The 144,179-nt window shown below is 41.9% G+C and overlaps 1 protein-coding gene and 1 non-coding gene across 2 annotated transcripts; both read left to right on the top strand.

The window, feature by feature from the left end:
* The first annotated feature begins 480 nt into the window (after positions 1-480).
* Positions 481-554, top strand: Trnas-uga. Its single transcript has one exon. It is a non-coding gene; the product is annotated as a tRNA-Ser (tRNA).
* Positions 555-6,473: 5,919 nt separating this feature from the next.
* LOC124606603 (solute carrier family 22 member 7-like) lies at positions 6,474-100,908 on the top strand. Its single transcript, XM_047138588.1, has 9 exons — positions 6,474-6,515; positions 17,408-17,667; positions 49,751-49,993; positions 62,602-62,759; positions 64,047-64,215; positions 69,316-69,537; positions 88,404-88,618; positions 91,256-91,443; positions 100,707-100,908. Exons 1-9 carry the CDS (start codon positions 6,474-6,476, stop codon positions 100,893-100,895), a joined length of 1,686 nt encoding a protein of 561 aa, XP_046994544.1. The 3' UTR covers positions 100,896-100,908.
* Positions 100,909-144,179: the final 43,271 nt, after the last annotated feature.

Consider the following 144,179-nt stretch of genomic DNA (forward strand, 5'->3'; position numbering starts at 1 on the left):
TGTTATCATAGCTTAACTCATGTGTTAACTGTTTTGTTTTATTTCGTTACTAATTCCCGTTTGTCATTGTATCTTATGTACTACGTCAACTACTGTACCGAGTTTCGTCTTACCTCCATTTTTTTAGTAATTTACTGTCATGTTTTTGTTGCTACTCATTATTAGCACCATTACTAGCACACTGTTTTTATTCCGTTAACCTTACTTTCAGTACACTTGTGCACAGACAATTCTAGCTCTGTTTAGCACGTTTCTTTTCAGACTGAGATTTTCACTCTGCAGCGGAGTGTGCGCTGATATGAAACTTCCTGGCAGATTAAAACTGTGTGCCGGACCGAGACTCGAACTCGGGACATTTGCCTGTCGCAGGCAAGTGCTGTACCATCTGAGCTACGTTCGCAGGAGAGCTTTTGTGGAGTTTGGAAAGCAGGAGACGAGGTAGTGGCAGATGTAAAGCTGTGAGAACGTGGCGTGAGTCTTGCTTGGGTAGCTCAGATGGTAGAGCACTTGCCTGTGAAAGGCAAAGGTCCCGAGTTCGAGTCTCGGGTCGGGCACACGGTTTTAGTCTGCCAGGAAGTTTCAAGTTTCTTTTCCTGTCACCAGTCGGCTATTTAACGACTACTGCAAAGCCTGCTGGCCTTGGCCTCGAAACCTCCTCTCCCCCCTTCCCCCCCTCTACTGGTTTCACTTCCGCGAACCCACAGTCCCATCAGCGCACTTCGCTTTCTTTGTTCCCTCGACAGCGCCGACTCTAAGTTACTAATGTCCGGCAGCGATATCCTCGTATGCTGTGAAGCAGAACGTACTAAGCTCCACATTGTACACGCAAATGGCCACTCTCTGACAGCTAAGCTCGGCGAGTTCTGTCCTATACTTCAAGACACACACAACCACGTAATACTTATGCTGAGACCTGGCTCAAACCAAGTACTCCAGCAAGTTTGGTAAATCTGGTTGGCCACAGCTTTCTAACACATGACACTTGTAATACACGAGGAGTTGGGTTAGGGGTGTACATAAGGTCTGACTAAGCACCTACTGTGCCTCACACATCCAACAATAATGAAGATAAACAAGTCAACTATATGTCCATACAAGCTGGTGCTAAAAGGTTAAAAACGCTTTTCTTGGATTATTTGGTAAGTTTACACTGTTCATCTTTTCCAGTATTTCGTACATACACTACTGGCCATTACAATTGCTACTCCAAGAAGAAATGCAGATGATAAACGGGTATTCATTGCACAAATATATTATACTAGAACTGACATGTGATTACGTTTTCACGCAGTTTGGGTGCATAGATCCTGAGAAATCAGTACCCAGAACAACCACCTTTGGCCTTAATAACGGCCTTGATATGCCTGGGCATTGAGTCAAACAGAGCTTGGATGGCGTGTGCAGGTACAGCTGCCCATGCAGTTTCAACACGATACCACAGTTCATCAAGAGTAGTGACTGGCGTATTGTGACGAGTCAGTTGCTCGGTCACCATTTTTGGCTAAAAGTTTTTAGTTGGTGAGAGATCTGGAGAATGTGCTGGCCAGCGCAACAGTCGAACATTTTCTGTATCCAGAAAGGCCGTAGAGGACCTGCAACATGTGGTCGTGCATTATCCTGCTGAAACGTAGTGTTTTGCAGGGATCGAATGAAGGGTAGAGCTACGGATCGGAACACGTCTGAAATCTAACGTCCACTGTTCAAAGTGCCGTCAATGCGAACAAGAGGTGACCGAGACGTGTAAACAATGGCACCCCATACCATCACGCCGGGTGATACGCCAGTATGGCGATGACGAATACACGCTTCCAATGTGCGTTTACCGCGATGTCGCCAAACACGGATGCGACCATCAATGATGCTGTAAACAGAACCTGGATTCATCCGAAAAAATGACGTTTTGCAATTCGTGCACCCAGGTTCGTCGTTGAGTACACCATCGCAGGCGCTCCTGTCTGTGATGCAGTGTCAAGGGTAACCGCAGCCGTGGTCTCCGAGCTGATAGTCCATGCTGCTGCAATCGTCGTCGAACTGTTCGTGTAGATGGTTGTCGTTGACTCAGGGATCGAGACGTGGCTGCACGATCGGTTACAGCCATGCGGATAAGATGCCTGTCATCTCGACTGCTAGTGATAGGAGGCTGTTGGGATCCAGCACGGCGTTCCGTATTACCGTCCTGAACCCTGCGATTCCATATTCTGCTGACAGTCATTGGATCACGACCAACGCGACTAGCAGTGTCGCGATACGATAAACCGCAATCGCGATAGGCTACAATCCGACCTTTATCAAAGTCGGAAACGTGATGGTACGCATTTCTCCTCCATATACGAGGCATCACAACAACGTTTCACGAGGCAAAGCCGGTCAACTGCTGTTTGTGTATGAGAAATCGGTTGGTAACTTTCCTCATGCCAGCACGTTGTAGGTGTCGCCACCGGTGCCAACCCTGTGTGAATGCTCTGAAAAGCTAATCATTTGCATATCACAGCATCTTCTTGCTGTCGGCTAAATTTCGCGTCTGTAGCCCGTCATCTTCGTGGTGTAGTAATTTTAATGGCCAGTAGTGTATGTTTGAGGTCTCGGTATGTTAGTTATTTCAGGGAAATTCTAGCGAGTGCATCACGAAAATTATGTCATCGGCAGACATGCTAGGTGTAAATATTTGGGAGGTACGAATTACTCTGTTTGCGAATGTCGTTGCAGATACATCTAGGAGAATGTGACTACTGTTGGTATGATGTGTAGGAGGAAGCTGGAGTAGTGACATGTATAAAGAAGGAAGCATCCATTTAAATTTAACACTTGAAGGACTATTATACATGGTGTTTCCGTAAGAACGTGCAAAAATCTTAGAGGACATAGAGGATGCTCCACTGAGCAATTTGATGTGGGAAATCTGGAGTCGGAGAAGCCAGCTTAAGGAGATAATAGGAACATAATCACATTATCGTGTACTTTTTTATTTACATTTGTTGCAATTAACTGCATATATTATCATTGACACAATGAATGTACCACTGGTACAGCACAAAATGTGCTGAAATTGACGGACACCAACCTCAGTGCAAGCAGGACATCAGTGAACAAGGTTCTGACATACCCTGACAAATATTCCTGGTGTGTTTGGAATCACCCGGCGTGATGGTATGGGGTGCCATTGGTTACACGTCTCGGTCACGTCTTGTTCGCACTGATGGCACTTTGAACAGTGGACGTTATATTTCAGATGTGTTATGACCCGTGGCTCTACCCTTCACTCGATCCCTGCGAAACCCTACATTTCAGCAGGATAATGCACGACCGCATGTTGCCGGTCCTGTACCTTTCTGCATACAGGAAGCGTTCGACTGCTGCCCTGGCCAGCACATTCTCCCGATGTCTCACCAACTGAAAACGTCTGGTCAATGGTGGCCGAGCAACTGGCTCGTCACAATACGCCAGTCACTACTCCTGGTGAACTGTGGTATCGTGTTGAAACTGCATGGGCAGCTGTACCTGTACACGCCATCCAAGCTCTGTTTGACTCCATGCCCAGGCGTATCAAGGCCGTTATTACGGCCAGAGGTGGTTGTTCTGGGTACTGATTACTCAGGATCTATGCACCCAAATTGCGTGAAAATGTAATCACATGTCAGTTTTAGTATAGTATATTTGTCCAATGAATACCCGTTTATCATCTGCATTTCTTCTTGGTGTAGCAATTTTAATGGCCAGTAGTGTACTTGAAGTAATTATCAGAAAAGTTGAAAATAACGCCACAGGAAATTCTGTCCCTAGCACCAGTTTAGATCGCTTTCAGTCAGTTGCTGTCCAGTCTCTGCGGTCACTGACGAGCAGAACACGTGCCGTTTTATGTGCCTCTGTGAGCACTGCCCTCTTGCGAGGTAACGGATCCAGTGTTCATTGCATGCTGTTCCGTTCACAGTGCTCGCTCGTGGACTGGTTATGACGGACCTGCATTCACCGACAGCAGCATTTCATATTGGAATTCAAGCCCTTTGTCACTGACACTCTTCCTCGGGTGCCTGTCGGTTAGGATCTTTCTGCCACCATTGTTCCTACCTCGTGTTACGCGGCTGTCAATAGTACACCATTTCTTGGAGACACATAGGACAGTCACCGAAGATACGTAAACGAATCGGGCAATTTATTCATTGTGTGGTCACGTGCACGTCCGAAGACGGTAGCTTTTTCCTTTCAGTGTGTCACGTTCCGACGTCGAGCCATTTTGTGCCCCAGTTTGCAGGCAGCCGACTGTAACACATACACACCACTTTACTGCCGTGGCTTATGCCAGCGGTGGAAAGTCGCGTAAGCTCCCGGTAACAGTTCTACACCGTCCACTGTGCTAGAGTCTGCCGAAAACGAGACGGTGCATCCTGCTCGCTAAGGAGGCAATGCTTAGGTGCGTGTTGGAGCCATTGTTGTACAGTGGATGTTTACATAGGAGGGCACGGTGTCCCTTGGTATTTCTGCAGTTTTCTTCCGCCGGCAAGAGACACAGAGACGTCTTGTTCCATAATAAACGTCTGTTTAGTCGTGTACAGCGCACTGCAGACGACCTCCACCTCGAAGAAGAGAAATCGCCAGCGCATTTAACGCGAATAGTGTAAGACTAATTCGAGGATCATTCCGTGAACGTTGCTTGCGTGGCTTCTGAGGACGTCTGACCCTGGCCTTAATCCTATTCGTCGCGCCACTGCGTAAGGTTTGCCCGCTTCGGTCTCAGTTCTGGCCAATCAAAGAGAGTTGTGGGTGATGGATCTGTGGTGATGAATCAAGATGGCTGCTCTACGCCCTCTTTGTCTCTTGGAATCTGTGTGTCGATAGGCCACTACCGCTATCGTTAGGTACAGGAGTGTTACGTGCAACTAGGTAGGTGCCAAAAATTATGTTTCTTATTTGTTTCTCTCTTTAAGCGTAGTCAAATTGTTCTCACCATAAACATTTTTTGGAAAGTAGTGTCGAATCGGTGGAAAATATTAAGTAACCTTCCTGAAAAGGATATTTGGTTTTGAGAACTCTATTCAACGATTCCACTTTTAGACCATTTTCAATACGAAATTCTTCCAGTTTCTCGCAGATTAATGTATGAGGTTCAACGTTAATTGTATAAGCTTTATATATAATTTATCTACATATTAAATACTATATATCCTTTTCCAAAAACTTTCTCCTCGTGCAATGTCTCATTAAGATTTCTCATCATAAACATTTTTTGGATAGGAGTGTCGAATCGGTGGAAAATATTAAGTAACCTTTCTGGAAAGGATATTTGGTTTTGAGAACTCTATTCAACGATTCTTCTTTTGGATCATTTTTCAATACGAAATTCTTCCCGTTTCTCGCAGATTAATGTATGAGGTTCAACGTTAATCGTATAAGCTTTATATGTAATTTATCTACATATCAAATACTGAATATCCTTTTCCAAAAACTTTCTCCTCGTCTAATGTGTCCTTGAGATATCTTATTCAATGACTGAGAAATACTGACTGTTCGGTTGCCCTGTACTGACTTTTGAACCGTGTGGTGAAACAAAACTTTTATCTCGGTGAAATTCTAAATTTGAAATAATGAAAGCGAATCTAATTAAATCCCAAAAGAAAATGCTGAATTTTAAATGACGAAAGTGAATCTAGTTAAATCCCAAAAGAAACTAATTGTGTGCTCAGTGAAAACTATGAAACTGTAACTAATACTAAAGTACGTTATGAAAGTTACGTAACATGAAGTGCAATGTCTGACTTGAAATAACCGCAAAATAAAATACTGCTCAGCTCGGAAGAAAATATCTGTTTAAGATTACCTTCTCTGTCCACTGTAAGTTAAACTGCTTACTTAGCACAACACCTGAAAATTCTGGCAACGTACCGTTTGCTCACAACAAAGCAAAGTGAGATCTGTCCTGAACGAAAAGTAGCTTACCTTTTGCTCAACACGCTGTTTTATGTCTGGTGTACTGATGTTCTCTAAAGCCAACTGAAATCAGCAAATGGAGCAGCTAAAGAAAAATAAGCTACAGTATTGAATTTGTATTGTGTTAAGAAAGAATCCTGATCATGTTCTACACTCTGTCATCTGTTTATGTTCTTCGCGAACGGGACATGGTGGGCTATCGAAGAAGTCTGGTTCTTCTCGGGTGCCCACAGCCGTCTGTGGTTATAGCATAAGCAACCTCAAAATGAGAACATTTGTGTTCATAAATTATCGTCCTCTTGACTTGTCAGATAGTTATATACGTCTCATCTTCGTCCATTTGTTACTCATACATCCATTAGACATGAATTTTATCACTTGTGTTATTTCCTCACAAATGCAAACAAGAAAAAGGTTTCCTGCTCCAGTTGACGTCAGCAGATACCCAGTATGACAGCAGTTGCTGTGATACGGGACTCCAGTCTCCTGCGTCACAAACTGTCCCAGTGAGCGAACGTGCTGTCCTCTTGAACGGAAGTCTTTGTGCAGGGATGGAGAAAGACATCGGCAACGACGAACTGCAAGCACTAGAGGTACTGTGAAACTTCTGCCCAATTACAAAACAACAAACGCACCCTGCATTATATATTTACACAGTTATACACGACGAGGCATTTGAAACTGTTTTGGTATTATTTGAAAAACTAGAAATCAAATTAAAAAAGAAAAATTGTTCGTCTCGAAGAGGGACCTCCAATGACACCAAAAACCACCCCCCTGCCCCACCCCCAAGGCGTGGGAGAGGGAGGGGGCCTACTTTCTATTGAGGATTCGGATTCTCTCGGAAAAATGCGTAACTTCTGCAGTAATTTTTTTTTTCGGTGCGTTATAGATAGCGCTGTAATCGACAGAAATTAAATTGCGTTAAAAACTGTTTAGGAATGTTAATATTTCTACATCCACGTGATTACTCTGCTATTCACAATAAAGTGCCTGGCAGAGGGTTCAATGAACCACCTTCATGCTGTCTCTCTACCGTTCCATTCTCGAACAGCACGCGGGAAAGATGAGCGCTTACATTATTCCGTGGGAGCCCTGATTTCTCTTGTTTTATCGTGATGATCATTTCTCCCCACGTAGGTGGGTGCCAACAGAATGTTTTCGCAATCAGAGGAGAAAACTGGTGATTGAAATTTCATGAGAAGATCCCGTCGCAACGAAAAACGCCTGACTTTCCGTCTATTACTACTAACTGTGACCTTTCTGAAAGGAAATCACGAATCCAGTCGCACAACTGAGGCGATAATCCGCAGGCACGCAGTTTGATTAGAAGACGCTTGTGAGGAACGGTGTCGAAAGCCTTCTGGAAATCTAAAAATATGGAATCAATTTGACATCCCCTGTCGATAGCACTTATTACCATGAGTATAGAGAGCTAGTTGTGTTTGCAAGAACGATATTTTCTGAATCCGTCCTGACTATATGTCAATAAATCGTTTTCTTCGCGGTACTTCAAAATGTTCCAATACAGTATATGTTCTAATACCCTACTGCAAATCGACGTTAGTGATATAGGCCTGTAGTTCCCTTTTTGGGTATTGGTGTGACTTGAGCAATTTTCCAGTCTTTAGGTACGTACCTTTCTGTGAGCGAGTGGTTGTATGTAATTGCTAAATATGGAGCTATTTTATCAGCATACTCTGAGAGGAACCTGACTGGTATACAATCTGGCCTTGCCTTTATTAAGTGATTTCAGCTGCTTTGTTACACCGAGGATATCTACTTCAATGTTTCTCATCTTGACAGTTGTTCTTGATTGGAATTCAGGAATATTTACTTCGTCTTCTTTGGTGAAGGAGTTCCGGAAAAGCGTGTTTAATAACTCTGCTTTCGTGGCACTGTCATCAGTGACTTCACCGTTGTTATCGCACATTGAAGGTATTGATTGTGTCTTGCCTCTGGTGTGCTTTATGTATGACCAGGCTGTCGTTCTAAAATCTTCAATAAGAAACGGGTTTTATAGCAAAAAAGACTCCGGAATGCAATTGCTTTGTCCACCTTTTTGGTGTAATTTCTTTCACATTTATGGCGCTCAGTTTGCTTTATCCAATGGGGATTCTTTACTTGCCAACAACGAGTATTATACCGATTAAATTGACTGCGATTCGTAAAAGTTGATTCATGAGAGAAAATTATCTGTGAAATAAAATCCTCATAGGCTGCTAGTTGTTGTCGTATCCAACTGCAAATGTTCAAGCGGTTTTAAAAGTCTTTCTCATGTAATTCTTGATGTCAACGATGTTGTTGTTGTGGTCTTCAGTCCTGAGACTGGTTTGATGCAGCTCTCCATACTACTCTATCCTGTGCAAGCTTCTTCATCTCCCAGTACCCAACGCAGCCTACTCCCTTCTGAATCTACTTAGTGTATTCATCTCTTGGTCTCCCTCTACGATTTTTACCCTCCATGCTGCCCTCCAGTACTAAATTGGTGATCCCTTGATGCCTCAGAACATGTCCTACCAACCGGTCCCTTCTTCTAGTCAAGTTGTGCCACAAACTCCTCTTCCCCCCAATTTTATTCAGTACCTCCTCATTAGTTATGTGATCTACCAATCTAATCTTCAGCATTCTTCTGTAGCACCACATTTCTAAAGCTTCTATTCACTTCTTGTGTAAACTATTTATCGTCCACGTTTCACTTCCATACATGGCTACACTCCATACAAATACTTTCAGAACGATAAGTGATGTGAATGGAATTTGCGTACATACAATATGTGCAGAACACTTCTCTGCGAAATATTTGTCGAGAGCTAAAGTGTTTTTTACAAATTATGGAGAGCAGCAATCAGTCGTCCAAACTATGCGCATCCCCCATGTTAAATTCTAATTCTGTTTCGGATTGACCGTGTTTTGCGTGGCAAGTTAAATCTCTGTTTTTGGATGATACACGGCACAGTATTATATTTTTATCTAGTCCATTCTTGAGTCCATACTTTGGTAAGGTGCAACTCATCTCTCCTAGCGACCTTTTCTATTTTAGGTGGTAGTCGTCCAGAGCAAAATAAATTGTGGTTTGCGTCACCAGTATCTTCATGGATTGGTAGATCTTTATTATTCCAGATCTTTTTGTGCTCGTTCGTGAGAGCATTTATGCGTCGTAGTTGACGGGATGGAATGTGGTTTCGTACTGGTAGACAAAATGGTTCAAATTGCTCTGAGCACTATGGGACTTAACTTCTGAGGTCATCAGTCCCCTAGACTTAGAACTATTTAAACCTAACTAACATAAGGACATCACACACAGCCATGCCCGAGGCAGGATTCGAACCTGTGACGGTAGCGGTCGCGCAGTTGCAGACTGTAGCGCCTAGAACCGCTCGGCCACCACGGCCGGCGTACTGGTAGACATTCCGTAGGCGTTGACTGATGACACTAGCAATCATTCTCACGGTATTATTTAGCTGGACGTCTGTTTCTTATGCATATGGACTACTTAGCCAAACTGGAGCACAATAATCGTCGCTTGAGAAAACTGGACTCAGAGCAGAGAAACGTAGGGTGGAAGCCGATGCTCTCCAGGTTGTGACACAGATCTTTTGGATAAAGTTGTTTCTCGTTTTCAGTATTTCGGGTATTTTTGATAGATGATCTCCAAAAAAGAACGGTCTATCTGGGGTTAACCCAAGATGCTTAGGGGTTGTATTGCAAGTGTAGTGTTTTCAAATTGAATGTTGCGTTTTCTTCTGGTGAGTTTATTAATTAGGTGAAAGCAGGAATCCTCTGTTTTGGTGGCGTTAGATTGGAGTCACCATTTGGGAAAGTTCTTTCACAGAACAACTAGATCTCCGTTAGAACTGCTTTTGACTGTTAGTTGTAGCTACACCTTGTTGCAAGTATTTAGTCGTTGGCGTAACCAAACTTCCTTGATTTTGTTTTTGGCATGTCTGCTTTGTACAAACTGAAGAGAAATGGAGCAAGAGCTGATCCGTGTGGTAAATCTCTTTTGATTTACTTGGAGATCTGATGTTGTATACCAAGACTACTTATAACACTCGGTCGTTTAGCATATTGTTGATTAGTCGAGATGTTGGTTTGCAAGGAATTACACGAAGAAGCTTGTACAGAATATATGACTTCTCTTCGGACTGTATTGTTGCCCATCGAAAGGTGAATGAATGCAGCTGCGGTTTTTAAGTTTACTTTGAAATCCTGGCTCGTTGGAGGTGGAGAGTAACAGAATTTTGTTTATGCAACTTCGTTTTGGCCGGATGCCTGCTTGTTCAACTGGGATTGTTTCAAGTAATCTAGTACTGGGTCTATTATCGATAAGTCGTTCAAGTAGCTTGTAGGTCAGACTTAGCAGGGCCATTCTTCGATAACTCTTAGGGTTATCAGCTGATTTGCCAGGTTTTAGGTAATATTGAGGTTATCTTCGAGCATTTAAATTCTTGCAGTATGTTATAAAATGAAAGCATAGAAAGCAAAGGACCACAGAGCAGTAAGTTGATGCAGTTTTTCTCCAGTACAGTTAGTGATGCACCTATCGCTTATGTGTGGGTTTATGTTTTTATTGAGATCCCCGTTGTACTGTAATGGTTTTTAAATGCTCATTATTACGCTTTTGTTGATGTTTTTGCAGCCCACTTAAAATCTGTTCACATCATATCTTTGTGTACGCTAAGGCTGACAGATTTACTGCATATTGTTCGTCAAGTAATACACCATCAGCGCATACTACCACTTGCGGCGTGACGGGGTCGGTCGTCTGCGTTTTTGTTATCGCTATCGTCCAGTCCACCTACCTCGACCATATTCTTGCCCATGTCCCTTCACTCTGTAGCAGCATATAGGTGTTGGGCAGTGTAAAGCAGCCATGATGAAACCACCACCTAATACCTGCCACACAGAGGCCTCGTAACTCTAGTTGGAAGTCAGTTCCTGCAAGTTCATGATATAAAAAATCGGGCGTTCGGGATCTTCAGTCTACTTGCAGAAATGCGTTTGAAATTAGATTAACTCTGCATTTTATTCATACTGAAACACATGAAATGGCTATCAAGTCTGTATTTAATATGGTAAAACGTTATCATTCATAGTTCACTGTCTGTATAATATATAATATTCACTAGAAAAGCAGCCATAATTTTAGTAAGTCCGATCCGACTAATTATCACGTCCTACCAGTCACAGACCTACAATTATTGGCGAGTTAAACGTTCGGTCGTTTCAGTGGTCTTCTTCGTAAGAGTTGCTCGCCAAAATACTTCGTGCACAGCACGAAACACGCCACGCGGAGATGTTACTACGACCAGAAAGCTCTCGCGCTCATATCTCTCAAACTATTTAATTTAGAAACACCAAACCTTCATCGAATTGTTAGTAACTCCAGTCGCTTCAGTCACGATATGTTCGTACCGAAATTAGGTCACTATTTCCTCATATTACAGAGTATTTTTATGAAGCGATCTGACATCGTGTTATCCATAGACCGTCTAGCAAGCGACTCTCTCTCGAGGTACTCTCCTCTCTGCACACTCCTCTTTTCGCGTGGGAGCAGCGTAATTCTGATCGGCTGTTGATCTAAACGACCAATCAGAACGTTCCTTCCAGATCATTATCGCGGCAAATCTTGCCTTATCCAATCACTAATTCGATAGTAATTAACGTCAGCAAAACTTCAAATTCTTGTATTTTGTTTAATCAAAATAAACGAACTGCGAAATATTCTTCAAATTGATGAATAAACTTATTAGGCCTCTAGCTTCCAATCTGGTTACTTTTATACAAAAGCAAGAGCACACCGACATACACCACCTGAATCGTGGTTCCAACAGAACTTTCCCACGGTTCGTTATTACAGGGTTTCTTGTAATATGAAATATTAAATTGTAATGTATGTCCCACATACACTCTCTCAATCATTCTCACGCAGTCACACGGAAAAATATAATCAAATAATAACTTTGACCGATTTTGGTATTACGTAATGCATAGTGCTAAAGTTTAAAAAAGAATCCTAATTAATTGATTTTTATGCACTGCTAACTTTGGAATGGCTTCAAATCTGTTATTGTTCCTAACTTGGTTTTAAAAAACAAGTGTAGGCTTGAGGAATTTTAGGTAATTCAGAACTATAATAAATAATAACTATAATAATAGTTATAAATAATAACTATAATAAACAAAAATCTGAAATTTTGACAGCATCATTCCATTAATAACAAAGGCCTGTGTACCAAATTTGAACAAAATCGGATAATAACTAATATGGATTACTTAGATTCGTAGAGGGTAAGAACCTTCATATCGACTGAATGTTATGCTATGCAGTTCTCACGGCAAGCAGTGTCAGCTGTGCTGTGAGCAAAGCGAAAAAAAAAACCACCCTGCATCTACCGTACTAGAAGGCTGCGTGCCTTACTGCAACGAATGTCATCTCGTAGAAACTTGCTGCGTTACGCACTAACGCATTTTTTGGAGTTGTCCTTATGAACGGTGTCAGTGCATTGTCCGACAGACACCCACGGAAGTTGTAACCTCCCCCTCACTTATCGACCTTAATGACAGTGAAAAATTAAACCGCATGTACCTAATGGAAATCTGGGAAAAGCAATCGTCACTGAAGTTAATCTGTCGGTAAAGAGGGAGGAAAGGGTTACATCTAAATGAAAGGAAAAATGCAAATGAAATTGGTGGAAATTAAATTTGAAAAAGGGTAAAGTTAATAAAGAAAGTAAATGTGCTGTCGTTACGTTAACAATTAACTGGCGTTATATAGATATTTGGGATTTGGGGAAAATTACGGTAGCCAGTCCTATGGACAACTATTATAATAACTGAAAAAGAAAGGTTAATGCACATATAATCAGCACTAAAGCCATGGCGACTGAAGGTTGACACGTGTTGTGTGAAAACGAATGTTTGTCAGAAGTATTCAAACACAGTATTGGCCTCCTACTACCTATTCTCATATAAAGTAGCACAATCGCTATATTTGAAACCACTTTCATTTTGTCAACAGGTGTCTCCTTCCCAGGCTGGTTGATTTAGCACTATTAACCAAAAAGAATCGCTACAGTGTTCACTTGAAGAAGAAGCAGCGGAGAAAAATAACAGTTCCACACTAAGACAGGTACATTATATTGTGATCTGTCTCTGCATTGTGAGCCTAGGAACATGTGGAACGACAGATGCGTACAACTGGAAGCTCAAAGTGGGGAAAGATGCATCAAGGCAGGCAATGATGACGGAGCCCGCTGTTAATGGTTGCTGTGTATCTGAGGGAGGGATGGACAGTTCGCTAGTCGAAGCGGAAAACGCTCTACGTTAAACATCGTGAGGTCATTGATCTGAGTAATAGGCCCAGTTGTGAAGTTCTATAAGCCAAATGTTCTGTGCCCTTGTGCGTTGATCTTAATAAAATGAGTTCTCTCTTTGAGATGCTATTGCAGCAATACGTTTTATAAACCAGTATCATGTGGGAAGACAGGCATTGCCCAAACCGACAGCTGTTTCAACAAATAAAGCTATTGATTCATCAGCTATCGACGACCTCAAAAAATTACATTATTCCAGTGAAAAAATCCATAGTTACTTGCATATCGTGGTATGTCAGAAAGATTCGAATATTAAAAACATGGAAACATACTGTCCTCTTTGCATGCTATCATCTAGTTTTGATGTTTCAAATCGTTCACGAAATACGATGGATGTTACGAATATTTTATTCTGTCTTTATCATTTGCTTGTGCAAGCAGTTCTCACTGTACTACCTATAAACCATTTTCTCGAGACTGTAGATAGATATAGATCCTCTTCCAAATTTAAAGAATTATTCAATATCTTAGCTACATTTTGCAAGGAGCGATGCATGATCACTGTGCACCAAAACCAAACTCATAGCGACTAGCTCAATTTTATAGGCAATTCATCACGAAGCACTATGGAGCCATCACTAGCTTGAACAGTGTCTTATTAACAAATTGGTCCATGGCTTGGTCTGTGGCACTCTCGAACCCTACCAACTCAAATCTGGACCCATCTGACCAGACCATGGTTTTCCTGTCGTCTGGGGTCCAACCGATATTTCGCCGCACTCTACTAACAGGTACGTTCGCCGTACGTACCACATTCACTTCTGCGGTACTTTCACGGCTTGTTTCTTTGTCTGTTAGCACTGACGATGCTACGCAAACGCCACTGCTCTGAGTCGTAAAGTTAAGGCCGCCGGCCACTGCATTGTACATGGTGAGAGGTGATCCACAGACATACAGAAAACAGGGCAAACGCAGTGCAAATGTGGAATATGTGGGTGGAGGCGACTAGATGCACTCGAGTACAATGCTGTACTACGCGTGGCAGCTGTACTACGAGGGTCACTCCAAAAGAAATGCACACTATTTTTTTAAAAATCCATCTTTTATTCTACATGTTTGAAAGTTTTACAGTGTGTAGATACATCCTTTAGGCTGGTGCGAGTGTAGGCATACCATAACTTCTCGGGCACTGTACAGATATAAAAGATAACTGCACTGTTTGTGTAAAATGTGTATATATTGCAGTGTAATGTTACTGTGGCTTATGTTGCGGCATGACCGGAGGAAATGAGTGTGTGTCCTATCGTGAGGGATGTAGAGGTAGCACATAGATAACTGTGAGGGTATGAGATAGATTTTTAAGAGGTATATTATGTGCGCTTTAGATACTCAGATTCATTCCAGAACCACAGCCATCAAGAGGATACATTACCTGTTCATCGATTGGTGTCAGACTGCAGCAGCAATCGTAATATTTAATTGTAGTTACACCGGTAAATATATTCCTGGTTCCCAATATTCATGTGAATCTTGTATGTATTTGATGATCTGTAGACAACTTTTGTGGGATTTAACTGCCTGTCCAATATGGTGATGTGTACAAAATAGTTTTTTGCCGCTGAAAGTCTCGTGTGCAGAAAACAATGGTGAACGGTGCTCCCACATCGGCAGCAGCAGCAGTTTGGCGACTGAATTCAGTGACGGATGGGCTGTCCCATTAGGGTTGATAGGAAGAACGTACCCTGTCCTATTCTGAGAAGCATTACAACATCTCTCTCGGCACTGGACTTACAGTGCAGCTGTGTGTCATCGCACCAGCAACGGTGCCTAGGTGGACATGTCTTTGGAACAGGTATTTCTTGGGTCTCATGTACGAAAGAGATGCTGCTGCCTCGTGCTTGTGGGACCTGAATGGACATCGGTGAGTGGCTTGGCAGTTGATGGCCGTGTCATCACTTTGCAGGGGCTGCCGGTGCACCCTGACCTCAGCATCGGGCATTGGGTGGCAGGAAGTGTTTTTTATTAGCCATCTTTTGTTTAAACTATATTCCATCGATTTTACCGACCAATAGGATTCCATGAATTAAAAAAAAACTACCCCATACATGAGAAGAATATCGATTTTATTAATTTGCATAAATTTTATATATCAACATGGTGTTAGCAGTGCAATAGTTAGAGAGAGGGTGGGTGTGAGTGGGTCACATGGAGCACAACAGCAGGTTAAGTGCAGAACACTACATTAATTTGAACAAGTTTTATGTACAATGCAGTACAATAGTTTAAAGGGGTGGGTGACAAACAAGAATCCGCCAGAAATGGCGTTCAAAAGCATGTGAAATTCGAAAAGTGTACCAGAAAATGGTGGGAGAACATAAGTAATTACTTAATTTGGTATCAAAGGTGGTCCAATAGTTTAAGGAAATGAGGGTGACATAGAAAACCACTTAACAGAACTATAGGTTAAGTGCCGACAAAGGGCCGAACTTTAGGTTAAAACACCCAGTCTACAGTGCTGAACATGAGGTTATGCAACATGTTTGCCCCATGTAATCACTTCTTACAAGACCTACACGTTACCAAACATCAGAGAATGATGAGCAAGAGAAATCCAACCCCCACAAACTGAATGTTTTTATATCCTTGAATTTCCTGTTATGAGATCCTTCCTCTCCACCAATTTCCATATATTCCATACATAGCAATCGATTTATGGACAAATTCTTGCGCTAAATAAATTAACTGTATTCCATACACCGCCATAAATAATTAAATAATATTCCATACATTTTCTAAAGTGTTTAAACAATATTCCACACACTGGAACCGAATTCCCTCCAAATGACCGATCAATTGAGTCTCTTTTCCTGCCAATTTCTGGGAGGGATGTTGGGAGGGGAAAGGGGCTTACCAAAGGGGAACAAGTTAATTAATTGATTAATTTAATTAAGTAGTCAATCAAATTGATAAGAGTGAGATGGGCTATGCAATAACTGCAAGTCCTGAAAGTGTACCTGTAGCAGCGAGGGTTGAGGTTTCCTGAGTGGGGATGGGAGTTAGAGGGGGCAGGTGCACAACAGGTTAAGTGCCTGCCAATCAAAAGGAAGGATCCTCCTAGTAGAACAATAGGTTAAGTACCTGTCAATCAAAGGAGAACAATAGGTTAAGGACCTGTCAATCAAAGGAGAACAATAGGTTTGCTCCTGAGTGCATACCTGCCTCTGAGGTAGGCAACCTGCACTAACAAAATCCGCTGATGGCTGATTTGCTCTACTACTCAAATGTACTGTTCACTAACGAGGCTTCAGTTCAATATGCTAAAAGTTACTCCAGCATTGGGAGACTATTGTAAATGGTGAAGGAGAATTTATTATTGATGACTCAAGTCTCCATTATGTGTATCTGTTGTGTTCATTAAACTTACAGAATAGTGCTATGAACTTATGTATCAACTTAATGACTGTGTCCATGAGGGCCAGAGGTGGACCAATGTGTTATTGACTTTTTCTATTTGTGAAGCTCATTCTCTTGAATTAAGCATCCAGTTTCTCTGAAATTCTCACGACAAGTTTGCTTGCAGTCTGCACATGTACACCATACCTACTAATTTCCGTCCCATTTGGATAATTTCTCTGTGGTGCGTCATTTCTTTATTTTCTTTTCTTTTTTTGGTCTTAGAGTGTGTTGCTGCACAGTCGTTGTTAATCTCGAAATAGTAACGACATAATGCTGAACTCACATACCACGAATACTGGATGTACTAGTAATATCTCAAACAAATACAGACACAAGTGAATCGCATGCACATAGGAACTGAATTCAACAACGAAGAACTGTAAGAGAAAGCAGCAATAAAATGGACTGAGCGATTATACACAAACATAAAAACTAATTGAAATATTGTCGAAATAAATTTGGGTCAATGAGACTGCTAATTTTTGCTGCTGTGGTAATTGAAAACAGGACCAGATAACTCTATAGACACAAAAAACTATTGCCCACAAGCTCTACCAGCAGACTATGGCTCTCGCTGCCTGATGCTGCAGGTAAATAACTTTTGTAGGCACAAACAAAAAATAAATGTCTGCCTGTCTTGCTGGGGACTCATTACCGTTCCCTGTCAGTGATGGCGATAGTAACACCGCTGTTTCGTTATTCATTTTCAGGAGAGGACTGGAATCCCAGAATGCAATACAAAAACAAAGGCTACTCCAGCATTTGAGGAGGTCCTGGACGCCATTGGGTCCAGGGGGAAGATCCAGACGAGGCTGAATATCGTTTTCGTTTGCTTTGCCTCATGCTTCGACCTGATGAGCGTCAACATGTTCTACCTGGCTATGCAGACTCCTGATCACTGGTGCTACGTCCCTGGCAGGGAGCTTTCCAACCTTTCAGTTGAGCAGTGGAAGAACCTCACCATACCGAGGTTTGTAGTGGTAAATATTTTAGCTTTCATCGATCGAATGTTCCGTCGGTTCTTGGTAGAATCTTTAATACTTTGTGGATGTAAACACACATGATACTTGTGTAATATTCTATAGTATTTATTATTTATTTCACAAATCGTTTTTTACCTTTTATGCAATCATCAGGTACAAAGGTACGGGGTGCAGAGAAGTTTTATTGGATATTTTAATCTAGTACATCTGCAGAGTATCTCACTTTCCAGAGATGACAAATGTTAACGTTAAGTTTAAGAGTAAAACAAGAGGGACTGTTTCAGTGTAAATGCGGTATAAGATTATTTAACTAAGATAAAATAAAGGAAGGAAGACGAAAATTTTTCAAGTAAATTAAATTAATGAACATATGTCCATCAGACCAAGCCTAGTACTGAATGACCAGGCGCAGCGCCGTTACTCGCCACTACTAACTGCAGATGTTCCTCATAACCCCATCCAGGCCATGTTGTAAATTCCTCCCGTTACTCATGCGCCCCATTTTCCTCTATTTCAGTTAATATAATTTCTTATGTTGCGTGAAAAAATACATTGTATAATCACAGATGACTGGCTCACCTGCCTAATTTCTCTACTACAACTTATCTGTTTGTAATGTAGCAGCTATTAAAGACAAAATTATTTTTTTCAGCCACATCTTTGGAATATGTAAACGAATTTTACTGTTGAATTTATTTTCGTCTATGAACAACTGTTGTAGTTTGTATATAGCTAATGTATAACATGTTTTACCTTGGTTAAGTGGTCGTACATCGCATTTACACTCAAATAATCCCTGAAGATTTATTCCTAAACCCAACTCCGGAAATGGAGATAATCTGTAGATGAACTAGTTTAAAGTATTTGATTCAACAAAATTTCACTGTATCACATACTTGTAACTTTGTACCTGATGATCACGTAAAAGCCGAAAACCGGTTTGAGAAATAATTAATGAATGTTGTAGGATCTTACACCACCGTTGTGTATACTGTCATTCATATTTTGGATTTCATCTATTACAGTTGCGTATTAATTCCATGGAGGGTGAAACACAGTAAGTACAGCTTATTATAGGTGTGCGTACGGCATAAAGTCCTGGTTTAACGTTATCATTCGGAATATGTAGCGTACACGGGATATGTGCAAAGGGTGCAACTACTTTCAGAGTCAGATCTTGGAGAAAAATCTCTCAGAAAATCCAGAGAAGTTACGGTTCTATGACACACTGTAAAAGGAAGGTTTGGATACAGATCTTTCGCCTAGTTCTTCACACAACCGTCTAGTGCCTAAAATGAAAACAGCAGACAGAAAGTGGGAACATTAACCTGCAAATTTAAAAATGAGTTCAGCCGTAAGGACACTTCTAATGTAATGTTGTCTGACCATCGTACGCACAAAAATAAGCACTACCAGTACTGAAAAGCAGTTTAGACCATTCGTTACGAAGATAGCTCCAGGAAAATTTCTATTACAAACAACTTTATGCGGAAGGTAACTATAGCTCAGAGTCATTGTGGATAATAATAACAATACTCAACACTCAATAACCATTCAAATTATCACAAAAATTATAACAATTAAGAAGTCAAGAATGGTGGGGTATTTCCAAAAACCACAGATCTGTATCAGGGTGATTTATTCCTACCCTTTCAAAATTTCGCTCAGTGATTTGTATTCTTCGCAGATGAACTTGCAATGTGTCTACACTGACGTGAAACCGGTAGCTGCGAATAAAGCACTTTTCATACTGCTATGCGGCTTCTGGAAACACCTCATCGTTCTTGACTTTTTAATTGTTATAATTTTTTTGATAATTCGAATGGTTATTGAATGTTGACTGTTCTTATTGTTAGTCACAAATTCCTATTAGCTTTTATACCGAATACGCTGTGTAAAGTGCTCCTTTTTAAAGCTTATCTTTACCAAGAATCTCTCAGTAAGAAAACAGCTGCGCAGAATCTATATCTCCATTCATACTCTGCAAACCACTGTGAAGCGCACGGTTGTACAACATGTTAAGATGTTTTCGTTTTCCATTCACGGGAAAGTGATTGCTTAGTTGATCTGTGCTCGCTGTAACTAGTCTTCTTTTGTCTTCGAAGTACAACATACATAGGAGGTATGGTACATTCCTTGGTTTGTCGGTTAATAATAGTTCTTGAAACTTAGTAAATGGGATGTAGAGGTATAGTTGGCTTTTATCTTGAAGCATTTTGTAAGCGGCCTGTGACGGGGTTGGGGGTTGGGTTGCGTGCGAGGGCTGATGGAGTTAAACAAACACAGACAATCCCTCATACGACTATACACCACGTTACGTAGCACATGCACATGGCCACAATACTCTATGACTGAGCGCCTAGACCTCACGTACCTATCTCCTGTCTGCGCTTGTTCTCTTTTTGTTCCAACCACCAGCTAAAGATTGATCTGAATTGTTTATTTACTAATTAGCTGCGGGTTGGGGGAGCATACACACGGCCAGAACCACAAACATCTGGTAAAGACTCACATTTGTTCCACCAGTGCAACGTGGGCTGCACTGTTCACACAAAAGGTGCAAATAAGTGCGTGCATGACATCTAGCATTTTTCGGAGAGTAATTTCTCGGGTTTTGTTGGTCACAGAGACAAGGGGTCAAGTGTTATGGATAGCCTTAAGCCTAGAGACCATTTGTATACTTTGGGAATAACGGACATGCTGTCGCTTCTTGTTTTTCTTTCCGGTTTGGCCATTTGAGGACAACGTTAATTCGCGTCAAGTATCTTTTCTTCTGGGCTATCTCATTGTCCAATATTCTTTCATTCTCGTGCTTTGCAACCTTCTTCGCTCTTCTGACTTTGCTGTGGGTCTAGTTCCGTCTTCGAAACCTGTGAAAGCCTAGATTTTTTATTTAAAAACTACTCTTTTGTGTTACCTGTTTCCTGTATTCCTATTTCTTCTAGACGCCTTTGCACCTCTTGGACCCAGTGTATTTCGGTACTCTTGTCCACCAGAAACAGTATTATTTGCTGTGTTAACCTCCCATGGTCCATTCTGAGGATGTGTCCAAAGATCAGACTCCTCCTTTCGCTGCTGATGTCCGAGATTCTCTCTACCTTGGTGTATAGTTCCTGGTTCTCTCGTCTTCTAAATTGACTACCTTGTGTTCTTCGAGGTCGCACTGTCCTCCTGAGAATTTTTCGTTCCACGCGTTCTAGTCTCTTACGTACTCCTGTTCTTACTAGGTTAAGAATTTCTGCTGCATGTAAGACTATTCTACAGTACAGAGTCAAAATTTAAACAATACACATTTCCTCCAGCCCAGGAAAACTGAACATATCGGTTGGTTGAAACTGGCAGGAGTAAAGCTGTGAGTACCGGGCGTGAGTCGTGCTTCGGTAGCTCAGATGGTAGAGCACTTGCCCGCGAAAGGCAAAGGTCCCGAGTTCGAGTCTCGGTCGGGCACACAGTTTTAATCTACCAGGAAGTTTCATATCAGCGCACACTCCGCCGCAGAGTGAAAATCTCATTCTGGAAATATCGGTTGGTTCTTATAACATTAGGTGTGGTCTAGGGTGGACCTTAAGAGGCTTAGAAAGCACCATTTGTTCATGGGCAGTTCCTGGGAAAACCTAAAAGAAAAAAAAAAAAAAGATTTTCGGGTGTCAAAAGCACCAATTGTGGCGATATCGACTTCCATAATTTCTATTAACGGCAAATAGTCGAAATTTTTATCATATGTTTTTAAGATGATGTTATTCGGGAACCTTGCAGTTTTCTTCAGTATCACAACCATTAGCAAGATCCAGAGATTCAAAGTTACCGTACTTGCGCTTGTAAAATATGGAGGTAATATCTCTTGTGAGGCATAAATGTAGCTTTAACTCACGTAGTTAACATATGGAAAAAACTCTAGGGTCACCGCAAGGGTTCTGAGGTCACAAAATAATGTTTATAGCCAGCATTTTTTCGCCAACAAAACTTTTTGACGCCTTGTCTCAGGAAAAACAACACTTCACGCCTGTACAACTATGCCCAAAGTGTTACTGCAATGACAAAAATTGGCTGAAAAGAAAACCCGGAAACATTGCAAGTAAAATATTTCTAATAATATTTTTTCTATTTTAAGATATCATGAGTCAGACATTTCGGTGATCTGCTATAAATGCGCAAAGAACCCAAGAAAAATGTCAATAAAACTATTTTGTGTTAAACTTATATTATGCTTTCTTATTGTCTGTATGTGTCAAAGTATCTAAATTTGTCGAATTACACACATCAAAAAAAGTTTTGCATCACCTCGGTTCCGAGAGTTCCACAACCCGTACAGAAAATTGGAATAGAGATCAACATAAACATCATGTCCGCCTTTTTTATTGCTCATTAAAACCACACATTGCATATTGTACTACCATACAGCGAGACCTTCAGAGGTGGTGGTCCAGATTGCTGTACACACAGATACCTCTAATACCCAATAGCACGCCCTCTTGCATTGACGGATGCTTGTATTCGTCGTGGCATACTATCCACAAGTTCATCAAGGCACTGTTGGTCCAGATTGTCCCAGTCTTCAACGGCGATGCGGCGTAGATCCCTCAGAGTGGTTGGTGGATCACGTCGTCCATAAACAGCCGTTTTCAATGTATCCCAGGCATGTCCGATAGGGTTCATGTCTGGAGAACATGCTGGCTACTCTAGTAGAGCGATGTCGTTATCCTAAAGGAAATCATTCACAAGATGTGCACGATGGGGGCACGAATTGTCGTCCATAAAGACGAATGCCTCGCCAATATGCTGCCAATATGGTTGCACTATCGGTCGGAGGATGGCATTCACGTATCGTACAGCCGTTACGGCGCCTTCCATGACCACCAGCGGCGTACGTCGGCAGCACATAATGCCACCCGAAATCAGCAGGGAACCTCCACCATGCTGCTCTCGCTGGACGGTGTGCCTAAGGCGTTCAGCCTCCAAACACGTCCCAGACGATCGACTGGTTGAAGGATATGTAACACTTATCGGCGAAGAGAACGTGCTGCCAATTCTAAGCGGTCCATTCGGCAGGTTGTTGGGCCCACCTGTACCGCGCTGCATGGTGTCGTGATTGCAAAGATGGACCTCGCCATGGACGTTGGGAGTGAAGTTACGCATCATGCAGCCTATTGTGCACAGCTTGAGTCGTAACACGACGTCCTGTGGCTGCACGAAAAGCATTATTGAACATGGTGGCATTGCTCTCAGGGTTCCTCTGAGCCATAATTCGTAGGAAGCTGTCATCCACTGCAGTAGTATCCCTTGGGCGACCTGAGCGAGGCATGTCATTGACAGTTCCTGTTTCTGTGTATGTCCTCCATTTTCGAACAACATCGCTTTGGTTCACTCCGAGATGTCTGGACACTTCCATTGTTGAGAGCCCTTCCTGGCAGAAAGTAACAATGCGGACGCGATCGAACCGCAGTATTGACCGTCTAGGCATGGTTGAACTATAGGCAACACGAGCCGTGTACCTCCTTCCTTATGGAATGACTGGAACTGATCGGTTGTTCCTCCGTCTAATAGGCGCTGCTCATGCATGGTTGTTTACATCTTTGGGTGGGTTTTGTGGCATCTCTGAACAGTCAAAGGGACTGTGTCTGTGATACAATATCCACAGTCAACGTCTATCTTTAGGAGTTCTGGGAACTGGGGTGATGCAAAACTTTTTTTGATGTGTGTATGTCAATGAACTGTCAAAGGTTCAGTGAAGTGTAGAAATGGTTTTATATAAGCAACATACCTTGCTGTAGGAGGGAAAAGAAGGGTGCTAGTGGAGAAACACTCCTGTCGGAGCACAAACGAGGCGGCTATGTTCCTCTTTAAAAAACTCTGACAGAAGATGTGGGGTAGCAGCCCCTCAACTCTCATACCACCTTCCTCATCAAAAATTTTGGCATGCTGACATATTCGCGCTTTTTTGTGCTGAAACAGAGTAGCAGGCAAACAGTGACGGTGGAAGAGAGACGAGATAGTGTCGGTGAGAGAGAAAGAGAGAGGAGCCAGTGACGGTGGGAAAGAAAAAGTGGTAGTGTAAGAGAAAGAGAGGTGCATGAAGACAATAACAGTTCCATCAAAAGAGAGAGGAAAGAGGCAGTGTGAGTAAAAAAAGGAAGTGAGTGGATGGAGATAGAACCAGTGGGAGAAGAAGAGAAAGGAGACATTGGAAATGAAAAATACAGATGAGCGGAGACCATGCAGTGGCCTGGGGATCTGAACACTCTCAGACCAGCGGACTTTAACACGTAGGTATGGACCGAAATTTTAAGGTTTCGTTGGACCCCTGAAATTATTGAGGTGCCGGAGTATGGCGGGGACAGTGGCAGTGAGAAAGAAAGAAAAATGGATACAATGTAACTGATGATGATGATGATGATGATGATGATGATGATGATTTTTGGTTTGTGGGGCACTCGACTGCGCGGTTATCAGCGCCCGTACAAATTCCCAACCTTTACTCAGTCCAATCTCGCCATTTGCATGAATGACGATGAAATGATGAGGACAACACAAACACGCACTGCCCAGGCGAAGAAGATCCCCAATCCGGCCGGTAATCGAAACCGGGACCCCGTGATCTAGCAGTGCTAGCCACTAGACCACGAGCTGCGGACAGTGAAACTGAGTGAGGAGACAGTGGCAGCAGGGTATACTGTAAACCAATGGGTGAAAAGGGAGACAATGTGAGAGACGTATGTAGACTGTGGCAGTGAGAGGGAGATGCTAAGTATGAAGGCTTGACTTTAAAGAGAGACTGTGTAAGACGATTTAGAACGCTCCGTGTTAAAAGAGCGCGAAAACGTCCACATGCCAAAATGTTTGGCGTGGAAAACGGAATGAGGATTGAGGTAATTGGTTTCCCACTTTTCTGTCAGAGTGTTTTAAAGAGGATCATATTCGTCTTTTCTTGTGCTCCGACAGGAGCGTTTACATAATTAGTATTTCTGCCACACGGCGTACTTGCAGTACAGTATACCCGATAGTTGTACTGCACAGCCTCTGTATTCGACTACTGGTTCCGTAAACGAACAAACTCGCTCTCGACACATTTCTCGCCATTAATGTTAATTCATCCTAAGTGTTTTGCTAATGTTTTTTACGAGTGCACACATAACCGTTTCGCGGCGTGGCTGGCTGTTGATCTATTTATGCGATATGCGAACGAAACTGTCCACTCGTAAAATTCAGTTACACAGATGGCAAGTTCCCCTCAATCAGGATAATCGCCGAATCAGGATCAAGTCCATGTTTGCTGATTCCGTAACAGTGGCGACGCGGCTAGCTGTTACCTTGACGACGTGGCACAGGACTGTGGAACTCGCACCTTTCATAATACTTCGCTGATACTGTTGAAAAAACTGTAAAACACACGGCCTTTACGGTGAAAGCCTTGACCATATCTCACCAAAGTGGTGGAATTTCCGTTTTCGCACCCCACGACTCCGGCACTATGTGTAGCGTCCACCGCTAAGGCACTAACTAGAGCACTGTATAGTATAAACTAGACAATCCACCACTTTGAAGGTGCTCGTTTAAAACTCTACGGAACACTTACAATTTAATATGTTCTAAAATTCATCAAATGTACATTCCTTGCGCAGATAATGTTACAGCGTAGCAAATGTATTCGCTCAGATTTGACTTTAAGAGGCAAGCAAATTAAAGTAGGTGATTAGACGAGTATTTCGAGATATGATACATTCACTTACGTTCCACGCAAATCATACGTTGCTCTACTACATATTTACCAAATACTGTTGAAATACGTCCCCAGTATTGTATTTTCGGGTCTAGTGAAGCCGGGGATACAACCCGTCGGCTCTGACCAAAGCTGTCGTACATTAGTTATAGATAGTAATGTCTTCACTTCGAGGCATAGATGATAAAACAGTTCTGTGTTCCGGATAAGCGCTATCATTGTACATTAAAATTATTCGCAATGATATTGAGGTAATTTGGAGTATTAGTTTGGTTTTGTAGAACAATTTATACTGTCTTATTTTCGTTTATAGGAATGGATTTGTCTGTTTGTGGGTATGTAATTTTCGTTACTGTCTGTCTAGGCGAGCTTCGGTTATTCCTCGATATTTCCCTGTGGTAAGTTCACTTTTCCATTTGCTTCTTTCACTGTATTTCACTATTTTGATATATTTCCCTGTTTTATTCCACCAATATGTGTATTTTCTTGTTGTGAAGTACGTAATAGAAATTTCTCAGCTGTCGATCTTCTTTCGTTTCCCAGCACTAGTATCAGTACGACATTTTCGAATGTGTACTTGCTATATCACAGGCGAAACCCCTGACACAACTAAAATTTGTATCCCGTCGTTCGCTTCGCCTTTACACCGACACTATATATGTCAATTGGCGAGCAAGATACAAATGTTGCATATAGCTATATAGCTCAAGTAACGAATGGGATACTATTAGCGTCCAAGGTAACAAGAAAACTACCCCATAGTGAAGTACGGGTACAAATTCTACATGTGTCGTCTTCTTGTCTCCGTGTAGTTCAGTTGTGGTACAGGTTGCAAATGTAACTTGCGTCTATTTCCACCTTTTCGTTACCCGTGTACATATATAGAGGTCAACGGAAGTCTGGTATACATATATTATATACGTTGGTCCTTCTGTCATCAGTAGTACTGATATGTACGTAACAAAGGACTGTCAGAAGTAGCGGAGACGAAATAAACAACACATCTACAATTTGTATCCCGTGTTCCACTTACGGTTTACTGAAGCGGAGGATACATCGTTCAAGTGAATAACAGAACAGTAATGCTAGTGAAAACGAAGAAATCGGCTTACGACAAACTCGTTTTCCGTACTGTACTCAGGCAACACACTTCAAGTGAGCTATTAATTTGTATCGGGTGTTTCATTTACAGTTTAGTGAAGCAGGGGATACATAGTTCAAGTGAACAACAGGACAGCAATGCTAGTTGAAACTAAGAAATCGACGTACGCTGAACTTGTATCCCGTACATCACTTAAGCAATACAGTTCTAAAGAGTTTCGAGATATAACTGACATACATGTAACGTGATGTATTCTTTGTTAGTAATATATTTCATTCATTTCTTTCTATTGTATTTTGCGGAGAAATACTAAGATACAAACACGCGATATCGTTAACGTGAAAATGCTTCTGGCCCTTATATATGTGAAGTACAGTTTTTCTCTCTTGCATTCCTTTGTTTCTGAACATTCTTCTCAGCTCTCTCATCTTTGTAATACATGCTCTCTGACCAATTCTGACGTCATTGGTCAAGGCTGACGGGTTGTATCCCCTGCTAAACTAAACCCGTATTTTCTGGTTTATCTACGTCAGTTTACGATAAGTAAGAGTTGCATTCGTAAACAGTTACGGAATAACGTTAAAATGGAACACAACAGGCATAAAATTCTAGTGTCTGATTCCACTCGTCAGCTTTGAGCAATGACGTCATACCAGAGGCAAGGATGCTAGATAGAGGCAACATTTGAAAGCAGTAGATGATATTCCTAAACAAAGGAATGTAGCATACGATAAAATTAGTCACAGTCCACGCTGTTATTTACTTAGGCGCGAATTGCATCGAAACGAGCTGAAGATAATAGAGGTAAATAAGAGCAATACCAAAGAGAAATATTTATGCTTGAAGTAAATTACCGTTTAATTTATGTGAGAAAGAAAAATACAGAGAACCTTTAAATAAAATTAATTAAGCATAGCGCGTGATGAAGGCTTAAGATTATAAAATGGCGTTAATTTATAACAATAATTATTGAATCTAAGGGGTTTTGGGCGGGGAGAAACTAAAATGTAATACAACTACGCGAAAATGAAATAAATAATAACATATGTGAAACAGTAGCATGAAATTCGGAGACTGACACAACAATCCTAAAAAAAAGACAGTACACAAATAAAAAAATTCACAAAAAGTAAGAAGTATTGGAATTGATAACTAGAATTGACCTATATACGTTAATTCTAATTACCAATTCCAATATTAGTTACTTTTTCGCACGAGTTTAGAGAGCAATTACAAATGCAGAAATCCTATTACATTTCAGTACACACACCTGCTGGAAAAACGATCTAAATAACGAACAATGGAAATATTGGAATCGATAACTAGAATTGACATATAGAGGGGGTAAGTTCTAATTACCGATTCCAACCATTCGATGGTTCATAATTTTGGACACGTTTGCCGTAAGTGCGTGAACTCGGTTTTTGTAGGATTTGTAGAGTTCTTATTGATCGCTGGACTACGGCGAAAAAGTGAAAAAATAGTGAAGAGAGTAGTACCGAATGTAGGAAACATGTAGCACTGTAGTACACACGCTTGTTGCAAAAATGGTCTAAATAACAAACCGTGGATCGGTTGGAATCGGTAACTAGAATTGAACTATACAGCTTAATTCTAGTTACCGATTCCAATTTGGAATTTCCATTACTTGTGCACTGGCGTTGCTTTTAAGATTTATGTGTCGTTTTCTGTGAGCACATGTATTTTGAAAACAAAGAAAAAAGCTTTTTATTTACATTATACAAGTAGCCGCTCGATTTCATGCTTCTGTTCTTTTTTTTTTTGTTTTTCATATACGTTATTATTTATTTCATTTCTCCCGTTGTTGTGTTACATTTTAAATTCTTCCAACCCTTTAACCCCCACTTTCCCGCAGTAGTCCTATTAATTCCATAATTATTTGATAATAAATTAACGCTATTTCACAATATCATGACTTCAGAATGTGATGTACTGTAATGGATTTAAAGGTTCTCTGTACTTTTCTCACTTACATAAATTACAATAATAATTTATTTCAGACACGTGACTCCCCTTTTTTTATTCCTATTTACTATCATTACCTTCACATCTTTTCGACATAATTCATGGCTGAGTAATTAATCATGTCAACTGTGATGGCAATTTTATCGTATGCTACATTCGTTTGTTTACGAATATGATAGTTGCTTTCAAAGATTGCCTCTGTGTAGGTTCTTTGCCTTAGGTTTGACGTCACGATGGGTGACATCTGACACTAGAATTGACCCAAAATTTTATGTCAGCACAAGAGGGAATTGCATGACTACTCAAAGTATATTACTGATGCGAATTTTATTGAGTATCTCAAAAGCTTTAAAAGAAATCTGTCAGAAGTTATTTAAAACGTAAAAAAAAGAAAAAAACTGCTAATATTTTGTTATTACGAACAAGCTGCGATACAGCATTGTTAATTTACTCTTTCTATAAAATTAACAGCTCCTTAAGATGAATTGTGGTTTTATAAAGCTGTTGTAAATAAAATCAAGAAAAGTAGCTTACTGTAAACTTACAATATTACGTCATGTTACGTAAACATAATCTGCAGCAAGACTAAATAAACACACAACTTACATATATAATTTCATGACCACCGCTCTGTGAGCACATATATTTTGAAAACAAAGAAAAAAGCTTTTTACTTACATTATACAAGTAGCCGCTCGATTTTGTTGTTCAATCTTTGCGCCTTGAATTTACAAGCCACCTTCTACACCGATCTATATCTGAAGGAAACCGATAAAACTTATACCATGTCTGCTATTATTTGAGCAGTTTGGAGCTGCACACTCAACCTTTTGATGCTGTGGAACAATAAAACTAAACATAATTCGTTGATTCACTTTCCTACGCCACGCGAAGCATACAACACTGTCTTCGGATTGGGATTCAAAATAGCGAATTGTTCAGTTCGGTATCAATAGGAATTCAACCTTTTAATCCTATACAAATTCCATTACTTAATACAGCTATTCATTTAGCCAGTGCTTTATCTCTAACAATGACGTCACTCTCCGCGCTCCCGAGGGAGGCGACTGTTTATACTGCGATGGGGCAGGCAACGACATTACAGTCTGTCAGTTCAGGTTTTTCAGCATCTCAATGACGCTGTCGGATGACCCGTTGGTCAAACAAACCTGCGACCATTTGTGCTGCCCTATTTCCTTACATTTGATATCACCTGTAGTCATATTTCGTATAGGTCCTACTCAGTTGAACAATATTCTGGACGTACGAATGTTTTGCAAGCAGTCTCATTTGTATCCCCATTGAATCTTCCCAGTATCATACGAATGAACCAATGTACACCGCCTGGTTCACATACGACTGAGGTTTTGTTGTCATTCCATTTCATATTCCTACAACGTATTACACCCAGGTATTTGTAAGAAGTGACTGATTCCATTTGTATTTATTTGCACCGTAGTCGTAGGATTGGACTATTAGCGTTTTGTGAAAAGCAAAAATTTACATTTCTGCACCTTTAAAGCAAGTTGTTAGTCCTTGCACCGCCTTGAAATCTTATCAAGCTCTGACTAGGGATGGTGGTTATCGAAATAACTGGTTTTAGATTATATCGGTTTTTTCCACGCAGTGTAATCTATTAAAACAGCTGAAAATAACCGGTTTCTGAAATAACCGATTTTCGGTATTTTGCTCCTATTATTTCCTATAATGAACGTAGATATCGAACAAAGATTGAGAAATTTTGACGTTTTAGATAATAACACAATATTTCAAACCAGTGCAAATTGTGCGAAGCAAAATTATTCCATTTTAAAAAAGGTTTATCTAAGAACAAAAAATTTCAGCACTGCTTCTACGGCTAACAGATATTTCGATTTTTTTACTCGGTTATTAGTTAAAAATAAAAAAACACCTGTTATAGCCGAGACCAAAGAAATACCGAAAACTGCTGGTTATCGAAAACTAAAATAGCGGTATCGGTTTTAACCGGTTTGTTTTTCCCATACCTAACTCTGACTGTTTGTGCGGTTTTTTTCATTACAGATAAATGAATCACTTGCAAAAGATTTGAAGTTACTATTTATATTGTCTCCCAGGTCACGAATATACAACAAGAATAGCAAGGGATCCAACACATTTTCCTGAGCACACCTGAAGTTACCTTTACTCTGTGCATGATTCTCCATCCAAGACAACATCCAGAGACACGACTATCAAGAAATCCTCAATGAAGTCACCAATTTCGTCTGATATTCTATTTCACTCTTGGTCTACTTTCTTGAATAAGCTTTGACGTGACACTGAGACAAATTCTTCGAGGAAAACAAGAATTACAGAGCAAAATTGCTAAATTTCGTCTGTCCGGTGGCCCAGGTCTTATTCTAAGCAGGAACATTGTGATTGTCCTGGAGAAACAGAAAACAGAAGCTTACCTCCACACTTAATTCTTATGATGATGAGGGAGTGACGTGAGCAAGTCAGATATCATTTTCACACCAATACACCGTGCGGAGTCGAAAAGGAAGATTAGGATTTTACATCATGACGTAACAAGCTCATCAGAGCTACTAGGGTGGAGGAATAAACGATTTAATTAAACCACGGTCCGATTGAGGAGGTGCAGTGATGAGACACAGCACTCGTACAAAGGGCGTCCAAAACGTTTTGCACGGCCGTCTCTAATTTCTTTAATTTTTTCCAGGAGGAGAATGAAATTTTTTGTGAACATACTTGGAACATTTAGCTATACATTGAGCCTGCTCAATGTAGCCTCTATCAGCTGTGACGCATCTGGCCCAACGTTATTTCCATGATGTAAATACACTTTAGTAAAATTCTGGGGATTGACTTTTTTACACCATCGCTTGACACAGGAATTTCTCACTATCGAATGTTTTGCCGCTAAGGTGGGCCTTCAGACGACCAAAGAGGTAAAAATCATAAGGAGACAAGTCCAGACTCTAGGGAGGATGAGGAACAATTTTCCAACCCATTTCCATGATTTTCTCCTGCGTCATAAGGGCTGTATGGGGTTTGGCATTGTCATGGTGTAGTCTGACGAGCTGACCCTGAAGCTGTGGTCTGTGGGTCTTGATGGCACGTCGCAGCTTGTCCCATGACAAACAGTAACGGTCCCGGTTAATTGTGAAGCCAGGTTCCAAAAAGTCAATGAAAATGACGCCACACTGATCCCAGAAGAAGGAGGCCATCACCTTTCGGCCTGCTGTTCGTGAAAGTCTTGGTTTCTTCTTCCTAGGGGAACCCGGATGACGCCACTCCATGCATTGGGTTTTGCTCTCAGGTTCGGACAAAAACAACCATATTTCATCCTGGGGTAACACTGTTTCCACTCTTCAGTAAAGGTCTTCATGAGACCCCCGCACACATTTTTCCTCATTTCTCTTGTCAGTAATCTAGGCACCCAACGCGCACATATTTTTCTATACCTTAGTGACTGCGATACCACACCACCCAATGACAAACGAGTCATTTCAGCAAGCTGTCGTGTCGTCACACATCTGTCATTTTGGATGATTTGATCAATGGTCTCCTTATTCACATCAGTCACTGCCGTCGATGGTCTACCGCATTGTGGATTGTCCAGTAGAGAGAAATCACCTTCTTTAAACCTCTGCAACCACCGCTGGATACTGCTGCGATCCACTGTGTCCTCCCAAAAAACAGGGAGCAACTTCCCGTGCATCGATGTGGCAGAGTCATCGTCGTTCTTGAAGAGGAACTCCATCACCGACCGTTGTCGCAACCTGACATCTACTCCACGGTCCTTTATGGCTCACCTGTAAATAAAAGAAAATACTTTTATCCACCAACTTATAGCTAAATGTTCCAAGTGTGTTCACAAAAAATTTCATTCTCCTCCTGCAAAAAATAAAAAAATTAGAGACGACTATGCAAAACTTTTTGAACGCCCTTTGTATTTGGGAAGACTGACCTCCACCCGGTCATACAAATTCAGGTTACCTGTGATTTCCCTAATTCACCCAAGACAAAACCTGGGATCGTTTGTTTGGAAGGCTAAGCCTGGTTTCCTTTCCCTTTTTTCCATAATACGATTAATCACTGCGTCTCTGACAACCTCGTCGTCGACAAAAAGTTAAACCATCTGATCTTCCAATACCCGGATAGCTGGATGGGAATTTGAACCTTCGCCATGTCATGCAACTGTTGTTGTCGTGGTCTTCAGTCCAATGACTGATTTTATGCCGCTCTCCATCCTACTCTATCCTGTGTAAGTCTCCTCATCGCCGAGTAACTGCTGCAACTTACATCCTTCTCATTCTGCTTACTGTATTCATCTCTTGGTCTCTCTTTACGGTTTTTATCTTGGACGTTTCTCTCCAGTACCAAATTGGTGATCACTTAATGCCTCAGAATGTGTCCTACCAACCGATCCCTTCTTCTAGTCAGGTTATACAACAAATTTATCTTCTCCCCAAATCTATTCAGTACCTCCTTATTAGTTACTTGATCTACCCACCTAATCTTCAGCATTCTTATGTAGCACCACATCTCCAAAGCTTCTACTCTCCTCTTGTCTAAACTATTTATCGTCTCTTTCGCTTCCATACATGGCTACATCTATACAAATACTTTCAGAAAGGACTTCCTGACACTTAAATCTGTACTCGATGTTAACAAATTTCTCTTCTTCACAAACGATTTTCTTGCCATTCCCATTCTACATTTTATATCCCTCCCACTTCGACCATCATCAGTTATTTTGCTCCCCAAATAGCAAAACTCGTCTTCTACTTTAAGTGTCTCATTTGGTAATCTAATTCCTTGAGTATCACCTGATTTAATTCGACTACATTTTCTTATCCTCGTTTTGCTTTTGTTGAAGTTCATCTTATACCCTCCTTTCAAGACACTGTCCATTCCGTTCAACTGCTCTTCCAGGTCCCTTGGTGTCTCTGACAGAATTATAATGTAATCGGCAAACCTCAAGGCTTTTATTTCTTCTCCATGGATTCTAATTCCTACACCGAATTTTTCTTTTGTTTCCTTTAGTGCTTACGCAATATACAGATTGAATAACATCGGGGATAGGCTACAAACCTGTCTCACTCCCTTCCCAACTACTGCTTCCCTTTCATGCCCCTCAACTCTTTATAACTGCCATCTGGTTTCTGTACAAACTGTAAATAGCCTTTCGCTCCCTGTATTTTATCCCTACCATCTTTAGAATTTGAAAGAGAGTATTCAAGTCAGCATTGTCAAAAGCTTTCTCTAAGTCTACAAATGCTATAAACGTTGGTTTACCTTTCCTTAACTTAGCTTCTGTGAGAAGCGGTATTCGAATGCAACTACAATGCGCTAAACTTTCCACTACCTCGAGCAGTGTTCAGTCGGGAACGGCTTCATGAGGAAACAAACAATTACAAAATGTCAAGAAGTACGCTTTCAGTGGTTTTCCTTTTTTTATCATGCTGTTAACAACGACAACTCCAGACGCGCACCAGTCGGCAGGTTGACAAGAAGGAAGATATCGCTAAGTGGCAGTGTTGACGTAAGGATTCCGCGAGTCGCCTGAGGAAATTTCTAGAAAACCTATTATTCAAGCCCCCAATAGAATCCAAGTCGAAAAACAATATACATATGAAAGCAAAATGGACTGTGACGTCCCTTATCAACACCTGTCGAATAGTAGTTGTTCATCGTATATGACGTTATTGGAGGAAAGACACTTTTATGAAAAGATCAGGGGAGCGTCAGCAAAAAACATTCCGCTAAACGTAGCTCACCTTTGAATGGCTGTGAAACTAGTGACACAGCTGATTTTATTCATAGAGATTTCCGAAAGGAGTTCGGGACTGGACCAAATGGTCGACTAAGAACCAAAATACAACTTTACGGAGTATCCTCACAAATATGTGACAGGTCGAAGAATTTTTAATTAATACAAGTCAATACGCTGTATTGGACCGTGAAAGTTTAACAGAAAGTAAAGTGGTATTAGGTGTCCATAAGGAAGCGTAAGAAAACTGTTAATACTATCTAAGGCATATTCCTTGACTTTCGAAAGCCTTTCGATACAGGCATCTAATGAACAAAATACGAGTGTACGGAATGTCACGGCAGCGCCACCTATCACGAATAGACATCAGTTGCTGGCTAAAATATACATACTTTTTGCTTTTAATCTGAATTTTTTTGTCATCAGTCTTCTGATTCATCTGGTGCGGCCCACCATTAGCTCCTCTTTTGAACCAACCTCTTCATCTCAGAGTAGCGGTTGCAAGCTACGTCCTCAATTATTTGCTCGATGTATTCCAATCTCTGGCTTCCTCTACAGTTTTTGCAAACTACAGCTCCCTCTAGCGCTATGGAGCTCACTACGTGATGTCTTAACGGATGTCCTATCATCCTGTCTCTTTTCCTTCTCAGTGTTTTCCACATATTCCTTTCCTCTCCGATTCTGCGCAGAACGTCTTCATTCCTTATCATATCAGTCCACCTAATTTTCAACATTCGTCCTTATCATCACATCTGAAATGCTTCGATTCTCTTCTGTGCCTTGTTCCACTACGATACAATGCTGTACTCCAGACGTACATTCTCGCAAATTTCTTTCTCAAATTAAGGCCTATGTTTGATACTAGTAGCCCTCTCTTGGTCAGGAATGTCCTTTTTGCCAGTGCTAGTCTGCTTCTGACGTTCTCCTTGCTCCGTCCGTCATTGGCTATTTTGCTGCTTAGGTAGTTTAATTCCTTAACTTCATCTACTTCATGATCATCAATCCTGATGTTAAGTTTCTCGTTGTTCTCATTTCTGGTACTTCTCATTACTTTCGTCTTTCTTCAATTTACTCTCAATCCATATTCCTACTCATTCCATTCAAGAGATCATGTAATTCTTCTTTACTGTCACTGTGGATAGCAATGTCATCATAGACATCCTTTCACGTTCAATTTTAATTCCACTCCTGGACCTTTCTTTTATTTCCATCATTGCTTCTTCGATGTACAGTTTTAGTTTGAAGCATATTTCCGCTGTCACTCCCTAAGTTCAATGGCAGTGGTCACCAGGCCCGAATTATGATGGCAGTGGTCCACACACAGTTTTTACAGTATGTGTGTGGATCACCTCCAGGAAGGCAAATTGAATACCCAATTGCCGCCACATTATCCCCTATTACAGTGTTTTCTGATAACTTCACCAAGAAGCTCAATCAGGTAAGTGCATTAGGTTTTGACTTGATTCCAGACCATTTCAGGTCAAATATAATACTCTTGAATAATGACCATCTATTTTATATGGCCCGTATTGCTGGATGTTACAGATTAGATATAAACTTGATCATAAGTTCAATCATGGCCGTTTGTGCGCTAAGTCAATAGGATGTTCATGCGTTGTGACCATAGCTAAGCAAGTGCTTAACAATTACGTCTTAAAAATTTCTAGACCTAGTCGTAATAATGACGATGTTGGCTTTATATTATCCTCCCCACTCCTAAGTTCTTTTTAGGTGATTAAACTTCGTGCTTAAGCACAAAATTTTCCTAGATAGGCCATACGTTGTAAGCACATGATCTGTTCCTCATATCATGACCAATGAATACTTCATAAATGTTAAGACAGTCGATCTAAGTACGTTGTGCACAGGTTAACATATAAGCCCGTTTCCACAACTATACCTTTTACTTCATTTTACTAGTAAATTCAAGGTCGGGAGTTAGGTTCTCGTCTTGTCCAAACAAGTAACTATCACACAGTTTATGCGCAGGCGCCAGGTATTGTGTCCGCCTAGGCGGGCCTCACGACGCTACGGTCAGTTCCAGTACAGCACTCGTGGCTGCCGCATCGCGGTCGCGAAGTGGGGCCGAGGCAGTTCCAGATAAGTTTTTACAGTCTGGCGATAATTTATGGATTTGTAGTTTTAGCTTGACGATGTACACTATGGACAAACGGTAGTTACTCTTATTCTGAAGAAGGTTGGGTTATCCCGACTGAAAACTAGGTAAATTCTAGGTAAACTGTGCAACTGAGGCTGTTGATTATTAAAATAAAAATTAACATTTCTTTTTCGATTTCTTCACGTTTTTCATGCAGCCATTTCGTCTTCACTTCCCTGCACTTCCTATTTATTTCATTCCTCAGCAACTTGTATGTCTGTATTCTTGAATTTCCCTGAACATTTTTGCACTTCCTTCTTTCGCCGATCAACTGAAGTATTTCTTCTGTTAGCCTTGGTTTCTTTGCATTACCTTTTTTGTACCTAGGTTTTTGCTTTCAAGCTTCTGTGATTTCCAATTTTAGAGATGTCCATTCCTCTTCAACTGTACTGCCTACTGAGCTATTCCTTGTTATTGTAGCTACAGCCATAGAGAACTTCAAGCGTATCTCGTCATTCCATAGTACTTTCGTATCCCACTTCTTTGCGTACTGATTCTTGCTGACTAATCTGTTAAACCTCAGCCTACTCGTCATCACTACTACATCGTGATCTGAGTCTATATCTGCTCCTGAGGAAGCCTTACAATCCAGTGTTTGATTTCGGAATCTCTGTCTGACCACGATGTAATCCAATTGAAATCTTCCCGTATTACCCAGCCTTTCCCAAATATACCACCTCCTCTCGTGATTCTTCAACAGAGTATTCGCTATTAGTAGCAGACATCTATGACAGAACTCAATTAGTCTTTCTCCTCTCTCATTCCTTGTCCCAAACCCATATTCTCCTGTAATCTTTTCTTCTACTCCTTTCCCTACAACTGTATTCCAGTCCCCCATGACTATTAGATTTTCATCTCCCTTTCCGCACTGTATTACCCTTTCAATATCCTCTTACACTTTCTAGATCTTTTCACCTTCAACTTGCGACGTCGGTATGTATACTTGAAGTACGTTGTTGGTGTTGGTTTACTCTCGATTCTGATAAGAAAAACCCTATCACTGAACTGTTCACAGTAAAACGCTCTCTGCCCTATCTTCCTATTCATAACGAAACCTATTCCCGTTAGACCATTTTCTCCTGCTACTGATATTACCCTATACTCATATGACCAGAAAAGCTTGTTTTCTTTCCATTTCACTTCACTGACCCCTCCTAGATCTAGAGTGAGCCTTTGAATTTTCCTTTTCAGCTTTTCTAGCTTCCCTACCGCGTTCAAACATCTGAAATTCCACGCCCCGACTAGTAGAACGTTATCCGTTCGTTAGTCATTGAATCATTTTCTGACGGTCACCTCTCCCCTGGCAGTCCCCTTCCAGAGACCCGAATGGGGGAGTATTCCGGAATCTTTTGCCAACGGAGAGATCATCATGACCCTTTTTAATTACAGGCCACATGTCCTGTGGATACACGTCATGTGTCTGTAATGCAGTGGTTTCCATCGCCTTCTTCATCCTCATGCAGTTGATCACTGCTGATTCTTCCGCCTTTATGGGCAGTTCCCCATCCCAAGCCCAGGAGAATGCCTCGAACCTCTGTCCGTTCCTCCGGCCCCTTTGACAAGGCCGTTGGGAGAAGGAGGGTGACTTCTTATGCCGGAAGTCTTCAGCCGCCAATGCTGATTATTGATCAAAATTTAAACGGTGGCAAGTTTCGAATAAGGGACCGAGCACGTTGTGGTTACTAATCTAAGACGCTACTCCTACACCACTGGAACACCACATAATAATCCGAATATGTAATAAAAATGGGGATATCCGATCTGAAAATACAAAGTTGACCCCATCCATGCATGAAGTGTGGTTAGGAGGTGGCCAGTTGTAGCACAGCCTTACCAATGTTTACTTTTCAACAAGAACATTTTTTTCGTACGATGCGTCGTTTCCGGGATACAAACCACCTGTATAGAAATGACCTCATCGATAGCGTCAGTAGTTCCATGAGGCTTTTCGGGAATGATGCTGTTGTGTACAGGAAGGACACAACGTTAGAAAATTGGAGCGAAATGCAGGAAGACCTCAAGAGGATCAACGTTTGGTGCAAGGATTGATGGTTTACCATGAACGTAAATAAATATAACGTATTGTGCATAAATAGGTAGAAAGGTAAATTTTTGTATTATTACACGATTGCAGAATAATCACTGGAATCAGTTACGTCAATAAAATATCTAGGAGTTAGAGTACGGAGCGATTTAAAGCGGAGCGACAACAGAAAACTAATCGCAGATAAGGGAAACGACAGCCAGATTCATTGAAAGAGACCTAGGAAGTACAGCCACCCTCTGGAAAAGATAACCTACAAAACCCTCGTTCCACCAATATTTCAATATTGCTCATAAGTCTGCGATCTACACCAGATATGAAGGATACAGAAAACAGTGTAGATCCAAAGAAGAGCCGCACATTTCGTTATAAATTCAGTAACCCAAAAGCATCTACACCTACATCTACATCTACATGGAGATCATAAGCAAACTCCAGCAGCAGCTTCGACTAACAGAATTAATGCTGAAAGTTGCGTTAGAATTAGTAGAGTGTCGGGTAAATGTGCAACCTTGTAGGTTTTAGGCTCAATAATGTGCCTTAGAGGTGGTTACACAGTGCTTCGTTTACGTCCCTTTGGCCAACTTGCTGTAGAGTCCTTAGATTTTACAGGCTTATATAGAAGGTGATGGTAATTACAGAATACGGCGACATCTGCAAATACACTACTGGCCATTAAAATTGCTACACCACGATGATGACGTGCTACAGACGCGAAATTTAACCGACAGGAAGAAGATGTTGTGATGTGCAAGTGAGTAGCTTTTCAGAGCATTCAAACAAGGTTGACGCCGGTGGCGACACCTACAACGTGCTGACATGAGGAAAGTTTCCAACCGATTTGTCATAAACAAGCAACAGTTGACCGGCGTTGCCCGGTGAAACGTTGTTGTGATGCCTCGTGTAAGGAGGAGAAATGCGTACCATCACGTTTCCGACTTTGATAAAGGTTGGATTGTAGCATATCGCGATTGCGGTTTATCGCATCGCAACATTGCTGCTCGCGTTGGTCGAGATCCAATGGCTGTTAGCAGAACATGGAATCGGTGGGTTCAGGAAGGTAATACGGAACGCCGTGTTGGATCCCAACGGCCTCGTATCACTAGCAGTCGAGATGACAGGCATCTTATCCGAATGGCTGTAACGGATCGTAGAGCCACGTCTCGATCCCTGAGTCAACAGACGGGGACATTTGCAAGACAACAACCATGTGCACGAACAGTTCGACGACGTTTGCAGCAGCGTGGACTATCAGCTCGGAGACCACGGCTGCGGTTACCCTTGACGCTGCATCACAGACAGGAGCACCTGCGACGAACCTGGGTGCACGAATGGCAATGAATCCAAATGTCATTTTTTCGGATGAATCCTGGTTCTGTTTACAGAATCACGATGGTCGCATACGTGTTTGGCGACATCGCAGTGAACACACATTGGAAGCGTGTGTTCGGCATCGCCATACTGGCGTATCACCCGGCGTGATGGTATGGGGTGCCATTGGTTACACGTCTCGGGCACCTCTCGTTCGCATTGACGGCACTTTGAACAGTGGATGTTATATTTCAGATATGATACGACCCGTGGCTGTATGCTTCATTCGATCCCTGCGAAACCCTACATTTCAGCAGGATAATGCACGACCGCATGTTGCAGGTCCTGTACGGGCCTTTCTGGATATAGAAAATGTTCGACTGCTGCCCTGGCCAGCACATTCTCCAGATCTCTCACCAATTGAAAACGTCTGGTCAATGGTGGTCGAGCAACTGGCTTGTCACAATACGCCAGTCAGTACTCTTGATGAACTGTGGTATCGTGTTGAAGCTGCATGGGGAGCTGTACCTGTACACGCCATCCAAGCTCTGTTTGACTCAATGCCCAGGCTTATCAAGGCCGTTATTACGGCCGGAGGTGGTTGTTATGGGTACTGTTTTCTGAGGTTCTATGCACCCAAATTGCGTGAAAATATAATCACATGTCAGTTCTAGTATAATATATTTGTCCAATGAATACCCGTTTATCATCTGCATTTCTTCTTGGTATAGAAATTTTGATGGCCAGTAGCGTGAAATTATTAATGTAGGATAGTTAAGTAACTGGGGAGGACAAGTAGTTATTGAAATTGAACACAGGTTATTTTAACAAATCAAGTAGAATTCATTTGCAAATGGCGGTCTTACAGTAGAAGAAATAAGATAGAGTTTTAACAAGAACAGTCCGTCAGCAAGAGTCATGTATGTGTGCAGTGAAGCTAGCAGCACATCTGATATGAACAAAGAGAACTCCCATACGAAGGAAACATTACACTTGGGCGCCCAGTTTCGAAATCCGGAAGCGCCATAACTTCAGAAAAATCGGAAATTAAAGGCCCTCATTTAATTCTGCACTCATAGAAAATCGGTAATAAAACGGTCAAACGATATCTATTTAATTTCTCTTTAGCGCCGCTAGTTAGGAACAAATTGCTTCAAAAAGAGTTTTGTTTAGAGCAACAATCGCGACTCTGCAAAGTGTAATGGTTGAGGGCGCTTCAGTGTCTTGACACCTATGTAGAGTTTTCGCAGTCTGACTACACGCATCACCCGTCAATGACGAATTAACTTAAGAGTTGAACACGCAGCATAAAACTTGGTCTTTCACACACGGAGCGGCCGACACGTCGCACAAAAGCTGTCTCCAGCACTGCCTATCACGAACTCATTACCCAGGCTGGGACCACAGCTGAGGCACAAAAGACCCCCGCCACTGACGCGTCTCCATTACAGAGTGTGCTGACGTCACGCTCCTCTGTTCCTTACAACGAAAATTGCTTTTATGGCGATCATTCAAATATGGCAAATAAAACATTAACACTGCACATTTTTGGAGAGATCCCTCTCTCTTGTGGTTGTTTGCCGCCTGGAAACTACTGGTTCCCTTGTTACTGACAAATTCATATTGGAACCTTTGGCAACACTGGTTTACGCAAAGAAAACATGTGTTTAAATTAACATAAAATTTAAGGGGACAGTTATTCCGAAACACCCTAAACATTATAGGCCATTCCTTCTGTAATTGTTCTTGGCAGTCTGCGAGTGCACTGCTATCACATTGACAACAAGCTGATGCATGTGTAGCCCGCATCTTGTAGGGAAGCAGCCTACTCACGCCATATAAAATTCATATGCTTTCCATTGTGTGTCAGCCTAGTCCACTGTAACTAGCTGTGACGTCACAAATGTTGCGCAATACCAAAAAAATAAAGTAGATAATCTGAAAAGTTGACAGCATGTCAGGAATGATGCTAAAATGATAATGTGTTAAGTTGCAGTTTAGTAACTTTAACAGTTTTCGAAATTTTGACCTTTTACGTAAAAATCATCGGCGGTACAGAAAGGAGCTAGAAACTTCAAAATTTATGTTCAGATTCCTCTTTTTTTTGTAATATAATGGAAATAGTATGCTAGATCTCACAAAGTAATATTTTGGTTGAAATTCATGATAGCCGGCCGGAGTGACCGAGCGTTTCTAGGCGCTTCAGTCTGGAACCGCGCGGCCGCTACGGTCGCAGGTTCGAATCCTGCCTCGGGCATGGATGTGTGTGACGTCCTTAGGTTAGTTAGGTTTGAGTAGTTCTGAGCTCTAGGGGACTGATGACCTCAGATGTTAAGTCCCATAGTGCTCAGAGCCATTTTGAAATTCATGATTTTCTGTTTTTGTGTCCTAAAATTTCGGAAGCAAGATAGATTAAGGAAGTGATTAGATAAAGCTAGGATGTTTAGATTTAGGTGGAATGGAGATACGCTATAATAACAAACATGTGAGAAGTTTCAAAAAGGTAGCTATAAAACTGTAGCTGTAACGTCTCTCCAAAGGGCAAGTTCAGAGCTCATCTATTGCCGCCAGTACAACTAAAATAATTCTCTTGCCAAAATTATTTAACCTAGCCACATCAGAATTTTATTACAGGTACTTCCCTATGTGCAGATTACACAATTAAGTCGAGAGCTTCATTGGCCATCAGCGAATGAAATAATTAATTATTTAGTAACTTCAAGTGGTGCTTTACTAGCCAAAGCAGCTAGTCAGTAAGGCAAATGTTGTTGGCTGCGCCTTCGGCGGTCCACACTGCGGCTATATAAATACGAGCGTGCGAGCTAGAGTCAGACCTCCCGTAAACTCGACCCTCCTCACCCGCTCGTCTCCCCGCTCCTCTCCCACCCCCGCCCACTGCCGCGCCTGTATTCCCATGTCCCACCCGGTCTCCATCTCTCCACCCTCCTTACCCTCTCCCGAGGTGGCTTCCGCCAGCTCCCTCTCCCTGATGATGTCCTCGTCCCCTCCATCTACCCCTCCTATCAACTTTGACCCTGCCCTGCCCCCCTCTCCCGGTGTCCTTTCCTTCCGGCGCCCTCCCTCCCTTCTCTTCCCTTCCCTTCTCTTCCCTTTTCCCCTGTCCCCTCCCTCCACCCCTCTTCCCCCGGGTTTCCTTTCCCCCTTCCTCCCTCCCCCCCTTTCTCCCCTGCCCGTGGCATCTCTGCTCTCCCATCTCGCTCTCCCACTCCCCTTCCTCCTCCTCCTCCTCTATTGGCAGGTCCCCGGACTCGCACACGCTCAGTGGACATTCGCGCGCCGGAGATCACCGCCATCAGTGTATCGTGTGTGCCGTCATGTTTAGTGTTCAGTGTTTCACCGTCACACTCCATCGTTCACCAGTGCCGTCGTCTTCTTCAGTGTTTGTGCATCGTGTCAACCGTTCGTCGTGTGGATTGTCATCGAGTGTGAACGGCTTCTTGTGTTTTTGTGTTCATGTGTCTACTGTTTTTTCCCGCCGATTTTTTACGTGATGTCTCTTCTCTGTTTATCTCATTGTACTCTCTTCGGCTGAAGAGCGGCGTATTGTGCTGCTGCCAGCCTACCTGATTGTTCAGGTGTCAAAATAACAATAAAGTAAAAAAAAAAAAAAAAAGAAACTAGAGTCAGGCCCCAGGTCTCTTCCAGATTCGTATCAGCGCGCACTCCGTGTCGGAAGCCGCGCCGCGTTCGCGCAGTTGCAAGGAACAGCCTTGGGTGCCTTATTATGTAACTCGGTATGCACGTAACAATGATTTCTCATTGGGGTAAAGAGTTAATAATGGAACGACCCCAGTGATTTATTCTCAGTTTTCATATGTCGTATTTTCACGTGTCGCCGCAGTACAGACTTCCTACATCTACATCCATACTCCGCAAGCCACCCGACGGTGTGTGGCGGAGGGTACCTTGAGTACCTCTATCGGTTCTCCCGTCTATTCCAGTCTCGTATTCTTCGTGGAAAGGATTGTCGGTATGTTTCTGTGTTGTCTCTAATCTCTCTGATTTTATCCTCATGGCGAGATATACGTAGGAGGGAGCAATATACTGCTTGACTCTTCGGTGAAGGTATGTTCTCGAAACTTTAACAAGAGCCCGTACCGAGCTACTGAGCGTCTCCCCTGCAGAGTCTTCCACTGAAGTTTATCATCTCCATAACGCTTTCGCGATTACTAAATGATTCTGTAACGAAGCGCGCTGCTCTCCGTTGGATCTTCTCTATCTCTTCTATCAACCCTATCTGGTACGGATCCCACACTGCTGAGCAGTATTCAAGCAGTGGGCGAACAAGCGTACTGTAACCTACTTCCTTTGTTTTCGGATTGCATTTCCTTAGGATTCTTCCAATGAATCTCAGTCTGGCATCTGCTTTACGAACGATCAACTTTATATGATGATTCTATTTTAAATCTAATGCGTACTCCCTGATAATTTGCGGAATTAACTGCTTCCAGTTGCTGACCTGCTATTTTGTAGCTAAATGGTAAGGGATCTATCTTTCTGTGTATTCGCAGCACATTACACTTGTCTACATTGAGATTCAATTGCCATTCCCTGCACCATGCGTCAATTCGCTGCAGATGCTCCTGCATTTCAGTACAATTTTCCATTGTTACAACCTCTCGATACACCACAGCATCATCTGCAAAAAGCCTCAGTGAACTTCCGATGTCATCCACAAGGTCATTTATGTATATTGTGAATAGCAACGGTCCTATGACATTCCCCTGCGGCACACCTGAAATCACTCTTACTTCGGAAGACTTCTCTCCATTGAGAATGACATGCTGCGTTCTGTTATCTAGGAACTCTTCAATCCAATCACACAATTGGTCTGATAGTCCATATGCTCTTACTTTGTTCATTAAACGACTGTGGGGAACTGTATCGAACGCCTTGCGGAAGTCAAGAAACACGGCATCTACCTGTGAACCCGTGCCCGTGGCCCTCTGAGTCTCGTGGGCAAATAGCGCGAGCTGGGTTTCACACGACCGTCTTTTTCGAAACCCATGCTGATTCCTACAGAGTAGATTTCTAGTCTCCAGAAAAGTCATTATACTCGAACATAATACGTGTTCCAAAATTCTGCAACTGATCGACGTTAGAGATATAGGTCTATAGTTGTGCACATCTGTTCGACGTCCCTTCTTGAAAACGGGGATGACCTGTGCCCTTTTCCAATCCTTTGGAACGCTACGCTCTTCTAGAGACCTACGGTACACCGCTGCGAGAAGGGGGGCAAGTTCCTTCGCGTACTCTGTGTAAAATCGAACTGGTATCCCATCAGGTCCAGCGGCCTTTCCTCTTTTGAGCGATTTTAATTGTTTCTCTATCCCTCTGTCGTCTATTTCGATATCTGCCATTTTGTCATCTGTGCGACAATCTAGAGAAGGATCTATCATTCCTAGTGTGGCATTTGATGAGTATTAACATCAAATTTTGGCGAGCATTCACTTTGAACATTTACATCGATAAGAAGTATTGAACAGTTTCGTTATCTAGGGATAATAGGATCTGTGCAATAGACTCTGAACAGCTCTGATAGTACAATAGCTGATATGGGTAATCAATGTCTGTAACTTTACGCTTTATCGTTTTCAGAATATAGTGAAAATTGTTATAGTAAACTGCATTTTCTATGAATCCCAGACATCATCCTAAATCCTCAGAGTAATGAACTTCAGTAATCAGTAACTGCTATTCTCCATCAGGGTGGGCACAGTGAACTCTAATTACGGGCATCACATTTTTGCTAATCACTTTCTGGTTGCCAACATTGTAGTTAGAGAGCCCGTGTTGAGAACGGCAACATACAATAGAAATAATAAAGAAATATAATAACTTTATTTTCCACCCGCCGCCCCACAAACTCTAGAATACGAGAAATAAGAAACGTCCAAGTTTTAATACATCAACAAGTCTCGACTTGTCTGAGACCTTAAGCCGGGTTCACGCAGGCAACAAAAGTATCGCCACTGCTAATGGCGAACTGCAGTTGCCTTGTAGTTGCACGTGTGAACTCCTAGTTTTCGGTGGCGCCATTTAAGAAGCGCAACTTTTGTCAAGCCACAAAAAGTTGAACTTGGTTCTACTTTGTTGCGCCATTTTGCCTTCTCCAAAATCGAATAACGTCATTCGATTGCTACCTCGCGGCTGTTTTCAAACCTTTCTAGTCGTATTCGTTCGCAGATAGTGCTTTTGCTATTAATAGCCGGCCGCGGTGGTCTAGCGGTTCTAGGCGCGCAGTCCGGAACCGCGCGACTGCTACGGTCGCAGGTTCGAATCCTGCCTCGGGCATGGATGTGTGTGATGTCCTTAGGTTAGTTAGGTTTAACTAGTTCTAAGTTCTAGGGGACTAATGACCTCAGCAGTTGAGTCCCATAGTGCTCAGAGCCATTTGAACCATTTTTGCTATTAATATGTTATTAATATGTCGAAAAAGTGGTCAACAGCGACAATTATGAGATTCTTGGAGGTGTATGAAGAACGAGAATGCCTTTGGAGCCACAAAAGCGAATCATACAAAGACAGAAATTTGAGAGATGCCGCATTAATTGAAATAGTAAACAGTATGCGTGAATATGTATCTGGAATTGATGTAGCTACAACAAAATTAAAAATTCGAAGCATTCGAAATGCTTACATGAATGAACATAAAAAAGTACTGAAAACACTTGGTGCGTCTACAGACGGTATTTATAAACCCAGCCTTGCTTGGTTTGAAGCTGCAGACCCGTTCCTAAAACATGTAGTCGAGGCAAGAGAGATGAGAAACACTTTGGTAAGTAATATTTTACGTTTATTATGTTTCCAAAACATCTTATTTAGTAATATGTACAGCCGTTTAGTCAGCTGAGACAGGTGTCGCCATTTTGCAAACTGCGCAATGACGAAGAATTTGTGGCGTCCTGTGTGAACGGTAGCTCACGGCGCCACTCCAGAATGACTTGACTTGTGGCGATACTTTCGTTGCGTGTGTGAACCCGGCTTTACTGTAAGGAGATTGGCACATCTTACAAGGGGAGGTCGTCAATTGTGAAAGTCAGATTCGATTCATACTGCGCATAATAAAAGCTCATGGCCAGAGGTGTAATGTGGCAAAACACCAAGATGCACTTCTCAGCCGTTGTCGAGAAAATCGACAGTTAAAAGAAACCGTTGCGGTGAAATACTCTCTACGATTAATAATTTTCTACAGCGTCGTGGCGCAGCGGTAAGCGCTCGGGTTCGCAATCCAAAGGTCGCCGGATCGATCCTCGCGCCATGCAATTTATATATATATATATATATTAATGAATTGCTTATGCATGTTGGTGAAGGCGGATCGCTCTCCAATTGTACCGCCTCCATTTTTCCGTTTGTTTAACAGGGTGTACCAAAGCTCTCCCGTCCCCACTGATTTTCGACGATGTTATAAGTTGCGCTAGGGACCGCATTTACCTTCTTTCGAAGTTAGCAGGCAACTACGCTGTTATGCGGCGGCTCGTTTCGGCCCATTCAACATCTGTCCTTCAAGTGTAACGAGCGAGTAACGGAGTTTTTTATATTTCATACCAGCGACAGCAAATTTGTATTCGTGGGGTCTCTATTCTAATTTGAACGTTTGACTTACGCTATACGTATTCGTTTCGGAATATCGTTTCTACGTCTTCCGTTAACTATACGTGGTTAACATTATGAAGACAATTAATAACATTTGTGAAATACAACTTTGTTTGCGGAAAACATAATGATGTTCGAAGTCGCCAGTTTTTCCACGACAAACGACTTTCAACAACTTATTATATGCATAATGTTGCAACTCATTGCCGGGAATATTATATATATATATGTGTGTGTGTGTGTATACACACATTTGAATTACAAAAAACAAATACAAAAAAAAAACAACGTTGCATGGCGCGATATTCGATCCAGTGACCTTTGGATTACGAATCCGAGCGCTTACCGCTGCGCCACGACGCTGTAGAAAATTATCAATCGTAGAGAGTATTTCACCGCAACGGTTTCTTTTAACTGTCGATTTTCTCGACAACGGCTGAGAAGTGCATCTTGGTGCTTTGCCACACTACACCTCTGGCCATGAGCTTTTATTATGCGCAGTATGAATCGAATCTGAATTTCACAATTGGCGGCCTCCCCTTGTTAGCCCAGCTCCGCCCCCTTACATAATCATGTTGTCACTTCCGATTATGCCATTTAGATTTAGAACAAGTCTTGACTCGTCTCAGACCTTGCTGACTAAGAATTCATACACGTCACAGCAAGTGCGGCAAGATGGGGGAGGAAGGGGTGTGGAGAGGGGCAGCGAGTTTCGGGACCCATATCTCTCTGGTTCCTGGAATCACGGTATGCAGAGGTATTAGATGTGAACAACAGGACTGATTGTTGAAGGGGGCCTGAATGCCCACCAGTCTGTACCATAAATAGTAAGTCATGTCGTCACAATACGAGAGAAGGAAAGTTGCTACTCACCATATAGAGGAGATGTTGAGTCGCGATAGGCACAACAAAAAGATCCACACAATCATAGCTTTCGGCCATTAAGGCCTTTGTCAGCAGTAGACACACATACACACACGTACACACACACTCACGCAAGCGCAGCTTGCACACCCGTCTGCAGGCTCAGAGACTTCCAAGTTTAGTTTCAGCTCTCTGAGACTGCAGACGTGTGTGCAAGTTGCGCTTGTGTGAGTGTGCGTGTGCGTGTGTGTATGTGTGTATCTACTGTTGACAAAGGCCTTAATGGCCGAAAGCTATGACTGTATAAATCATTTTGTTCTGCCTATCGCGACTCAGCATCTCCTCTATATGGTGAGTAGCAACTTTCCTTCTCTCGTATTGTTACATTCCATCCTGGATTTTCCATGATCAGGGTCCCAATGTTTCAGGACAATACGAGACCCCACACTGCAGTTCCCACCATAAACACTTTGAGAAATGTACGAATCTCAGAATGGCTTGACCAGTCCTCTGATTTGTCACCTGCAGAACACGTCTCAAACATGGCGGGAAGACGTATACTTCGTACGGACCTCTAGCCAGCAACTTTTGTGACTGACCCACCATGCGTTTCAGGCATGGCAAGAGCTTCCCCAAGGCCACATTAGGAGGCTGTTTGCTTCCACAACACGATAAACACAAGTGTGTCCTGGGGCCTGGGTGTCACATCTCATACTGATGTTAATTTACACTATTTCCGAAAGGAATAAAAGTTTAATCATTTATCAACTCGTCATGTGATGAACATCTCCACAGTCTCATATACATCGGAATGGTGCTTCATCATGTAACATTTCCCTTCTAGGTCAGTTTATGAAATACTTTTGTTTTCTCCAGTAATGCCTATTGGAACTTTTCTCAGACATCTGTCAGCATATTGAGTGAGAAGTTTCATGTCGTCCAGTAGATACCTACATCGGTGCAGAACAAACGATGCTACTCCCACTGCTAAGGAACTATTACTCGTGGCGTGTTCGTCCATTATTATATTTCGGCTTCTGGTTAGGTGCTTGCGCTGCAACAAATTTGAACTTGCTCCATCAACTCAATCACAATGGAAAGGCCATTTACTGCAGGCATGTTCTTAAGCTCCCCTGAAAAATATCGTCTACGAGGGCTGAAAAAAAGAAAGAATCAAGGCCAATATTAAGACTTTGTGTACTTAGAAAATACGTTCAGTTGCTTGTGGCTATCCAAACTAGTACCCATCTCCACACACATACATTGACATTTTCGCATGTGCCACTCTTCAAAACATTTGTGCATTTCACAGCGTATAGAGACAATTAAAGGTCACAAAACAGCCGCGTGTTAATATGACACGACAAAAAGTTCTTCAGTAATATCAAGAATCTCTCTACTTGTCTGGATGTAATTATTTCGGATATTTAGTTTTCCACTGTTTTCGTGTCACATGAGTACGCAGTGAGCTCCTCTCTTATGCCCTACCGCTATTTCCTGCTTGTTACAGGGAAGGGGCCTCGTTCAGCAAGTGCCTGATGTACAACCAGAGCGATGTGACGGACTCCGGCGGCAGCAGGGAACCTGTGAAGTGCCAGCACGGCTGGGAGTACGACGACACGTGGTTCTCCCTGACGGTGACGTCACAGATGAACTGGGTCTGCGACAACCGGCAGGCCGTCAACGACGTCTTGTTCTACTCACAGGTTATTGGAGTGGCGCTGGGGTTACTGTTTGGCTACATAGGCGACATGTGCGTAGCTATTTTTTAAGGCTGGTTTCACCCATCATGAATCACTTAATAATTTTGATTAATTCACTAAAAGACAAACTGATTATTTTTAGTAAATAAGAAGTTGAGCTATTTTTAGAAGTTTTGATTGGTTTTTCAATAACGACAAATACGTGGTACATTCTTCACAATTTGCTACCGTTTCAATCACTATAATAAGAGTACATTGTCATTATCGTCGACGTGTTCCTATATGTCACACGCACTACATTGCATTTCCTCATTGTGTCTTTTTCTGCTGGCACTGTGGTGAAGTCAGTTACTTGTTAATGCACGATGGATTTTTTTCAGTAGTACTAGACATTTATGTTAATAAATAGAGAAAAGCAAAAGATAATCTTATTCGTACATAGAAGCCAAAGCTACTTAAGGGTTTAGTTGCATAACGATTTTACAGCGCTTTCTTGTGTCCACACACACACACACACACACACACACACACACACACACACACACACAGCTATCGTTCACACTTTTCTATAATAATACTAAGTTGAGCTCAAGAAGCTGAAAGTAGATTAATATTGCACATCATTGACCTAAGATTTAAGATATTTCAGTACCATGTATTGCATTGTGACAGTGTGTTATAGAATCAATTTTTTATTATTAATTTACAGGACATATATACAGGCATTTCGGTTGCACAAAATTTTGTCAGCTGACCATGGTTTCGATTGCAGTATGGCAATCTCCATCAGAATAGAAAGTTGCATGGAATACATGTAATCACACCATGGTTTAAAACGTCTGAGCAAAAGTGCTCTCGCCAAACAGAAACCATGGTGTGATTGCATGTATTCCATGTAACTTTTTTTCTGATGAAAAATCCAAATCGTGGTCAGTTGACAAAATTTTGTGCAATCGTAGTGGGTGTATATACGTCCTGTAATTAAATAGCTTATAGTTGCTGGATCACAGCCAACCAAATGTTTTGCTATTAGTTTTTTCTACCAATCCATACTCTGTTCTATAAGGAAATATAATATATAGGATAATTATGTAAGATGTATTTGTAAATTTATGGATTTAGTTGTCCACTTATTTGCCTTGGGCTGTTTATAACATATTTATTCCCAGGTAGAAAGGGTTATTTTGAGTTTTCGATTCATTTTTTCCTGCTATATGTAAATAAAGTTTGTTCATGTTCTGTAATCATAACCAAAACTTTAAGGCAGTACCAACTGACGATTTCTTAATGTGGATAAAAATTTGTTTGATGTGCTCCATTAGTTCTTAGAAACTAAATCCTTAAAAAGATTTTTATGGTATAACCAGCTAGTGTTTTTGCTTTTACTCTGATGTCCCTTGGATTGATGGAGTTTAAGAGACCAAACTACGAGGTTATCAGTCGCTCCATTGTATGTGTGTCAAGCCGGGTGGTTCCTCAGAGAGGAAGGACACAGAAGACAAATCCTGATGGACTCATTGTAACTGAGAATCAATAAAATTTAGAGATACAAGATAGTAGAAGTGAGTGAAGTGTAGGTAGGAGAAAGTGGGTGTATTGCTCCGCCCAGACAGCAGTTGGAGGTCCCCAAAACATCTCATGTCGTGGGAGACACACCCTCTGCATGCGATTGGCTTTTACTCTCACTCTATTATCACAACAGAAACTAGCAACACAGACAAGTTTATAAAACCTCAGGAAAGACAACAGCGACGACGAGATAGTAAACCAACGACATACGAGTAAAAGAGTAAGAACTTGAAATGTGCGAAAGCCAAAAGCCAGGCTGGACCTCCGACAAAGGGCAGCCACGTACCCCCTCGGTCGGAGCAGGCTGCAGGGAATCCCTCCAACCCCTCAAGAGACTGCGGAGGCCATTATGCCCTCCCTCACAGAGACGATTAGAAACCACCTTCACTGCTAAAATTGAAAACCAGATCAGCGACTCTGACGCCATCCGCTAGCACCAGAGGCAGTGTATCTACAACTTTAGGGTTTCACTGTGTCTGTGTCTGTGTGTGTGTGGGGGGGGGGGCAGATTAGGGCATTCCAGTAGGATGTAGGCACTCAGCACCCATCAGATTGGCACCACACTGACAGTGGGGGTGGATCCTCACGCCGTAGGCCGTGGCCTTGGGTCAGCCAAGTGTAGCCAATGTGAAGCTGACAGAGAATGGCAGATTCTCCGTGAGAAGCACGAAGGGAAGACTGCCACATGGCCGTGGTCGCCTTTATTTCTCGCAGTCTTTTAGAAGAAAGCAGGGCGCACCAATCAGTGTTCAACTGGTAGTGGGGAGTCGAGCACAGGCCCAGTTCCGGCACCCTCAATTCCAAAGTCGTCATCCTGATAGATAACTTAGCCAACAGGTCAGCATGTTCGTTCACTGGGATCCCCGATGTGATCTGGGATCCAATCAAAGACGGTCGATCATCCGTCTTGATTAAGGTCAGAAAGGGGATATGAACAATCACGACCAATGGGTGTCGAGGGCAGCACTGGTCGATAGCCTGATGACAAGGTTCCAGAGGCTACAAATATTGCAATTACTATCATATTTGTTGTTCATTTCACTTCAGGTGATAATTTTAAACCTTTAAATTTTAGTTGTTACACACTCCATGAAATTATCACCAAATTTTAATTTAACAGTGTTGATACGATATTAATACACACTTGTGAGATTCGGTCGCTCAGTGGTTAAGAGCCATACTACTGACCTAAAGGGCATGGGTTTGGCACCTGGTCAGTCCTACAATATTTATCTGATACTTTTCACTTTTGGGAGTGATTTGCATTTACAAAATACGCATAATTGCTCCGTGGTTCGAGGGTTCACATTGAGCTGTAGGTACCACTGTAGATTACTGGGTAAGTCAGGTGTATGGCCGGGGGAAGCTAACAGGATATGTGCAAGTGGGTGTGCCACATATATGCGCCCATGATTCGCTCGCTGTCACTGCATTCGACAGATATATCTACCTACGACATTCCGTGGCTTTTACCTAATGGATTAACGGGAATGATGAGTTTCATCCCGATAATTATAAACTGAGGTGATAAAAGTTATGGGATAGCCCCTAAAAACAATTCGGACATCCTTTTGCCCCGTGTAGTGGAGTATCTCGACACGGCATGGATTCAACAAGTTTTTGGAAGTCTCCTGGAGCTGCACTGCCTCTACAGACATCCATAACTGCCAAAGCGTTGCCGGTGAAGCATTCTGTGCACGCAGTGACCTCTCGACTAAGCCCCATAAATGTTCGATAGGATTCATGTCGAGCGACCTGGCTGTCCATATCATTCACTCGAATTGTCCAGAATGTTCTGCAAAGCAATCTCGAACTATTGTGGCCCACTGACATGGCTCATTGTCATCTATAAAAATTCCATCTTTGTGTCCAAGTAGCCGAACATAACCATTCCCAGTGAGTGTTCGGTTCAGTTGGATCAGCAGATCCTGTCTGTTCCATGCAGACACAGCGCACACCATTGTGGAGCCACGAGTAGCTTGTTGACAACTGCGTCCACGGCCTCATGGGGTCTGCGTCCCATTCAAACCCTGCCATCAGCTCTTACCAAGTGAAATCCGGACTGTTTTCTGCAGTCGTCTACGGTCCGACCAATGTTTTCGAAGGCCCTGCTGCCATAGCCCAGTAACGCCATATTTCGCCGCACTGCCCTGACGGTTACGTTCGTCGTACATCCGACATTGATTTCTGCCGTCATTTGACACAGTGTTGCTTGTCTGTCAGCACTGACAACTCTACGCAAACACCGCTGCTCTCGGTTGTTAAGTGAAGACCGTCGAGCACTGCACTGTCCTTGGTGAGAGGTAACGCCTGAAATTTGGTATTCTAGGCACACTTTTGGCATTATGGAGCTCGGAATATTGAATTTCCAAGCGATTTCCGAAGTGATAAATCTCATGGATCTAGGCAGAACCACCATGCCGCGTTCAAATTCTGTTAATTCCCGTTGTACGGCTATAATCCGTTCGGAAACCTTTTCACATGGATCACCCGAGTGCAAATGACAGCTCCGGCGATCTACTGACCTCTCATACGTTGTGTACGCCATATTATTTCCATATCTACATGTGCATATCGCTATCCCAACACTTTTGTCATCTCAGTGTAACGCTATTGGTTAATGGCAAAAGATAAAGAAGAACGAGAAGTAGAGAGATAACCCATCACGGGTTGAACCTACAGTGATGAGCCAACAGTTACGACCACCACCCACCACGACACTGAATGCCGCCCTGTGGCGATGCCGACACTAGAAGCTGTAACGAGAGCACAAAGGAACTTCAGAAAATAAATTACGCATGTCGCCTCAAAATAAGTCCATTGTGCAACAAGAGTGTCACAAAGTCGGCAGAGCCGCGAGGGATAGCGACCGTGGTCTCAGGCGCTTTGCCACGGTTCGCACGTCTTCCCCCATCGGAGGTTCGAGTCCTCTCTCGGGCATGGATGTGTGTGTTTATCACTGTATAAGTGTATATGTATGTGTGTGGGTGTGGGGGCGCTTTATCACGGGATAATTATATATTTTTATTTTTATAATTATGTTTTATGATTTTGGTTGGGGTAGCTTTAAATATTGTGGGCTAGCATGAGACTTTTTGTTAACTTACACCGCGATAACACTCGTACGGACATCGGCTGCACCGAAGTACGTACGATATAATATTTTTTAAACACAACGCGCAATTCACCGCCTTCTAATAAATAGTTTGCGTGAGCGTTGTTATTTAGAAAAGAAAATTTGCGTATTCTTACGCAAACTGTAGTTATTAACATGGGTCTCAGGGGCTACTGGTTATTTATGTAACAAACTACACAAAGATTAACTGAGATATTGCGGAATGTAATGATTTTCAATATTTCTTGTTCATTATTTGCAAGGCGAAACTGGAGAGAATCTCATCTGGCGTTAGGCGGCCAAAATGAAACATACTGAACTCATTCAGTGCTGTGAACTTTAGTAAATGAAATCTATCACTACTGTCTTTAACTTTGAAATTAATGAAACATCAAAATTGAGAAGTCGCTCGCATTTACATTCAATAACATGAATCGTCAGCGTAATGGCCGACTAAATCCTGCTAGGGGAGATGAGCTCCCTGCACTACCAAGTTCTGTAAAAATGTCGTTAATTATAATTAATGGTTGCGCCCTTGAGAGGTTACAACCAAGTCCATAATACACTCTTTCAAAAATACAGATAAAACTTACGTTAATTGTCAAACAGCACTACAATGGCGGTCTACCGCTAGACGAAACAAAACAGGAGAGCTGGTTCAATCAAAGCATTGTATCTGATCTTCATGGCCTATATTGCACAGAGATTATACTAAAAAACTGTGTTTTGTTAATTACATAGATATTTGTGTTTTGATAATTATAACTTGCGTTCTTTACTATTTGTTATACATCGCGCAGACGTACTTAAGGCCCGTCCGCACGCAACGATCTGTCTGCGCAAATGTCTGTGCACATCACATGTGCGCAGACAGATCGTTGCGTGCGGACAGGAGATTTGCACCGACATGAGGTGTGTGCAAACCTGGAAGTTGGAGTTGTAGGTCTGAGCGAAACCTCTCAAATCTGTGGGTTCAAACCACATCTGCGCAGACAAGTTGGAGCGTGTGGACAGGAGATCGCCGCAAATCTGGCGCGAAACAGCTGCTTTTTCAGTCGAGTGTTTGTCTTTGTGCGCACGGAGCATTAAAATGGCTGACGCTCGTCAGTGTTCTAGACAGTTTATCAGTGAATTCATTGAACTTTATAGAAATGACTCATGTTTGTGGAAGATTAAAAGTAAAGAGTACAGTAACAGGAACAAAAAGGCAGCTGCATACAATGCAACTGAGAAACGGTAATAATAAAAATCTTTGTGGACTGTTTACTGTAAATAATTATCAGAAGTTCAAAAATTTCGAAGATTTGGTGTTGGACTGGATGAAATATACCAGCCAAGTTTGTGGTATTTTGTGATTCAAACACGTCTAAAACAGCAAAAATATTGTGATTCTTCACCAGCAGAAATATTATCTGTAACTTGACAGAATTTATGTACTTGACTTGCCTTCATGAACTCATCCTTCAGGACAGCGTAAATAGCTTCACTTGTGTTGGGTATAATTTCACTCAATGCTTGTTTAGAAATTGCAGTTGAAAATTAAAGTCCTTATAGCTCCTTCCTGTTGGCAGGAATCTTAATGTCACCGTCAGCCGTTCATGGAGAGAAATTGCTCTTCTCATTCAAGTATTATTTTGTATAATATGAGAGATTACGAGCGTTAAGAGACAATTATAAGTTTCGGCATCCATCTGTAAATAATTACGCCAGTCGTTAGGGTGGCCCTGCAACTCTCACAGTAAATGTAAGTGCGAAAAATGCTTTCGCTTTAGCAGCCATTATGTATACCATTTTGACCACTCTCTCTGTTTCCTGCGTTTTGTCTGAATGTTTTTTGCAACACAAGTTGCGAACACAGACCACAACAGAATTTCTTCAATTCCTCCATCTCAAAATAAATTAATTAAACTTCTGACGTTTTCGCCGAGCGTAGTCGCTTGCCACTGATATTTCTTTTCTACACCGACAGATGGCAGGCAAGTAGTAGATTGGAGTTTGCGTCGTGTGAACACAACAGATTTGCAGCGATCTTTTGCATGTACAGACATCCTTGCCGCGCACAGTCGCTGATGTATGAGCTCCAAAGGGAGATCAAGACACTATTAAACAGCTGGTCATAATGCTTTGGCCCATCAGTACAGGTGTAAGCTCCACTGGGTATTCTGCGTATTTTCGTTGAAATGAAATGAAATGTGCGTGTAGCACTGTTGGCCAGAAGTCCCATTCTGGGAAGGTATGGCCACCAGATGCAAGTATTTGTCTTTATTCGACGCCACTTCCGCGTCTTCCGCATCGATGATGATGAAATAATTTTGAGGGCAACCCACGAGCACCCAGTGTCCAGTGGAGAAAATCACCGACCCGGCCAGGAATCGAATACAGAGCCTCTTGATCGAGAGTCAGCATTGCGAAGCACGAGACCATGAGCTGCTGACTGTATTGTTGGACACGGGCAGCGAAGAAACGGAATAGACTGACGAAGGTGTGAAATTGAATTATTTTTTCATCAACAATGTCTACTTTATGAAACGGGTCGCGTGCCTCATCCACTGAAACCATTTCAGCTCTTCTTCATTCTTCACAAACATGTTTCGCCTCGTGCATGGCGTTTTGTAACTACATGTAACACATTCAGCACTGATAACTCTGCTCTTCGACTGCGTAGATGAACTGGCGATTATATTGTAAATTTAAAGAATAATTACACATTAATGAAGCATCTCAGAGGCACATATATATATACATCATTTTAAACCCGATACATTACAGTTTAGGAAATACGCTTGGTTTTATATACAGGGTGCCCCATTTATCTTGACCACCCTAAATGACTGTTTGTCCAGATGCAAACTACAAAATGTTTCAAGCAAATGTTCTTTAGCCGCCAGGGAGACACCAGTCAGCATGATTGCCTTTGTTGTAGCTTGGTTTTTTACTGAGATATGAACAGCGATATGACTTTTTTTAAATAGCACCCTGTATTTTGTATTCGGTAATTCAATTCTCCTCCTAAAGACGTATTCAAAAATGTATCACAGTGTACCATTCACTGAAACACAACGTTATTAGTTACATAACACAACACTGACTTTGAGCCTGGGGTCACAAACTCGTCCACTTGCTAGAATTGTCAGAAAACAAGGGAAAACCAAGTAAAAACATAACACAAAATTAACTTTGACTCTCGTGTACCATTGCCCAGGAGTAGAACATTCAAAGGTGCTCAAAGTGGTGACCCTGGACACCGAGACACTGGTGCACCCGTCGAATGAAAGAATTATTTACTGCTTCTAGTGTTGCCAGCTGAAGAGAACTACAAGCAAGCATGATACATTCCTGCATGTCCTCTGAAGTTGTTGGAATATCGCAATAGACAACGTCTTAAATGCATCCCCAAAGAAAAAAGTCCAGAGGATTTAAATCAGGAGACCTAGCAGACCAAGCAACTGTTCCTCCTCGACCAATCCATCTGGCAGGATACCTTCGGTTCAGAACACGACGTGCACGCAAGGCATTATGTTCATCTGAGGAAGCTGGCACACACTGTGCCGTTTAGACTACCATTGATGAAATAAGGGCCAATAATTGTAGTACCGAGCATCCCACACCAGACGTTAACTCACCATCGATGCTGATGTTCCACCTGTCTAAGCCATCGTGGGTTGTCGCTGGACCAATAATGCATGTCTCTTGTGTTTGCCTGTCCTTTGTTTGAGAAGGAACATTGATCGGTAAATAGAACATTGGGGAAGAAGTTGGGGTTGGCCAGGATTTGCTGCTGTGCCCACTGACAGAACTGTATGCGATTCTGGAAATCATTCCCATGCAATTCTTGATGTAGGTGGGCATGGTGAGGATGGAATCGGTGACGTGTAAGAATACGATGTACACTGTTTTTAGGAATGCCAATCTCGTGTTCAAGCTGTCGTGTACTCAAATGTGGATTCATAGCTACGGAAGCGAGAACAGTAACTTCGGCAGCTTCATCTGTGCGAGTGCTACAACGATTGCGTTGTCGTGGGTTGAAACTTCCCATTTCTACATCTACATCTACATCTACATCCATACTCCGCAAGCCACCTGACGGTGTGTGGCGGAGGGTACCCTGAGTACCTCTATCGGTTCTCCCTTCTATTCCAGTCTCGTATCGTTCGTGGAAAGAAGGATTGTCGGTATGTTTCTGTGTGGGCTCTAATCTCTCTAATTTTATCCTCATGGTCTCTTCGCGAGATATACATAGGAGGGAGCAATATACTGCTTGACTCTTCGGTGAAGGTATGTTCTCGAAACTTTAACAGAAGCCCGTACCGAGCTACTGAGTGTCTCTCCTGCAGAGTCTTCCACTGGAGTTTATCTATCATCTCCGTAACGCTTTCGCGATTACTAAATGATCCTGTAACGAAGCGCGCTGCTGTCCGTTGGATCTTCTCTATCTCTTCTATCAACCCTATCTGGTACGGATCCCACACTGCTGAGCAGTATTCAAGCAGTGGGCGAACAAGCGTACTGTAACCTACTTCCTTTGTTTTCGGATTGCATTTTCTTAGGATTCTTCCAATGAATCTCAGTCTGGCATCTGCTTTACCGACGATCAACTTTATATGATCATTCCATTTTAAATCACTCCTAATGCGTACTCCCAAATAATTTATGGAATTAACTGCTTCCAGTTGCTGACCTGCTATTTCGTAGCTAAATGATAAGGGATCTATCTTTCTATGTATTCGCAGCACATTACACTTGTCTACATTGAGATTCAGTTGCCATTCCCTGCACCATGCATCAATTTGCTGCAGATCCTCCTGCATTTCAGTACAATTTTCCATTGTTACAACCTCTCTATACACCACAGCATCATCTGCAAAAAGCCTCAGTGAACTTCCGATGTCATTCACAAGGTCTTTTATGTATATTGTGAATAGCAACGGTCCTATGACACTACCCTGCGGCACACCTGAAATCACTCTTACTTCGGAAGACTTCTCTCCATTGAGAATGACATGCTGCGTTCTGTTATCTAGGAACTCTTCAATCCAATCACACAATTGGTCTGATAGTCCATATGCTCTTACTTTGTTCATTAAACGACTGTGGAGAACTGTATCGAACGCCTTGCGGAAGTCAAGAAACACAGCACGTACCTGTGAACCCGTGTCAATGGCCCTCTGTCTCTCGTGGACGAATAGCGCGAGCTGGGTTTCACACGACCGTCTTTTTCGAAGCCCATGCTGATTCCTACAGAGTAGATTTCTAGTCTCCAGAAAAGTCATTATACTCGAACATAATACGTGTTCCAAAATTCTGCAACTGATCGACGTTAGAGATATAGGTCTATAGTTCTGCGCATTTGATCGACGTCTATTCTTGAAAACGGGGATGACCTGTGCCCTTTTCCAATCCTTTGGAACGCTACGCTCTTCTAGAGACCTACGGTACACCGCTGCAAGAAGGGGGGCAAGTTCCTTCGAGTACTCTGTGTAAAATCGAACTGGTATCCCATCAGGTCCAGCGGCCTGCGTTGCAACAAGACGAGAAAACATCCACCGTGAAGGTGTTTTCTTGTCAGGATATCGCTCTGTACAGTTCAATGCCTGCGTAGCATTTGGCCTACCTTCTACAACTACAAAAAAGAAACATCTGTCGATGCAGTTTGTAGGAACGACAGCCTTTACTGTATGCCTACTCTACACAACAGTATTTAAAAGGACTACACTACTGTACTAAATGTACCCGTACATAAGAAAACAGTATTGCAATTACTGTTCTGGTAACTTACATTCCCCACAGATGAGTAGCATTTCTACCTTCTCTTCGTTGGTGTACATTCTACTCACACTACTCTCCAACCGACGATGGTTGACGGAATGACGGGTGTGCATTCTACTTATGTTTACATTTGTCCTCTGTCAACGTCAGCACGTGGGTGTGTTCCATTAGCTCGAGTACCTGTACTAAGCGCTGGCAGCGTCAACGCCAATGTTGTATTACGTAATTAATAACGCTGTGTTTCAGTGGATGGTACGCTGTGATACATTTCTGAATAGTTCTTTAGGAAAGGAAACGAATTACCGAACAAAAAATACAGGGTGCCATTCAAAAAAGTCATACTGCTGTTCACATGTTTGTAAAAAACAAAGCTATAACGAAGGCAATCGTGCTGATTGATGTCCCCCCTGACGGCTAAAGCACATTTTCTTGAAACATTTTGTAATTTTCATCTGCACAAACAGTTATTTAGGGTGGCCAAGATAAATGGGACACCCTATATATATATATATATATATATATATATATATATATATGTGTGTGTGTGTGTGTGTGTGTGTGTGTGTGTTCACATTAGTACTGATATATTAGGGTTTCCAAGAACACGAAAAAATTCCCCCTCTTCACTCGAAAAAGTTTCACATTAGTTCACAAATAAAAAGAAAAGTATAACTTCACAACTGCATATTTATATTGTACGACAAAAAATTATCACTTGTAATTCATATGTAATTTACACACGTGGTGGTACACGAAGTTAGACACTGCAGTGTTTGTACCACTATCTGGTTTCTTTCGTTATCCACTTGCCAGTCTCTCTCTTTCCTTTGTCAAAGGAAACTTTACTGATGCGCGTGGCGTTTCCTTTGTTGTTCTGGAAGATGACGACCAAAATTTCTATCTACACTGGTGGCTGGTGTTACTTCCAATGATGTATGCTAACTTCGTTTTACAAATTCCACTAGAGATATCTTCTGCTCGGTAACATCCTTGTACAAAATAAAACCAATCATTCACAGCAGACATTAAGAGAAAGTGAAAGAAAAGCTTTTTTGGCACAACATTGTTTTTCTTGCGAATGGGCAGTAGTTGTGAAGCTGAATGACACAGCCTGCACTAGTCTTGTCCACGTTAGATTACGATATTGTTTGGCTCTATTGTTCTTGTAAAATATTCTTTTGAACATACAGAATCTCTTTGGTGGTTGCCTGATGTTTTGCAGAGAGTCAATGTATAACACGTTATTTAGCCATTTGAGTCTGGAATATATGCTTGTTTTATTTTTTAAAAAAGGATAAAAACTAACTTACTTTGCTTTGAAGCTCGCTGGCAGGCCCTTTCTGTTCTTCACGAGAGTTCCTACAGGTAGTATCTTCTGATGTTCCTACAATGTGCAGTGCGGCCGAGCGGTTCTAGGCGCTTCAGTCTGGAACCGCGCGACCGCTACGGTCGCAGGTTCGAATCCTGCCTCAGGCATGGATGTGTGTGATGTCCTTAGGTTTAAGTAGTTCAAAGTTCTACGGGACTGATGACCTTAGATGTTAAGTCCCATAGTGCTCAGAGCCATTTGAACCATTTGAACCCACAATGTTTTCAGTAAAGGCAAACCTGTAAATCGATTCCTGCTGCATCTAGCGGATAAAATATGAACTGCTACGGCTACCCTAAAGTCGAAAGTTGCGTAGTACGCGGGGAAACACATTTCAGCGAATGGAAAAGCTGTGCCCGCACGAGATAAGGACGCCGTCTACACAGCCAACACACGGACGCCCATATTGCGTACAGGCATGGTGTGGATAGGGTTAACGGTCACTTGTAAACCATCTAAGGTCACGGTTACTCCAGTTTCTGCTCTTTTCTGTCCCAAGCACAAAGTTCATCAACAAATAAAAGCAATAGTTTTGTTAATAAGTGTCAGCACATGATCGGCCAGCCGGAGTGGCCGTGCGGTTCTAGGCGCTACAGTCCGGAACCGCGCGATTGCTACGGTCGCAGGTTCGAATCCTGCCTCGGGCATGGATGTGTGTGATGTCCTTCAGTTAGTTAGGTTTAATTAGTTCTAAGTTCTAGGCGTCTGATGACCTCGGACGTTAAGTCACATAGTGCTCAGAGCCATTTTGAACCTGCACATGATCATAGGACTTTATCTGCTTGCTGGATTCCCCAGCACCTCGAGATGCAGGTTGAGCTGACTCTTGCTGCCGACAGGTACGGCCGACGCCCCCAGCAGCTGCTGTGCCTGTCAGCCCACGTGGTCAGCAGAGTGCTGGTCGTCCTCGCTCCACACGTGCTGCCCCTCTTCATCCTGGCAGAATCCCTCGTGTCAGCTGCGGCTGGGCCTTTGACAGAATCTGTCTTGTCTGTTGGTAAGTGCTAGAAAGATAGATTCAACTTTCACAACAATCTCAGCAACAAGCCAATGCAGTGAAATATTAAACCAGAATTGTAATATGTGAGGTCCGCCAGTTATGCAAAACACCGTTTTTTCTCAGTACCCAAACATGTTTCTTCACCACTGTGCCATCATCAGTGGGTTTCCGTTTTATTTACTCTGCAATGTGAACACGTTTACTAGATGATTACAAAATTATGTGGATATTTAGTTCAAACAATAGTTCATTTCTTTTTGTTAATACCTTGGTGTGCGTGATTTTTCAGGACCACTTGTGTATTATTTATTGCTTGTCATCTGCAACCAAACGATGTTGATGAGAAATTTTGTTTGGTTGCAGATGACAAGCTACCTGTAATAAATAATACACAAGTGGTCCTCAAAAATTACGCACAACAAGTGTAAAGGTGATTAGATTAGGAAATGAGACACTTAAAGTAGTAAATGAGTTTTGCTATTTGGGGAGCAAAATAACTGATGATGGTCGAAGTAGAGAGGATATGAAATGTAGATTGGCGATGGCAAGGAAAGCCTTTTTGAAGAAGAGAAATTTGTTAACATCGAGTATAGATTTAAGTATCAGTAAGTCGTTTCTGAAAGTATTTCTATGGAGTGTAGCTGTGCATGGAATTGAAACATGGACGATCACTAGTTTAGACAAGAAGAGAATTGAAGTTTTTAAAATAATGTGCTGCACAAGGATGCTGAAGATTAGGTGGGTAGATCGTGTAACTAATGAGGAGGTACTGAATAGAATTGGGGAGAAGAGCAATTTGTGGTACAACTTGACTAGAATAAGAGATCGGTTAATAGGACATGTTCTGATGCATCAAGGGATCACCAATTTAGTACTGGAAGGCAGCGTGGAGGGTAAAAATTGTAGAGGGAGACCAAGAGATGAATACACTAAGCAGATTCAGAAGAATGTAGGTTGAAGAAGTTACTTGGAGATTAAGAAGCTTGCGGAGGATAGAGTAGCGTGGAGTGCTGCATCAAACCAGTCTCTGGACTGAAGACCACAACAACAACACCACCATTCGTACTACAATGGAGTAGAAAAAGTGCCTTGGCCTAGCAAACACTGCTCGTTTACAGTTTTAGGCTTTCATTAAAAGTTATTTATTGTGGAAGTATACACAGTGCTATGGTGTCTGTCCTGCAAGTGCACTATAGAATATCCTCCGAAACATTTTTGAAGTGAAGTCTGTGTTACTTGATACGCAATATTGAAAGCATTTGACGATGATTTCTCGTGTTTCAGGTTTGGAGCTAACTGATATCAAGCACCGCACTGCAGTCAACCGCTATGGGTGCTGCAGCATGGCCGTTGGAATGATGCTTGCTGGTCTGGTGTCTTGGGGGCTGCCCAATTGGAACTATTCCCTCTCGTTTGCTGCCCTCAGTTGCTTTATACTATTCTTCTTCTTCAGGTAATATACACAAAATAAACGATACATGGGGATGTGTAAAGACGCAATGAATATTAAAATTTTATGTTTCTGAGATGAATGAACAAAGGATGACGAACATGTACCGCTTGTGTTTAGTCAGCGTGTCTTGTCCAAGAACAGAAGTTCACCACAGATTATTTTTGAGAGAAAAGCATGTACAGTAGAAAGGTGTGATGCGAAACACATAGCGAGCTACGTAGAGCTTTGGAGTGTCTCATATCCCTGTACAGTCGAGTGGTCCATTGTTGTCTGTGTGTGCGTGTGTGTGTGTGTGTGTGTGTGTGTGTCGTGGGACATTGCTCGCAATTAATCAAGTGCAGGGGAAGAAGATCTGTTGTTCGGTATTCCCAGACTGCTCATACGTACGTCATCAGCCTTATAATGAGAGTTACATACATGTACTAGCCATGCTGCCATTCAGTGCACTTTGGCAGTTGAGCATGGGGTAGAATTAGAAAAGTCTGACTTAAACTCTGGTTTCAATTTCCTCCAGTCCAACTTAACGCCAAGGTAGCTAATTGTCACAGAAAAATGTTTGTGTAATGTGATTTATCTACACTGTTTGTACTTGTGTGTGTGTGTGTGTGTGTGTGTGTGTGTGTGTGTGTGTGTGTGCGTGCGTGTGCGAGCATGTGGGAGGGGAGGGGATGCAGTCTGTTTGTAAACAGAATTAACTTCCACTTACTAAACTCACCATTTCTCCAACCAATGCCTGAAAGTTTTCAATCCTGTCTGTAAGCTGAGATGATGTTTGGTAATTTCCAGTACTGTCCCAGGGTAGGTTTGTCGTTGGTGTGGGTGGCTGCCAACACATTGTCGTGGAGGCTTAATGCGTGGAACTCCAGTACATTGCCATGAGGTGCTCCCTCCTGTTTACCGTGAAGTGTTGATTGTTTACCCGAATCTCTCAAAGCCCCTGTGAGTGACACATATGAACCTGTGCAGAATTCTAGCGAGTTGGCACATGAAGCTGTTATGGCTAATACGTTCGGCGGTCAAGGAAAACAGTGCCTCTGGTTCTTTTTTGTTGCTGCCGCGTGTTGTGTGGAGAAATTGTGTTGTGGCGAGGTGATTCTGGAATTGGAGTTTGTCTGGGCTCAGGACACTGATGCAGTGCCAGTGATATGTTTCTGAATTATTTACTCAAGAACACTGCTGAAAGAGCTCAGCCTGTAATTTTGTGGGATGGAGTCGTCTTTCCCTGACTTACTGAACATTAGGACCTTTCCCAATTTCCAAAGTGCAAGGAAATACCAATGTTTGAGGATAGCATTCTTGATGTTTGTAAAATATTATAATGATGTATTTACGAGCTGGGTTTGAATTCCATCTAGACCAAGTTCTTTCCTAGGATGGATTACTTGATAGTTACAATGATATGCCTTGTTTTACGATACCATATGTTGGCGAACCTTGAACGTCACATTTCTTGCACATATATTTGGCTACAGTATGTATAATCTTTCTTTCTTAGCAGATGCTTGCCGAGAATAATTTTTATTATAATTACGATAGTTTTACAATTTGTACGACGACGTAATAAAAAAAGCATTAGAGCAGTGTTTTCATCTCGGTACTACAGCATTGTGTTTTATAATTAATCCCAGAGATGTTGTTCACCTTCAAAAAAATGTTTAAATTGATAATTTGTAGTCTTTGATTTAGTCTGCTCTGATGTACAACCGTTTCCGTTCTTTAAATAAAATTTATACTGTTTGAACCTTTGTCAATATTTTATGCTTTAGGTACTTCCATAATATGCAGACGATCAGCCCTATCTTATACTCTTTGGCGTTATGTATCTCTTAACTTATAAAAACACTCTGATTTCACTTTTTGCGTTATTTTTCTCAAAGACGAAAACTGGATATTTGGTGAAATACGTTGTTCATATAATTTAATTTCTTCACGTTTGTAAGATAAAATATTTATTTTTAGATTTTGCAGTATATAAACTCAGTAACAACGTTCTGCTTTCGCGAACCACGTTAAATAACACACAAACAAGATTTTGGGACGAAATATAAACGGTAACTGAATATTGTAAAAGGTTATTGGATGAGGAATTCAGTTTTATGAAGAGACCTTTGGAGTTTTGTTTTACCAACACATGTTTCAACTTTTGTTTGTGCTATCTTCAGTGCGTTACTTTATTTTCCTTCTTACATGAAGCTATTGTATGTTTATGCTGCTACACAATCTACAACTTAGTATGGCGGCGAAAATACTGAGCAAGTTCGAAAAATCGCAGAAAATTCCTGTGAAATGACAAAAGTGGTAGAAATCAGCATGTTGCCACACCACAAACAAAGGGGACAAAAACATCAAAGCCATGACAAGTTGCAGATTGTGTAGCAGACTCACTGCTACCAACATTAACATTCAATAGCTTCATGTGAGAAGGAAATAAAGTAATCCGCTGAAGATAGCACAAAAAGTGCTGAAACATGTCTGGGTAAAACAAAAGAGGAATTCGTCATCCAACTTTCTTAGCAAGCACGGGAATAAGAAGAACTGCAACACCAAAAGGTGATCGTACAAGTTCAATCCATACAACTTTTTCTTATCTTTCTTTTTATATTTACATTAATAGTGGTCGAAAATAGTGTCTTCTAGCAGTCGCTGGTCTTCGGTAAATATGGTCGCTCTGGTCCCTGTCCTTTCAACATAAAACATAAAAATTTAACATTTTGTAATTATTCCACAAATTGTAATGGGTAAAAACCCTTTAATTGTAATTTAAAAGAAATATTTATGTTACAGACAGCAATGTGACCGAAATGCAGTCGCACTATCTATTCCATATAATTTCAAGTATCGTTTGTCTGATGTAGGCGTGCTGTGCCTAGGCAACAAGTGTGAAAGTTGTGTTTGATGGGCTAAAACTGCCCTGGAAGAATGTTTCGCCTGGCCCCATAGGGTTGGGAATCTAGCGTCACTCACTGGTTCACCGTCCCATCGGATTAAACACACGTTGGCAGGCGGTGTCCAGCCCAGTGAGTGTCTGATCCGATTGTGGGCCTCTGCGACTATATGTGTTTGTTCCATACGTCAATTCCGACTGGGGCGCTTACCGACAAGGTTTCCAGCAGCAAAGGCAAGCTGCGCTATGTTGCGTACTCTGCTTTTTATTGGCCCTGACAGGTTTAGTCTCCGATTTCACGATTTCTCAAGTTCCGTCAGCTCTATTCCACTTGTCGATCGGTTCTGTCAATCTGTCGATCCGTACAACAGACAAAACACTAGATTATCTTAAACTGTCTGCAACGTTCCGGTAGCATATCAGTCACTAGCGTGATGTGTGTGTTCTTCTGATTGCTGAACATGATCGCTTCAAACCTATTATTATGCACACTGAGGAAAATTTTAGTAATTATCACATCAACAATCTATCATCACAGGACAAGAGCCATATTTAACTTTAACAATTTTCATATGACATTTATAGATCATTTGTTAAATAATTCCTATTATACCTTAGTGGGTTACTTAGACAACATAGAACAATCGTTTGTAAAAATGTAACACATATTTATAATACAAAAGCCACTTTATTCTACAATATACTTGCTACAATACACATTCTTACTGGAAAATCTTACATGCAGATCTTCTTCCTCATAGTGAGGGGACAACCAACTGGTTTTAACAACCGATTGTCCAGTCTACTTTTCTTGTTCAGTCGTTTTTTTTCAGTCAAATGAAACAACCAATAATTGAATGTAGTCTCTGCGACCTTGTAAGCTGTATCAGTGTTTTCACTCTGAGTTGTTTTGCTTAATGTGAGACAGCCGACTGGTAAGTCTCTGATGGTTACATCAGCCATATTAATGTTTTCACTCTGTCTCTGGGTTTGAGAGATTTCATGTGCATACTCTTTCAGTCTTTTCGGTTATACATGAATCACAACTAGTTTTGCCAACTTCTTTAGAGAAAAATAATGTAATTTATGTCGAGGAAAGCTGAATAAAAAGTGTATTTCTTAAAATGAAGCATTTTTAAAATTTATGTATTCATTTACTTAAATATGCATCTTTCGTCCTTCTGGTATTAAATATGGATGTTTAGTTGGTTTTAATTGGTTAATGACTGGTGGTACAAGATAAATTTATATTGAACTAAATGAACAATCACTTTTTTATTTAAATTTACTGAAACTCTATTTCCTATTTTGGTACATGCTGAGGTGACATGAACATAAAACATACAATGTCAATTGTTGGAAGCTTTTTTTGCGAGAAATATTCGTTAATTTTCTTTGTATTTCTTTAATTAATATAGATTGAGATTATGAATCATCTTTGCAGAGACTTTAAATCTCATTGAGTTTGCCTTGAGGATCATTTTCTAATCAGTCATAAGGTTTATTCCATCCTCACACCACTAAGCATTTCGGAATTCTGATCCAAACACAGAGTTCACTATTAAGAAAATGCCTCATCATAAAGTGGATGAAGAGCCAAACTAATAGTTAGTCAATGCGCTCAATAAAAATCAGATATCGGAATGACGACAACAGTGACAAGTGATAACAGAGTGGAGTGAACAATAAGGGTTAAATAGTGGCATAACAATGGAATGTTCACACTCAAAATGGAATGCATTGTTTTCCAACAACCAACTGAATCGATTCCTTTGATTCAGTTGTTCCCATCACTACTTCCTCATCTGAATACACATTTTATTACTCAGGAATATCTACTCAGTTTTTCAGAGTTACAGAGATTCAAAGATTGAAGTGCATAGGACTAAAGAAAATTGTAAGGTGGTGTGGAATCTGTGTGTGTGTGTGTGTCATAATGGAACATTCGTTTTCCTATTAAGCTTAATTTGTTTCGAGAATGAACATACTGAAATACTAAAGAACAACGTGCACAATCGATAAATTATTGTTAAGCTCGAAATGTAACCGTTTAAATGTCCGAATGTGTAAGTAAAGTTTTCATTGTGTGTTTTCTTTGTATTAACCTGACAGCTCTAATATTGTAGTAAAACTGATCAGTGGACAAATGTTCCACTACTACAACTACTAGGACTACTACCACTACTTACAGGAGACTTGTACTTTTTTTGTGACAGTTGGTTCCCCGAGTCTCCACGCTGGCTGGCGTGCAGGGGTCGCGACCAGGAGGCGCTGGCCGTTGTGCGTCGCATAGCAGCCACCAACGGCTGCACGGTGCCTCCGTTCGCCTTGCAGGTGATCCAGACTGTGGGCGAGAGCAAGACAGACAGGAGGGGCTTCCTCAGCATCTTCTCCAGCTGGAGTGTCTTCAGGAACACAGTAATCCTCATTGTTGCCAGGTGACTTACCAAACAATTTTCTAACTCGTCTTTGTTCTACTAGAACCTAGCAGCTTATGGGTGGTGTCACGAAACTTGTGAAACCTTCCTAATTTCCTTGAAGTCTGTTCAGTGCCAAAAATGACCAAAAATATGTTTTGTTACCAGGTGACAACTTCTAACTACAGTGCTGCATGTCTGATGTTTTCTCCAGTACTGTGGCGGTCGTGGAGTTGTAAGAAGGCTGTTTAGGGTTTTATGTTGGTAACGCCATGTAGCGCTCTATATGAAAACCACTGACTATGCTGTGTGCAGCCTGTGGCTGGTTTGCATTGTTGGAATTTGCTATTGTAGCGTTGGGCAGTTGGCTGTTAACAGCGCGTAGCGTTGCGCAGTTGCAGGTGAGCTGTTGCCGACCGATCGATTGACAGTTCTTCCCTGTTCACTAATTGTTTCACTGTCTACACCACTATTTACTACCTGGTCCATTTTCCTATGCACAGTTACCAAATTACCATTCTGAATATTTGTTAATTCATTACACGGTGGCGCTAACACACTACTCTCGTCTTCACTGTCATTTCTTAATTTACTTTGGAGCCTAGTGTTACGTTTTTCACACGCCATAATTATCACGTATTTCACACGATAACAAGAAAAGCACAATTTGAAGAGCAAAAACAAGAAAACACATCAGCATAGCACTGAAAATAATATCTCGTTAATCGCAAGCGCAGCTGCGAAATACTTGGTGCAAATCTACATGCAAGCCACAACTGTTTTACTGTACAACAATGAAAAACTACAACTACAAAGGAAATTCTCTCTATAATTACACAAACTACAAGAAAAAATCAGAAGATTCCAGTGAGGTATCCTCGGCTAAGGGTTGACATATGAAACGTCCCCTTAGAAAAATTATAAATGACTGTGCTTAAACTGACACACAATATTTTTAGCGCAACGCAATCTGACTTTCAAAAATCCCTACAAAAGAATGGCCCTGACTAACAATAACCTATACCTTTCATGAATGACTTACCTCACAAAAATCTTCGATACTCAAACTACTACAATACAGCGTGCACCAATACTGCCAGCTGGCTATAAGATTCTAACTACTGATAGACATAGTTAGCAAATGAAAGATTTTGATAGAGAACAAACAATGTATTTAGCTTAATAGTGTTCAAAAGTCATGATATATACATATCAGTTCATGACATCCAGTCTTACAAATTTACTCTCTCTGATGGACACACGTCCAGATCATCCACTCTCAAAACTCCATCTCACTTCCCACATCCACCACTGCTGGCGTCTCACCTCCAACTGCGCAACGCTACGCGCTGTTAACAGCCAACTGCCCAACACTAGAATATCAAATTCCAACAATACAAACCAGCCACAGGCTGCACACAGCACAGTCAGTGATTTTCATACAGAGCGCTACATGGCGTTACCAACATAAAAACCTAAACAGCCTACTTACAGAGTTACCAATGCACAAGCAATCTGTGCTTTATTTATTGACTGATGCCTCCATACAGCAATACAGTCAGCAATGCCATGGTGTGGCCACTGTCACATAGGGAGTGTGTGAAGGTGGAGCGCAGAAGCAGCACAACAGCAGCTGACAGCGCTGTATGTGATGTGTCAGCTTATAACGTATCTATACTTTACTGTGCATGTAAGGTTTCTATCGTGTGCACCCATTCGTCTAATACAGGGTGCCTAGGAAGCTGTTTTCTCGAATACCTAGACATCAACTCAAGCAAATCTTATTAATGGAGTTTACTACAGTAAATTAAATTGACAGTACTTAACTTTGCCTTTGTCACAAAGACGTGTCGCAACCAATTGGCGACCCGTATATATATCGAAGGACATTGATTATTTGCAACTCCCATGCAAGCAATTTGTGTAGATCACAAGTCACGGCTAATAGTTTGGATCACGGCCCGTCTTCTAGTGAGTCTGTGGCTATGCAGAGTGGCGCTTATACTCTCTTCATATAGGGGCTGCTCCTGTCACTGTGTCATCCTAGTGAGCGTGCTAAGGCTGATGTCGTCTCACAGTCCTCTCTGCTGTATCATTCTAGACCGACCTGCTGGTGCTTGATGTTACACCCGATCAGTTTTAATTCTGACATATGCAAATAAGATTCCACTGTTGGGAGAAACGAGGTATCGAATCCGATGAGCAATGCTTAGCGATAGAGTACAGACAGGTACAATCTGATTGCTATTGCAAGAGTGTTTATTACTATGTAAACAATGATCGAAATGTAAAAAAATGGTAATAAATTAAAATATCTTTGTAGTTAGCCATAATTTTAAATGCTTTAATATGGTTTGAATGAATTTAAATTGCAGAATAAAACGGTCGCCAGCTCCAAAAATGAGCAAAATTTTACTAAATGACTGTAACGTCATTGAAATCACCTGAATATTGTGCATCAAAGACAAAACAGCAACTTGACAAAATCCACCCTTAGATATGGTTAAGTCTTTTCACATCATGAAAACCCATAATCCAGTATAGATACAAATATAGAAAATAAAAGACAACAACTGACACTTGAACATCACTTCTTAAGATCTTTATTCTCCAAACACGCATAATAACCAAAATTATCCATACACACTTATGTTTGTGCCTGTCTAGGCCCTACTTCATCGTCCTGATTACTTCTCTCCTTCAGATTGCCCCAATCTTCACATGGATAGTATCTCTTTATATTTTCAATTTGTTCCTTGCCATGAACTCCATCGGTTTGAGCATATTCCAACTCCACAGTATTGGGGTGTTCGATCTTGATAATTCTATATGGTCATTCATACACGTGGTTAAATTTATGTAATTCAGAATCTATCTTTTTTGATTTAGCATGCACTTTCATGTACACTAGGTCTCCTACCCTGAAGGTCACAGGTTTCACCAATTTATCATGTCTTTCCTGTCTCCTTTTCACCTTCTCCCTCATGGTTCATTTCTACTAGTTCAAATTTCCTTTCCCAAGTTAGGTTATCTCCTTGTGGATATTCCACCAACTCACGAAAAACAGTCAAAAAAGATTTCGCATGGTGCAAATCCTGTCAAATCATGCATTAGGTGGTTCCAAATACACTCGAGTTCTTCAAGGTATTCCTTCCAAGTACTGTGTTTCTTGTGACAATAGGTCAGAGACAAACGATTTAACTCCATCATCCATTTGGCCTGGTTCGAGGCCAGTTTGTATCTATAGATGGCGATCTGTTCTATTTGATACCTATTCATCATTTCCCTCTGCTTCTTGGATCAGAATTGGGATCCATTATGACTTAGGATCCGTTTGAGTGTACATACATAGCTAAAGTAATCTTTTATCAAACTTATAACTGATGACCTTGCTGGTTGCTTTCTTTAATGGAGAAAACTTCACAAATTTAGATACTAATTCTTCTGCAACTAGAATTTGGGTGTAATTTCTTTTTGCCACAGGCAATGTACTGAACAGGTCCAATGCCACGATGTCGCTAATAGGTTCTGGTATGACTGGATGCAAGTAACCTATATGTTGAACAGTGGTAGTTTTAGTTTTCTGACAGGTGTCACAAGCGCTCAGCAACTTCCGTAGCCCTATATGCCTTCCCATTTTGTTGAAGATGCTGTCCATTTTCAGTTTCTCAAGGCATTTCTTAGGTCCATAATTGGCATTGCTGTGATGTGTGTACCAGATTAACTTGTCTATTATATGCTCTGGTATACATAGTCTCCAGCTCTCTTCATCCTATCTCTTCCCCTTGTATTCCCTGGTGGATATAACAGTATGTCCTATTCTTTTCTTTACCAGCACATCTATACTTATTCTTGATTAATTTTAGTTCTTTCGGCCTGTTTCTGCTCTCTACGTATGTTCCTCAAGAACCTCTTCACAAATCTTAATCCTGTCCTCCCTTTATTAAATTTACCTGAACTTCTCCGCCTTCTGGTTCACTCACACCTGGTCCCCAAGAATCGAGTGGCTGCCTTGGTAATGCATTAGGTATGGTACATGATTTACCAGGCTTGTATATCACTTTGCGGTCATGATCTTGCAATGCAAGCTTATCAAGCGGCTGTGTTTCAGTTTACTTGTGATTAAGAACGTTAGGGCTTTGTGGTCCGTGACCACCTTTACATATCGTTCTGCTAGATAATAACGAAATCGCGTAAAACACCACACAATAGAGAGTGCCGCTTCCTCCATAATGCTGTATCTCCTTTCCCATGCATTCAAGCTTCTGCTACCAAAGGCATAACCTCGGTCTCTCCTTCTTTCTCGATCTGGTTTAAATGTAGTCCATAATCTGAGCTATCCACTACCAAATGAAAGTCTCTAGAGTAATCAGTATGGCATAATATATCTGCATTACACAACGCTTCTTTAATCCTTTCAAATTCTTCTTGACATTCATCATTCCAGTGCCAGGTCATTTTGGCTTTAGTAAGTGTTCTCAATTTGGGAGCAGCGAGTACAGGTTCTTTCAGGAATTTTCGATAGAACTCACAGACGCCGAAGAATCCTCTCAGTTGCCTTTTGTTACGAACAACTGAAAATTGCCTAATTGTCTCGAATTTACTTGGGTAAAGGTAAATACCCTCTTCCGTAATTCTGAAGCCAAGAATTTTATCTGGGATTTACCGAATCCTGACTTATCGAAGTATGCTGTTATCCCAGCTTTCCCTCAAGTGTCTCTAAATGTTCTTCCCATGTCTCAGTAGCATTTAATATATCATCTACGTAAACACTAAACTTCTTAAGTAATTCATCATCCAAAATCTTGTCCAATACTCTAATGAATTCCAAGTCCGATACATTAAGCCCAAATGGCTTGAAATGTATACCGCAGAGAAAGCCTGGACAGTGAAGGGGAAGGCATGTTTATAGAGATAAAAAGTGCAATAGTATCGAAGAAAATCGACGAAGATCCGAAATGTGAAATTATTTAGGTGAAGGTGACGGTCAAAGTAGGCTCAAACATGCTAATTGGATATTTCCATAGACACCCTGGCTCAGTAGCTGTTCTGGCAGAAAACCTGAAGGAAAATTTGGAAAATATTTGGAGTAGATTTCCCGACCATGTTATAGTTTCCAGTGGAGATTTTAATTTACTGGATATGGATTAGGAGACTCAAACGTTTATAACGGTTGGCAGGGACAAAGAATCTAGTGAAATTTTTTTAAGTGCATTATCTGAAAACTACCTTGAGCCGTTAACAGAGAGCTGACTCGTGGTGATAACAGATTAGACCTTCTGGTGACAAACAGACCCGAACTATTTGAAACAGTTAACGCAGAACAGGGAAACAGCGATCATAAAGCGGTTTCAGCATAGGTGATTTCAGCTGTAAATAGAAATATTAAAAAAGGTAGGAAGATTTTTCTGTTTAGCAAAAGTGACGAAAAGCAGATTTCAGACTACTTGACGGCTCAACACAAAAGTTTTATCTCAAGTACAGATAGTTTGAGGATCAGTGGACAACGTTCAAACCATCGTACAACATGCATAAGATGAGTATGTGCCAAGCAAGATCGTAAGAGATGGAAAAGAGCCACAATGGTACAACAACCGAATTAAAAAACTACTACAGAAGCAAAGGGAACTTCACTGCAGACATAAACATAGCCAAAGACTCGCAGACAAACAAAAATTATACGAAGTGAAATGTAGTGTGAGGAGGGCTATGCGAGAGGCGTTCAATGAATTCGAAAGTAAAGTTCTATGTATTGACTTGGCAGAAAATCCTAAGAAATTTTGGTCTTAGGTCAAAGCGATAGGTGGATCAAAACAAAATGTCCAGACACTGTTGTTGTTGTTTGGAACCAATGGCTTGTAAAGTTGACAATAAGGAACAATTATCAAATTTGACTGTTAAAACAATATCTAATTAAAAATTCTTTAGACGAATTGCATTCACGGCTGAAGGCCTTATTGACCAGAAATTCAAAGTATTTGTCGGCTGAAGGCCCCAATAGTATTGTTGTTGTTGATGTGGTCTTCAGTCCTGAGACTGGTTTGATGCAGCTCTCCATGCTGCTCTATCCTGTGCAAGGTTCTTCATCTCCCAGTACTTACTGCAACCTACATCCTTCTGAATCTGCTTAGTGTATTCATCTCTTGGTCTCCCTCTACGATTTTACCCTCCAGGGTGCCCTCCAATGCTATATTTGTCATCCCTTTATGCCTCAGAACATGTCTTACCAACAGGTCACTTCTTCTTGTCAAGTTGTGCCACATACTCCTCTTCTCCCCAATTCTATTCAATACCTCCTCATTAGTTATGTGATCTACCCATCTAATCTTCAGCATTCTTCTGTAGTATCACATTTCAAAAGCTTCTATTCTCTTCTTGTCCAATCTATTTATCGTCTATGTTTCACTTCCATACAGGGCTACACTCCATACAAATACTTTCAGAAACGACTTCCTGACGTTTAAATCTATACTCGATGTTAACAAATTTTTCTTCTTCAGAAACGGTTTCCTTGCCATTGCCAGTCTACATTTTATATCCTCTCTACTTCGACCATCGTCAGTTATTTTACTCCCCAAATAGCAAAACTCCTTTACTACTTTAAGTGTCTCAATTCCTTATCTAATTCCCTCAGCATCATCCAACTTAATTCGACTACATTCCATTATCCTTGTTTTGCTTTTGTTGATGTTCATCTTATATCCTCCTTTCAAGACACTGTCCATTCCGTTCAACTGCTCTTCCAAGTCCTTTGCTGTCTCTGACAGAATTACATTGTCATCGGCGAACCTGAAGGTTTTTATTTCTTCTCCATGGATTTTAATACCTACTCCGAATTTTTCTTTTGTTTCCTTTACTGCTTGCTCAATATACAGATTGAATAACATTGGGGAGAGGCTACAACCCTGTCTCACTCCCTTCCCAACCACTGCTTCCCCTCGATTCTTATAACTGCCACCTGGTTTCTGTACAAATTGTAAATAGCCTTTCGCTCCCTGTATTTTATACCTGCCACCTTTAGAATTTGAAAGAGAGTATTCCACTCAACATTGTTAAAAGCTTTCTCTAAATCTACAAATGCTAGAAACATAGGTTTGAATTTCCTTAATCTTTCTTCTCAGATAAGTCATAGCCAGTATTACCTCACGGGTTCCAACATTTCTATGGAATCCAAACTGATCCTCCCCATGGTCGGCTTCTACCATTTTTTCCATTCATCTGTAAAGAATTCGAGTTAGTATTTTGCACCTGTGGCTTATTAAACTGATAGTTCGGTAATTTTCACATCTGTCAACACCTGCTTTCTTTGGGATCGGAATTATTGTATTCTGCTTGCAGTATGAGGGTATTTCGAATGTCTCATACATCTTGCTCACCAGATGGTAGAGTTTTGTCAGGACTGGCTCTCCCAAGGCCGTCAGTAGTTCTAATGGAATGTTGTCTACTCCCAGGGCCTTGTTTCGGCGTAGATCTTTCAGTGCTCTGTCAAACTCTTTACGCAGTATCATATCTTCCATTTCATCTTCATCTACATCCTCTTCCATTTCCATTATATTGTCCTCAAGTACATCGCCGTTGTATAGACTCTATATACTCCTTCCACCTTTCTGGTTTCCCTTCCTTGCTTATAAGTGGGTTTCCATCTGAGCTCTTGATATTCATACAACTGGCTCTCCTTTCTCCAAAGGTCTGTTTAATTTTCCTGTAGGCAGTATCTGTCTTACCCCTAGTGAGATAAGCCTCTACATCCTTACATTTGTCCTCTAGCCATCCCTGCTTAGCCATTTTGCACTTCCTGTCGATCTCATTTATGAGACGTTTATATTCCTTTTTGCTTGCTTCATTTACTGCATTTTCATATTTTCTCCTTTCATCAATTAAATTCAATATTTCTTCTGGTACCCAAGGATTTCTAGTAGCCCTCGTGTTTTGACCTGCTTGATCCTCTGCTGCCTTCACTACTTCATCCCTCAAAGCTACCCATTCTTCCTCTATTGTATTTCTTTCCTCCGTTCTTGTCAATTGTTCTCTAATACTCTGTCTGAAACTGTCTACACCTCTGGTTTAGTCAGTTTATCCAGGTCCCATCTCCTTAAATTCCCACCTTTTTGCAGTTTCTTCACTTTTAATCTACAGTTCATAACGAATAGATTGTGGTCAGAGTCCACATCTGCCCCTGAAAATGTCTTACAATTTAAAACCTGGTTCCTAAATCTCTGTCTTACCATTATATAATCTACGTGATACCTTTTAGTTTCTCCAGGCTTCTTCCATGCATACAACCTTCTTTTATGATCCTTGAACCAAGTATTAGCTATGATTAAGTTATGCTCTGTGCAAAATTCTATCAGACGGCTTCCTCTTTCATTTTTTCCAGACAGTGTGTGACCAAAATTGTGCCGAAACAGAAGATGACAGACTAAAGGTCTAAATACTAAATGTCTTTTTACAAAGCTGTTTCACAGAGGAAGGCTGCACTGTAGTTCCTTCTCTAGATTGTCGCACAGACGACAAAATGGTAGATACTGAAATAGATGACAGATGGATAGAAAAACAATTAAAATCGCTCAAAAGAGGAAAGGCCACTAGACCTGATGGGATACCAGTTCGATTTTACACAGAGTACGTGAAGGAACTTGCGCCCCCCCCCCCCCCTCCTTCTTGCAACGCTGTACCGTAGGTTTCTTGAAGACCACAGTGTTCCAAAAGATTGGAAAAGGGCACAGGTCATCCCGTTTTCAAGAAGGGACATCGAACATATGTGCAGAACTATAGACCTATATCTCTAACGTCGATCACTTGAAGAATTTTAGAACACGAATTATCTTCGATTGTAATGACTTTTCTGGAGACTAGAAATCTACTCTGTAGGAATCAGCATGGGTTTCGAAAAAGGCGATCGTGTGAAACCCAGCTCACCCTATTTGTCCACAAGACTCAGAGGGCCATAGATACGCATTCCCAGGTAGATTGCATGTTTCTTGCCTTCTGCAAGGCGTTTCATACAGTTCCCCACAGTCATTTAATGAACAAAGTAAGAGCATATGGACTATCAGACCAATTGTGAGATTGGATTGAAGAGTTCCTAGATAACAGAAAACAGCATGTCATTCTCAGTGGAAGTAAGTCTTCTGAAGTAAGTGATTTCAGTTGTGCCACAGGGGAGTGTCGTATGACCGTTGCTATTCACAATATATGTTAATGACCTTGTGGGTAACATCAGAAGTTCACTGAGGCTTTTTGCGGATAATGCTGTAGTATACTGAGAGGTTGTAACAATGAAAAATTGTACTGAAATGCTGGAGGATCTGCAGCAAATTGACACATGGTGCAGGGAATGGCAATTGAATGTAAATGTAGGCAAGTGTAATGTGCTGCAAATAAATAGAAAGATCCTTTATCATTTAGCTACAATATAGCAGGTCAGCAACTGGAAGCAGTTAATTCCATAGTTTATATGGGAGTAGGCATTAGGAGTGATTTAAAATGGAATGACCATATAAAATTAATTGTCAGTAAAGCAGATGCCAGGCTGAGATTCATTGGAAGAATCCTAAGGAAATGCAGTCAAAAAACAAAGGAAGTAGGTTACAGTCCACTTGTTTGCCCACTGCTTGAATGCTGCTCACCAGTGTGGGATCCGTTCCAGATAGGGTTGATAGAAGAGATAGAGAAGATCCAGTGGAGAGCAGCGCACTTCATTACAGGATCATTTAGTAACTGCGAAAGCGTTACAGAGATGACAGATAAACTCCAGTTGAAGACTCTGCACGATAGATGCTCAGCAGCTCAATACATGCTTTTGTTGAAGTTTCGAGAACATACCTTCACCGAGGAGTCAAGCAGTATATTGCTCCCTCCTACGTATATCTCGTGAAGAGACCATGAGGATAAAATCAGAGAGATTAGAGCCAACACAGAGGCATACCGACAATCTTTCTTTCCATGAACAATACGAGACTGGAATAGAAGGGAGAACCGATAGAGGATTTAAGGTACCCTCCGCCACACACCGTGAGGAGTCTTTCGGAGTATGGGTGTAGATGTAGATGGCAATACTCTAAAATGATAACTTCTGTCAGCTTACATGAAGGCAGTATACTGACATGACTCAGGTGTCAGAGGTATTTGCCAGTACCCGGAGGGTAAGTCAATGCTACTGAGTATCTTTGCACCCCGAAACCTTTGAATTAATTCTTCTATCGTTTTTGGCTTCTCTTGATCTGGTTCAATGATTTTATTTACTGTACATGCATCCAAAACTATTCTCACCTTTCCATCTTTCTTGTCTACCACAAATAATGGACTATTATATTGGTCTTGGCTCTCTCAATAGCCCCAAGGTCAACAATTCTTTGTATTTCCTCTTCTACTGCTTGGCATTTAGCCGGAGGTATGGAGTATTGTTTTGAAAGGCTTGTGTTCCTTACTTTTCAATTTACATTCTACCCCTTTCATGATTCCTGGCTGCTGAGAGTAAACTTTGCCGTGCTTATGTAAGATCTCTGCTAACCTCTTCCGAATCTCTTCTTCCAAATGTGTCACATCTTCTAGTTTCCTGCCTATAGCATCTTCACTCGGTTGATCCGCTTGTGCTAATCCCTCATAGAATATCAATACTTCCTCATCATCCGGTTGTTCTTCTGTAGGCCCCACCTCATAACGCAAATTCACTTGTCAGAACTCTTGTCTCTCTTATGACTTCTTACTTTCTACCAAGGTCAATTCTCTCCTTTCTCCCTCCCATCCTTTTACACTCACTATGCATTCCTCGAAATTTATGATTTCTTCTACTTCATTTAGCCAGTCAATTCCCAAAATAATTGCCATATTAAGACATGGTAACACCAAAAATGTCGCTTTATATACTTTTCCCTCTACTTCAAACCCAATCAATGCTTATTCCTCAATGGGCTTACTTTTGGCACCTACAGCATTTGCAACTCGGACACCATTTATGTGAAAACTACGTAAGGTGGCGTTAGTATTCAGTATCTGTTCATATAGCTTTCGAGACATAGCACACACTTCACTCCCAGTGTCAACTAAGTCATCAACATCTAGTCCACACATCTTTATCCTGACTACAATTGGACCTCATCAGGAGTGCGGTCTAGTTTTCTGAACTCATTTCCTCCTGATCTTAGGCCTCACTATTTATTCGTCTGCCACCTTCTCTTTCATATTCCCTCGTATTTTCATCTCTTCTGGAAACGCCTTGGAACTGATGTCCATTTCCATGGCCCCTGCTTCCATGATAGTCTTCTTCAGTTGAACGATTGATTATTAAACTGATTCTGTTGGTAATTGTCTTCTCTTTGGCCCTGCTCACCTGCTTGATTATTCTTTTGCTCCAATATCTCCATCAGGGCTCCTCTATCTTTAATCAGACTTCTGGACAAAGTTTCTTACATCCTCTGGCTTAATGTCCTCTTAGTTGCAGAAATCATTATATCAACATTTAAGGGTTGCTCCGAAGTTTCATTTAGTTCCCATAAATGCACAGCAAATTCTTTCAAGGTACCTCTCCAGTTATTGAGAGACTTGCAATGGAGCAGGTTTTCCAGTATTGCACACTGATGGCTCTTTGACCAGTACTTCTTTAGAAATTGTCCTTCAAACTGCTCATAAGTACTGACTTCACTTTTTTCTTCACTCCCCATGTAAAAGCTTCACGTTCCATTCTATCTATTGCAAACTGAATTTTCTCTTTGTCTCGAAAATGTGTTGGAAAAATGTCTCTCAGTCATTTCATAAGAATCTTCTGGTGCAGCGCTCCCTTTGGCTTATATTTTTGTCCCACATGAACTCGTGGATGACGATTATCGCCACTCATTAATGTTATCACTTTACCGTCTACTATAGCTAGTGTTGCATGACCAATTTTCCTGTCAATATCCTCAGTTTTCGTTTCTAATTGTTGGATTTCGCCTTGTAAATGTTGTATGTCCTGTGCAATCCTCCTATTATCTTCTCCCCGATGCACTGTTATTGCATTTTGTATATTTTGAGCTAATTCAGTCTGTTTGTTGCCTAGTCCCTTAATAGCTACTTAACATTGCTGTTGCTTCTGCATTATCTCTTTGATCTTTCCCCCGAATTCTTCTGTAACTTCTTGAACCTCTTCATGGGCTTTCTCGCTTATCTCTTCTCCCATCTTCTTTGCATCTTTTTGGAGCAGGTTTGTCCTCTGCTGGAATCTGCCTTCTCCCTCCTTGCAGTCTTTCATCACCTATTCCTTATAATTCTGTAATTCTCTCTTCAAATTTTCATGCTCTTGTGGTGTCATCTGAATTTCCTCGTTGACAGTGTCAATCTTTTCTTGGGTTTTCCTATTGGTTTCCTCGATTTTCTGATTGGTGGCTCTGATTTCCTAATTAGTGGCTTCAGTCTTTTCTTGGGTCATTTTACTGTGTTCCTTGGTTTCCTGCATTGTGTCCTCCATTTTCCAATTGGTGGCTTCAATCTTGGCATCAGGCTTTTCTAACATTGCCAGTAGCACATCTTGCTGTCTGCCCACTACAATGTTTAGTACAGGTTTAATTGGTCTCTTGAGGTAATTGGTGGAATGAGGTAATGGGATTTCTATTGAGAGTCCACAGTCACTGATTCCTGAATCACATTTATTCTCCTGTCCTATCTCCTTCTTCCCAGCTTCTACTGCCAGAATCTCCTGCTTGATTTCAGTAGACATGTTTGTTTACATATATTACATACAAGCAACACTATAAATTAACCCTTGGGTAACCTAAGACTCTTGAGCACCTGACAATTAAAACAAAATAATGACAGCAGTACTTCAACTAGCTCAAAACAGAAACAATACCTGTTTGCATTGGATATATAAAAACACTTCACCAACTTACCTGAATTAAACAGCAATGGTAATATTCATCACATCACACCAAAGCATCAAAAATCAAATAACACCACCAATTAACATATGAAACCTGTAATCAACAATTAATGCTGCAGTATAAGTCTTAAAATCTATTCCCTTCTCTATTGCTGGTGAAAACATAAAAAATATATGCATACATAGACAAACTACTGCAGAGCCAGAAAATTCCGAAATGGAAGGAAAAATTACTATACAATTCTTGTAGCGTTACAAAATGTGATTATATGCTCTGCAGATGGCCTAATTAAATTATTATTGCGCCAGCAGGTTGTCTTAACTCATTGCACAACGCTAATACTTGCTACGGAATTCGATATTTGTTGCGTGCTGTGTTAACTGGTAGCTGGAGTAACCATTACCACAGTTCCAGTTATATTTTTAAAACCGTTATTTTAACAGTTACAAATAACTTTCAAGTTAGATTTCACTACCGAATACTCCAATGGGGTTACAGTTAAATAATGACACAGGTGGAATCCATCAGTTTAGTTACCAGTATAGCCGCTAGTAGAGCTAAATGTCCTATGAATCGTGCCATAACCTTAGCTAATTAACTGTAGGGAGATTTCACTTGATATTTGAACTATTATTAGTGTTTCATATCATATGTATGTAGGTTATCAGCAGCTATTATAAATATTATCCTCGCAGCCACAGCAGAAAACTCTGAACTTCGCCACAGCACTGTTTGAGTTAACTGTTAACAACATGCATTTTTAAGTATGAAGTAATATGTAAGCTGAATAATGCAGGTTGAATTCAAAGCTTAATTTCTTGTGCTGTTCACTTAATAGAATAAGTGTACGGCCTTGTAATACAATACAAAAATATACATAATGTGACAGATTCGTTTACTCCTGTATGCTATCCAAGTTTTCGTTGAGATTTGGAAAACTGCTCGATTTCTCCATCTACAACATGTGTATGAAAAGGTTGACAGTGTTAAATTTCTGGGATTACATCTCAGTAATTAATTCAGTTGGGAAGGACATACCACAGAATTGCTGAAGCACCTAAACAAGTCTGCATTTGCAGTGAGAATGATGTCACATGTAGGAGACATAAATATAAAAATAAAAAAGCTACATACTTCCATTCTATTATGCCATAAGGGATCATATTCTCGGGTAACTCATCAAACCGAGCAAAAGTTTTTAGCATGTAAAAGTGTGTAATAAAAATCACTTCTGGTATAAATTCAAGAACATCATGTAGAAATCCATTCAAGGAACTTCGTATTCTAACGACTGCTTCCTAATATATTTATTCCTTAATGAAATTTGTTGCAAGTACTTCGAAGCAACAGCTCAATACATAATATCAGTACTAGGAATACAAACAATAATCTACATAAAGACCTAAAATCACTTACCTTGGTCCAAAAAGGGGTCCAATATTCAGGAACACACACTTTCAATAAATTGCTAGCAAGTCAGCAACCAATAAAAACTTGCTTTGAGATAAAGCACCGTTTACAGAGAGTTGAAAGACTTCTTGATAGGCAACTCATTCTGCTCTATAGATGAATATCTCAACAGGGACTGTCAGACCAGCTTAAGTAAAAATTCTGCTATGTTTCAGTTTTGACAACACTTGGTCACAGCAGTCAAGATCAGGTATCTGTATACGATAAATTTATTAAACGTGCATAACTATGTTTTATTCTGGCAGTGTATTAATCCTGTAAACATTAGCAACTCCAGTTTACCGTAATACATTCATGTATTTTGACAATCTCCTGACAAGTGATGAGGATAATAAGTATTATATTCAAATATTTTATGTTATACTTTCTCCTCTGCGATGGCCAGCGGCTATTTCCATAGCAGTATGAAAGTATTTGTTCATTCCAGTAACTATCCTCTCTGGAAATATCACCGGGTTCTATGACCTTCAACTGGAGTCGGGAACGCAGTTACTAACTTCCACGTTACCTGTACTGGTAGCCGTTAACTTCCAGAAAACGAGAACTGTGAGTGAATAACAATAACTACCGGAGATAAATACTGACCTCATAGTTATTTCCATAGTCGCTCTAATTCCTTATGGTAACTGTATTTGTACTACCTGCCCAAAACTAAATTGGCAAATATGGCGGTGGCTCAAGGGAACGACCGTACATGTCAATGCGTGTACTGCAGCACTGTTAGCCACAACTCTTACATTAACTTCGTTTTACTGTTTGTGCTGAAAGTAGCGATGGCGCACGAAATAGTACACAGTTCTATCAACAGTCTCACAATTATTTCCATGACCTAGAGAACGCCCTCAAAATGGTCTTATCCCTCTCCTTCGATGAGTTGACGCGCGAGTGTAGTAAGATCTTCGGGTCAACAGATGGTGCGAGGCACTATTGGCAGTTATTGAAATACCTGCCAGTATCAGGTGAGCGGTTATCGCAGTAACCGTTACTTCTCAGTAATCGGTTATTTCTATCAGTTAAGTTATTTTTTGCCACCTCTAGTCGCTGCCGCTGCTGTCAATGCCATTGGCTCGTTATAAGCGGCGACTTGGCTGAAGCGTCGCTGGCTGCCCGCCGCCCAGTGTAATCTGTATAGACGTTGTCGTCGAAGTTCGCTGATCGTTGGCCAGGTGGCACTGCGGTCAGGATACTTCGTAGTTTCTCCACGAGATGTCAGCTTCGGAGGCGTGTTGGTCGCTGCTCGATGTAGCATGTCTACGCCGTCGAAACTCTCACGCGGCTGGAACTGGTGCTGTGTCGAATTACTTCCTGACTGACGTTCTTTGACGCGGCTGCTGGGCTCCGTGCCGTCACTCAACAATAACGTTAGCCACTCGCATTATTGCCTACATTAATTTTCGCGATTTTAAAACGGTTTACAGCCGGTTTCGTACGTAAAGACTCAGCACAAAACTTCTTTGACACGCTTGTAATGAATATGCGATCAGTTACGTCGCGATAATGTCTACCCGTGTCTCTCGTTAATATTAACCTCGCACTGTCCCTGTCGTCCGATACTGCCAATTGCTTTTAATTATTAGGTGTTAGATCGTTCTATTATCCTGCAATTACGTCGTAATACAGTCTCCGAAGTTTTTTACGCATTTTCACAATGAAAACCATAACAAAGTACCGTTTATCGACAAAGGGTTTTTCACGAAATTTCTCAATTGTTCATACATACATAAACTAATGAGAAGTTTTCGTTACCATTTAAACTTTTGCTGATTTTCTTAATACTGCCAATGTTCTTTCGCGATAAGCACACTTGAACCAAGTACTGTTATTCTCCTCCTCTTATCACTTGTCCGAAAAATGCACACTATCCTTTCATAGAACGCCACAATGAAACACTCCCTTTTTGAACTCAGCGTTATTGACTTGTGGATAACAGCATAGCAGTTTAGAACAGTTTGACCGTGTGCAACTGATAAAGGCTGATCCGTTAATATTTGGACGGAGAGTTGTTTCGTATCAAATCCAACAAAGTCAATTTGAATGTCAGGTAGCAATAATCGGTACATACTTGGTTGTTATGGTTCTATATATATTGTCTAAACAGCACGAATGAGGCAGTTTCTCCCTTCATCTGACAAAATAATAAAGGTTAACTCATCAAAGGTCGCCTATTAATATCGTCACACACCAATATCCTTCATGTAGCACCAACTGCACAATCTTCACTGCAGTCCAAATCGTTGGTTTCCGGCGCGGTTATCGCGTAATCGCGGTACGCAAATGAACACTTAAACATACCAACAAGTCATTCAGTTAATGTCATTTCCGTATTTGCTGGAGGTCACGCCCACGGCGCTGGGTGACACAGAGAGCCGTTAAACAATGATAAATGCGGTCAGCCGTCTTGCCGAAATCCGCCCTGCTCGTTTAGTAGTCAACAACTTACTTTTTCGGGGTCTCAACACTGCCTACTTTCTGGCGCACTCGGCTCTCGACTATCGATAGTACCTACTGTGAGCTGTGTGAGGCAAAGATATATTGTTCTCCATATGTAAGGGGCGGTTGGCTCCTTAAATGTTGCGCAATTCACGAGAATGCTGTCTGCCTGAAAATATGCTTAGTGTTAAAAACTGTTTATTATTCTTTACTTTTTGCTCTACTGCTGACGGTTTATCAAATAGATGCAGTAAAAACTTTCATTCATCGCAACACCATACCTGTTTTTCACTAGCAGTGTTATTTTGACGTGTGCATAAAATATCACTTACAAAATACAACATAAAATTCTATAACTACTTTCACTACATAAAATCCACCATATTATTATCATAGAAACTGTATTTCAATTAAAATCACCTTTAATTTCAACTGATTGTCTGCATTAGTAGAGCAATACTATACGAGCAATTGTCGGTACTACTATATTTTGATGCAATAATGACTCGGCTGAAAATAAACAGTAAATTTAATTACATCTGGCTTTTTTTGACTATTTTTTGCATTTATAACTTTCTTGTAATCGTGGTGAAGTGATAGAAAAAACCCTGCTAATGATTAATGACTAGTGTCAATTAAGTTTCTCTCGACAAGTTCATTCTTTGACTAAACGAAGTATAATGTTCCAAGAAGTTACTAAGATGCTAGCATGCCAATTGCACAGCTACGAAACAGTGCAGGATCTCACTTCGCTATGCGTTGCCTGTGGTGCAAAGTAGTGCTTATTATGAGTTCCATGATCGACAACAGGCTCTTTTTGATTAGTGTGCAGCTTGAATAAATCTGGCCCACACAATATTCTTCATTGCTTCGAAAATCTTCTTGTGACCATGTACTGTGCCCACATACTTGCTCGACCACTTACAATTTGCCTGGCCACATATCACAACATTTTCGACGCAAAACACTCTGGCGTTTGCACTTCAACAAATACGTCCGTTCCTCCAGACAGATGCTTCGCAACTACTTCTCTGCCTTCACCACTGCGCACTCTTGCCAACGACGATATTGTTACTGTGCTTTACACAATAGAAGCTTCCCTGACATGGTCAGCGTATTTACTACAATGATTTGACACGAATAATTCTTACTTATCCTATCAACAAAAAATAAAATTTTCATAAACACTAATAAATGAGAAAATTCATTAATACATGTATTTACAAAAATGGTTATGCAATCGAGAAATCAAGGTAGCTGAAATGTACGTGAGGTAGTGGGTTGTAGTGTTGCAAGCTCTCGTAAGAGAGCGCGTCAGATGAGCTGGCATGCATCACCAGCAGGTCACGGTGACTGACAGAAAGTGTGCAGGCGCTCAACGTCTGTTTTAATGTCCACTAGTGATCTGTCATGACGTCATTTTCCTGCCAGGATTCCGTGCTCAGGGCGTCCAATCATCTGTGGTTGCAGAGTTGCAGCATCACCTGTATCGCCATCTATGGGGCCATTGTTATCTGCAGAAGGAAAACACCTATCATTCTCCTATCTCCTTTACACCAGTCTATTTCTCGATCTTAGTGCATACACTGAAGTATGTGTAAAACGCATGGGAGCGGCTTGCTCACCTTGTCACGTGACTTTTCCCTTCTTACTCCCCCCCACCAGTTAGAGACCAACACCTGTACAGATGCTTTACAACAGCATCATTTTCAAATCTACTTGAAAATGGTCTGGATGCAAAGGCTACATTCGGTCATGAATGTATATATTAGGAAATAGAACGGCGTTAAATTAATAGAACTGATAACAACATTATTGTAGCTACTAAGAACATCAGATCATGAGGGTTTGTTTGGAAAGAAGCTTCGGACTAGCCATCTATCTGTCATACACTTTACATGGATCTGATATCAAGGGTACCTAAAACCAATGTAGAAGTTTTGTAAGTCTTTATGTATGATGATGGTAAAATCGTATTTTTAAGTTCACTTTTGGTACAGATATAGCTTAATGACAATTTTTAATCAGACTTTACAATAAAGACTGTGTCGTAAGCCCATTTAAAGGAGTCTGTGCATGTTGATTTGTTAGTGGATATGGAATAATGTGCGCATTTCTGGTCGTTACCAGGTCGGTAGACCTGCTGACAATGTACTCACCGGTGATAGCAGTGAGCCGATTGAGCGCGAACCCTTTCCTCGGGATAGTGGCGCAGGGGATGGCCAAGTTCACTGCCTACTACCTGGTGAACTACTTTGGAGCGAGGTTCGGTCGCCGTTGGCCCGGCGTGGCCAGTGCACTCTTGGCTGCAATGGCCTGTGTCCTCATCTTCTGCCTGCTGACTGGTGAGCTGTGTCCATATGTCTCTGCTAATTTAGCCTCTATCTTATCTAAAAATTGGATGAAAATCGTAAGATAGATCAGTTAGATGTCAATAGTCAGAGAAGACTGCTGTGATAACCAAGTGGATCAACTATGAGATCGGTAGAGATGAAGCAGATCCAGGAATGTTGCTCATAGACTGTGGCAATTAAGAACCACAGGTTAGATATTGACGAAATTCAATAATAAATGGCCATGTACAGTAATGCGCGATGATGGCCGATATGCGCTGTTACACATTCTAAGGTTTAGAATGCCATCCCCATCGCAAATTTCGTAGGATGGAAGGGTTGTACTGCCGTTGATTCTCCTTGGCTTAATGGAATAGTAGACATTTTGCTTTCAGTAAGGGGTAAATTACTAAGTCACCTATTTACAGGAATAAGTCACTGCAGGTAATCGAACTGATCACGAATGGGATAGAAGATTTTATGGGGGGATACAATACAACAAAAGAGAAAACAATATACTGCCATAACTCGACTCAACAAATACTCAAATATACTGATTAATACACTGTACAGCTATCAGCTACATAGCTAGTCTATAAATTTAATCAGCATGAGAACGGAAAAAATGCCAACGATATGATTCACGGTTATATAAACACAAATCTACTGAAATTTAATCTAAATCATGAAGCAAGTAATCGCTAAGTGAATATTCAGCTGCTTCGTCGATGGGGGAGAACAAAAATAGGGCAAAAAAATAGAAGTAAAGACATGCCAGTTATGGGTAAAAGACCGTTTGGTGGAGCTAAACGGTTGTCTTAGTGGTTTACAACTTCTACTTGTTGTCTGTTGTTGGGCAACAGGTATTTTAGTACATGGGATGAGATCTATTCGAACCGATAGGGACAGGTTAACAGCTTCATCTATCACAATCTACCCTATAATTTCCTAGTCCAGTATCATGGGAACATGGAATCTGTGAGAGTAACTGTTGATGCAAGTACAATATATAGCTGCAAAATCTAACCTGATTTGAAAGTGGAGACGATCAGCAGTTCATAATTAAATACAAGCCCGGAAACATGGATTCAACCCAAAAATCCTTGCTGAGAAAATGTACGAAATAATTATACGTTATTTTTGTTGTAAGCAGCTGATGATGTTTACTATGATTACATATGAAGTGGTTGTTTAAGAAACAGTAAGAAATTCAGTTACAAGAGATGAACAAACTAACTTTACAAATTAAGCACTATTTTGGTAGTAACGAAGAGTAAATGATGACATATAATAAAATGAAGTTTTCTTGTAATATGCATCTGTTTGAAAATCTGGACTACCCCACTCAATTTGCTATGACAGTCATCTGAGATGAATACTCAAAATTAATCAATTTTATCAGATAACATCTGAAAATTGGAACCCATTTTATTTTAGGGTTCACTTTAATTAACAGAAATACAAAGACTATTTACTGTCAGAAGATGCAAAACATACGTTATATGTTATATCACAGTAAGAAATTAGCTTTATAGACACACATTATGACTGTGTGTGCTGAAACGAAAAATTGTGATAACATATGATAGAACCACACAAAAAGATTACAAGGAATAAATGTTACTATTGATGCTTTTGTATCTTTTTTTTAATATTGAAAATTCTTTAGAATATGTGCAGAATTTATAGTATTGATACATTATTCGATCATAGGTTTATTTATTCATAATTTACCAAACACTTGTCAGATATGCATTTAAGGATAGTATCTTCCAGTTGTTATTGTTAAATTGCATGATGTGTTCGATACAAGTATAAGAAATTTATGGGTTGTATACTTATCAATTAATTGCCTAGTTCAATGAACACACTATTTATTTTAAGGTAATTATGATACCTTTAAGTCCTTGTTACTCAGTGTTTGGAGCTTTTAAAAACATGAAGTAACTGTAGTTTCACTTAGCAAGAGCGAAAACGGTTGAAGTAAAAAAAGGAGAAGTAAAATGGTGCACTAGCTTTGATTTTAGGTTTTAGCGTAAACTGTTCACACAGAAATATATAATACTATGACTGTCAATAACCCAGACAGAATATAATGTAAATGTAAACAAAAATATTCAGCAATTTCGAACAAACTGGTTTAAGAAGGGGTGTATTATATCAACAAAGGAATCCAACCATTTAAGAGAAAATGGAATCCTGGATTTGAAATTTGATTAACAAAACCATACTGATCAAATTTCAACTGTTACCATTAAATTATGAACGTATGTCTGAACACTGTATAAAAATGAAGTAAAGGGTCAAAAGGAGTTGCATATATCATGAATTACAGGATGGGTTTATTTATCAGCTGTTTCTTCACACCTATGTATGTGCATGTCAGGCTGGATTTACATGTCTACCTCAGAAGTACAGTAACACAAAAAGCAAAAACCGAAACTGCACCAACAAATTTTGCAAAATTCACAGACAGATGGAGCACATAATCTATCTTCCACTCTGTTAGAGTAAGGTTGTGGTGTTCCTGTTAAATCGCTGGTCCAGGGAAAGATCAAAATGTTAATACGATAGCTCAATCTATTGCTGGCAAGTAAATGTATGTCTCGTCCTCAGAACTGAACATACAAAAATTCCCGTTTTGTGCAGCGCACATCGCGGGTGCAGGAATCGTGGTGGCGACCATGCTGATGCAGTTCAGCACCATTGCCAACATGGGCATGGCGAACCTGCAGAGCATCGAGGTGCACCCGACGTGTCTCCGCCAGATCGCCACGAGTGTCGAGTGGGCAGTTGCCGGGATTGCCATGTCTTCCCTGCCCTACCTGGCTTTGATGGTACGTGAAATGTAAGATGTTGCACATCAGTAGGTGGAAAAATAAGCCTTCTATCTATCTATCTATATCCGAATCCCGCTCCAGCTACTGCCTGGTCTGGGTGCTGACGAGTCCTCTCCATTTGGCTCGGTCCTCCCACCACTTTTCTTCCTCCACTTGCTGCCAGGTCACACCCCTCCTTTCAAAAGATATTCTCACTCCCATTTTCCACCGTGTTCTTGGGCGCCCTCTAGGTCTTTTCCCATCCATCTTTAGTTCTTCCATAATTTTGGGGAGTCTCTGCCCATGCATCCTCTTAACATGCCCATACCATCTTAATCTCTTTCTTTCAATTTCTTCTCTCATACTTTCTTGTTTGAGATCCTTTCTAATCTCTACATTCCTTACTCTGTCCATTCTTGTTTTTCCCTTAACTGCTCTGAGAAATTTCATTTCCCCTGCTTGCAGTCTGCTCCAGTCCCTTTCTTTCATTGTCCATGTTTCTCCACCATAGGTGACAATAGGGAAGTAATAATTCTTATACATCAGGAGTTTTGCTCTTTCTGAAACTTCATTATTCCAAATCAGATGTTTTATTGTTTGGTAGCAATTGCCTCCCTTCTGTAACCTCCTATTAATTTCGTTAGTTATTCTTCCATCCCTAGATATTTCACTCCTTAAATAAGTGAAACTTTCTACCACTTTGAGGGGTTCTGCATTCAAGGTAATATTTCCATTGATTCCTTTCTCTCTTCCAAATACCATTACTTCACTCTTATCTTTATTTATTTTTAATACATACCTTTTCATTATTTCCTTGCATGCATCAAGCTGTAACTGTACATCAACCTCTTTATCGCCCCATATTACCATATCATCTGCAAAAATCATCTTTTTGTCTTTTTCTTTTACTATATCTTTAACTGCCCTATTCATTCCCTCCATCACAACATTAAAAAGCGCAGGAGATAGAATACCTCCTTGCTTAAGTCCTTGTCTTATTTCGAAGTGTTCAGAGTTCCCCAATGATGTTCTAATTCTACAATTGTGGCCTCTGTACATTGTCTTTATAACATTAATGTATCCATCTTCTATATCTATCTTCTTCAGTTCTTCCCAGAGTCTTTCCCTGTCAACTGAGTCATATGCCTTTTCTATGTCTATAAAAACCATTATCACCCTTTTGTTATACTCCCAACTTTTTTCCATCAGTTGACGGATAGAAAATATCAGGTCGATTGTGCTCCTTCCTTTCCTAAACCCATGCTGTTCTTCACTTGCTCCCATCTTCAAGAAAGGCAATAAAAGACTTTGTAAAAACTACAGAGGAATAACCCTCATGAGTCATACAGCCAAGATTTTTGAAAGAATTTTACTAAATCGAGTAAGTGAAAAGATAGAAAAGGAACTGAGTGAAGAAAAAATAAGCCTTACTGCTCGGTCACAAGGTTGTTCATCCAAATTCAGTAGCAGACGCTGCAGGAGAGGTGTTTTGGACCATACAAAGGTACATTAAAATTTTTAGAGCACATGATCGAAGAAGCGCCAAGTAAAACATTAGTTCCTCCGACACACACTATCTGAACTTTCGGGACACCCCCTCTGTAATGCGAAATTGACCCCTAGATGTCACGAGAAGCAGACGCGCCAGTATAAAACGAGGCGAGGAGTATTGTGTTGTCAGTAGAGAAACAGTAACAGCTGAATTTGACTTTCAGAAGAGTTCAGTGCTTCGATCGTGGACTGTCATTGGCTATTACCTGAGTAGCGTATCACCAGGTCATCCCCATCGACGCGCAGGTCGCCGAAGTGGCGTCAAATCGAAAGACCTGCACGAGGCGAACGGTCTACCCGACAGGAGGCCCTAGCCACACGACATTTCCATTATACCAGGGACATATCAACTCTTCTAAAGCTGCCTATGTTCACTGTTGGTGATGTGATTGTGAAGTGGAAACGCGAAGGAACAATCGCAGCTAAGCCAAAATCAGATAGATCAGACATCATATACTGATGGACAGGGACCATCGAGCATTATGGAGGGTGGTCGAAAGAAATCGGTGGAAGTACTCACTTGGGAGTTTCAAAGTGATTTAAGCAATTCAGCTAGCACAGTGACTCCACATATGGAGTCAAAAGAATGGAATACAGTTGTCGACCAGGTGTTCATAATCCATCTATTTACATATTCAGTTCTAAGTGACACTCGACGTGGTGTAAAGAATGACACCACTGGGCACTCAATGACTGGAGACGAGTAATTTGGAGTGATGGATCACGCTATACCCTGTGACTATCCGATGGGAGGGTTCAGGTTTGGCAAATGCCTCGAGAACATTATCTGCCGTCAATGTCTAATGCCAACACTGAAGTATGGAGGAGGTGGTGCTACCACATGGTGGGGGGGGGGGGGGGTTCTGTGGTTATGGTGTGGTCCCCCTACTGCGTTTAAGGAAACGGATATGAACACACTTTACACCATTATATACGGTGTACAGTAGCGCAACAGTTCAGAAACAATGACTGGATCAACATGACAATTCACCTTGTCATAAACCAATGTCTGTGAAGCAATGGTTTGTAGACAGAATCATTCCTGAAATGGACTGGCCTGCCCAAAGTCCGGACCTGAACCCAACACAACACTTTTGTGATGAGATAGTACTTGGACTTCGCTCCAGATCTTCTCTGGTTTCGGCTATTGAGGTAGGATGGAGTGCCATTCCTCCACAGACGTTCAAACTACTCATTGAAACTGTCCTCTTTAGAAATCATGCTGTCGATAAGGGCGAAGGGAGGACACATCCATTATTTACTTCCACTTGAATAAGTGTCGGAATACTTTTGATAAAACAGTGTAAATCTCGTGAAAAAAAAAATTGCGTTAAAATCAGAGATACTGTATTCGAGTCCATTCCGAGATATTTCGGCAGTAATTCTGCCGGAGCGCCATTCTGAACTGTAGCAGGAGAGAGTGGCACCACAATATCGTTTTGAGATGTTCATATAAATATAGATGTAGCAGATTGATGCAAATATTGTCGCTTACATTCCCTTAACATGAGGTAAACAATGGTCTCCATTGACGATGAATCTGATACAAAATGTGAAGAAATCAAAACGACAGATCAAATATGTCTCAGAAAATCCAAAGCAAGTGTGATCACTTTGTCGTAAATTTTCAACCAGTATAATAACGAATTTGAGACAAAAACTGTAAAAGTTTAGATGATAGGTCCAATGCGACGGATAAATTCCAAAAAATAACGATATCTTTCTGTTAGGCGTATTTCTCTCTCGTTGATACTTTTCATAAACCAGCGTAAAAAATAAGGATCACATCTTCATCGCCATCAAGTTTGTCTGGCGATGTAGAATTTAAACCTGTCCTATTGCCCTGGATGGGATGGAAAAAGAAGATTTACAATCCTCGGAGTATTCTATTTTCCTGAAGTTCAGCGAGTTGTTTGTACATCGCCTGATAGTTCGGCTGTACTGGAATTCTGTACATTTGGGGAAATACTGGGTGGTCATAACTAACCTGGCAGTGTTCCTAGCGCTGCAGTGCTGGCTATATACATCACAGGACGTTGAAACATTGTAGGTGTATCCATCAGCCGGTGCGCTCGCGGAGTGTGATAAAAAAATAATAGTTCCATTTTCCGCCACCAGGTGAAAATATGGAGTTATAAGCAGCCAGAATGTGATGTAGGTGCAGGGAAAGAATATTTCCCAGCCACATTCATGAACGTGTAAAATTGGTCCAGTTTTGAAGAGCACTATTGTGGAAACGGATGATCCAAAAAAATATGCCGATGGTCTCATTCAATGCAGAATTTCATGTCCTACAATTTTTAATTCCACTACGTTTTCGATATTGTGAGTTATTTACGAGATATAATCACAAAACCGAAAAAATACCCCTTTCTCGGGTACATTTTTGTCCCCCACCACTTTTCCACAACTCCGCCAAGGGGGAAAACCTAGGATAGTCATACTGGGACACAAACGAAGCCATTAAAACAATAAAACATTTTGTAGCAATTCTACTGGACATGTCAGCCAGTTCTGTGCATGCCACAAAACGAAGGGCGAAGTCATGACGTTGTAGCCTATCTTGGAGTTTCATTATTTGCACTTTCTGAATCTCGTAGGGATACCATTGTAAAATGCGCCGCAAGATCTTTAGAACAATTGGCCAGGGAAGAGACAATTTCTGTGATAACTTGAGCGGTGGATCCTAATAAAGCGAGTGCTGCACTTCATCAACAACTGCCATGGGAATGGGCTACTTCCCTTTCTCATCTGCACCACTATTGTTCACCTGTTTCTTCAGGTTAATTGATCGAATTCCTTAGCCCATTTACTATCATGGGGCCTCATCACAGCTGTTCCTATCGGTGATATACTCACCCTGCAGTGATGTTGTTTCCGTCGTTGTGATAAAACAACTTTACCAGGAGTGTACGTCTTTTTCTCAACGGCCACTGCGTTTCATATACCCTTTACACCAATTACCACTTCATAAAAGAAATCAACACGCATCGCCTAGCGACGTACAGCATATTGACGTCGAAACAACAGACATTTCACATTCTGATTCCTTACAGTGCCATATTTTCAACTGGTGGCAGAAAGTAGAACTACAGGTATTTTTTTTTCTGGAAGCTTTGCAAGCTCAACGATTAATGGACGTACGTACGATGTTTCAGCGTCCAGCAACGTTTACAACCTGCACTGCAGCTCTTGGAACACCATCACTATAATTATACCCACCGGGTACTTGTTTTAGCATCCAATTATACCCACCGGGTACTTGTTTTAGCACCCTTATATGGAACGGTCAATAAATAATTTATAACTGTGCATTTGTTGGATAATAATAGAAATACGTCATTCTCTAGTTGACATCAAGATCTACAGAGGGTTAGCTGCCCTCTGTAATGAAAAAGAAAAAAAAAAAAACAGAGTGAATGGACCAACGACGAACTTCAGCGAGTATCACGGGACGTCCGCCTCGAACTATTGCAACGAACAAAATGAGCTAAAAAAAAAAGTAGTTAGCTCTCGCGCTTAGGAAGAAGGACGTGTGCGAGGCGACGGTTCGAATCCAGCTACAGTGACTGCTAGTTCTTAATCTATGTCTTTCCTGTCACCCGTGAAATTATTTAGTTTATATGACATTTGAGAGCTAATATAATGAAAAAAATAATCCCACGTGCGTTTTCCTGAAGTTGTTGTGAGTTTCATATGTTATTTGACTATTTACTATTTTTAATTAAATGTTCAACGACGGGGTACGGGCTTGGAAAGCCTAGGCAAAACTCGATAAATAATGATGCGAATGACGTTATTCACAGTTACTAATATAGTAAATCACAATGAGTCGGAATACAAGAGTGATGTACAGTTACTCGTCGGATGTGCTCTCGAGATCACATGTTTGCAGGATGGTGTTTGTCATACAGACGTGGAAAACAAATTGAAATGGTACCTACTACTTCGAATGAATTCAGTTTTCCAGCATTTACAGGGAATATTCAGTGTTTCTAAGGAAAAGCATACCTCGTTCACATTTTGAAAAATTTCTCTTTCTTGCGATAGTTTGGATGCAAACTGTGCGTAACGCGACATTTTCGCAAATATCGGTGCTGGAAACTGTTGATGTACAACGGAATGTAATTAAAATTGTTATGTAGTCAAATAACATGAAATGTACTAAAACTCCATGGAAATACACTTGGTTTTTTTTAGTTACATTACCTCTCAAATAAGTTAAATAATATGACCAGTGATGAAAAAAATAGAATAACGAATAAGTCTGAGCAGGAGCCAAATCGTCGCCTCATACATGTTCGTCTTGGAAGCTCGAACGCTAATCACTTGACTACCACGAATTCGAACGACCAGCACCTTCGTACATGTACGTCAGTTACATAATCGATGCGTAAAAATTCTCTTGAGATTTTCTCGGAATTTCCACAATAGTACATCTAGCTACTCTCGCATTTTGTTGTTTTAGTGGCCTCCTAAAGACACACAAAGTTTGAAGTAAATCTGTGAGCCGAACTTCATGGCCTCTCCTCGTTAGTATTTCCAGTGAGTATTTTCAGCTTCAGTTTTAACGTAGTCAGTTCGTGGGTCATTTTGCAGTTGTGAAATAGAGAGCGATCCATATAAATCTGATTTCCTTCCTTCAAAAGCTCGTAAATACGGGGAAGTTGTCTGGGAGAACTACAAGTACCGCCCGTTGTTGACAAGTTGACCGTTTTTGCGCTTGTTCTTTGTCCGGCGTTATGCCGCGCCTGCTCGGCTCGTGTTAGTTCGCTGGTAGCCTCGTTGGTCACGGTTAGTGAAGTGTAGTGAGTGTGTAGTTCGAGCAAATCAGTGATTCGTTCGCAGACTTTAACTGGCAGGAAGATGCATTACACACTTCGGGAACGAGTTTCTATTGTGAAAATACATGGGAAGACAAAGTCATTGGTTACAACAGCCAGAAAGAATTCAATCTGCGCGATGTTCCAGCAAAGCTAGCAATTTTATCAATTGTAAGAAAGTTGTAGACGACTGATGGAGTAAAGTGTGTCAGTTGTAAACATAAACAGTCGTTGAATGCAGAGGTTATTGATAATGTTCAAAGACACTGGAAGTACTCTCCAAGGAATTCATTTTGTCGATTGAACCAGCATAGAGCTCCGAAGAAATCGGCATTTCGAGCATACAGAGTGCACTTCTTGCAAGTGCGCAAGAAACAGACCATGAGAAGAGAATGCATTACTGTCGATAGTTTCAGGGGTTTCTTATTCAACAGCCTCTGCATAACTTAGTTTACAGATGAGGTATGGTTGCATCTTCCAGGTTACACCAAAACACGAAGCAGTAGACGCTGGGCTGGTGTTAACCTCCATATCATCCATGGAAAACCACTGTATGATGAAAAGGTCGGTGTGTGGTGCTCAATGTCAGCTTCCAGGAATGCTGGCCCCATTTTCTTTGATGTGACTGAAGACTCTACAGTTTATACGGACATCTTCAATACATTTGTGGAGCAGCTGGATGACATCGAACTTATGAAAGCTTAATTACAAGATGGAGCAGCGTGCCGCATGCCTAGCGCTTCCATGTAACTTGTAACAAGTCAAGTGTCTATGATGACCGAACAACCGCCCCCCCCCCCACTTTCCCCCGCCCTTGTGGCGGTATCTTAAAAGCTGAGTGTACAGTCATAGACCACAGACAACTGCATAACTTCGTGGGGCCAAGGCACACGAAGTAAGCAATACTGGCGAGGATGCATTTCACATAATGCATGGAATACAGTGAAAAGAATGCACTAGTGCACTTGCACATCTCTGCTGGTGAAGGGCACTTCCAGCATTTGCTGTGAGGACTTTGCATGTACGAAGGGGGACCCAAAAGTAACCGGAATCGTAATGCTGCACGTCGTGTACTTGTAGTAGCAGGTTGCGCCGCCAGAGGGTTGTAGTAGGATCTCTGCTGAGTCATTCTGCCACGCGGCGTCACCCAACAGAGAGAAGTGTGGTTTCTTTGGCAGTTCTTCGAGTGTGCGTGCAGTGCAGACGTGAGACGAGGAAATGGCTAGTTCTTACGAACAACGTGCGGCAGTGAAGTTTTGTTTCTTGCTCGGCAAGAAAGCAGCAGAAACTGTTGCGATGATTCAGACAGCCTACAAAGACCATACTCTTAGTAAAACGCAAGTGTACGAATGGTCTTCTCGGTTTAAAAAGGCAGAAATGGTTGTTGAAGATCAGCTCCGTTCCAGTCGACCTTCAACTGCTCAAAGCGAAGACAACATCGACAAAATCCGTGATCTCATCAGTGAAGATCGACGCATGACAATCGACCAACTCGAGAACTTGTCCAAGTTGTCCTGGAGCTCAATTCAGCGCATCTTGACCATCGATTTGGGGATGCAAAGAGTGGCAGCAAAATTCGTGCCGAAGCTTCTTACTGGATATCAAAGGGATTGTCGCGTTCAAGCCTGTCTCGAAATGAAGGACGCTTTCAAAGATGGTTCACACTTTTTCAACAAAATCATTACCGGTGATGAGTCATGGTGCTATGGGTACGATCCAGAAAGTAAACAACAGTCATCATAATGGAAGTCACCTGGCTCACCTCGACCAAAACAAGCTCGACAAGTGAAATCAAATGTGGAAACGACGTTGATCTGTTTTTTTGACATCAAAGGGATCGTACACTCTGATTTTGTCCCTGAAAACCAGACAGTAAGCCAACAATTCTATTTGGAGGTTATGAAACGGCATTGTGGGCTTTGTGAGATTCTGGTGTGTGGTTCCTCCATCACGACAATGCTCCCGCGCACACGGCTCTCAGCGTTCGCCAGCTTTTGGCCTCAACGAAGACGAGTCCCTTGACCCACGCGCCCTATTCACCGGATTTAGCACCCTCGGACTTCTTCCTATTCCCGAGGATGAAAAGAGACTTCAGAGGGAAGCGTTTTGCGGATGTGGAAGACGTAAAACGCAATGTCATGAAAGTGCTAGCAGGTATCAAAGAGGATGAATTTAAAAGGTGCTTCGAACACTGTAATGAATGTTTGGACAAGTGTATTAACGCTAATGGAGAGTACTTCGAAGGAGATTAAGGTTGTATTTGAAAACAGTAAAGTATATGCTTTCTAGAAAGAAATTCCGGTTATTTTTGGGTCCCCCCCCCCCCCCTCGTATGTATGTATGTATGTATGTATGATATTCATCATCTCCTAAAATTGCAAATGTGTCCCGTTATTGGTTCAGAAGTTATTAAAGTAGCTCATGTTTATATGGGTCGAACTGTATGTCGATGTAGGTGCGAAGGCATGGCAGGATTGCAAATTAAAGAGTATACAAATGTTGAAGTCTAGTTTGCAGATAGTTTAGGATCTGATTAGGTGTTTATTGTATGTTAGGAGAGGTGGGAATTTGATGAGGGGGTAGAGGGAAACTAAACAGATGTTGAAAGGGAGAACAGAGTGCATGACGCTCAAGCATTTAGAGCGAGTAATAGAACGTTGGTGGAGAGTACATCCGTGCAACACTGGCATAGCAAACTATAGGTCAGACCATGGTACCTGTGGAGGATAGTGCAGGAGTGCAATCACCTTTTTGCCCAGTTAATATATTTTGTAATCTCAGTCTGGTGCGGGCTTTCTGTTGGATGGTTAGCAAGGAGGCTTTAGACTCGTAATAATTCACGTGGAAACATATCTGTGATTGGTGTCTTTCATTCTCACTACTTACAAATATCTTTTCCTTGCACAGGACGACAAGCGACTTCCCTTCGCCATCCTCGCAGCCCTGAACTTGGTGGTGGCGTTTTCGGTGTCGTTCCTGCCGGAATCTGCGCTGCAGCGATTGCCGGAGACGTTAAGGGACGGTGCCGTCTTTGGCAGAGGACAGCCTTACTGGAGCTGGAAACCCAAACCAACACCGGAGTACGCCAAGGGATAAAACAGCTACAGAAGTTTAGAAGGAATGTTAATGCGATGCTGGCAACCTTCGAGTTCTGTTTACTGACGTCGCGCCTGACTTACTCGGCCTGCTATGAACGAATAGCAGTGCACTTCGAGCTCTATTTCTAATCTGTAAACAGTTTCACGAAAATTAAGCCTGACCTGAATTAGATTATAACTGATGGCCGTTCTATCCAGTAAATGCTACAAGCCAAAATAAACTGACATGGAAACCGCACCTACTGCGTTACCCCCCCCCCCCCAAAAAAAAACCCTCACAACAGACTAAATCTACATATTGCACCCCTATTGTTGTTGCGGTCTTCAGTCCAGAGACTGGTTTGATGCAGCTCTCCATGCTACTCTATCCTGTGCAAGCTTCTTCATCTCCCAGTACCTACTGCAACCTACATCCTTCTGAATCTGTTTAGTGTATTCATCTCCTGGTCTCCCTCTGCGATTTTTACTCTCCACGCTGCCCTCCAGTACTAAATTGATGATCCCTTGATGCCTCAGAACATGTCCTACCAATCGGTCCCTTCTTCTTGTCAAGTTGTGCCACAAACTCCTTTTCTCCCCGATTCTGTTCAATACCTCCTCATTAGTTATGTGATCTACCCATCTAATCTTCAGCATTCTTCTGTAGCACCACATTTCAAAAGCTTCTATTCTCGTCCTGTCTAAGCTATTTATCGTCCATGTTTCAGTTCTATACATGGCTACAATCCATACAAATACTTTCAGGAACGATTTCCTGACGCTTAAATCTATACTCGATGTTAACAAATGGCCGGCCAGTGTGGCCACGCGGTTAAAGGCGCTTCAGTCTGGATCCGCGCGACCGCTACGGTCACAGGTTCGAATCCTGCCTCGGGCATGGATGTGTGTGATGTCCTTAGGTTAGTTAGGTTTAAGTAGTTCTAAGTTCTAGGGGACTGATGACCTCAGATGCTAAGTCCCGTAGTGCTCAGAGCCATTTGAACCAATTTTTTGTTAACAAATTTCTCTTCTTCAGAAACGCTTTCCTTGCCATTGCCAGTCTACATTTTATATCCTCTCTACGTCGACCATCATCATTTATTTTGCTCCCCAAATATCAAAACTCCTTTACTACTTTAAGTGTCTCATTTCCTAATCTAATTCCCTCAGTCTGACCCGACTTAATTCGACTACCTTCCATTATCCTCGTTTTGATTTTGTTGATGTTCATCTAACAAAGCCTTAATCTCACGACTAATCCTATTATGCTAACGTCGTTTGCCTTCATACCAGCTTCGCCTCGCACTTTTAATTTTAACACTAACTCCAAAAATACTCTAATGCTATGGAACCCGCCTCGCCCTCTGTACCCGTCCACTACACCCCCCTGCGCCCCCCCCCCCTCCCCGCCTGTTACACTTACATGCTCTCCACATCCGATTCCAACAAAACTTAATCACCTCCCATAACGTGCTCAGTAAATCTCGCCCAGAGATCTATCCATCCTTCCAGCTTTTAACAGAATCCTCTTCAAATGGTCCAAATGGCTCTGAGCACTATGAGACTTAACTTCTGAGGTCATCAGTCCCCTAGAACTTAGAACTAGTTAAACGTAACTACCCTAAGGACATCACACACATCCATGCCCGAGGCAGGATTCGAATCTGCGACCGTAGCGGTCGCGCGGTTCCAGACTGTAGCGCCTAGAACCGCTCGACCACACAGAATCTTCTTCTTGCTCTCGATGTCAGCGCTGGAGTTCGTAGCTCCTCGCCACTTCTATGGGCCCTCTTCCCCACCTCTTCACTCCCGCATTGTTTCGGGAACAGTCTTCCCCTCCCCTATTGTTTCTGTACCTGTAGTGAAATGAAGTCTTCCACTTAAAACATTTTTTTTTAAATTAAAAAAAAAAACAATAATTTATTTACAATTTGAAATGTAAAATAGCTTGTTTTAATAATTTTAAAAAGACACACATATTTCGTATTTTTAAATTTTTGTAAACTGTTTATATGTATTATGACTGCTGTTCATGAAGAACAGTAATGTAACGCATAGAGTCCTGACGGGCGTTGGCCACAAATAATAATAAAAAGGACAAAAAATTGTCCAATACTGTAATAAAATTCCGCGATTATTGATGTGATGTGCGTGTCATCACCATTATTTGCTCATTGTCAGCGTATATCAGCGCTTTTTACTTCCTTTATTTTGAAACAGGTTGAACCGTTATTTATTTTCAAAGAATATTCTTAAGAATTTATTTTATTTACTAGCGATTCATCAAGAACATTAACACATTTACTCACACTATGTAAGCATGGAAGTAGTTGACAGGGAGTAACTGATGAAGTCATAACAAAATTCCTTTTAACAAATGGGAAATTTATTCACTTTACTAGTGCCTAAAAGCATTTTTTTAAAAGAAACAGATTTAAAATTATAATCAGAAAGCACCCTCTAAATATCAAAGTTACAATTTATTCAGAGCCAGAAAGAAACAAATTTTGACTGTATGAGCTTTCGGGCAGAGAACCTTGCTGCTCCCTTTTGACACGGCCATAGTTACGACCGCTCACAACAGCCTCTGAAAGACTACACTGGTGCAAATCTGCAACACACCAGATAACTTTAAACCAAGAGTTTTAACAATTTACACAAGCTCACAAACTATGCACCGCCCATAGGAGGGATGGAAATAGTACAGAATACTAACAATTAAAGTATTAACCTTGCCATCGAAAGTGCAACTTGATTTTAACTTCTAAGAAAAGTCTTACGGTGAAAGGGTGGCAACTTTATGCACTAAAATGATCATTTAAATAAAAGCCCATGAAATGCAATCTTATATAAAATTCTACAAGGTTGGCCAAACAATAGTTAAGATGCTCTACAGTACACAGATACTGCCTCTCAAGATCACAGGCAATAATATCAAAGTTTCCAAAGATCAAAACATATTTCAGGTATCAGGCCCTTACACTCCAAGCAATAAATTTGTTAACACACCAAATCCGACAAACATGACAGAGGCAGCTACTAACGTTTGGTAGATTGACAGGGAGATTACCGAACAACCCGAACCGCAGGTTGCTCTAACCCGCCCCTGCTCCACAAGGGAAAAACGGACCACCCAATATATAAACATCCACCTCCCCGTGGGTGGGCAACCGGAGAAGAATGGTGGGACGACCTCAAAGCAAAACGGCTGGTGACTTCGCCAAGAAAACAAGTAGAATTTAACAAGAGTAAATCAAACAACATATCACCAATCACTTAACTTCTAATAAGGTGCGATTTCTCGAGAAGACCTGGCACAGCACCCCCAAATCACTCTTCCGAACCGTCCGCTGCCAGCCGCTTCAACGGACGCAGGAAGGCGCGCCGATCTCCCGTCTCACGGCGTCGCAGCTCGCACCGGCCAGACCGATTGCTTGGGTTGACTCCTGTTGCTCTCGTGTCGACCGCGCAGTCACTACCCCTCGCTACACGCCGCGGCCCACTGGACTCACGTGGCGACCTCACTTGTGCTGATGCTCAAGACGGGCAAGTCATCTTGTGCCTCAGTGCGCGACCGACCAACCGATCGATCCAACCGCCAGTGACCATTACCTGAGCAAACTCGAGCAGACTGGCGGCGTAACGCGCAGACTCAGGTGCAGGAACTAAGCCCCGACCGGGAGACCACTCGCTGAGTTCCCTAACTGCCTAACAAATGCGGACGATAGACAGAAGGGCCCAAAGCACGGGAACAAAGTTTTGAGAAAAACAGTGGTTTGCTGAAATGAAATTTTTAGACAAACCTCCAGTTTCATAGGTCTGAAGTGCATTTTAACCATGTCGTAACTTCCTAAGCTTCCTATGAAAGCATAACGTACCCACTATGTTATGGAATGTTAATTAATATTTAAGATTATATTTCTTATTAACGATAATTCACAAAATATCCATGTGTAGGCTAGTGACAATAGCGTCTTTTCACAGTTGTAAAGTTTGTAATTTATGTGAAACTGGAATCAGAATGTAAGAGATACTGAGTGCACCAAACACATAATTTAGTCATATTCGAACACTTCATAGTACTCATTAGCATTATTTTCATTAAACAGTTTCTGTGGCTTAAGGTTCAGCTGAAACTACCGATACATTGCTACTACGTACATGACGTAGTCACTCAATTATGCTGTCAACCCCAGAAGACACTTGAACAACGCAGAGCAACAAAATAATGCTTTGTTGTTTGGGCTCACCTGGAAATGAATATCCGAGAAATCAGTGAGACAGCTTTTCGTGAATGCTCGTGTATACTGTGTAGGGATAGTGTTTTATTTTTATTTTTTATTGTTATTATTTTTTTTTTTGAGTCATCAGTCTGACTGGTTTGATGCGACCCGCCATGAATTTCTCTCCTGTGCCAAACTTTTCATCTCAGAGTAGCACTTGCAACCTACATTCTCAATTATTTGCTGGATGTTTTCCAATCTCTGCCATCCTCTACACTTTTTACCCTCTCCAACTCTCTCTGACATAATGGAAGTTATTTTCTTGATGTTCTACGATCCGCTGCCATCTTCTTGTCGGTGTTTTCCATTTATTCCTTTCCTCGCATATTCTGCTGAGGAACTCCTCATTTCTTACCTTATCAGTCCACCTAATTTTCAACTTACTCATTTAGCACCACATCTTAAATGCTTCGTTTCTTTTCTGTTCCGCGTTTCCCACAGTCCATATATCACTGTCATACAACGCTGTGCTCGAAACGTACATTCTCAGAAATTTATTCCTCAAATTAAGGCCAATGTTTGATAGTCGTAGATTTCTGTTGGCCAAGAATGTCCTTTCTCCCAGCGCTAATTACTGTTTATGTCCTCTTCGTTCCATCCGTCATTGGTTATTTTTCTTCCTAGATAGCTGAATTTCTTAACTTCATTTACTTCGTGATGCCCAATTCTTAGTTTATCACTGTTCTGATTTCTGCTACTTCTCATTACTTTCGCCTTTCTTCGACTCTTGAACTTTTCGTTTACTTCCATCCTTGCTTCTTCGATGTATAGATTCAACAGAAACAGCGAAAGACTACATTCTTGTCTTACACCCTTTTTTTTCAGAGCACTTCGTTCTTGTCTCCTATTGTCCCCTCCTGGTTCTTGTACATATTGTATATTACGCGTCTTGCCCTATAGCTAAACCCTATTTTATTCATTATTTCGAACATCTTGCACCATTTGACACTGTCGACCGCTTATTCCAGGTCGACAAATCGTATGAACTTGTCTTGATTTCTCTTTAATCTTGCTTTCATTATCAACCACAACATCAGAATTGACTTTCTGGTGCCTTTACGTTTCCTAAAGCCATACTGATCGTCATCTAACACATCCTCAATTTTCTTCTTCATTCTTCTGCATATTCTTGTTAACAACTTGGATGCGTCAGTTGTTAAGCTGACTGTGGGATAATTCTAGCTCTTGTCAGCTTTTGCAACCTTCGGTACTGTGTGGATGTTGTTTTTCCTAAAGTCAGATGGTACATCGCCAGATTCGTATTTTACACACCAACGTTAATAGTCTTTTTGTTGTCACTTACCTGAATGATTTTAGAAATTCTGATGGAATGTTATATATCTCTTCTCAAAGCCCTTTAAATTCTGATTCTAATATTGGAAGTCTGATGTCTTCTATAACAACTCCTGTTTCTTCTTCTATCACGCCATCAAACAAGTTTTCCCCATTATAGGGATCTTCGGTGTACTCTTTCCACCTGTCAGCTCTCTTCTGTGCATTTAGCATCGGAATTTCCGTCGCACTCTTAATGTTGCCACCCTTGCTTTTATTTTCCCGAAGGTTCTTTTCACTTTTCTATATGCTGAGCCATTCCTTGAGCCAATCATTTCTTTTTCGGTTTCTTCACATTTTCCTGTAGTCAGTTCAACTTATATTCCCTGAACTTCCTATTTGTTTCATTCCAGAGTGGGTTGTATTTGTCGGCCGGTGTGGCCGAGCGGTTCTAGGCGCTTCAGTCTGGAACCACGCGACCGCTATGGTCGCAGGTTCGAATCCTGCCTCGGGCATGGATGTGTGTGATGTCCTTAGGTTAGTTAGGTTTAAGTAGTTCTAAGTTATAGAGGACTGATGACCTCAGATGTTAAGTCCCATAGTGCTCAGAGCCATTTGAACCATTATTTTGGCTTGTATTTCTGTGTTCCTGAATTTCTCTGAGCATTTTTGCATGTTCTTCTTTCATCAATCAACTGAAGTATTTCTTCTGATATCCATGGTTTCTTCGGTGTCACCTTATTTGTACCTATGTGTTTCATTCCAACTTCTGTGATTGCCCTTTTTAAAGTTGTCCATTGCTCTTCAACTAAACTCCCTACTGAACTATTCCTTGTTTGATTAGCAGCACATTCAGGTACACAAGAAATAGCTGAATATTCTCCTCGAAAACTTCCTGACGGTAGCAACCTTTAGCATAAAGTAAATTTCAAAGCAATACTGAATGCGTCTTAGAGCACAACAGTGACAATTGCGAAACACACATAGAGAGCTTGACGTTACACTTCACAGACACGCACAATTGTGTCACCCCTTCATAGGACAAATATAGTTAGCAAAACATTCCACAGTTCCATAGTTCGTTAAATGCTTATGGAATACGACTCCACAATGTAGTGTGTTGTGTAAGTTCAGGCATCCAGTGGGCAGTATTCCAGTAGTAAACTGCCTATTGGCTTCTGTCTCGGGTTCGTCGGCCGACGTTCATCTAATGATTTTACTGACGTTTCGCCAGCACGAGTGGCTGGCATTGTCAAAGCTTCACCCTCCATTGCCGGTGGTGAACTGGAGGCGAGCTCACGGCCGCAGACTATATGTACCTGGTGCGCCAACGTCCGAGGGCTTCTCCGCGGTCATTTCCGGTGCGGTTCTTCTCTTGCTACCTGCGACGGTCGTTCGCTGCAGTACGGGAAGCCAGGATCCGTTTACCTTAAGGCTTTCCTCTTTCTTGTCGAAGCTGTTCGCGTTTTTCTTTTTCCTACAAGTTCTCTGAACAAGCGCGTGTGATAGTGCTTCTCTACAGCCTGAACTTCCGTGTCGGCGAATTTTATTACGTGGTCGGTCTCATTCAGTGTGTGCTCTGCCACGGCCGATTTCTCCACCTGCCCCAACCTGCAATGTCGCTTATGCTCTTTGATCCTGGTGTCAATTGATCGTCCAGTCATTCCGACGTAAACGGTATATTTCCGACATTGCAAGTGGGTCCCTTTTCTCCTTGCCGATCTAAGACACTCTTCGATCGTCCTTGTCGGTTTGAAAATCGTCTTTACGCCATGTTTGCGCAATATACGTCCGATTCTGTCCGTCACTCTGGAAATGTATGGCAGAAAGGCCGTACCCGACATTTCTTTTCCTGGTTACTTACTTCGCCGAGTTTTTGGCTCTGTTACACTTCTAATATAATTTTTGGAGTACCCATTGCTCCTCAGGACAATTTCCAGGTGTTGCATTTCTCGTTTGAGGTGTTGAGGCTCACATATTCGTCCTGCTCTCGTTACGAGCGTACTAGTCGTGCCTCTTTTCTGGCTCGGGTGGTGGTTTGACAGTTTGTGCAGGTATCGGTCCGTGTGTGTCGGTTTTCTATACACGCTGTGTCCCAGGTTTTCGCCATCCCTTGTGACCAGCACATCTAGAAATGGCAGTTTCTTGTTCTTTTCTACTTCCATGGTAAATTTTATGGAGGCTGTTCAAGTGTCTTAGGAAGTCAGCGAGCTGTTCTTCACCATGGCTCCACACAACGAATCGATGTATCTCTACCACACCTTAGGTTTGCAAGTCGCCGAGTCCAGTGCCTGTGCTTCGAACTGTTCCATGAAGAAGTTGGCCACCACTGGACTATGGGGACTACCCATGGCGACGCCTTCCAGCTGTTCGTAGAAATCGCCATTCCACGTGAAATAGCTCGTGGTGAGACATGCATGGAAGAGCTTTTTGATGTCTTGCGGGAAAATGGAAACAATGTGCTCCAGAGCGCCAGTGAGTGACACTTTCGTAAACAAACAAACAACATCAAAGGTGATCAGGATGTCGTTTGGTGCAAGTTTCAGTTTCTTCACCTTCTCAATGGAATGTCCTGAGTCCTTTATGTATGTGTCGGTCTTCCCCACGTGTGGCCTGGAGCAGAGAGGCCAAGTGTTTTGCCAGTTTATACGTCGGTGAGCCAGGAGCGCTAACAACGGTCTCAGTGGAACGTTGTTCTTATGGATGTTGGGTAATCCATACAGCCGAGGTGGTAAGGCTTCTGTGTTGCGCAGGTTTCTCTGCATGTCCGCCGGCAGAGAAGACGCCTTGATTAATACGAGGGCAGTTCAATAAGTAATGCAACACATTTTTTTTCTCGGCCAATTTTGGTTGAAAAAACCGGAAATTTATTGTGGAATATTTTCAAACATTTCCGCTTCGTCTCGTATAGTTTCATTGACTTCCGACAGGTGGCAGCGCTGTACGGAGCTGTTAAAATGGCGTCTGTAACGGATGTGCGTTGCAAACAACGGGCAGTGATCGAGTTTCTTTTGGCGGAAAACCAGGGCATCTCAGATATTCATAGGCGCTTGCAGAATGTCTGCGGTGATCTGGCAGTGGACAAAAGCACGGTGAGTCGTTGGGCAAAGCGTGTGTCATCATCGCCGCAAGGTCAAGCAAGACTGTCTGATCTCCCGCGTGCGGGCCGGCCGTGCACAGCTGTGACTCCTGCAATGGCGGAGCGTGCGAACACACTCGTTCGATATGATCGACGGATCACCATCAAACAACTCAGTGCTCAACTTGACATCTCTGTTGGTAGTGCTGTCACAATTGTTCACCAGTCGGGATATTCAAAGGTTTGTTCCCGCTGGGTCCCTCGTTGTCTAACCGAATACCATAAAGAGCAAAGGAGAACCATCTGTGCGGAATTGCTTGCTCGTCAAGTGGCTGAGGGTGACAATTTCTTGTCAAAGATTGTTACAGGCGATGAAACATGGGTTCATCACTTCGAACCTGAAACAAAACGGCAATGAATGGAGTGGCGCCACACCCACTCCCCTACCAAGAAAAAGTTTAAAGCCATACCCTCAGCCAGTAAAGTCATGGTTACAGTCTTCTGGGACGCTGAAGGGGTTATTCTGTTTGATGTCCTTCCCCATGGTCAAGCGATCAACTCTGAAGTGTATTGTGCTACGCTTCAGAAATTGAAGAAACGACTTCAGCGTGTTCGTAGGCACGAAAATCTGAACCCACTTCTCCTTCTTCATGACAACGCAAGACCTGACACAAGTCTTCGCACCCAAGAGGAGCTCACAAAACTTCAGTGCACTGTTCTTCCTCATGCACCCTACAGCCCCGATCTCGCACCGTCGGATTTCAATATGTTTGGCCCAATGAAGGACGCAATCCGTGGGAGGCACTACGCGGATGATGAAGAAGTTATTGATGCAGTACGACGTTGGCTCCGACATCGACCATTGGAATGGTACCGTGCAGGCATACAGGCCCTCATTTCAAGGTGGCGTAAGGCCGTAGCATTGAATGGAGATTACGTTGAAAAATAGTGTTGTGTAGCTAAAAGATTGGGGAATAACCTGGTGTATTTCAATGCTGAATAAAACAACCCCTGTTTCAGAAAAAGAAAAAAATGTGATGCATTACTTATTGAACTGCCCTCGTAGATTCGTATTCCATGTGATACGCTGCGTCGGATCTGCGCTTGGTTTTCGGTACGTTGTCGGACTTGCAAACCTAAGGCGTGGTACAGATACGTCGATGATATTTTCGTGGCGTGGAGCCACGGTGAAGAACAGCTCGGTGACTTCCTGAGACACTTGAACAGCCTCCATGCCAACATAAAATTTACCATGGAAGTAGAAAAGAACAAGAAACTGCCATTTCTAGATGTGCTGGTCACAAGGGATGGCGGAAACCTGGGACACAGCGTGTATAGAAAACCGACACGCACGGACCGATACCTGCACAAACTATGAAACCACCATCCGGGCAAGAAAAGAGGCATGATTAGTACGCTCGTAACGCAAGCGGGACGAATATGTGGGCCGCAGCACCTCAGACGAGAAATGCAACACCTGGGAAGTGTTCTGAGGAGCAATGGGTACTCCACAAATTACACTACTGGCCATTAAAATTGCTACACCACGAAGATGACGTGCTACAGACGCGAAATTTAACCGACAGGAAGAAGATGCTGTGATATGCAAATGATTAGCTTTTCAGAGCATCCACACAAGGTTGGCGCCGGTGGCGACGCCTACAACGTGCTCACATGAGGAAAGTTTCCAACCGATTTCTCATACACAAACAGCAGTTGACCGGCGTTGCCTGGTGAAACGTTGTTGTGATGCCTCGTGTAAGGAGGAGAAATGCGTACCATCACATTTCCGACTTTGATAAAGGTCGGATTGTAGCCTATCGCGATTGCGGTTTATCGTATCGCGACACTGCTGCTCGCGTTGGTCGACATCCAATGACCGTTAGCAGAATATGGAATCGGTGGGTTCAGGAGGGTAATACGGAATACTGTGCCGGATCCCAATGGCCTCGTATCACTAGCAGTCGAGATGACAGGCATCTTATCCGCATGGCTGTAACGGATCGTGCAGCCACGTCTCGATACCTGAGTCAATAGATGGGGACGTTTGCAAGACAACAACCATCTGCACGAACAGTTCGACGACGTCTGCAGCAGCATGGACTATCAGCTCGGAGACCGTGGCTACGGTTACCCTTGACGCTGCATCACAGACAGGAGCACCTGCGATGGTATACTCAACGACGAAACTGTGTGCACGAATGGCAAAACATCATTTTTTCGGATGAATCCAGATTCTGTTTACAGCATCATGATGGTCGCATCTGTGTTTGGCGACATCACGGTGAACGCAGATTGGAAGCGTGTATTCGTCATCGCCATACTGGCTTATCACCCGGCGTGATGGTATGGGGGTGCCATTGGCTACGCGTCTCGGTCACCTCTTGTTCGCATTGATGGCACTTTGAACAGTGGACGTCACATTTCAGGTGTGTTACGACCCGTGGCTCTACCCTTCATTCGGTCCCTGCGTAACCCTACATTTCAGCAGGATAATGCACGACCGCATGTTGCAGACATTGAGCTGTGGTAAAATTTGCTGTTTTGAAGAGCGCGCCGCAGCGCATGGTGTGAAGCAGTCGCCCTCCGTTTCTGGCGGTGGCGCCGCTGTGGTAATCGCAGCTTTGGTGTCTCCCTCTGGTGGAAAATGGGAAAGGTTGCCTGTTCACGTGCATTTAAGGGGCTCTATAAGCTCGCGAGTGGCAGTTGGTCAGTCGGAGTGAGGCTGTCAGTCTCGGCGAGTCTGGTCAGTTGGTCAGCCGGGTCAGTGTGGGGCAGTAAGTGTCTGTCTGTCGTCCGGAGTGCTGGTGTGTATTGGGCCGCCAGTCTGCTCGAGTTTGCTCAGGCAACGGTCATTGGCGGTTGGATCGATCGGTTGGTCGGTCACGCACTGAGACACAAAATGACTTGTCCGTCTTGAGCATTGTAGTAACCGCGAATAATGGAATTCAAATACTGAATCGAAATAATTAACTGACGACACAAATTATGGTAAGGAATGTTAATCCAATTTAAATAAAATTGGAAGTTGTCACTACAGTGACAGAAATTAGAAAGATATTACCGTTTCGCCTGTGACTTTAATTCAAAGGCTCTTTCTCCATCCTTTGTGTGTTCGAAGCATTAGAAGCAAGAGTACAGGCAGACGGATTAGGTGCACGGTGAGAACGTCTGAATACGTCTTCTTCGATGGCCCTTCTGTGCCTGTTCTCTGCAAACCACTGTGAAGTGTATGGCCGGTTAAGGTAACTGGTGACCGACTCTTTTCACTATGGCTGCTGAGTTACTTGGTTACTTAATCATTGCTGATACTGGCGTAAGAGCTATGTCGAGTCTATATTTTAGAGTTGTTTTACTTTTGCAAGTGATACAGTTTATATATCATGGAGCAGTTGAGTAAGTTTACGATGAAATTAGACGCATTATTTAAAATACTTAAGCATAGTCGTGTAAATGTGTTGGTAAGCAAGTTATGCTGCTCTGTGAATGTGGACTCATCAGTGTTGCTGTACTGAACTTTGTTACGGCGTCAGGCAAAATCAACCTAAGCGTGACGTCTACAGAGATCACACGAGACCTGATAAACTACGACTTATTCAGTCTAAGTTAAACGTCGGGGCGAGATACTCTTATCAGTCTGCGGAACCAGATTCTGACGAAAAACTGTTCGTCTTGTAACGCCCCAAGGACAGAAAACCCCAATTAACAGACTTTGTGGAAACTTAAAGTAGGGAAGTGAGTCATGTTGAGAGTGACGGCAACTATAGACGATAAAATCTACACTGATAATATTTTGATCAACACCTATATCATTCAAATACTGAGAACAGCTTATAAAAAGGGGAGATAAAAGGAAAGGATTGTCATAGATTCTTTATCAAACATTTATAGAAAAAAACTTCCTGGCAGATTAAAACTGTGTGCCGGACCGAGACTCGAAGTCGGGACCTTTGCCTTTCGCGGACAGGTGCTCTACCATCTGAGCTACCCAAGAACGACTCACGCCCCGTCCTCACAGCTTTACTTCTGCCAGTACCTCGCCTCCTACCTTCCAAACTTTACAGAAACTCGCCTGCGAACCTTGCTGAACTCACACTCCTCAAAGAAAGGATATTGCGGAGACATGGGTTAGCCACAGCTTGGGGGATGTTTCCAGAATGAGATTTTCACTCTGCAGCGGAGTGTGCGCTGATATGAAACTTCCTGGGGCAAATTAAAACTGTGTGCCGGACCGAGACTCGAACTCGGGACGTTTGCCTTTCGCGGACAAGTGCTCTACCAAATTAGCTACCCAAGCACGACTCACGCCCCGTTCTCAAAGCACAGCGCACACTCCGCTGCAGAGTGTAAATCTCATTCTGAAAACATCCCCCAGGCTGTGGCTAAGCCATGTCTCCACAATATCCTTTCTATGAGGAGTGCTAGTTCTGGAAGGTTCGCAGGAAAGCTTCTGTAAAGTCTGGAAGGTAGGAGACGAGATACTGGCAGAAGTAAAGCTGTGAGGATGGGGCGTGAGTCGTGCTTGGGTAGCTCAGTTGGTAGAGCACTTGCCCACGAAAGGCAAACGTCCCGAGTTCGAGTCTCGATCCGGCACACAGTTTTAATCTGCCAGGAAGTTTCATATCAGCGCACACTCCGCTGCAGGGTGAAAATCTCATTCTGGATCTATAGAATAAATTCAAAATCATATGAACGAAGGTTAAATCCAAGAAAGTAATTCAGCAAAGTATGGAAGAGTTGTAGCCCCATCGAAAAGGAAATTCCATGCGACCACAATGCGACTCGGGTTTGGAAATGTTCAGTTAGTTAGTTGATCTTGAGTCACTCCAGAGTACTTTTGCGATAGTTACCTGAACGCAGACGCTATTAGATTGTTTCAGTTTTGGAAGTTTGATAATTCGTGAGATAGAGACTGAAGTACTGGTCAGTCATTCGACTGATAAAAGTTAATCTTTGCCGTTCTCAACGCGACGTTATAGTAAGACGAGTGTTAGACTTCAATTGAGTGATATTGGTTTATCGGTCTTAGCCTTCGTACTGATGAACAAAACCTTGAGAGCAATGGATCAACGACAGAAAAACAATTAGTAGTCTTGAGTAGGACACAATCGAAGACACGAAGAAAGACAAGTACGCTGATTAGTCAAAAGTTGTCGTCAGCGTTACGATTACTGAACTGAACAGAAGTTAGTCTTGAATGACATATCGGTGTGAGTGTGCTGCAGCGACAAACAATTAATTACAGAAAGAACGGATCTAGTGAAGCTGGGGATACAACCCCTCGGCATTGACCAATGACGTCATACATTACTCTTAGATAGTAATGTCTTCACTTCGAGCCATAGATAATAAAACAGTTCTGTGTTCCGGATATGCGCTATCATTGTACATTAAAATAATTGAATGTGATTTTGAAAGAGATCACTATATATTGCTGAAAATATTCTTCGTTCAAATCTTCAAATGTGTGTGAAATCTTATGGGACTTAACTGCTAAGGTCATCAGTCCCTAAGTTTACACACTACTTAACCTAAATTACCCTAAGGACAAACACACACACACACACCCATGCCCGAGGAAGGCCTCGAACCTCCGCCGCGACCAGCCGCACGGTCCATGACTGCAGCGCCTGAGGCCGCTCGGCAAATCCCGCGCGGCTGTATATTCTTCGTGTGCTTTTAATAAATTAATTGGTAGTTTCTAATTCATTCGGTACTTAATAACATTCTTAATGATATTGAGGTAATCTGGACTATTAATTTCTTATTTTAGAACAATTTTTAGTACCTCATTTTCGTTTGTAGGTATGAATTTATCTGTTCCGATGAACCTTGATGATTTACGAGAGGCTATGGGCGAAGACACGTTGGCCACGATTTTTTTTTTTTTTTTTGCAAATGAGTGGTCTCATTGCGTCTCACAAGTGTGTCTGATCGCCGTACTCACGACTTATTGAAGATCACGTTGCAAAGGGTTCCATTGTAATTTCAGACGGGATTTCTTCATATAAGGATTTAGGGGAAAGGGGTTATCAGCATCTCGTAGTAAATCACAATACTGAGTTCAGATCATTATCGACTGGCACAGGGGCATGCACAAATAGCATAGAGGGTTATTGGTCAGCTGTGAAATTTCTTGTAGGGAAGGGGAAACGCCGGATTACGACACTTCAGAGTCACTTAGACGAATATTCATGGAGACATAGTATTCCCCAAACATATTGCCCGTTTAAATGTTTTATTAAAGAAGTTGGTCAAATGTACCGTCCGAAATATGTTACCTAATTTCACATTAGGATGGGGGGTGGGTGGGTGAATGTGTGTGTGTGTGCGTGTGTGTGTGTGTGTGTGTGTGAGAGAGAGAGGGAGAGAGAGAGAGAGAGAGAGGGAGAGTGTGTGTGTTTTCGTAATGTTGTGTATGTGGGTTTGTGATTTTTGTTGATGTCTTTCTAGGCGAGCTTTGGTTCTTTTAGGAAGTTCCCGTCTGGTAAGTTCACTTTTCCATTTTCTTCATTTACTGCATTTGACTATTTCGACTATTTCATTGTTGTATTACACTAACAGGTATGTTTTCGTATAGTCCAGTACGTAATAGAAATTTCGCATCTGTCGTTCTTCTTTCGTTTCCTAGCACTAGTTTCAGTACAATTTTTTCGAATCTGTACTAGAAATATTGAAGGCGAAACGGCCGACACAACTGAAATTTGTATCCCGTCCTTCAGTTGACCTTTACACTGACACTACGTATTCGAAAACAACGACATAGGTGACATTGATGAGATTTACCAAATATGTGTCGTCTTATTAACTCTTCGCGTAGTTCAACTGAGGTACAGGTTTCAATTGTAAAGTACGTCCATTTCCACGTTTTTGTTAGCAGTGTACAAATATAGTGGGCAACGGATGTATGGGATACAAATATTATGTACGTAGCTCGTTCTGTCATCGGTAGAACTAATATCTACGTAACAACAGACTGTTAGTGATAGCGGAGGCGAAATAAACAACACATGTAAAATTTGTGTCCCGTGCTTCATTTAGGGTTTAGTGAAGCAGGAGATAAATCAACTGAACAACAGGACACTAATTCTAGAGAAAGCGAAGACATCAACTTACGCCAAACTTGTATCCCTTACTGCACTTAAGCAATACAGTTCTAATGAGGTTCGAGATACAACTCATATATATGTGACGTCATGTATTCTACGCTACCAATATTTTCCATCCATTTTTTCCCTTTCATTTTCCAGAGAAATAAAACGATACAAACACGCGATATCCTTAACGTGAAAATACTACTGACCTCTCTACACTCCTGGAAATTGAAATAAGAACACCGTGAATTCATTGTCCCAGGAAGGGGAAACTTTATTGACACATTCCTGGGGTCAGATACATCACATGATCACACTGACAGAACCACAGGCACATAGACACAGGCAACAGAGCATGCACAATGTCGGCACTAGTACAGTGTATATCCACCTTTCGCAGCAATGCAGGCTGCTATTCTCCCATGGAGACGATCGTAGAGATGCTGGATGTAGTCCTGTGGAACGGCTTGCCATGCCATTTCCACCTGGCGCCTCAGTTGGACCAGCGTTCGTGCTGGACGTGCAGACCGCGTGAGACGACGCTTCATCCAGTCCCAAACATGCTCAATGGGGGACAGATCCGGAGATCTTGCTGGCCAGGGTAGTTGACTTACACCTTCTAGAGCACGTTGGGTGGCACGGGATACATGCGGACGTGCATTGTCCTGTTGGAACAGCAAGTTCCCTTGCCGGTCTAGGAATGGTAGAACGATGGGTTCGATGACGGTTTGGATGTACCGTGCACTATTCAGTGTCCCCTCGCCGATCACCAGTAGTGTACGGCCAGTGTAGGAGATCGCTCCCCACACCATGATGCCGGGTGTTGGCCCTGTGTGCCTCGGTCGTATGCAGTCCTGATTGTGGCGCTCACCTGCACGGCGCCAAACACGCATACGACCATCATTGGCACCAAGGCAGAAGCGACTCTCATCGCTGAAGACGACACGTCTCCATTCGTCCCTCCATTCACGCCTGTCGCGACACCACTGGAGGCGGGCTGCACGATGTTGGGGCGTGAGCGGAAGACGGCCTAACGGTGTGCGGGACCGTAGCCCAGCTTCATGGAGACGGTTGCGAATGGTCCTCGCCGATACCCAAGGAGCAACAGTGTCCCTAATTTGCTGGGAAGTGGCGGTGCGGTCCCCTACAGCACTGCGTAGGATCCTACGGTCTTGGCGTCGCTGCAGTCCGGTCCCAGGTCGACGGGCACGTGCACCTTCCGCCGACCACTGGCGACAACATCGATGTACTGTGGAGACCTCACGCCCCACGTGTTGAGCAATTCGGCGGTACGTCCACCCGGCCTCCCGCATGCCCACTACACGCCCTCGCTCAAAGTCCGTCAACTGCACATACGGTTCACGTCCACGCTGTCGCGGCATGCTACCAGTGTTAAAGACTGCGATGGAGCTCCGTATGCCACGGCAAACTGGCTGACACTGACGGCGGCGGTGCACAAATGCTGCGCAGCTAGCGCCATTCGACGGCCAACACCGCGGTTCCTGGTGTGTCCGCTGTGCCGTGCGTGTGATCATTGCTTGTACAGCCCTCTCGCAGTGTCCGGAGCAAGTATGGTGGGTCTGACACACCGGTGTCAATGTGTTCTTTTTTCCATTTCCAGGAGTGTATATGTCAACTATACTTTTCCTCTCTCGTATTCCTTTGTTTCTGAACATTCTTGTCAGCTCTTTCATCTGTGTAATAAATGCTCTCTGGCCAATTCTGACGTCACTGGTCAAAGCCGACAGATTGTATCTCTTGCTTCACTAGACCCGAAAGAACAATAAAATCTGAGTCAAAAGATAAATCTTACGCGTCGCCTAACTCTTTAAACGGACAATACAATGTGTATTAATGCAAGTTGATTGACTCTTTAAACATCTTAAGTGACTAAGTGAGTACATGAATAATGGACAGTGACTAGTTTAAACCAATATTACGGCGTAATATTGAAACATTTACTCCAACATAAGTTATCTCTGGACTTACGTCGGATCGTTGCTAATATGTGGACGTAGCAACGGCATAGAAACGGAATAGTAGACAGCAAGATATCATCCTCGCTGTATGATGTGAAAAACGACCGTAATGATGAAATCGAGAGTCAAGATTTTATTTCATCACGGAACTAACCGGGCATAAAAATAAAAATAAACGATTGCAGTTTACCAGTTCACACAAGCTGAGAAGACTGTGCGGCGGCGCGGTTCTTTCCGTCCCTTTACGACGGACCTTGTAACGGAACATATTAAAGGCTTTACTTTACCGAAGTATGCGATACCCTCCAAATTCAACCAGTTTAACGAGTATTTATGATTACAGAAAAGTTATTGTGTATGTTAACAAAGATTGCATAACATGTCTCCATAAACAGTCAACCCATTAAATTATACTGAATAACTGACCCACACAAAAGTTAATATCACTTGATCACTGATACAGCAAATGTCATCATGTACAAACACCAAGTTCATCTTAAATAATTAATATGAAGAGCGAAAAATAGTGGCCAACTTAGGTTTTTTGGATCTCCTTAAATAAAAATCACCCAGTGAAACCTATTTGTTCACTAGGAGCGTTTTCACTCAGTATTCCGTAATCAATCCTATTTAAGACGAAAACCAATGTAATTCTTAATAATTCATGTTATTTACTTATTTATGCAAATTAGAGAAGTCAATTGACAAACTTCTAAAAAACGGCCTTTTTGTAACAAAGAATTATTCTGTCAAGTCAACAAATCTGTCTGTCATTTTAATAACATGTTAAATTATGTCACTCGATGCAAATTAATAACTTTTCTGCACAAATTATGATAACAGATGTACATGTGACTTATAAACTATATCTCTTTTTAGTAGTTCTTTGACAATGTTATAAATACAAGCAGCAAGAAGGGTCCTGGGCGCAGTCGGAATGTCACTTTGGTAAAGTGTGTTCGTGTGATATTGTTTGAGGTGGATAAACAATGCAAAGAACATGTAAAGGAAGTACTACTTTGTGTTGTGTCATGGTCTTTGGTGGACAGTGGAATTAAGATGACCATTAGAGTAATAAATATTTGAAGTTTACACGTTTGTTGGTTTCGCTCATTCTTTATCATCAAAAGCACATAAAAAACACGGGACCTCATCTTTTCATCCCTAGACAACCAGATTTAGAGCCAGCATCAACATCGAGACACAGCAGCGATCCAGCAAGCAGCAGCGATTACTACAATGCATTTTAATGGTGCCAACCTAATATCAAGTGCTAACAAGCTCCGTAAATGGGAGTGAAATAGTGCGATTATAGCAATTAGCAATATCTTCGACTAGGCGACCATTACAACCTGCACCTACCTGTGAACATTGTCTCAGCAGATCATCAGTAGGAAAGCCGAGTGAAACCTGCTGTACTTCGACGTAAACCAGGCTGCAATTAAAGTCACTAATCTACGTTTCGGGAGAAACACGAAATGAAAGGTTGGAAATTTTGTCCTCAATTAATATATTCTGAAACTTAGGTGAACAAGTATCACTGCCAAGCCCGTGCTAGTCTTAACACAGTCACTCACAATCCCTTTCACTCACGTTAGCAAGTTTATGGTGTTGCATTTCCCAAAAACGTAATAGCTACAACAGCACTGATTGTTTTTGACTGAGAATGCTCGCCAAATATTAAGTCTGTCGGTACGAAATGCAGTCACAGTTTTTAGCCACCGACCTGCTCAATACGCCACGCGGAATTTATCTCTTTTCTCGTCACAAAGTTCACTTAAAAATTCCGAAATTTCTACACACACATCGGAATAATTATGCCGTCACTTTACAACACCTTTGACGTATGAAACACTGCTAGATCCGGCAACTTATCATTTCCATCGGAACTACTACTGCACACGTCCGAACTGTTTCATTGCTAGCCTCCCACTCTTCCCTAGAATACTCTTAAGTCTTCTCTACCAGCAGAGAAAGGCGCGCGAAGAATATTTCTTTACCATTGCTCAGTTTACTCAACAGCCAATAGCAAACCAACATTCTCCCGCGTCAATCCGCGCTTTTCATCTACAACCAATCGCAAAACAGTAAATCTCACGACTGCACTTTCTACCGACGTAATTATCTAATATACAGAAGTTTTGTTTATGCATAAAGTTATTTACTATTGTTATTTATACCTGAATTAATTTTCCCTTCACCATGAACTTACTTTACAAATCTATTCTACAAAAATCCCCTCTGTCCATATCCATACTTCTTCGAAATGTTCCCACACTAAATCCTACTACATAACTCGTTAAACAATTATCTTCATATTAACCTTGAACCACATTCGCGCGTCATTCATACTGCTAAAACACATTTACAACAATTTACCTACACAAAAAGACATAACAACACTTTATGAAAATACTAGAACAGTTTATGAAAAACATTCTATTACTTTAGTGCACTTTAGTGGGCACAATCGAAACTAAAATCACAGTCCCTCTATCCAATATTGTCCCCTATCGGCTGATACATAAACTACGTGCGCTTCCAGTCTCGCGTCACCATCTGTCAGTATCCAGCTCTGAGACACATCTCCCACTTAACCGCCTCCAAGGCAGAATCGTTATACGGCGCTACGCCTCAACTGTTGCGGACAGGTAACAGAATATCTCTAAACCACGCGAGGAGCTGTGTTTTTACGTGAGTTACAGGTGCTGTTCCACGTCACACCGACGGGGAAGACCATCGTTACGTGTCGCGTCTCCTTCCGGCGAGTGAAGAAGAAGGAAAGGGACGTCACAGACTGTAATTGCCTGTCGTCCTATACGACAGGAGTGAACTGTCGTTTGCAGTTCCCACTGTCTTTTGGTGTGTGTGTGTGACAGCGTGCCGTTACTGCCATCGGCCAGTCGGGGCCGAAACCAGTGGTCGTCCTATGAATGAGCGCAGACTAGCCTTTTCGAATTCCCCATCTCTAGTGAAAATTTGATGTAGCCGACCAGGCCAACGAAAATACAAAAGAGTGCGCTTTGAGTAGCTGAAATGTGCAATGGCTATGTTTTGTGCCAAATTGCCGCCGTGACGTCGCGTGGGAGCGCATCTCAGACGCGTATCGTAAAGGTAAGACGCTGTACACTCGCCCATAAATGCATCGGTGGAGACACCACTTCCAAAAGTCGCTTTTGTCCAGAAAATTTCACGCCTCGCTGACAAAGACGAAACAACGCACGGCCGCCGCCCCTTGGCGCTCCAAACCGCCGGTTCTGGGACACTTCCAAAGTAGCTGACAAAGAAATAATGTGCAAACAATACTGTCGTTGCGTTGCGTAACTTTTATTGTTGTGATGTCCACCTCCGTAGCGCAGAGGCAGCATTACCGCCTACCACGCAAGGGGCTCGTGTTCGATTCCCGGCAGCGGACTGGGTGTTGTGTGTCCTTGTTCATCATTTTCATCATCATTGACTCCCAAGTCGCCGATGTGGCGTCACCTAAAGAGGACTTGCAATACGGCGGCCGAACTCCCCCGAATGGGGCCTCCCGGCCAACAATGCCATACGATCATTTCCATTGTTGTGATTTTCAGTCCGAAGACTGTTTTGATGCAACTCTCCATCCAACTTCATCCAGTGCAAGCCTCTTCACCTCCGAATACTGCAACTGACTTCCTTTTGTATCTGCTCACTGTATTCATCTCTTGGTCCCCCTCTACAATTCTTATCCCCCTCACACTTCTTTCCAGTTCTAAACTGGTGATCCTTTGATGTCTCAGAATGTGTCCTGTCAATCAATCCCTTTTTCTAGGCAGGGTGTGCCACGAATTTTTTTTTCTCCCCAGTTCTATTCGGTAACTCCTCATTAGTTACGAATCTCCTGCTTTCTTCTGCAACACCAAATTTCAGAAGCTTCTATTCGCTTGTTGTTTAAACTATTTATCGCCCATGTTTCACTTCCACACATGGTTACATTCCATAAAAATATTCAGATGGGACTGCCTAACACTTCAATCTATGTTCGATATTAACAGATATCTTTTCTTCATAAACGCTTTCCTTGCCATTGCGTCGACAGTTTATATCCCCTCTACTTGGGCGTCATCAGTTATTCTGCTGCCATTCCCTCAGCGTCACCCGATTTAATTCGACTACACTTCATTATCCTTGTTTTGATTTTGTTGATACTCATCTTATATTCCCTTTTCAAGACAATGTCCATTCCCGTCAACTGCTCTTCCAAGTCCTTTTCTGTCTCAGACAGTATTATAATGTCATCTGCAAACCTCGAAGTTTTTTTTTTTTTACATGAAGGTATTGTGTACTTGTTAGATCGCAATTACTTCTGCATCAACTGATATCTGCTTGTTCTCATATTGAAATGACTGCCGGAAATTGATGGAGGAGACTTATTTTCATCGAACGAGTCAGCCAGAAATTGGTGGACACGTTTCATCACGGGATACAAAAAGGGCAAGCATTTTCCTATGTCCACCTTATTAATTTCTCTGTTTTATTACCTGTTGCCCGTATTAACTGGCTTGGCATAGGGGTATTGATCACGAAAATATGGAGAATAATATTATTCACTCCCTTTCAAGAGGCTTACTACCTTCACAAACAGTCCTTTTTGTGGCAAAGCAAATAAACAGTCAAGAAAAGAAGAAAGATATATGAGAGGGATTCGTCACAACTCATACACATTTTACGGCGGTTAATGTTTCCAGTGATACGTCGCCAATAGAGTAATTGGACAGTCGTGGATTTCTTTGCATCTTTATGCACAATATATCTTTTTTAGGTTCATGGTCAACTGCTAGACCCTGGACCAATCTTTCATTCTCTTCAGTCTTCCCGGTAATTCGCAAATTTTCAGGTGTTTGGTACCTTTAGACGGTCGTGTCAGACTCTCTTGGGGTACTCCTGAAATTACCTTCATAGCTATCTGTTTCGGCGCTAAGAAGGGCGTGTTGACTTCTGTCTGAAAGAAAAGTCCTGAATCGAGTCACAAGTCTGATCCGATGCTGGGTAAGCTCGTATTTTGCTCTCTAACCGACAGAGAGTAACTCTATCGAAAACCTTCCTGAAGTCAATGGGCGCGGTATCAACCTGGGTGCCTATGTCTACGCGCTCTGGATCTTACGGACCTAGAAAATGAGCTGAGATCGCAAAATACTTGTTTCCGCCCATAATGATTTTTATAGATTTTTTCCCTTCAAAAACAACATAATATGTCAGTTTTAAACATATTCCATAATTCCGCAACAAACTGACATCAGCCGTATAGTCGACCGCTGTGGCCGAGCGGTTCTAGGCGCTTCAGTCCGAAACCGCACTGCTGCTACGGTCGCAGGTTCGAATCCTGTCTCGGGCATGGATGTGTTTAATGTCCTTAGGTTAGTTAGGTTTAAGTAGTTCTAAGTCTAGGGGACTGATGACCTCAGATGTTAAGTCCTATAGTGGTCAGAGACGATTTCAGCCGTATAGGCCTGTTTATTACGTGCATCTGTCCTGTCCTTCTTGAAAATGGGAATGGTCTTCGCTTTTTTCCAGTCTCTAGGTTCTCTTCGTTGCCCCAGCGAAATACGACAAACTACTGCTACAAGGAAAGCAAGTTCTTTCGCATAACCTCTGTGGAACCTGACAGGTATTTCGTCTGGTACAGATGATTTTCCACTATTAAGGTACTGCAGTTGCTATCTTATTTAAATATCTGCCACTTCGGCGCGAAAAAGCAGTTGCGGAAGACCGAATTTAATATTTCGGCCTATTCTCTGTCATCTTCCGTTTCAGTGCCAGCGACGGAAATACATAGGTACTTTGGACGCATAAGACCAAAGATTCTTACGTGTTTTAGTCACGCTGATCGGAAAATTTTCTCTTTGAATTTCATTGAAGCTTCTCTCACTGCTCTCCTTACGCTCATTTTCCCTTCGCTCTGCTTTTGTTTGTCTGCTAGGCTTCGACTTTTCTTAAACATACAATGAAGCTTCCTTTGATTTCTAGCAGCTTACACGGCAATAAACCACGGTGTCTTTCTAATCCCGCAAAACCTTGCTCGGAACGTAATTGTCTAAGGCGTATTGACGATGTCTTTGAATTTTATCCATTTTTAACACCCCACCCGTTGCTTGTCCGCTTTTTGCGTGTGTTCGCCCCTGACAAACAACTTGCAGAGAAATTGGGAGTGGTACTGTACTCAAAAATGGATAACGCTAGATTTAAATGTGGCCCTGTCAGCCCTAATTAATCTGCAGTGGTAGCGTTCACGATAAATCACACCTGTTTTTACTTCCAAACATGAACGATCACGCAGACTTAGGGTGTTCAGTGGCATCAAACACATACACAAATTAAAATAAAGCAAAAGGGTGAGTTCAGGATCAACTACTGAAAGTAAAGGCTCTACTGAATCACAATAATTTTATTGTAACCTTCAGATCGATGCTGAATAAAACACAATGAACAATTTGCAAATTATCCTCCTGACTGGCATTGGCAGTGAACTGTGTTAAAATTGGTCCAAAATGCGATCTCTTATAACTTGACTGACCGGCTGACATCGACACAAAACGTAAAATACGAAGAACCACTACACCCCAAAGTACCGTGAAACCTCTGTGGAAACAGCAATTGCACGTGATCCAACTATTTGACGTTACTCCTAACACAGGATGAAGCGGGGGCGATCTCACCGTAATGTTCCTGTTGCAGCGGCGGTCTCCGACGGCGACGGCGCGGCTGTGCGGTTGGCGTGTGGCGTCTCGGAAAGTACACTCCTACACTACTCGGACAACAGACCGCTGTCCATAAACTTCTCTATTTGCAACTATCTTCCCTGCAGCAAAGAGCTGGCGCGGCTAACGTCCTCTCAGAACGAAAGACCAAGAGGGGAGATGACTTGGCTAACGTCCTCTCAGTACGAGAGCCCAGAACGGAAGACCTCTACCGAGATTCCAGCAAGATCGCTCTTCACCTTTTGTTTTCTCCCCTCAACTTTTACCGAGCGAATCGCATCACTAGAAGCTCTCAAAATACCCAGTTTGCCAGTGCCGACCAATGTACGGCCTGGGAACTCTTTTCCACCATTCTTTTATTTTTACAAAATTTCACAAGTAAACTCCGCCCTCGCCGGATTGGAAGAACCACAGCTGTGGGCAATAACACGTTTACTCGAAGTTTTCTCCCAAGAGGCCACTCGAGATTTTCCCAGCAAGATTCTCCGTCGTAGCGAACACAGATTCTTGCATTGAAAGTTTGTTATTCGGAACTCCTGGCCTGCCCCACTTGAGTTACTCGAAGGCGTAAAATTAGTGGGACATAGGCGACAGCACGCACAGGAAAGCCTGGCCAGCTATCCACTGCTCAGTTTTGGTAAACACTCGGAGATCTGCAGCCGCACGTTCTTCAGAGGTTGGCGGCCGCTGTGGCCTGTCTAAACGGATTACAGAAATCCCCCAGTTCACCATTCATACCGTTAGGCTGTGGCCTTTGGCGGCTAGGCAGGGACGTAGCCGAGCTCTGCCTCGCGTACAGCCTTTCCGAAAAATCTTGTAATTACAAAATCGCGGAATTCACGCGTGCCGATGCGTTCCCACATAGATTTCCTACACTGTAATTTAGAGTAGTACTACAACAAAACCTAAAGTGTCACGTTAAATGGACTCATGTAAGGCGCAGGGCCGTTGCCACCTTACACATTTGTGTCCAAATCTGCGTCCCCAGGACTGAATATCTGACACTGACTAGTCAGATACTCTACTGCTTCTATCCTGTCATTCTTGTTGTTGTTGTTGTTGTTGCGGTTTTCAGTCCTGAGACTGATTTTATTCGACTCTCCATGCTACCCTATCCTGTGCAAAAAAATGGTTCAAATGGCTCTGAGCACTATGGGACTTAACATCTGTGGTCATCAGTCCCCTAGAACTTAGAACTACTTAAACCTAACTAACCTTAGGACATCACACACATCCATGCCCGAGGCAGCATTCGAACCTGCGACCGTAGCGGTCACGCGGTTCCAGACCGAAGCGCCTAGAACTGCACGGCCACACCAGTCACCTATCCTGTGCAAGTTTCTTCATCTCCCAGTACTTACTGCAACCTACATCCTTCTGAATCAGCTTAGTGTACTCATTTCTAGGTCTCCTTCTACGATTTTTACCCTCCACGCTGCCCTCCAATGCTAATTTTTTGATCCCTTGATGCCTCAGAACATGTCCTACCAACCGGTCCCTTCTTCTTGTCAAGTTGTGCCCCATACTCCTCTTCTTCCCAATTCTATTCAATACTTCCTCATTCGTTACGTGATCTACCCATCTAATCTTCAGGATTCTTCTGTAGCACCACATTTCGAAAGCTTCTATTCTCATCTTGTCCAAACTACTTGTCGTACATGTTTCACGTTAATAAATGAATACACTCCATACAAATGCCGGCCGCGGTGGTCTAGCGGTTCTAGGCGCGCAGTCCGGAACCGCGCGACTGCTACGGTCGCAGGTTCGAATCCTGCCTCGGGCATGGATGTGTGTGATGTCCTTAGGTTAGTTAGGTTTCAGTAGTTCTAAGTTCTAGGGGACTGATGACCACAGCTGTTAAGTCCCATAGTGCTCAGAGCCATTTGAACCATTTGAACCAATCCATACAAATACTTTCAGAAACGACTTCCTGACACTTAAACCTATACTCGATGTTATCAAATTTCTCTTCTTCAGAAACGCTTTCCTTGCCATTGCCAGTCTACATTTTATATCCTCTCTATTTCGACCATCATCAGTTATTTTGCTCCCCAAATAGCAAAAACTCCTTTACTACTTTAAGTGTCTCATTTCGTAATCTAGTTCCCGCAGCATCACCCGATTTAATTCGACTACAGTCCATTATCCTCGTTTTGCTTTTGTTGATGATCATCTTATATCCTCCTTTCAAGACAATGTCCATTCCGTTCAGCTGCTCTTCCACGTCCTTTGCTGTCTCTGACAGAATTACAATGTCTTCGGCGAACCTCAAAGTTTTTATTTCTTCTCCATGGATTTTAATACCTACTCCGAATTTTTCTTTTGTTTCCTTTACTGCTTGCTCAATATACAGATTGAATAACATCGGGGAGGGGCTACAACCCTGTCTCACTCCCTTCCCAACCACTGCTTCCTTTTCGCGCCACTCGACTCTTATAACTGCCATCTGGTTTCTGCACAAATTGTAAATAGCCTTTTGCTCCCTGTATTTTACCTCTGCCACCTTCGGAATTTGAAAGAGAGTATTCCAGTCAACATTGTCAAAAGCTTTCTCTAAATCTACAAGTCCTAGAAACGTAGGTTAGCCTTTCCTTAATCTTTCTTCTAAGGTAAGTCGTAAGGTCAGTATTGCCTCACATGTTCCAATATTTCTACGGAATCCAAACTGATCTTCCCCGAGGGCGGCTACTACCTGTTTTTCCATTCGTCTGTAAAGAATTCGTGTTACTATTATGCAGCTGTGATTTATTAAACTGATAGTTCCGGTAATTATCACATCTGTCAACACCTGCTTTCTTTGAGATTAGAATTATTATATTCTTCTTGAAGTCTGAGGGTATTTCGCCTGTCTCATACATCTTGCACACCAGATGGTAGAGTTTTGTTAGGACTGGGTCTCCCAAGGCCGTCAGTAGTTCTAATGGAATGTTGTCTACTCCCGGGGCCTTGTTTTGACTTAGGTCTTTCAGTGCTCTGTCAATCTCTTCACGCAGTATCGTATCTCCCATTTCATCTTCATCTACATTCTCTTCCATTTCCATAATATTGTCCTCAAGCACATTACCCTTGTATGGACCCTCTATATACTCCTTCCACCTTTGTGCTTTCTCTCCATTGCTTAGAACTGGGTTTCCATCTGAGCTCTTGATATTCATACAAGTGGTTCTCTTTTCTCCAAAGGTCTCTTTAATTTTCCTGTAGGCAGTATCTATCTTACCCCTAGTGAGATAAGCCTCTACATCCTTACATTTGTCCTCTAGCCATCCCTGCTTAGCCATTTTGCACTTCCTGTCGATCTCATTTTTTAGACGTTTGTATTCCTTTTTGCCTGCTTCATTTACTTCATTTTTATATTTCTCCTTTCATCAATTAAATTCAATATTTCTTCTGTTACTCAAGGATTTCTACTAGCCCTCGTCTTTTGACCTACTTGATCCTCTGCTGCCTTCACTACTTCATCCCTCAAAACTACCCATTCTTCTTCTACTGTATTTCTTTCCCCCATTCATGTCAATTGTTCCCTTATGCTCTCCCTGAAACTCTGTACAACCCCTGGTTTAGTCAGTTTATGCAGGTCCCATCTCCTTAAATTCCCACCTTTTTGCAGTTACTTCAGTTTTAATCTACAGTTCATAACTAATAGATTGTGGTCAGAGTTCACATCTGCCCCTGGAAATGTCTTACAATTTAAAACCTGTTTCTTAAATCTCTGTCTTAACCATTATATAATCTATCTGATACCATCTAGTATCTCCAGGCTTCTTCCATGTATACAACCTTCTTTTATGATTCTTGAACCAAGTGTTAGCTATGACTAAGTTATGCTCTGTGCAAAATTTTACCAGACGGCTTCCTCTTTCATTTCTTACCCCCAATCCATATTCACCTACTATGTTTCCTTCTCTCCCTTGCCCTACTCTCGAATTCCAGTCACCCATTACTATTAAATTTTCGTCTCCCTTCACTGTCTGAATAATTTCTTTTATCTCATCATACATTTCACTAATTTCTTCATCATCTGCAGAGCTAGTTGGCATATAAACTTGTACTACTGTAGTAGGCGTGGGCTTCGTGTCTATCTTGGCCACAATAATGTCATTCTTACTAAGCAAAAATATTTTCCCTTCCATTTGCAACATTCCTTGCAACACTCGTGGCCATTAATGATATCGCAGCCTTACGATCACTGCCGCCCTCTTCTGAGTTAACTGATTCAAGGCTCTTTCTTGCTATCGTAGCTAGGAAGTCCAAGACGTTATCCCCACGAGTTGGTTCTCTACCTACACTGCTCAAAAATTTAGAGTGACATTTTAAACACTTGGATTATTACTTCAGGAACGTTTGGAGTGAAACTGACTTTTGTTCTGGAAAAGGAAACCTTATTTAATGGAAATGTACTGGGTGATGTTGAAAAGGTACAGTACCGCCCGACATTGAAAATAGGTACGACATTCTTCATTATTCTTGTCAGAACAACATATTTTTTGTAATAACTCAATTTCACTTAATACACCGAAGCCGGGTACCAGTGTAGGAAAGAATGACAATTTATTTATTTAATTGATCACATGTGCACTCCCACAAAATAAATCCCTACATCCAAATTGGTGAGATCTGAGGAATGAATGAATGTATGGTCGTCTGCTAACTGCAGACGGTGAAGGTGCGATATATGCTCATCTTTGAGACGGTCCTTTGGTCACCTTTGGTGGAACCAAAGAGATGAAATTTACCTGAGCTTTGAGCGCCTGAAATGTGGCTGACCAATACGCTAGCAAGGTGCTCCCCCACCTTGATGGAGGTGCGAGCTGACCTGAAGAACGGCCATGTTTTCGGCATTCTGGTGCTGGATCTTGTGTTGGTAAGACCTGTCTTAGGTGTGCTCCGTAAAGACAAAAGAGTGGAGAGAATGGTATGCATGTGGAATACTTAAGAGTAGTTTGGAATAATAATTTCTCTATTTCAAGACCTTTTGAGGGGAGAATTAAATGTCAGGCAGGTAATATTAATGGGACCGTAGTAATCTTCGGAAGTGACCAACGGTCACAATGAAACCACGTGTAGCAATAAGTTGAAATGCTTCTGAGTGCTAAAGTTAAGCTGAATTACTGGCGTGTGTACTATAAGTTGAAATATTTAAGAAATGGCGTGTGCAGGACTTGAAATTAGAGGCGAGTACTTCCACGTGGTGAGTACTGTGTGAGTCTCAATCTGTGTATGAGACAAAGGATAAAGAGAAGTACTCGTCCGTGGTATCAGTTGAGGACTCGCGTGTGTGACGAATATGTTCTTAATATTACTTTGCGTGTTATGTTTCCGTGTGACGCTGGATTCAAACTCTGATACTCTGAGAGTGAAGCAAGGTGAGTCAGCCATCTATCCAGCAACGCCACTTGGCTTGCATTGCACAGGAAGACGTGCATATATCCTCCAGAGTTCGTAGTAGGAAAGAAAAGTTACGAAGTGGGGCAGTGTCGTGTGAAACTGGGATGAATACTGATTGAAGTGGGAAAGCTGAAAGTGATGTGACTCTAACGTTGTGACTATTCTTTGTGTTGTATTGTATGTTGCCGGTGTGATATATTTCGTGTAATATAAGTATATGTGGTTTGCATGGGAGAGTAGCAAGATAGGTTCAGAGGCAGTGGGTTATGCATGTTCCTTTTTGTACCGCTCGGTCTGGAGAAGTTTACGTGATGGTGGGTGTGAGAGTCGAAGTGTGAGATACAGCAAAAGATCCACCATCCTATCCAGAAAGTGTACTGTAACGTTAAATAATTACGAGACCATAAGATAGAGAATCACCAATGTAAAGTCATGCACACTGGGCGGAGTTTCTCATGTGTAAATGTTGTATAAAATGTAATGTTGTGTTTAATCTTTGAATCATAATATAGTTTATCGGAACAAAAAGGATAGTGAAAAGAATAAGATTGGTGGCCTTGTTCTTCGAGTAGTGTGTAGTCATGATACCCAGAATTCATAACGTGTGCGCCATTCATATTCAGTGCAATGGCCACGTGTTGATCAAAGAAAGAAAATGTGTTATTGCCAGAGCGCAGTGAACAGTCAGAGTTGCGTATATTACTAATGGTCAGATGTGCGTTATCCGTTTCTGTTGCGTAATGTTCAAGCATGAGAATAATTTGTAGCTTAATTGTGAGTACTAGAGCTCATAATCAGTCATTGAGAAATATGAATAAATCCACTCGCTTGGCAGACCACTCATCTTGCAGGCCTGACTGCTTGATGCCACAGTATGAGCAAGGCATGTGGTTTCTCTCATAATTTCGACCCTGCCAGGATTGTGCTGTTGGGGTTTGCTGTTAAGATTTTTTGATGGGATTTGTCAAGATTTTTACGTATATAGTGATAGCACTAAGAAGTCAAATTTTTTGTTTGCAATTTCTTTCTGGTTTGGTGAAGATCTTTTATTTTTTTATGCAATTGATTGCCACGTCGTCGAAGGCTGGAAGATCGTTGTATAATTTTTTTTGCCTAATGTTCGTAGTAACTAGGTCACAGTCGAAAAGTGTAGGCACCATGGAGAAGAGTGATTCTGGGGTGAACCTAGCAGTGGAGCAGGAAGTAGGTGTCGACCTTGGGTTAATGAGCGAGAACGGCAAACACTCGGAAGGGGCTGAATTCGTCAGTGGACCGTGGCTAGCTGATCCTTTAGGCGGCGGGCTTTGTCCACAATCGGGGGCTTTTCCCGATGTCGCGTGCGAGCCGGAACTAGGTAAGGTATGCAGTGAAAGTGTAGCTACCCTTAGCGAAGCTGCGGTTACTCAGGCGAATGAGGTGAGCGCACCGAAAGTAGCAAATGACAATGTGCTACTGCAGTTTTTACAGAGAATGGATAAAGCTAATAAGGAGAGATATAGGGAGACTAAGGAAAGATTGGAAGCGATGGATAAGGGAAATAAAGAGGCAATGAGGAAGCTACTCTCAGTTATCGATAAGCGACTGTCCGCTGTTAATAATTGGTTAGATGAGAGGGAGAAGAATCTGGGTGCGTTGAAGCCAGTATGTGACGCCCTGAAAGAAAAAGCCAATAATTTGGAGGTACGAATAACTGCAATAGAGAGTGATTTTACAGACCCTAGGGACGTGTTGCCGAATGAGGGAATCAAAGAGGTAGTGGAGGACTTAATTGCAGATAAACAAGGGGCGTTAGACAGTGTGGAAGCTCAAGTCACCCGGCATAAAGTGGCGCTAAATGAACACGGGGATGAAGTTGCGGAGGTAGTGGTCAGAATGAATACGATTAGTGCAGATGTAGAAAAGATCAGTATAAGAGGTGAGACAGGATCTGACAGTAGGCAGCGAGAGGTTTATTCCGACCAAGAGGAGATACAATCACTACTACAGCTTAAAGGGGCGCAATTAGAAATAAATAGGAAACATAGGGAAGAACTAGCACAGTTACAATTAGCGTGCAGTAGCGAAGGTGACACACCACCAGGTAGATTGCAGAGGGAGAGTGAGATAAATTAAAAAAAAAGAAAATAGGCAGAAAGAGGAAGACGAACTCAGAGAGTTAGAAGAACGGTTGTGTCGGATAAAACAGGTGGCAAACCCAACTGGGTATAGTCCAAGGTCGGAAAACATAATTGCGGAAGACACTTGTTTTCCGGATCCTGATCACTACCAACATCCATGCCTGCGGCTGTCTCAATGTCAAGATTCATTACCTTCACCGTGGGGACCGCTCCTCAAAATGAAGTTTGTGTGTAACCATTTGAGGGACGAGGCTAGAGCGAAAATACAGGAAGTTATTAAAGACTGCAGTAGCTACAAGATATTTTGTGACAAGTTTTTAAATGAATTCTGGTCGAAAAGGAAGCAGGACCAGGTTAAGCAAAGCATATTGATGATTCCAAATTGTAACGAAGGTGGTATAAGAGATCCAGTGGCGTGCTATCAGGAAATGCTGAGACGAAATAGGTATTTGGATGTGCCATACGAACCTGGGGAGCTCATTAGGATCTGTATAACAAAGTTGCCAGTGAAATTGCGCAGAGATATAGCGATAGCAGGCAGAGGCTTAGACGATTCCGCGTCATTTCAGCACTTGTTACAGGAACTGGGTTATGAGAGCAATATTGTGAGCGGAGGCACAACTTCTAGGTCAGGCAGAGTCGAGGATAGGAACGGCAGAAACTATCAGAACGGCAGGAGAGCATGGAATCCGGGCATTTCATTCTTGTCATAATGGATTGATGGATAGGAGAAACTAATCCAACATATCAGCCCTTAGCATCCTGCCCTAAAACACATGCCGCTGGCACTGAAAATTGTCTATGTATCAGACATACTCTACTGATATGTAGGAATGCAAATACCATACTTCTGATCATAGAATAAAACACCAGTAGTGGCATCTGTTAGGCTGGTCTCTCAGAGCAAAATTTGCAAATTTTTGTTTGGAACACTAAAGTAAAAGGATTGTTTCTTCAAAAACCAGTTGCTAAAAATGTTATGTAATAATGCCAATGAATCCAGTTTAATTAGTGGGATTTGACTATTCAGGTACTTAACACATAATGTAAAAAAAGTCAACATTGTGATCTGTATGGCATAGGGTACGTTTACACTGCTGTTACAGGTAACATCAGCAATGTGATCGAAGTTTTTAGATTAGCTGCCATCTGATCCATAGTATGTCATTGTCGTGGTGACAGTTATAATAAAGTGCTGCGTATGGTTGTTCGGAATCTGCTGTTAGGGAAAGAGGCCACTGGCACCAAAGTTCCTAACACTTGTACTGTCCCTTTCTCCCAGCTTGTACGAGGGCGGTTCAGAAAGTAACCTCCTATTGGTCACAGTGCGGGTTGTGGGGGGAGTAGCGACGCCATCTGTGCGTTCACGCACTCAACAGGTCAGTCAGCATCAAGCCATGGTCGAGTGAACGTCGTACCTGCGCTAGTTTAGTTTTTGTGGCAGTTTGAAATGTGTGCTGCAATAGAAAACCCCGCCAAATGTGAAGTGCGTGCTGTCATAAAGTTTTTTACAGCCAAAGGATATTCTGCAGCAGCTATTCATCGTGAGCTTTGTGCCGTGTACGGACCAAGAGTTACGAGTGAAGGAGTTGTCCGTGAATGGGTACGTTTATTTAAAAGTGGACGAGAAAACGTTCATGATGAAGAGAGGAGTGGTAGACCATCATTGGTGACTGACGAACTCGTTCAGACAGTTGATGCAGAAGTTCGTGAAAATCGACGTTTCTCAATGTCGGAGTTGTCTACTGGTTTTCCACAGATTTCTGAGACTATCTTGTATGAGATAGTGACAGCAAGATTGGGTTACCGTAAGTTCTGTGCACGATGGGTGCCCAAAATTCTTACCGACCACCACAAAACTCAAAGAATGGCCTCTGCATTAGACTTTCTGTCATGTTATGAGGACGAAGGAGAACCATTGTTAAACAGAATCGTGACCAGTGACGAAACCTGGATTAAGTACGTGAACCCTGAGACAAAAGAACAATCAAAGATGTGGGCACATTCAAATTCGCCTACCAAACCAAGAAAAGCCTCGCAAGATTTTTCTGCCAGAAAACTGATGGCAACGGTGTTTTGGGATGCCAAAGGGGTGTTGTTGGTTGAATTCATGGAACGTGGTACGACCATTAATCAAGACGTGTACTGTGAAACAATAAAAAAGTTACGACGGGCTATACAGAACAAACGCCGTGGTATGCTGACTTCCGGTATCGTTTTTTTGCACGATAATGCCCGTCCTCACTCTGCTTGCAGAACAACGGCCCTTCTTGAGTCCTTCAAGTGGGACGTTATCAACCATCCACCTTACAGCCCAGACCTGGCGCCAAGTGATTATCACCTCTTCATGCATTTGAAGAAATGGCTCGGGTCACAGCGGTTTGATGACGACGAAGAGCTCAAAGATGCGGTAACAGGCTGGCTCCAGGCACAAGCGGGTGATTTTTATGCAGAAGGAATTTCAAAGCTTGTGAAGAGATACGATAAGTGCCTCAATCGCTATGGAGACTATGTAGAAAAATAGTGCAAAGATGTAGTTGTAAGATGTATATATTAAAATATTTTTATTTAACTTGGTGCATTTTTTTAAATCAACCGGAGGTTACTTTCTGAACGGCCCTCGTATATTCTCTGCACACATTTAATTTTCATGTAAGCAGAGATTCCTAACTAGCAAATTCTTTGCTGTGTATAGTGGACCATTCAGAGTAAGGCGGATTATCCATGAAAATACTGTACTGATTGAGACGATCAAAGGGAAACAATCGTGTGGGCTTCATCACATTTCTAACATCAAATTATGGAAAAGTTAAGGATAGGTCGAAAGTAGGCAAGTTATAGTAGATAGTCAGTGTATTTATTTCTGGTGTGTAACGATGTGCAGGGTCAAATCGAGCATAAGAATTTTCAGGCGGGATGTCAGGAAGTATGACGGAATAGACTGGTCGAATGAGTCATGAACAGGAGTCGACAGAGTGGTGTATGTACGTATTTTTGTCATATGAATAAGGATCAAGCAGAAACGACGTGATGATTAATGAGTGGATAAAGATGGTAGATAGTGAGAGAAGCGACGTGATAAATAGTAGTGGATAAAGGTGATATTTAAGGAGAGAAGCGACGTGAAGCAGTGTGATTAATAAAGAGAGATTCGACGTGATGAAACAGTGGTAAATGAAGGTGAGTAGAGTAGAATAATGTGGAGATGTCTTAGATGTACGTTACAGAGAGGCCTGTGTATGCTGTAATCGACATTGATGCGAATGGCGAAGGAAGACCAGGAAATGATGGAGTAATGGATGGATGGAGAGCCGAAATACGAATGACGAGATGAGGACAACTGCACAATGGGAAAGGACATAAAGGGAGTATGAGATCCAGATGGTGAACGTTGTGGAATACTGACGTAAGATGTAATATGAGTGTAAATCTAATTCTTACCATAACATTTGCAATATGGCATAAATAATATTTTTTGTGGTTGTTGAAGTCTGGTATCAGTATAACTAATCAAAACAGTACCAAGAATGTGTACAGTTATTTTGCAGGATGAATAATTTGTGTATTTTTGCTCTTAGATGAAATGTCGCAATTCTAAGTTGATATTTAGTAAGATGAATAATCGGTAAAGTGAATGCGGAGGTAACCCAATGAAGAGAGGTGCCGGAGTGAAAGGACGAAATCGGAGACTGGAATGCTATCTCCGAAACAACTCCATGTGTTATGTGCTTGAGTATAAGGGAGCAAAGGTATGGTATGTTGCCGTGAGTGTGGTGGTGTTAAGGTTATCTGACTTCTAGACCTATTCTGTCAGTGTATTAATGGATAGAATGAGAAGGAAAATGTGGTGTCAGTTGAGTGAGAGTCGTAGAGTAGTGTGATCAATGCGCACACTCTAGTAAAGGGGATGGTACCGATCCATAACTAATACATTATTGTGCTTTATTGTTTGATTTGGATGAACCACGATGGCAGGTCAGGATATGACGTCATGTGGAAGGTACATACATGTCCTAGAAATGTCGATATATATAATAAAAGGTAAAATATGTAAAGAGATACTAATTTCTGTCTGTCACAAGCACAAAGGTGCATTGTATGTTGTAGATTTAGAGTCATCAATTTCTAAAATGTTTATTGTGTTAGGATGTTACAGTAGTTTACTATTTTACGTTATGTGGTAGGTAATTGTGGGCTGAATAGATTTTTTTTTTTTTTTTTTTGTTAGAACACTTCCAAGGGATATTAATTTCAGTCTGTCACAAACACAAAGGTGTGTTGTATATTGTAGTTTTAGAATCAACAGTTTCTAATGTGTTCACTGTGATAGGTTGTTCAAGTAGTCTACTGTTTGACATTGTAATTATGAGCAGTATAGATTGTTTCTTATTCCTTTTTTTAACACTTTCATGTTTTGTATGAGGAACGACAGGTACAATCAATAGCACAAGTGTGGGCTGTATACAGAAAAGGGATAAGTGTTGACGTTGTGTGTGTAGAAAACTAGGGTGTATGATTTTATGTTGTTTTTTTTTTAACAAAGATTCTTTTATTACCAATGTATCTAATAGATCATACATGTAATCAATGAGTATTTAAATACTGTAAGAATATCCTTTTGTCTGTAATGTTGTGAGATGCATGGAAGGGTCTGACTGATTGGGTGTCGTAGCGCTGAGGTGCCCACGCAGAATGCGCCTGTACCTATATAAAAATGTGGGAGGCTGAGCTGACGCTGCCATGGGAGAGGCGACAGAGCCTCTGCGCTTCTTACTACACTGCCGGTCGAGGGACACTCCACGCGCCCACTACAGCAGGTCAACGACCTGGGGCGACAAGCACCTACCACTGGCTGCCATTCATAAGTTCCGCCACCCTTACGACTGCAGACAGTATCCCGCGGAGGCAACAGCGGGTGGTTTTTCTGCTCAACAACTCGCGCGGCGGCGGCACGACGGCAGAATGAACGACGCGCGGCAGAGTCCGGCGGGCATTTTTTAACAGCAACTATTAACTAGTACTGGGCTGTGGAGCCGTGAAACAAGATGACTGCTCGTATCTCTCAATAAGGTGGAAAGTGAAGGACTGGTGTTTCCACTGCCTTTAGCAGACAGGACGATTGTTTTGTTTTGTCTTGACCACTGAACAGTGGGATCCATAAACCTTTGGGAGTGACTTGTTGAGTGTGCTTTGTAAAATGCATGTGGGACGCTTGGTATACTTAAAGAGGACAGTTGTCGTCTGGAGACTAATTATTGTCTGAACGCAAGAAACTAAAGTGGGACATTGACATTTGTATATGTAGTAGGAGACATTTCTTTAATTGGTGCGGGAATAAGTGCTGTTTGTTGGGACTTAAGACTTTTAATTACACCATGATCTGAAAGGACACAACCGCGGGTAATAGTAGTGGTAGGGCCATTTCTGGATCACCAGATTCGTGTGGATGGTACTCTGAGAGTGACTATGACATTTGTGTTTAATGTGAGATACACTATACTGTTCAGTGCGTGTTCAAAATGCCGATTTAAGTGACCTAAAGACTTTCGTCCAGGTAACCATGGGAGAGCTTTGACACCGAGACAGTGTTTCTAGGAAAACTATCAGCAACTTTTTGACCCCAAGAAATTCACAGAATGAAATGATTCCGTGTGACTCGCAAGACAGGGAATAATGTATTTGTATTTGTAACTGTGTGCATTTTATATATGTTTTATTCCTGAAGGGACAGACAGTGTAATTGTATTTCATTAACCTATGTGTTTAGAACAGCTAGTGTGTTTTTTTTGTTTGTTCACGTAGCATGTTTATTAGAATATTTGGTACAATGATGCTTCAATTATTAGCCAGTGTCATAATACTAACGTAGCGGCTCTTGTTGCATTGATCGGTAAGGTTGTCACAGGGGACAAGTGTTTGCATTACACAACAAATATCGGAGTTAACTAATGCATTTTGATGTCGTGGACAGTAATAATCTAGATGTTGTGTTGACTGAAGCCACTTATTTGCATTATCACAGTGGTGATATTTCACATTAAAGTGTAACGGAGGCTAGTTAAAATGCAAGTTCTTGTCGTCTAAATATATAACAACAGAGAAATGAGCAGTAGAATAAAATACGAGAGCTACTGGTGGATTCAAGCACTTATTGCTAACTATTTACTGCGTGTATCGATCAAAGTTGATGGACTGACTAGCTCAGCAGCAGGTACTTGTACGGGTGGACAAGGATAAGGTTAAACTCACAGTCAAGGAGTGGTGGTAATCGCTTAAGTGATGATAATTAATGAGGTATGACATGATATCTTAGACAGACTATATTACGTAACCAGTATGTAACTTGTCTTATATTTCATTGTTTTTTTTTCTCAGTTTAATTTCTCGGTAGGTTTGACGTACATTTTATAGTAATGATATGGTGCCTGACATTCTACATCTAACTAGTGTCCGCCACTTTTTTCTTTTGTTGATTTTGTTTTGTATTTAGACATTGCCATGTAAAGGTTATTACAACGCAATTTATGAATCTCAAATTACTTGCTCTGTGTTTGGACGGTGAGCTCTTTAAAATTTTATGAGTACAATTAGTATTTTTTTTATTTGTTATAGAATTAGTGAAGTTTGGATTACTTCTAAAAATAACAGAGATCCTGGTAACCAAGCAAATTTTTATCTCACCATTATGTTTTACTTGTATGATGTAATGTTTTATTTGTCATTTGGATTGCTGTAAATTTGTATGTGTACGTTACTCCGAATTGTGGAGAGTACAATAATGCAACAACTGTGTCAATAGTTTGGTAAAGTAACAGCATTTGGTCGTCTATTTGAGGTTACCAGGGGCTAAGGTCTCCTCCTGGTTATTATGATGACTTGCTACATTTATTCTAATACAGCTTTCTTAAAAAAATGTTCGCAACTACCCTCGCATTGCAAGGATAGTACCGTGCCATTTTTGTCTGCATGGGTAGCCAGTGGTGAAAGGGTACAGTACCGCCCGACATTGAAAATAGGTACGACATTCTTCGTTATTCTTGTCAGAACAACATATTTTTTGTAATAATAACTCAATTTCACTTAATACACCGAAGCCGGATACCAGTGTAGGAAAGAATGACAATTTATTTATTTAATTGATCACATGCGCACTCCCACAAAATAAATCCCTACATCCAAATTGGTGAGATCTGCGAAATGAATGAATGTATGGTCGTCTGCTAACTGCAGATAGTGAAAGTGCGATATATGCTCATCTTTGAGACGGTCGTTTGGCCACCTTTTGGTGGAACCAAAGAGATGAAATTTACCTGAGCTTTGAGCGCCTGAAATGTGGCTGACCAATACGCCAGCAGGGTGCTCCCCCACGTTGATGGAGGTGCGAGCTGACCTGAAGAATGGCCATCTTTCAGCACTCTGGTGCTGGATCTTGTGTTGATAAGACCTGTCTTAGGTGTGCTCCGGAAAGACAAAAGAGTGGAGAGAATGGTATGCATGTGGAATACTTAAGAGTAGTTTAGAATAATAATTTGTCTATTTCAGGACCTTTTGTGGGGAGAATTAAATGTCAGGCAGGTAATATTAAGGGGACCGTAGTAATCTTCGGAAGTGACCAACGGTCACAATGAAACCACATGTAGCAATAAGTTGAAATGCTTCTGAGTGCTAAAGTTAAGCTGAATTACTGGCGTGTGTGCTATAAGATGAAATATTTAAGAAATGGCGTGTGCAGGACTTGAAATTAGAGGCGAGTACTTCCACGTGGTGAGTACTGTGTGAGTCTCAATCTGTGTATGAGACAAAGGATAAAGAGAAGTACTCGTCCGTGGTATCAGTTGAGGACTCGCGTATGTGACGAATATGTTCTTAATATTACTTTGCGTGTTAGTTTCCGTGTGACGCTGGATTCAAACTCTGATACTCTGAGAGTGAAGCAAGGTGAGTCAGCCATCTATCCAGCAACGCCACTTGGCTTGCATTGCACAGGAAAACGTGCATATATGCTCCAGAGTTCGTGGTAGGAAAGAAAAGTTACGAAGTGGGGCAGTGTCGTGTGAAACTGGGATGAATACTGATTGAAGTGGGAAAGCTGAAAGTGATGTGACTCTAACGTTGTGACTATTCTTTGTGTTGTATTGTATGTTGCCAGTGTGACGTATTTCGTGTAATATAAGTATGTGTGGTTTGCATGGGAGAGTAGCAAGATAGGTTCAGAGGCAGTGGTTTTGCATGTTCCTTTTTGTACCGCTCGGTCTGGAGAAGTTTACGTGATGATGGGTGTGAGAGTCGAAGTGTGAGATACAGCAAAAGATCCACCATCCTATCCAGAAAGTGTACTGTAACGTTAAATAATTACGAGACCATAAGATAGAGTATCACCAATGTAAAGCCATGCACACTGGACGGAGTTTCTCATGTGTAATTGTTGTATTAAATGTAATGTTGTGTTTAATCTTTGAATCATAATATAATTTATCGGAACAAAAAGGATAGTGAAAAGAATAAGATTGGTGGCCTTGTTCTTCGAGTAGTGTGTAGTCATGATACCCAGAATTCATAACGTGTGCGCCATTCATATTCAGTGCGATGGCCACGTGTTGATCAAAGCCGTTGGGTAAGAAAGAAAATGTGGTACTGCCACAGCGTAGTGAAGTCAGAGTTGTGTAAATTACTAATAGTCAGATGCGTGTTATCCGTAAAAATTTTGCTAACTACGCCTTCAGCTGTCAAATTGTTTTTAAGTAATTACTACAGGGCCTTCAGCCGCCAAATGATTTGAATTTCTTGTCAATAAGACCTTCAGCCATGAATGCAGTTTCTCTTAAGTATTTTTAATTAGATATTATCTCTTAATATGATTGTACTTTTCCTTTTAATAATATTTTAGTAAGAATTTGCTATCTAGGCCTTCAGCCATCATATTGTTTTTTGAATTTGGAGTATAGATTAAAGTGTCAGGAAGTCATTTCTGAAAGTATTTGTATGGAGACCAAGAGATGAATACACTAAACAGATTCAGAAGGATGTAGGTTGCAGTGGGTACTGGTAGATGCAGAAGCTTGCACAGGATAGAGTAGCATGGAGAGCTGCATCAAATCAGTCTCAGGACTGAAGACCACATCAACAACAACAATACTATTGGGGCCTTCAGCCGACAAATACTTTGAATTTCTGGTCAATAAGGCCTTCAGGCGTGAATGCAATTTGTCTAAAGAATTTTTAATTAGATATTGTCTTAACAGTCAAATTTGATAATTGTTCCTTATTGTCAACTTTACAAGCCATTGGTTCCAAATATATTGTACGTGATTTTAAAAAAAATTCCTGAGCAATCAACGGTAACTGAGTAAGGCCCCGTATACACCTTTCCCTGCCATCCCTATGTCCCATGTTTCAATGGAATTTCTGGAATACGTTTCTTTAGGTATCATATTTATGTGGTTAACATTACAAGATCACAGGTTAATGTAAGCGCGAGATACGCCATTGCGAATTTGACATGGTTGTACATTAATAACCGGTGTAACCGCCACAATGTTGAGTGAAAGCAAGGAAACGTGCATGCATTGTGTTGTACAGATGCCCGATGTCAGTTTGTGGGATGGAGTTTCATGCCTGTTGCACGTGAACCGTCAATACATGGACTGTTAGAACTGTTTGTGGATGACGCTGCAGTTTTCGTTCGATGCTGTCCCATATGTGCTCGATTGGAGACAAATCTGGTGATCGAGCAGGCCAAGGCAACATGTCGGCACTCTGTAGAGCATGTTGGATTACAACAGCAGTATCTGGGCGAGCGTTATCCTGTTGGAAAAATAATCCCCGGAGTGCTGTTCATGAATGACAGCACAACAGGTCGACTCACCAGACTGACGAACAAATTTGCAGTTGGCGTGTATCGGATGACCACGAGATTTCTCCTGTTGCCGTATGATATAGCATCCAGACGATAACTCCAGTTGTAGGTCCTTTGTGACCGTATATTCTCGTGACCGCCTCTGCCAGCAATCATATGCAGTGGCTCCATTCCTGCCAAGCCTAACTGCAGTATCCCAAAAGGAACATCAAGCTTCTCGTAGCCCTACCATACGACCTCATTAAAACTCAGTGAGGTGTTGATAAAGGCGTCTTTGTCGCCTTTAAGGCATTCTTCACTAACATCAACTCACCACGCCTGATCTCAAAGGTATCTAACGCTCACGACTGTAATAGCGTGCCGGCTCATGTGACCGAGCGGTTCTAGGCGCTTCAGTCCGGAAACACGAGGCTGCTACGGTCGCAGGTTCGAATCCTGCCTCGGGCATGGATGTGTGTGATGTCCTTAGGTTAGTTAGGTTTAAGTGGTTCTAAGTCTAGGGGACCGATGACCTCAGATGTTAAGTCCCATAGTGCTCAGAGCCCTTTGAACCATATTTTTTGTTATAGCGTGTGATTAAAATGAACCTGATTGGCATCGTCATCGTGGCACTGCTAGCGCCACTCTTGTGCGAATGGCGTGATATTCTCAACAGGCATCGTCTTTCAGATGAAGAAACACGCCTACCAACTTTCTTTTATTTCGCACAACTCTTTCTTTGTTCTTGCCATTTTTTTCTGTCCGTGTATCTTAATCGCGGACTACATACGTCTCACGCTCGATCAAATTCTTGTCCTAATTGTTTTGCGCACGGTATCTTCTCGAAATAATTTACAAAAAAAGGCTTTCAGAATAGCTTCACAGGAAATCATGTCTCCAACACCAGTTTACACCACTGTCAATCAATTGCTGTCCGGTTTCTGCGTTCTTTGACGAACTGAAGACGTGTCGTTTTACGCTACTGGCCATTAAAATTGCTACACCAAGAAGAAATGCAAGTGATAAATAGGTACTCATTGGACAGATATATTATACTAGAACTGACATGTGGTTACATTTTCACGCAATTTGGGTGCATGGATCCTGAGAAATCAGTACCCAGAACAACCACCTCTGGCCGTAATGACGGCCTCGATACGCCTGGGCATTGAGTCATACAGAGCTTAGATGGCGTGTACAGGTACAGCTGTCCATGCAGTTTCAACACGATACCACAGTTCATCAAGAGTAGTGACTGGTGTATTGTGACGAGCCAGTTGCTCGGCCACTATTGACCAGACGTATTCAGTTGGTGAGAGATCTGGAGAATGTGCTGGCCAGGGCAGCAGTCAAACATTTTCTGTATCCAGAAAGGCCCGTACAGGACCTGCAACATGCGGTCGTGCATTATCCTGCTGAAATGTAGGGTTTCGCAAGGATCGAATGAAGGATAGAGCCACGGGTCGTAACACATCTGAAATGTAACGTCCACTGTTCAAAGTGCAGCCAATGTGAACGAGAGGTGACCGAGACGTGT

Source organism: Schistocerca americana, chromosome 3 (genome assembly GCF_021461395.2).
Source record: "Schistocerca americana isolate TAMUIC-IGC-003095 chromosome 3, iqSchAmer2.1, whole genome shotgun sequence".
NCBI lineage: Eukaryota > Metazoa > Arthropoda > Insecta > Orthoptera > Acrididae > Schistocerca > Schistocerca americana.

Coding starts and splice junctions, on each gene's coding strand:
- LOC124606603 (XM_047138588.1), top strand. CDS start 6,474: ATGGAGAAAGACATCGGCAACGACGAACTGCAAGCACTAGAG. Junction 49,994..62,601: donor TTTGGCTACATAGGCGACAT/GTGCGTAGCTAT, acceptor TGCTGCCGACAG/GTACGGCCGACGCCCCCAGC. Junction 91,444..100,706: donor TGCCCTACCTGGCTTTGATG/GTACGTGAAATG, acceptor TTCCTTGCACAG/GACGACAAGCGACTTCCCTT.